Source organism: Eschrichtius robustus, chromosome 11 (genome assembly GCF_028021215.1).
Source record: "Eschrichtius robustus isolate mEscRob2 chromosome 11, mEscRob2.pri, whole genome shotgun sequence".
NCBI classification, from domain to species: domain Eukaryota; kingdom Metazoa; phylum Chordata; class Mammalia; order Artiodactyla; family Eschrichtiidae; genus Eschrichtius; species Eschrichtius robustus.
This window is the reverse complement of record NC_090834.1, coordinates 74,548,310-74,666,266: the sequence shown is the minus strand read 5'-3', so window position 1 is coordinate 74,666,266 and position 117,957 is coordinate 74,548,310. Positions and strand designations below refer to the sequence as shown.

General features: G+C 37.4%; 1 protein-coding gene, 1 non-coding gene and 1 pseudogene across 2 annotated transcripts; 2 read left to right on the top strand and 1 right to left on the bottom strand.

Moving 5' to 3' along the window:
- Nucleotides 1–375: 375 nt before the first annotated feature.
- Nucleotides 376–482, top strand: LOC137772754 (U6 spliceosomal RNA). The gene has a single exon (XR_011075557.1). It is a non-coding gene; the product is annotated as a U6 spliceosomal RNA (small nuclear RNA).
- An 11,027-nt stretch (nt 483–11,509) lies between these two features.
- Nucleotides 11,510–114,222, top strand: PIK3C2A (phosphatidylinositol-4-phosphate 3-kinase catalytic subunit type 2 alpha). The gene is made up of 33 exons (XM_068554606.1): nt 11,510–11,615; nt 40,970–42,109; nt 58,503–58,606; nt 63,892–64,049; nt 65,539–65,659; nt 66,313–66,424; nt 67,600–67,679; nt 67,812–67,875; nt 74,816–74,959; nt 76,566–76,614; nt 76,695–76,905; nt 78,931–79,053; nt 80,146–80,313; nt 86,134–86,245; nt 86,624–86,769; nt 88,367–88,555; nt 89,019–89,112; nt 89,608–89,702; nt 90,061–90,241; nt 93,606–93,710; nt 97,214–97,306; nt 98,576–98,705; nt 101,094–101,230; nt 102,696–102,865; nt 103,633–103,789; nt 104,545–104,654; nt 106,096–106,303; nt 107,510–107,634; nt 108,553–108,670; nt 108,763–108,835; nt 109,170–109,279; nt 109,367–109,492; nt 111,147–114,222. The coding sequence occupies exons 2-33, from the start codon at nt 41,036–41,038 to the stop codon at nt 111,327–111,329; spliced, it is 5,070 nt and encodes a 1,689-aa protein (XP_068410707.1). The 5' UTR covers nt 11,510–11,615; nt 40,970–41,035; the 3' UTR covers nt 111,330–114,222.
- On the bottom strand, nt 57,506–58,066 carry LOC137771933 (phosphatidylethanolamine-binding protein 1 pseudogene; annotated as a pseudogene).
- Nucleotides 114,223–117,957: the final 3,735 nt, after the last annotated feature.

Sequence of the window (117,957 nt, the reverse complement as noted above, 5' to 3'; positions counted from 1 at the left end):
GACAAACATCAGCTTTAGAGAGAACGGGGGTCAGAAAGCCTCTCTGAGGAGCCATCAAGAAGGAGCTTGAGAAAAAGTAAAGGTGGGAGGGGTTTAAAGCATGAATTGAAGGACAGATGTTAGAATCAGTGAAGTACAAGGAAAGAAACAAACATGAACTCCAAGGTAAAACTTGTGTTAAAGCAAATATCTAGCTCAAAATCTTTTGTTTGTTATTCCAAATATTTGAGCATTACTTCATATAAAAACATACACACGCAAATACGTTCTGAAACATGTAAATAGTTTATATGTTCCCAAAAGGTTTCGAAGCAACTTATAGAAATATAACAGGAAATAATTCAGAAATTGGGATGAAGGTGAAAAGTAAAGACAGTGCTCCCTTCGACAGCACATATACTAAAATTGGAACGATACAGAGAAGATTAGCATGGCCCCTGCGCAAGGATGACACGCAAATTCATGAAGCGTTCCATATTTTTAAGCAGCCGCATAGCACAGAGAGATCAGCTCGGTGCTTTGTGTCCACCTAGAGGGGTGGGATAGGGAGGGTGGGAGGGAGACGCAAGAGGGAGGGGATATGGAGATATATGTATGCGTATAGCTTATTCACTTTGTTATACAGCAGCAACTAACACAACAATGTAAAGCAATTATACTCCAATAAAGATGTTAAAAAAAAAAAAGTAAAGACTAACAGGAGAAGGAAAATGAAGTCAATTGTTAGGACTGACATACAAAAGTGCATATTATACAGTTCTACACAGTAACTAGATCTGGGCTGTATATTTGATTCTGAGCTTCCAGGAACAGAGCAATAGGGAAATATGAACAATTATGAAATTCAATGTGCCCATAATTAAAAAAAAACGAAGTAGTTCTTAAGAGAAATATAGCTTCCTGGTATTAGGATCTGAGAGAAATATTCCTTCATCATGAGTCACTCTGTGACATAATGGTCAAAGTCCTCAACAATATCCCTGCAGTAAACACAACAGCAAGATTCCCAGGGCCATCTCTCAGAACTAGCTTCAATGCATAAAACCAAAGTGCGGCTCAGTAAAAGAAGTTCTATAAGGGACCAGAGGCAATCCAGCTACACAGCTTATACTGGCAGCTGTGAATCAGGGATAACATTTAGAATGTCTAGAGAAATGGGTGGATTACTTATCCTTCAGGTAATCCTCAATGAATATTACTTCTTTCACCTGAGCTTTTGATGAATAATTTGTAGTAGAGAATTGAAGTCATTTCTCTGGCAAGAAACTAGAGTGGAAATGATCTTGCTGCTAATTAGTAATTGTTTTGAAAATCAATGGCACTGAAGATAGGACTAACAATCTTTTAGAGAAGTAAGGGGTCTAACAGTGTGATAGCTTGAAAAAGGCTATCCTATTGCCATTTGGAAGTGGACTTAAAACTTTCCTCAAAAAATAGATCTTAACCCACATAATCACATGGACAGATAATGCCTCAGGCCCCAAAGTTCTTCCACACACATGTGGTCAAGATCATTCTAGCCTCTATTAGTCAAGAGAACTCAGTAAATTAGTTAAAAATTTTTACTTTCCAGGTAACTGCATAGTGCATGTGCTGTATAAATTTTTTGTCAATAAATTAATTAAATGTTGGAGGACAGCGACCTAAAACAATATTTGAATATAAAAAGAGTTGATCTCAAGCCATGCTTTCTGACAATAATTATGTAGAAAGATTCAGAGCCTGCTTAGTGGTAATATCCTCAGCATAGAGGCAAATAATTATCTTTCCCTTCTTTAAAAAAAAAAAAAAAGCCATGCACTATGCTCATCTAAAAGTGCCTTTAGGGGGCTTCTCTGGTGGTCCAGTGGTTAAGACCTCGTGCTTCCACTGCATGGGGCACGGGCTCCATCCCTGGTCGGGGAACTAAGATCCCACATGCCCTGCAACACGGCCGGAAAAAAAAAAAAATGGTTTTAGTTCTTTAAGGAGCACATTTTGAAAGAAAAAGGGGAAGCTTTCTGCTTGAACCAGTAGAGTTATCTGATCTGTTAGTTTGACCGAGACTGGCTAGCTGGTTGCCAAACTGGTTTTGTTTCCCTCTGGGCCCACAGTTCAACTAAATTTCCCAGCCTCCCTTGCAGTTAGGTGTAGGCAAGAGAATTCTGGCCAGTTGAATTGGGTGCATTTCACCTTCAGGATGGTGCAAGAAACCTCAGAGTGACTTTGGGTGTAGTGTACCGAAGATGATAGACCTTTCCATCAGTCTGGGTCACTCAATACCCAAGCTCTTATTGGGCATATGTGTGAGAGAAATAACTTTATATTGCATTAAGCCACTGAGATATCAAAGTTTGTTGTTACAGCAGCTAGTGTACAGTCAATACAACATTTAAATCAAGTCAAGAATATGCTTCTACCTCTCTGTACCTCAGTTTCCTTAACCATAAAATGTAGATTTTAATAGCACTTACCTCATAAATTTGCTCTAAGAATTAAATTTGTTAATGCATGTTAATGCTTCCAACAGTGCCTAGCACATAGTAAACATTCAATTCATGTTAACTATTATAGTTATTACAATAGTACAAATCTTCCTAGTAGAATTAAGTTCCCTATAACTCAAATTTCCTCTGACTATTCAGATTGTAGTAACAAGTGATGTCACATTCATGTTACTATCTGCATTGTACTGATCTGTGCCCCAATCACTGCAGGATTTCAGTACATTTCTTGGTCACCTTGGGTTGTCCCATACATGCTCTGAAATTATTCTCTGATCTCCATTTTGTTGTCTGCTAACCCCTTCTGAAGTTACTGGGAAGTAGGGGGTGGCAGAATGAGGAAGGCTTGCCGTCACGGTGTACTGCCTCTCATTTGTCCCAAAGCTATAAACCCTCAAAGTGCCAAAATAGACTCCCATCCATTTGTATCTGTTTTTTCTCAAATTTGCTTTAATTTTTAAACTTTGTGTAATAATATACTGCGTTTCAGGAAATGTTAGAAACACATTTAAGGAATTATTCTCAGATATCACAGAACAAGTTTTAATTCATTTAATTTTCCATTGTCAATCAACAGGCTTATGGGAAGGGGCGAACAGTCCACACCACTGAATCCAGGAATTCTCAGTCAGGTGCCTGGGCCTCTTCTTAACCCACTTCTTGTCCATACGGTGGGTCACCACAGTTTACCCAGTTTACCTTGGCTCATAGGGATTTTTAACCTGAGGCCCACAGACCTCCCTACCCAGCTGAAATAATCCCCAGGATATCCATGGACAGAACTCAGGAGGCCTGTGATCTTGGATGGGGAAAAAAAATTACGTGTTTTTTTTTTTTTTTTTTTTTTTTTTTTACTAATCTCTAATAGAAATTTAGCAATTCCTTCATTACTAATGTAGGCAACAAGTTATAGTAGTATTAGCTGTACCTGTGACTGTCACCAACAGATATACCAATAGATATTTCTATGTCACATTATAGCAGTTAAAAATATTTTGAAATAGCATTTATGCTCACACTACTATGAAATTACAGTAGTCACTAGATCTGCCATTGTCCTCCCATTTGTCTTATTTTTTACATTAATAAGGATGTATATTACTATAGCAAATGCTGATTTAATATTCTGAGAACTATAGTTTAATAGAATTGGCTTCCAAATGTTTGTATGTAGAAACATTGTTCTGAGAAAGGAATCTATAGACTTTACCTGACTGCCAAAAGGGTCCATGGTACAAAAAAGAAAAACCTTTGGGTTATTGGGTTTGACATTAACTACACACCCCAATGTATTTTTCCTTACTCACCCTCCTCTGTAGTCTTGAAGAGGACTATAGTGGTGACAAACACTCAGACACATTGAAATGCCATCCCCTAGGACAGCATGGTAGGTGATTAAGAGCTTGGGCACTGGAGTCAACTTGTCCTGCTCCACCACTTATTAACTGTGTGACCCAGGGCAAGTTACTTAACCTCTCTGTGCTTCATGTCTGTAAAATGGGAATTATAATTTTTCCTTCCTCATAGGGTTATTGTGAAGAATAAATAAGTTAATCCATTAAGTCTCTTAGAGTCTAGCACATAGTAAGCTCTCAGAAAATGTTAGCTGCTCTTTCAAGTGCCTGTCACAGCTGTTTCTTTATGATATTTATAGGGAAGGGAGAGGAAGAGAGAAAAGAGTAGGCTAGACATTCCTCTTGTGAGTCATAGCCTACACATATTACTTTTATGATGCACAAAATTGATATCCTTTTTTAAAGCACACATAGTTCTTCCTTGAAAAGTTTCCAATTTAATTTTGTATTTTATATAATAACTCCCAACTGAATCTTTTTTAATGCTTCCGTGGCAGTACAAATGCTCCCTGCCCTTGGTTTACAAAGCAGGGCTTACATTTAAATAATATTAGTCTTTCATAATTCATGCTCCTTTCTAAGCCCTTTAAGAGGTAAATCTTGGCTATGTCATTTTAACTGAAGGGGAGAAAATATTAAAAATAAATGAAAGTAGATTCATTCATTCATTCATTTAACAATTCTTACGCTCCTGCTCTGTGCCAGGCACTGCTCTAAATGCTGAGGACTTAGTGATGAACAACACAAAGTCCACGCTGTCACTGAGCTTACTTTCTAGTGTGGACAATGAACTAAAAGTATCAGGAGGTGATCAATGCTTCACAGAGCATTAAAATAAAGTGATGTTATATACATAAGGACCAGGTAGTTATTTTATATTGGGTAGTCAGGGAAGTTCTCCCCAAAGAGGTGACATTTAAGCAGAGATCTGAATAACAAAACAGAGCTAGCCAATAAGGAGACAACATTCCACGCAAAGGGGAGAGCTAGTGCAAATTCATTAGAGCGGGACTGAGCTTACCTGTTCTTATCTCTTTAAGAATGAAAAGAAGGCTGCTGTTGCTGGAACATAGTGTGCAAAGGGTGGAGCCATTCAGGAGAGGTAAACAGGGATGAGATATTGTGAGGTTTTGCAAGTAAAGGCAAGGTTCATTTTCAGTGCAATGGGAAGCTACTACAGAGTTTTAGTCAGAGGCGAGGTGATCTGATATACCATTTAAAAGCACTCCGAGATAGGGAAGGAGAGTTGAAAATAAATAAAATAAAGTCCACTTACTCATGGGTAATGAATTTAGTGGGGCAAGACTAGATATGGGAAGACTGGTTGGATGGTGGCTTAGACCAGGATTACAGCAGAGAGATGGCAAAGATGGTCAGTTTATGTGTTAGAGTATATTTTGGAGGTAAAGCCAGTAATACTTACTGATTGGGATATGAAGAAATGAGAGGAATCAAGGATAACTCCTGACCTTTTGGCCTATGTAACTGGGCTGATGGTGCCAATTATAGAGATGGATAAATCCTGGGGGAATGAGGGGATGAGGAAGTGGGAACAGATGTGAGATAATGAGTTGCAATTTCTCATTTAGTGCTCATCTTAATTTTGAGTTGCCTATCAAACATCCAAATGGAGATATCAAATATACAGTTACACAAGTTTTAAGTTCAGGGGAGAAGGCAGGGGCTGGAAATATAAGTTTAAGAATCATTGGCTTAGGAATGGTATTTAAAACCACGGGACTTGATGAGCTCACCTAGTTAGACAGTATAAACAAAGAAAAAAGAGTTGAAGACTAGGTCTTGGGGGCACTCCTAACTTTGGAGGTCTGATAAAGGGGAAGGAGCTGATAAGAAACTAAGAAGTAAGCAGGAAGATAGAAGGAAAACAAGATGAACCTGGCATCATGGAAGCTTTGAGAACAAAGTGCTTCCAGGAGGGAGTGATAACTAATGTCAGAAAATGCTGAGTGGTCCAGAAGGATGAGGACAGAGAATTGACCTGTCTTTGGCAAGATGTGGGTCAATAGTGACTTGCTAGGAGATGTTTCAGTATGTGGAGGGGGATGAAAGTCCAGGGGGATGAGAAAGTAGAGTTGGCAAATATGAGACAGTTCTTTTGAGGCACCAACATCAGGCAGAAGCTGGAGGCGGTGTAAGATCAAGGGAGAGAGGGAAGTTATGTGTGTAAGGGGGTTAAATGAGGAGGGCTGGGTAGGGAAGTTGTGAGAAAGGAAAACCTAGATCTAAACTTTGGTTTCTGCCCTCAGGGAGTTTACGATCTTATCTGGGAGAAGTTGAGGATAGCAAAAAATTTAGGCTTTGGATTAAATAAAACAGTATCTGTAATGCTGAGCATGATGCCTAACAGTAAGAACTCAATAGATGGAAGTTATAATTACAAAACAATTTGAAAGCACTCTAAGATAGGCAGTAATTAAGGACTAAACTGAGTAAGTAATTAAATATTAGGATTTTAGAAAATGGAGAGATTACTGTCAGCCACAGCAACCATACTTCCCAGTTAAAACTCAGGACCCATCATATGACAGTGGGTTAAAAAAAATCTGTTAATATATTTATGTGAACAAATTTGCAAAGGTCTAAGATTTAAAAAAACTTTCAGCCACCTACTTAAATAATTGCCTATATTGGAGATATTTAAGTTCCATGTATCCCCAAATACCCTGAGCCATTTTGAGGCCTCTGTACCTGTGCTCTTGCTTTTCCCTCTGCCTGAAACACCATTCCCCACCTTTACATGACTAACTCCTACTCATTCTTCAGGGCTACTTCCTCTGGGAAGCCTCCCTTGCCCTGCCCTCCCCTCCAGCGGGGCTGGGAGCTCCTGTGTTGGGACCTTGTGCACAATTTTACCATAGCTTTTACTACACTGTATTGACATTTTGTATTTGTGTACCTTTTGTGGTTTTTTCTGTTGTTTTGGGGTTTACTAGACTGCAGGCTTTCCAAGGGCAGTGTCAAGACTGTATTCACCGTTTTTTCCCTTGCACTCAGCCCAGCTTCTGGCCGATCTCAATCAATGTCTATTGAACCCAGCTGAATCTAATACTAGGACTATGCTGGAATATCCTGGACACAAGTCCTTGAATGACTGATAACTAGCTTAAACACCCCACCGTAATCTTATAACAGGTTTATAACATGAGAACTACTCAGGACCCCATCCTTCCTCACTCCCTCTGAGTCTGCACAATTCCACATACTTCCTGAGCTGTTTTACAACACTTCCCAATAAACTTTTTAAAAAATCTTTTTTTTGATCATTCAGTTTCTAATCAAAATGTATTAGCATCCAGTGCAGTCTAACTATACTTCATGCCAAAATTATTAAGCTCTCATATTTTTCTCTTCTAAGTTGAAAGGAATACACACTCATGGTAACAAAGCCAATCTGTATAAAAGGAATATATAGTTAAAAGGAAGGCTCCATTCTGTTGCTGACTCCCAGCCTCCCGGGTCCTCTTTGTAGACACAGTCACTACTACCAACTTCTTTTGTATCCTTCCAGAGGTATCCTATGCTATTACAACACACTCCGTTGTTTTTCATTTTAATAAATTTATTTTACTTATTTTTATTTTTGGCTGCATTTGGTCTTTGTTGCTGTGTGAGGCAAGTTGCGGCAAGTAGCGGCTACTCTTCGATGTGGTGCGCAGGCTTCTCATTGCGGTGGCTTCTCGTGTTGCCGTGCATGGGCTCTAGGCGCGTGGGCTTCAGTAGTTATGGCTCGCGGTCTCTAGAGCACAGGCTCAGTAGTTGTGGTGCATGGGCTTAGTTGTTCTGCGGCATGTGGGAATCTTCCCAGACCAGGGCTCGAACCTGTGTCCCCTGCACTGGCAGGCGGATTCTTAACCACTGTGCCACCAGGGAAGCCCTCATACACTCTGTTTTTTAAAACATAAATACTAGCATTCCACAGATTATTTGCAACCTGGCTTTTTCCTTTAACAGATAGCTTGACTGTAACCTCATGAGAAAAGCCTTGAGGCGAAAGTACCCACCTAAGCCATGCCTGGATTCCTGACCAAAGAAACTGTGAGATAGCAAATTTTTGTTGCTGTAAACCGTTAAGCTTTGGGATAATTTGATATGCACCAATAGATAACTAATATACCTTCATCCTCTCCTCCTCTTTGTCCTGAGCTTCCCAAGTTACTTAGAGATATCTCTAGTAATGCTTTTAGAACACTACATCATACCTGTTTCTAAGTCTCTTTCCCCTACTTGACTATCTCCAAGGACAGGAATCCTGGCCCAGTTCGCTTTATATTTACTGTGTCTTACACAACGTTCAAGCTAGAACGTCATCACTTCCCTAGATTTTTGCAATAACCTCCAAACTGGGCTGCCCAAAACCCCTCTAGCCTCTCTCTGATCCATTCTCTACCCAGCTCTAAGAAATCTTTTTAAAATGCAACTTGGGTTATTTGAGAGCTTAAAATCCTTCTCCTCATTCTTAGGATAAAGACCTAAATTTTTAATACAGCCTCCCAGGCCTGGCATGGTCTGCCTGCCCCATCACCACATATAAAGCCACTTCCGCTTTGTTCCCAGCACAACAGCAACACTGGTTTTTCATTTCCTCAGCTGAACCATGCCCCTTCCTCCCTCACTGTCTTTGCTCACACTGTTCCCTCTGCCTGGGATGTTTTTCCCCTCCTCCTCACTCAATTTCTACTCATCCTTTAGATCTCAGCTCAATGTCATTTCCTCAGGGAATGCCTTTCTGCTTTCCATTCTAAATCAAAGAACCCTATAGTTTTCTTTCATACCACTTATCACAATTGAGATTAAGTGATTGTTTAATTAGGTTTTAATATTTGTCTCCCCTGGTGGACTTTAAGCTCTGTTAGGGAGGGGACACCTTGTCTTGTTCACTACTGTATCCCCAGCACAGACCATAATGCCTGACATATTGAAAATAAGGGCTCAATACTTTTTTTTTCCTTTTATTTTTTGCTAAATGAAACACAGGACAAACATTTCCTATTCCTTCTTCAAATCTTTTCATCATCTACACATTTAACCTTCTGAGTGTCATTCCTCTATGACAGTGTTATCTACCTTAGGTAATGACTTCTGAGAGGTAGAGATCACAGCTTTTAAGTTGTATCATATAGGACCCAGCAGAGTTCTCCTACTGAGGTGGGGATACAGCTTTGGGAAAGGAAAGACAATAGGTTTACTTATTAACGGCCTTTTGTAGCTACTTTATTGCTCTTAATATCTCTTTGGCCTGTTGGGGGCAGTGTGAAGTTAAAAGAGCATGAGGCATGCAGTCCCACCCAGCTTTGGATCCCAGCTACAGTACTTAGTAGCTGTGTGACTCTGGGCAAATTACTAATGTTCTCTGTTCCTCAAATTCCTCAGCTATAAAATGAGGATATCATAATGGTACCGTTTTATGAGGTTGTTGGAGGGATTCTTGTAAATTCCTCTCCATGACTTGTAAAGCACTAAGAACAAGGACTGGCCTTAGCAAATGCTCAATAAATGTCAGCTACTATTTTTACCTGTGGTAAAACAAGGTTGCCCATTTCTCATTTGGTACTGGAAGAAGTTTGGGAATATTTGCGGTGCTGTGAAGTTCCCTGTGGGAGGTTAGGATTGGAACACTTAAAAGTATAATGCCTCCTCCTCAATTCTTTTCTCTACCTTTAAATCTTAATATTGAAGCCAGTGGGAGAAGGGAAAGAGGAGAAACAGCTGCCAGCTATGTTCTATTTGGTTCCAAATGACAGCAGCACCAGTTTGCACTTTCTCCTAGAAGTTTGTGTTTCTATTGTTCACACGTGCATCTTCATATGCCTATTGCCAGAGAGATAAGATAAGCTAAGCAAGAGCTACCATTTCAGATTCTTGACACCTGGTAGTTTGTGAATGCTGCTTTTTTGGAATCCAGAGAACCGTCAAGCTCCCTTTCTTCCTCTTATTGGGACCCTTCCGATTGATCAGAGCCTATGAAGTATTGGCCATTCAAGTATTGGCCATTCAAGAGCCATAATAAAACAGTAATAAAATAATGAAGTCTGAACTGCAACAAGGAACTCACTCAAGCAAGGGCCCTCTGCTGCTGGGACCCAGAGAAAATATTTCTTCTAAGAAAAATGTAAGAAGGATACAAAAAAGTCAAACAGATAATCTTCCCTCAAGACACAGTGTTCTCTCAAGTCCCCGTCCTTCTTTTCTGAAGGAAGGCACACTCAATTCTGGGGCAGAAGCTAGGAAACCAGCCCGAGACAATTGGTTTTCCCCTCCCCTTTTAATCTCCTGAAAGAGCTGCCAATTCTAGAAATTCCTCCTTTGATCAGAAGATAAAGCAGAACAATGCTGTAGCACTAAGCGGATTCCTAAGGGACATTCTTCGAGGGTGTGTAAAGCCTGCCTGGAAGTGTGTGTACATGGGGGGAGGAGGGGAGTTGGTGGAAAACTAGGAGTAGGAAGGGTGGGTGGAACAAGAGTTGGTAGCCACAGCCACAAGGAATAATCATATAGTTGCTTCTAGACTTCATAGAGTAGCAACTCCAGCCAGTCTCATTTCCTGGGAGGCATAGGCATGTTTATTACAGTGATTAGAGGGCTTCATCCACTTCACATCCTCCCTCCAAAAAAAAAAAAAAAAAAAAAGAAGAAAGAAAAATCGGATTTATATTCCACTATTTGTTGGAGGTGAGTGTTTACTTCTCTTACAGCTTTCTCACAATTTTTTTTTTTTGTCGGAGAATTGCAGCCCATACTAGTCTATCACATTAGACTGGGAACCTCTGGAAGGAGCTGTTCTCTTACTGCTTAAGGGACAAAAATACTATGGATTAGAGTTAGAACTGAGTTTGAATCATGCCTCCAGCTTCACCATCTGTAAATGGGTTTAATTTTCCTATCTGCTTAACATGGTCATGTAATTTTTTTAATCTAACATTTGAGGGCTAAATACTCTACAAGCATAATCTCATTCAATTCTCATGCGGAAGGTATTATTATGGAGATTGTATGTGAAGATATTTTGTAATGCAGAAAAGAGCCGTCTGGCTGTGTTATTATTGGGCCATCTTCCTCACCTGGCTGTTGTGAGGATTAGATGAGACACTGATGTGAAAGCACTTTAAACGATCCACGTGATGGGCGGACTACTAATTACACACCCCGCAGCACCTGATGCACTGTGAGGACTCGGTAAACGCTGGTTGGAGTGAACGATTTTATATCTTCCCTGTTCCTTTCAGTCCTCCAATCACAAACTAATCTCCTCGGGCCTGGGGCCAAAACCACGAATCTGGGAGCTGCAGCCCGGATGCAGGCGAGTGCAGAGTCCCAGGAGAGGGCACGGGAACAATAGAATAGTTCGGAGGTTGGGGGCGGGGGTGGGGAATTCGGACGCCGGGCCTGAAAGGTGGCCGACTGGGGTCCCCGGAGACCCCCTCCCCTGGTCTGGGGCTGCACAGAGAGACGTCCTAAACCCGCATGGCACTCCTCCCGGGGAGCCGGAGTCACCCCCTACTCCCCCAGCTAGAGCCTCACGCGACGCGCCCAAGCCCCGCCCACTCCTCAGGTAGGCCGTCCACACCAGCCAATCCGCAAGAAGTCTGGGCACGGAAGGCGGTGCTTAACCGGCCGGAAGTGACGTCTCTGCTTGGCTGGCCGCAGAGTCCGCCGATGCTTTCGGCAGCGGCTGAGGCGGCTGAGTGGAAAATGGCTCGGACCGTGGCGGCTGTGGAGGCTTGGGTTGCGGTGGAGGCAGAGGCTCAGGCAGCGTGAGGTGAGGAGCGGTAGGTGCGGCGGGGGCCGGAACCTGGGACCCTGCTCTGCAAAGGCGGCGAAGGGCCCCGGAGGTCTTGGGAGGGTCTCTTGCCGCGGCCCCCAGTCCCCCGGGTGCCCGCTTCTGACCCTCCATCCCGTACTCTCGGCGCTGACCTAATCGACTCACCTCCCTCCGGGCCTTGCTTCCATCCAGGCCGTTGCCAGCTGCCCCTCCGAAGGTGCCTGCGTCCCACCAGGACCCTCTCGTCGGGGGCGGAGGTGGGGGGGCGCCTGGGAGTTAGTTTTGTCCCAAGAGGGGAGGAGAAGCCACCCCCTGGTTCTCGGGACCTGGCCGGAGCCGCGATGGCCGGTCCTACCCTCTGGTCGAATTGTTGGATTCTGGCGACTGTGTGTGCTGCACTTCTCAGCTGTGACCCGCATCCCCCCACCCCCGCTGCTTTTCGCCTCCTTGTCCCATCTCCGGCTTTGGGGGCGAAAGATCCTTTTTCTCCAACCCCACCCCCACCCCGGTTGCTTTTTTTTTTTTTTTTTTTTGCCGCGAATCCACTTGCTTCGGGGAAGACAGTATTATTTCAGTGTGTATTTAGCGCATCATCTTTCTGGGAGGGCGGTCAGATTAAAAATATTTGCTTAACTCTTCCTGAATGACGGAGGAACAATAAATAATTGAAGGGAAAAAAGCGCATGCTTATTTATCCTCACTAAATGGTTTGGCTTTAAGAACGAGATTCTCCAGCTGTGGAATTTTTTCTGGGGGAGCAGGGATTGAGGAGGGAAATGAGGAAGGAGAAAAGTAAGTGAGGAATAAAGTCTGGAGATAAAGAACGTGGAAGAGAGAACCTGTGGTAGTTCTTTCCCTGTATTAGCCTGATGGAAGTTCAGGTTGTAGTTATATTTTTATTTTGAACAGTGGGTGTTGAATTGGGTGTAAGGAAGGAGGCCTTTCTCTGTGAACAAGATTACTTGTTAAAGAGGTACCCTAAAATCTTTCCAGGTGGGTATCAGGCAGAAAAGTTCTGTTGGGAAAATTGTGTTACATACTGGAGCAGCAAAACTACAGATTAGAAGAGATGCAGAAAAAAGAAAGCTATTCTTAGAAGAGTGGTGAAGACGTAGTATAAAAAGAGGGACGGCTGTAGGGGGCTCCAGGAACACTGATTCCAGGAGAGACTTTGTACCTTTGCCTCCTTGGCTTGTGGTTAGGTTTCCACATAAGACACCTCTCAGCAACTCTGCCAGGGCTGGGGCTGATGCTCTTATTCATAGTAGCAAATTAGACCGAAGTGCCTTGGTTGAGGTCTGTACCGTCGAAGATAACTGCTTGTTGAATATTACCGCAGTCTTTGAGTACTGAAAAGCATTTTGACTGAATTACTTAACTCAAACCTAATTCAAGAGTGATTTTACATAGGTACAAAGCACATATAGAACTGCTTCAAGTAATTTTGCCTAAATTAATAGATTCTAAAACAATTTTTTCTTATGAAAATCTCTGTTGTGATTTGTGTTTTGTATGCAATGTTGCTTGCAGTTTTTCTTGGCAAGCACTGTTGTGTTTACGTCCATAGGTTTCACGACTTTTTCTGTTTCATGGAATATAAAAGTTGGCATGCTTGCATTTAGGAATTCTAGAAACTATAACTTTATATGATTAGTTGTATGTTAAGCATATGATTCTTTGTTTTTCTCTTCTGCTGTAAATGGTTCTAAAATTTTCAATTAATTGGAGATTGCTGCATCAGTTTCCATGTCCAGGAATCCTTCTTTAATCTAGCCCAATGTTTTTGCACTTAGTAAGCACATTCAATAAATGAACTTATACCTAACCAAGAGTACTGAATTTCCCAAGAGTTCAGAGTTCTTATCAGAGCCTCAGACCAAACTTTTCAGAGCAGCAGGGTGAAGCTCTTTTTTTTTTTAATGCTTTGTAACTTGTGTTTCTTTGATAATATAAATTATCCATTTTTATTGTATTTGCCATATTCCAAAAATAATTTAAGACAGGTAAATGATAAAGGTGAATGTTTTAGTGCAGTTCATTCACACAGTACATGATGTAATTTGTTAGTTGTACCTGAGTAAGGCTAAGAATTGACCGTATGGAAGATATTGTTTTCAGAGGGCCTATAGGGGTGTCTGGGACAGCAGTGGTTCTAGTAATAGAAAAATGAATGAGAAAAAAAAAATGAATGAATGCTTGTCCCCAGTAAGTTCTCTAGTCCATCTGGGGGAGACAAACACAAATTATAACAGTATGGTTATAAGGGCATGTAAGGGTTGTGGATCCAAAACACTAAAAAGGATGTGATCACCTGGGCTGAGAGATGGAGAGGGAATGAGTGCATCTCATGAGGACAGAGATGCTCAAATTGAGTCTCAAAGGGTGAATTCCTTTTATTAATGAGGGCAGGATAGAGGTTATCAGCTTCCAGACCCTGCTGTGATACTACCAAGCTGTTTAATACCTCTGGTATCTTGTTTTTTTCATTTGAGAGTTGGACTACATCTAAATCAATGATGTCCAGTAGAAATATTAAATGAGAGCCACGTATGTAAGATATTGTACATTTTCTTGGTAAATCTTGAAATCTGGTGAACATTTTACACTTACAACATATCTTACTTTGGACTAGCTACTTGTCAAGCACTCAATAGGTGTTTGTGGTTAGTACATACCATATTGGACAATGCAGATCTAGCATATGAAAATTCTGCTTTTCTGTCTTGGATTCCTGGTTGAAAAGGAAAAGCAACTCCTATGAGAAATGTATAAATGTAGTAATTTATAATTTCTAGTCATTTTGATAGTAGTCATACATGATGTTCTTTTGATTGGAATTATAGTCATACTTGAAAATGATGTTGCTGTAGGAGATCTTTCAGGTTGTTCATAGGGTTTTGGTTGGGACTAGAAGAAACTTTGTTTTCCCTGTGTCTGGTGCAGTCACATTTTGAAATATCTTTATTTTGTGTTTTTATATATACTTTGTATCTCTCCTTGTCTCTGCAGTCTGTTATTTATAACATGTGATGGATTCAAAATACAGTGAGATAGTGCACATGGACATTTTAAGCAGTTAAAAATGGAGATTTGTATAATTTTAAACTACATTTTGGATCTCTTAAAATTTTTAATTCAGCTATTTGGGTACAAAAGTGAATGGGGTTTTTAAACACTCTTGATTTTAGTAGATTAGAAGGCAGTTATTATTGGTTTAGCAGCATATTTATCTTTTAGCCTTGAGAATGAATTAAGATACTATAAAATGAACATCCCTACTGTTACACATATGGCTTTCTGTTAGTCTTATAGTACAAAAGTTACATTATTGATAAATAAATGATGTACAGTGCTGATTCACTTAATTTGTTGCGCATTGAGTTTGGTTTTAAAAAAAAAAAACAGAGGCTTATTTAGTCATGATAACTATGACTAACAATGATAAAGTGGGCTTCCCTGGTCACAGTGGTTAAGAATCCACCTGGCAATGCAGGGGACACGGGTTCAAGCCCTGGTCCAGGAAGATCCCACATGCTGTGGAGCAGCTAAGCCCATAAACCACAACTACTGAGCCTGTGCTCTAGAGCCCGTGAGCCACAACTACTGAAGCCCACATACCTAGAGCCTGTGCTCTGCAACAAGAGAAGCCACCGCAATGAGAAGCCCGCGCACCACAACCAAGAGTAGCCCCCGCTCGCCGCAACTAGAGAAAGCCTGCGCACAGCAACAAAGACCCGATGCAGCCAAAAATAAATAAATAAAATAAAATTAAAAAATTTTAAAAAATGATAAATTATATCCTTACATTTGTATTGATTGATGATTATAGAGTAAGTAATGCTCCCCTCACCCCCAAACCTTATTCTCTGAAATAAATGGGGCAGGTATTTTTCTCATTTTCTTGAAGAGGAAAATGAGACCCAGTGAGGTTGTGACTTGTTTAGGATAATACATTAGAGGTATTGCTTGAATTTACAGTGTCTTACAATGCTAAGCCTAGAGTTCTTTTCATTGCATCTCTTCTATGGTACTTCAGTGTTTAGATACATAGCACTTAACAGATTTTGGAGTGTGTATTAGTGGGTACTTCCTGCCTTTAAGGAATTTATATTCCAACTTGGAGAGACCAACTGCAATACATATAGCAGAAAGTAGTTTAGTTATTAAAAAATTATTAATGGGAAAGAAAAAATGTAAGGGATAGTATAGTTACATTTAAAATAGATGAGCGTTAACTAGGCAAGATATTTGGTTTTTTGAGTAGAGGGTTTAGATCTTAAACTGTTACTGTAGGAAGAAGGTGATGAAGTGTCAAGGAGAGAATTATTTCAGTGTACAGGGAACAACTTGGGGAAAAACTTAGATAAGAGAAAAAGTATAGCTTTAAGGAAGGATTTGCAAAGCTTATTTAAAAAGATAAAGGCAAGACAGAGGTGAAGTAGGAAATGAGAATAAATAGACATCTGCAATATAAATTTAGAGGCCAGTGGTCAGAACTTTTATATTATTTGGATGATTCAGGAACTCTTAGCATGTGCTGTGAACTTGTTGTGGCTTGAGTAGTGTGGAAGACGTGGCTAAGAGTATGGAAAGAGAGGTTGTTGACTATAATAAGCAGTAGAGTAATGTGAGTTCCTGCTGTGAAATGAGTAGGGATTTGATAAGAATTTTACTATGAGAAAAGAATAGGCAGTGTTCATAAAGGAAAATTGGTTAAAAAATTTGCAATATGGGTAATTCTAATTGAAACAGGTCATTTTTTAAAAGAGTATTTTCCTATAAAAACTGAAATTGGCAGTTTACTTTCAGAAAGTACTAGTAGAAGCAGGAAGACGTTAAGTATTGTTAAAGTTCTACTGTGGAATGAGAGGAAAAAGCAAAGGCAGTCCTTCTAGATAAAGGGGTGGGGAATATGAGAGGAGACAATAGAAGGAAATCAAAGGTAAGAGGTACTTACCTTCTGGTGAGGTGGGAAAAGAACATGGATGTTGATGGGAGAGATACGTGCACTTAAATACCTGCCTAATTAGGGAACAGGAAAACACTTTTTCAAATGTGTTATTTGCAGTTTTGGAAATTATGCAAAGCAGGTATCCCCCACCCCCCATAAACTCTGAAGGAGACCTAATTACCTGTAAACAAAACCATACTGCTATGAGTAGCCATAACCAGATTGATTTATTAAGTCACTTTATATGTGTTCATAATGTAATTTATAACTGTTCTGACTCTTCTTTTTAGTTTTGTTTTTTTTTTTAATTTATTTTTGGCTGCGTTGGGTCTTCGTTGTTGAGCGTGGGCTTTCTCTAGTTGCGGCAAGCAGGGGCTACTCTTGGTTGCGGTGCTCCGGCTTCTCATTGCGGTGGCTTCTGTTTGTTGCGGAGCTCGGGCTCTAGGCATGCGGGCTTCAGGAGTTGTGGCAAGTTGTGGCACGCGGGCTCAGTAGTTGTGGTGCACGAGCTTTGTTTCTCCGTGGCATGTGGGATCTTCCCAGACCAGGGCTCGAACCTGTGTCCCCTGCATTGGCAGGAGGATTCTTAACCACTGCACCACCAGGGAAGTCCCTTCTTTTTAGTTTAGTGTGTAAGTGTTTTTTAGACTATAGCGCTGAGTTGGGAAATGTGCTCTTTGTTTCGAGACTATAGCCTGGTTTCATCTGACTGGATCTCATGATGACGTTTAGCAGACTGGAATTCTGCCTGTATTAAAATACATGACATTGGGGCTTCCCTGGTGGCGCAGTGGTTGAGAATCCGCCTGCCAGTGCAGGGGACACGGGTTCGAGCCCTGGTCTGGGAAGATTCCACATGCCGCAGAGCAGCTAAGCCCGTGCACCACAACTACTGAGCCCGTGTGCTGCAACTACTGAAGCCTGCGCGCCTAGAGCCTGTGCTGCACAACAAGAGAAGCCACGGCAGTGAGAAGCCCGCGCACCGCAACGAAGAGTAGCCCCTGCTCGCTGCAACTACAGAAAGCCCGCGCGCAGCAACGAAGACCCAATGCAGCCAAAAAAAAAAAAAAAACCTGAACAGTTACAGCATCATGTCATGTTTTTGTTTGTTTTGCTTGTTTGTTTTGTTTAAGTCAGATTTATTGATATATAATTTACTTATAGTAAAATGTATCTGTTTTAGGTGTACAGCTCTATAAATTTTGAGAAATAGTGACAGTGTGTAACTGCCACCACCACAATTAAGATATGGAGTAATTCAGTCGCTTTAGAAAGTGCCCTTTTGCCCCTTGTAATTGTTCCCTCCCACTCACCCTCCACTCTCTGGCAACAACTGATTTTTCTTTTTCATTTCTATAGTTTTGCCTTCCAAGAATGTCATATAAATTGGCATCGTACGGTACCTATAGCCTTCTAAGTCTGGCTTCTTTCACTTAGCATAATGTTTTGAGATTCAATAAACCCTTTAAAAGAAAGAAACCAAACTAATTTTTAGAACAGTTTTAGACTACGGAAAAATTGTTAAGGTAGTACAGAGAATTCCCATAAACTCTGGACCTGGCTTCCCTTATTATTTTTTTTATGTGTGTAAACTATATTTGCTAATTGTCAAAAACACAAGATTCTAGAATGAAGTTTTTTGTTTGGAAATTGTGTGAAGATTTCTGTCATGATGACTTTCTAATGACTTTTATTATAAATTATATATAACGAAATTTGTCATTTAACCAATTTTAAGCATACAATTCAGTGACTTTATATGTACAATGTTATGCAACCATCACCACTATTTCCAAAATTTTTCATCACTCCAAACAGAAACTCTGTACCCATTAAGCAGTAACTACCCTTTCCCCTTCGTCCTAGCTCCTGGTAATTGCTCATCTGCTTTCTGTCTCTATAACTCTACATAATTGCCAAGATATGGAAGCAAGCTAAGTGTCCATCAACAGATGAATTGGTAGAGATATAGTATATATATATATATATGTATGTATATATGTGTGTGTGTGTATATATATATATACATATATACACACACACACGCACACACACAGTGGAATACTACTCAGCCATAAAAAAGAAGGAAATTTTGCCATTTGCAACAGTATGGGTGGACTTGGAGGATATTATGCTAAGTGAAATAAGTCAGACAGAGAAAGACAAATATTATATGATATCACTTAAATGTGGAATCTAAAAATGCAATAAACTAATGAATATAACAAAAAAAGAAACAGACTCACAGATATAGAGAATAAATTAGTGGTTACCAGTGGGGAGAGGGAAGGGGAGAGGGGCAATATAGTGGTAGGGGATTAAGAGGTACAAACTATTAGGTATAAAATAAGCTATAAGGATATATTGCACAATACAGGGAATATAGTCAACAGTCTATAATAACTATAAATGGAATGTAGCCTTTAAAAATTGTGGGGAATTCCCTGGTGGTCCAGTGGTTGGGACTCCACGTTCTCACTGCTGAGGCCCGGGTTCAATCCCTGGTTGGGGAACTAAGATCCAACAAGCTGTGTGGCGTGGCCAAAAATTATTTAATTAATTAATTAATATAAAATTAAACTAATATATTTATTTATTTTTGCCTGCGTTGGGTCTTCATTGCTGCGCGCAGGGTTTCTCTAGTTGTGGTGAGTGGGGGCTACTCTTCGTTGTGGTGTGCAGGCTTCTCACTGCGGTGGCTTCTCTTGTTGCAGAGCACTGGCTCTAGGCACACAGGCTTCAGTAGTTGTGGCATGCAGGCTGTAGAGCGCAGGCTCAGTAGTTGTGGTGCATGGGCTTAGTCACTCCGTGGCATGTGGGATCTTCCCAGACCAGGGCTCGAACCTGTGTCCACTGCATTGGCAGGCGGATTCTTAACCACTGCGCCACCAGGAAAGTCCCTATCCTTTTTTAAAATTATAGTCCATTCTAGTAGGTGTGAAGTGGTCTCTCATTGTGGTTTTGATTTGTGTTTCCCTAATGAATAATAATGTTGAGCATCTTTTCATGTGCTTATTGGCAGTAAGCTGCCTGGTTTTTTTTTGGCCATGCCACGCGGCTTGTGGGATCTTAGTTCCCCAACCAGGGATCAAACTTGCGCCCCCTGCAGTGGAAGCGCAGAGTCTTAACCACTGGACCGCCAGGGGAGTCCCTAAGCTGCCTTTTTAAATGGTAGGAACAGGGACTTCCCTGGTGGTCCAGTGGTTAAGAATCCGCCTTCCAATGCAGGGGACGCGGGTTCGATCCCTGGTTGGGGAACTAAGATCCCACATGCCACAGGGCAACTAAGCCCACGCGCCGCAACTACTGAGCCCACGCACTCTGGAACCTGCACACTGCACTGAAAGATCCCGCATGCTGAAACTAAGATCCCACACAGCCAAAAATAAATAAATAAATATTTTTTAAAAAATGGGACTTCCCTGGTGGCACAGTGGTTAAGAATCTGCCTGCCAATGCAGGGGACACAGGTTTGAGCCCTGGTCTGGGAAGATCCCACATGCTGCAGGGCAGCTAAGCCCATGCCCCACAACTACTGAGCCTGTGCTCTAGAGCCTGTGAGCCACAACTACTGAGGCCTGCGCGCCTAGAGCCTGTGCTCCGCAACAAGAGAAGCCACCACAATGAGAAGCCTGTGCACTGCAGGAAGAGTAGCCCCCACTCGCTGCAACTAGAGAAAGCCCACGCACAGCAGTGAAGACCAAATGCAGCCCCCAAAAAAAAAAAAAAAAAAGGTAGGAACATACTGATGGTTGTTCCAATAGTTGAACAGGTGTAATGCATGTCTTTTTTTTAATGTTTATTTTTTTGGTTGCATGGGGTCTTAGTTGCAGCAGGCGGGCTCCTTAGTTGCAACACATGGGCTCCTTAGTTGTGTCAAGTGAGCTCCTTAGTTGCGACACCAGGGTTCCTTAGTGCGGTTTGCCAGCTCCTTAGTTGCGGCATGTGGGCTCCTTAGTTTTGGCATGCAAACTCTTAGTTGCGGCATGCATGTGGGGTCTAGTTACCTTACCAGGGATCGAACCCGGGCCCTCTGCATTGGGAGCGCAGCGTCTTATCCACTGCACCACCAGGGAAGTCCCGTAATACATGTATTTTTTTATGCCTGTTATATACTAAGAATATATGTATATTATTTTATTTAACCCTGACTACACTGTAAGATATCTGTGTTTTACAGATGAGAAAACTAAGACAAAGGCAGATTAAGTAAATTGTTTAGGAATACACAGTTAATAAGAGGGAGGTCTGATATTTGAGCTTGGGTCCTGCTGCTACTTCATTTTCTTCTCTTTGTTATCACTGTTGTTCTATAAAACTAGTAATTTCATGTATTTGATGTCAAGTGAAAATAGAATTTTGTTAGCCATAGAAATTGATGGAGTTTAGGAGAAAAATTCCAGCAGTATTCATGTCAGTTTTTCATTATTATTCCCTCTTTGGTGATTCTCAGTTGCAATCCAGTTTTATTTTTTCCTACCTTAAGCCATGTTGGAAATGGAGGCATATACCATAACAGCGCAGAAGCTTACTGTTATTTGCCATGTTGGAATTGGGGTAATGTCAGAGTATATTTAATGATTCATGTTAAATGAATGGACAATAAAGTAGTCCAAAGTTCAGTAATTATCTTCACAAAGCAGTACTACTGTTGGGATTCTGGGTTAGATTGAAAACTGCTTTGTCAGTAAAATGTCTTTGAACAGGAACCTCTTGCTGTGACAGTATCCCCCCCTTTGTCCCCTTCCCAGACACATACAGTGATACGCATAAGCAGATATAGAAAGTTGTTCTGGATGAATGCTCTGGTTGTGAACCCCTTATGTGTAGAATGCTGCTCGTAAGAGCTGAAGGTGGTATAATGACTGCTCGTGCTTGTTAGACTACAGTGTAGCTGTTGATTTTTGTCAAAATGGGAGAATTAAGCCCTTTATTAATTGCTTATAGTATTGGGCAAAGCATAATTATAAGTGTGGTATAGAGGTTAAAGAATGCGAGAGCCAGGCTCGGCCCATACATCTTTAAACTTGTGAAGAACCTTGGGAAGGCTCTTTTCTTAGCTTTTCCCATGACTTCACTCTTTTCTTATGTCCAGGTTATGGTTCCAATTTCATCTTTTCCCTCATTCTACTATTAAAAATATTATCCCCCATCTAAGTCATTCTCTATTACATTACTTTTTTCCCCATATTTTATTTACTGTCTAAACTTATCTTTTTTGTTTGCTTGTTTAAATCAAGCCACTTAACATTTCCATTGCTGTCATCCTAATTCAAGTTATTACTGGTTCTTTCCTGTACCATTTCAGTTATTTGTTAATTGGCCTCCTGGTTTCCATTTTTGTTTTTATTACATCTGTTTTCCATAGAGCAAATAGAGATCTTTGAACAACGCAAATCACGTAAATGTCTTTGCATAAAACACACCTTTGGCTTCCTATTACGCCTAATAATTGAATATACTAGTTTTCCCCTCCTTGGCGGTATATTAAGTTTAATTATAAAAGTTCATATTGATAGATGGAGGTTTTAGGATTATTATTTTTTTGAGAGAAGATTTTTGATTTTGGATAATTGAGCTTGGTGGTTTAACTTATTCTTAATTCTTGTCAAAAACCATTTCACTAAAAATCCACACAGAAAAATTACGTTAGGTTGAAATAAGGAAGTTTTATTGTGGCATAACCCTAAACCTAGAAATATAACTGCACTTTTAACGTATCTAAATTTGGAGAAAAATGATTAAATTGTACAAGTGAAATTATTATAGAAACCTCCGTGGTTCTTTAGGAACAGACTCTCTAGATATTATATGTATATTTTAAAAAATTTTATTTATTTATTTATTTTGGCTGTGTTGGGTCTTAATTGCTGCGCGCAGGCTTTCTCTAGTTGTGGCGAGTGGGGGCTACTCTTCGTTGCGGTGTGTGGGCTTCTCACTGCCGTGGCTTCTCTTGTTGTGGAGCAGGGACTCTAGGCACACGGGCTTCAGTAGTTGTGGCTTGTGGGCTCTATAGCGCAGGCTCAGTAGTTGTGGCGCATGGGCTTAGTTGCTCCGCGGCATGTGGGATCTTCCCGGACCAGGGCTCCAACCCATGTCCTCCACATTGGCAGGTGGATTCTTAACCAGTGTGCCACCAGGGAAGTCCCTAGATATTATATTGATTTGACCTTAACTCCACCAATGTTAGTAAAACCTGAAGCTGTTTCTTTCAGGTAGTTGTTTAATCTGTATTACTCTGCAACCCCACTAGGTTAATTCTCTGGTATATTTTTCTTATTTTGTCTTCATGCAACTTAAGATTTGTTTGGTGATGTCTTTCTTCACTTATAGAAAGTTTGTGGCCATTTTCTCTTCAAATATTTCTTCTGTTCAGTCTCTCTATCCTCTCCTGGGACTCCAAATACATGTATGTTACACCATTTGAAATTGTCCCATAGAACTCAGGCATGCTATTTTACCTCTCCCCCTCTTTTTTTCTCTTTTAGTTTGAATATTTTCTTTTGATTTGTTTCTGAGTTTACCAGTCTTTTCTTTGTTGTTAAGTCCATCTAATTAATTCTTCATTTCTGATATATTTTTCCTTTCTAACATTTCTTTTTGGTTCTTTTTTTTAATAATTTGTACTACTGTGCTGTAATCCTCCTCTGCTTCATGTATATCATCTACCTTTTGTGCTAAATTTAGCATTTTCATGCTAATTACTTTAAAATTCCTATTTGACAATTTCAACATTTGGGCCATCTCTGTGTCTGCTTATTTTGACTGTTTCTTCTACCATGGGCCACATTTTCTTGTTTGTCTTATAATCTTTGATTATATGCCAGACAACTTACATAAAACAAGAGTAGATACTGAAGTTTACTTATTATTTACTTAATATTTGCCTCCAAAATGCCCTTTATTCTGTCAGGCCGTTAAATTGAGAAAGTTTGATTTATAAGTAAAATGGGTCTGTGCTTTGTTGCAGCTTTAATTTGATTCGATTCAACACTACATTGAATTACTTTGGGGCAGAATTATAACTTTCTCTTTAGCAGGATTTGGGATCTGAGCATTGACTTGATTCCAGAGAGTTGTTTTGCAGCCTAGCTGCCAGCTTTTTAGGTTGCTGGGAAGTTTCTTTGTTCTCTAGTCCTGCTTTCTGTGTCTCATGAGATCTCTGTCTTGCTTCCATTACCCCAGCCTCTGGAGGGCAGCTCTCTTACAGTCGGTAAAGGCCTGGAATGCCTTGGGGGGCTTTTTCTCATCTCTCCTGCTATGTCCTGAGCCATTGGTAGCTGAAAGCTTGGAGTGCTATGATGGATTTCTCCCTGCTCACCTCCCCGGTCTTTTTTAGGGGCGGTGGCTGCCTTGTACTTCAGGGAGGCCCATGAACCTCACAGGGGATCTCTTTCAGCTCTTCTGCCATGTCCCCAGCTTTCACTGTGCTAGCTGTGCCTTTAGTGAAGACCCATGGAAAAGATTTGGTGGGTGGGTACAGACTTGTTCTGTGTCTGGGGTTCCTTGTAATTCTTAATCTAGTGTTTTAGACCACTCAGACTTGCTTCTATCACTTCTTAGAATTGTAATCTGTCATGCTAGCCTGCATGTGACTGTTAAAAGTCTGGCTTATTTCTCCTTATTCCTGTGTACAGTGCATTCCTCCTCCTCCTGCTGTATCAGGGTTGAGAGTAGTGATGGGACTGCTTCTCCTGTGAAGGGTTTATCACTTTCTGGAATTTAATTTATTTGGTTTTTTATGTCCTCTACTCTCTGATGTCTTAAAACTATTTTTTTTTTTTTTTTAGCTTATTTACCTTGTTTTTCATTGTTGGCATGAGAGTGACAGTCTCTTGCCACTTTGTATATCCTCGTAAGAGAAAATCCCTCTATTACGTATTTATCACCTTTGTTTTAAAATAGCCTGCAAATGATGAAATATTTAAAACTCCACCAAAGTTTAGATAGTGAAGAGTAAATCTGGGCTTCCCTGGTGGTGCTGTGGTAAAGAATCTGCCTGCCAATGCAGGGGACATGGGTTCGAGCCCTGGTCCGGCAAGATCCCACATGTCGCGGAGCAACTAAGCCCGTGCGCCACAACTACTGAGCCTGCTCTCTAGAGCCCACAGGCCACAACAGCTGAGCCCACGTGCCGCAACTACTGAAGGCTGCACGCCTAGAGCCCACGCACCCCAATGAAGAGTAGCCCCCACTCGCTGCAACTAGAGAAAGCCCGCGCACAACAACAAAGACCCAACGCAGCCAAAAATAAATAGATAAATAAATAAATTTATATTAAAAAAAAGGTAAATCTGCTTTCCATCATTGGCTCTTCCCAGTCCTCCATTTTTAGTTATTGACTTAGTAGTTTCTTACCTCTATCACCTCAGTCTCCTAAGGTTTCTCTTCCTTTCCAAGTCAGACCCTTCCAACTATGCTTCTGATTCTCTTTTTCAACTCTACCCAGTATCTGAGCTAGTATTTATCTCCTGTCTCTTGTGCCTTTCAGTCTTTGTGCCCTGAATCCTTCTCTTCAACCTACCACATGTTGAAATCCTTTCCCATTTTAAACAGCCATTCCTGACACCTCCTCCTGTCTACCTAGTTCCTTTTACTGTCAAAGAATATGCCCTTTTTACTTCTAATTCCTTACTTTTTCAGTTTTCCATACTTATCTAAATCACTAATGAGGGTCTGGGGGTGGGGAATGAGGAGTGACTGCTAATGGGTAGAGTTACTTTGGGGGGTGATGAGAATGTTCTGAAATCTGGTAGTGGTGATGGTCACACAATTCTGAATATACCAAAAACAGCTAAATTGTATGCTTTAAGTGGATGAATTTATAATAAGTTAATTAGATCTCAGTAAAGTTATTAAAATAATCACAAATGAGGTCTTAAATCTAGAGTTTTTTCAGTCCTCATCCTGTGTAATCTCTGCAGTTTCTGACAATAGTGACATCTCCATTTTAGGATATCCTATTTCCTTATTTCTGTTACCAGTCTTTATACTTATCTGTTGTTTTCCTTTGACCTTTTGTTTCCTGTTTAAGTATTTGTGGCCCTCATGATTTCTCTTTTTCTCTCTTTGCTCTATGCATTATCCCAGTTCAGTCTCTACTTTTATGACTTCATTCAGTTCTTCAGTTTTGCATAGATAAGAAGGTTCATCTCTAGCCAAATCGCTCTGCTGAGCCCAAGGCCAGTATTTTAAATTAGCAAGTAGAGATGAACTGTATTTCCCAAAAGTACTTAAAATAATAATGTGTTTCAGTCTGTCTAAAAAACATGTTGCTCTGAAGAACCGTTCTGAAAATATGTACACGTGATTTTCTTCCCTCAGAGAAAGAAATTAATGGTTTATTATTTGGCACATTTAAGATGATTTCTAAGTACTTTAAATGAAAATGAATGCAACAAGAGTGGATTAAAAATCTGTTGTACCTCTTAGGTTAAAATATTAATTTTGAGTCTATTTTTGTGTACTCTTGAGTATATTACAGAATACCGAAGACACTCCACAGTGAAGAACTGCTTCCTCCTTGTTCCAGGACTGTTCTAGGTGCTTGGGGATGCAAGGATGAACCCAACAGATAAATCCCAGCTTCATGAATTTTATAGTCTAGTGGGGAAACATAGACAATAAAATAAATAAGTAAAATATACAGTATTTTGGATGGTACTGCATGCTAAGAAGAAAATAAGTAAAGTGCATAGGCAATTGAGTTAGAGAAAGTTGTGGTTATAACTAGGTTATCAGGGAGGACTTTACTCATATGTTACCTTCTCAATGAAGACTTGAAGGAGGCGAGAAAGCAAGTCATTCAGCTATCCAGGGGAAGAACAGTCCAGTCAGAGAAAACAGAAGAGCAAAACCTCTGAGTGAGAAACATGATGTATTTGAGGAACAAGGAGGCTCGTGTGACAGTAGCAGAGAGGAGAGTTGTAGGAGAGAAGAAATAGGGGACCAGATATTAGAGTGCCTCGTGGACTATTGTAAAGATTTTATCTTTTCTCTGAGATAGGAGCTGTTGCAAGTTCTGAGCATAGGGGTAAGATGATCTTTTTCAATATCACTCTGGCTGCTGTGTTGAGAATAGTGTGAAGGGGCAGGATGGAGGGGTGCTGGAGACAGTTTGGGAGGCTATTTCACTAATCCAGGCAAGAGATGATGGTTGGTCTAGGATGGTAGCAGGAATACAATGAAGAAATGCTCAAATTCAGAAATATTTGAAGGTAACGCCTCTAAGATTTTATGTACATATCCATAACTATCTCATAGAGCAGGGGTCCCCAACCCCCAGGCCGTGGACTGGTACCGGTCCGTGGCCTGTTAAGAACCGGGCTGCACAGCAGGAGGTGAGCGGTGGGCGAGGGAGCGAAGCTTCTTCATCTGCCGCTCCGCATTGCTCCCCATCACTCCCCATCACTCGCATTACCGCCTGAACCATTCCCCCCATCGCTCGCATTCCCGCCTGAACCATTCCCTACCCTCCCATCCCCCCACCGCCGTCCGTGGAAAAATTGTCTTCCAGGAAAGTGGTCCCTGGTGCCAAAAAGGTTGGGGACCGCTGTCATAGAGCCACTACCAAACATTGCTGCCTTCCTGATAAGCTATAATTGAATTAAGATTTTCTAATTTAATTCAAATAAGAAGCAAAATAAATAAACTGGGTATACATACAATGGTGAGAGTGTGCAGTCATCTATCTCAGTGATAGGAATATCTTACTATTCATTTTTAAATGTTTTACTTGTGTTTTTAAATGCAATGTATATTTTTTTACATAAATTGATCATGTTATGTGCAATGCCCATTAAGTGATTCACAGATGGTGGAAATTTGAAAAACCATATTTTATAGTTTGTTGTTTTCTTTTACAGTCTTAACGCTTTCCCCATATCCCTTAATGAGTTAGGGCAGTGTCCTTAATTTAGCCTATACATTGGCAAATGCAAAAGGACAGTATAGCTCTTGTATTTTTTTATGGCATCACTAAAAAGTTGAACTTCTTGTGTTCACATAATTTGCCACGTGTGGGTAAGAAAAAACCCCACATACTATTCATAATGCAGGTGTTCTTTATTTTTCACATACCATGTATAATACAGATATGAAAATGTATTTAAAATATGTGGGGAGTGGATTCTTTTTTATTGTGAAATAACACAGAAAAAAGTGCATAAATCGTATATGATTGTTTAACAAATAATTGTAAAACCAACACTTGTGTAACCAGTCACAACGTTAGAAACTAGAATGTTGCTGGTATTCCAGAAGTCCCCAGTGTACTTCTCCCTTATCATAAATCTCTTCCTCCCTCCATGAGTAACCACTATCCTAACTTTTGATAATCCTTTCCTTTTCTTTGAAGTTATACCCGTTATGTAAGCATTCTTAAACAATGTAGTTTAGTTTTTCATGTTTTTGAACTTTATGTGAATGGAATCGTTGTATGTATTTTTGTCTCTCCATTTGCTTAACATTATGTTTCTAAGCTTTATCCATTTTTTATGGTTCTAATTCGTTCATTGGCATTGATGTACAGAATTCCATTGAATGAACTACAGTATAATAAATAAACATTTGGTCTTTGTCCCTGGTTCCTGTCATGCAACTCCTAAAACTCTTGGAATCTCCAGACCATTGTCTTTTTGTATGCTAATAAGATGACTGTTGTCTGGGATCCCTAGATAGTTTCTGGATGAGGGCTGGTTGCCAGAAAGATCAAGGTGTGACTGCAGGTTTGAAACTTTCAACCCTACCCCCTGACCTCTGGGGAAGGGAGAGGAGCTAGAGATTGAGCTAATCAATGACCAGTGATTTAATCAGCCATGCCTATGTAATAAAATCTCCGTAAAAACTCTTTTTAAAAAAAACTTGTTATTTTATATTTGAATATAGCTGATTTTTAAAAAATATTCATTTATTTATTTGGCTGAGCCCTGTCTTAGTTGTGGCATGCAGGATCTTTAGTTGCGGTATGTGAACTCTTAGTTGCCTCATGTGGGATCCTAGTTCCCTGACCAGGGATTGAACCCGGGCTCCCTGCATTGGGAGCGTGGAGTCTTAACCACTGGACCACCAGGGAAGTCCCTGGAATATAGCCGATTAACAATGTTATGATAGTTTCAGTGCACAGCAAAGTGACTCAGCCATACGTATACATGTATCCATTCTCTCCCAAACTGCTCTCCCATCCAGGCTGCCACATGACATTGAGCAGAGTTCCCTGTGCTATACAGTAGGTCCTTGTTGGTTATCCATTTTAAATACAGGAGAGTGTACATGTTGATCCCAAACTCCCTAACTTTCCCTCCACCCTTCCCCCCGGTAACCATAAGTTTGTTCTCTAGGTCAGTGAGTCTGTTTCTGTTTTGTAAATAAGTTCATTTGTATCATTTCTTTTTAGATTCCACATATAAGGATATCATGTGCTATTTCTCTTTCTCTTCTCTGACTGACTTCACTCAGTATGACAATTTCTAGGTCCATCCATGTTACTGCAAATGGCATTATTTCATACTTTTTAATCAATGACTAGTGTTTTAATCAACCATGCCTATATAATAAAATCTCTGTAAAAACTCTTAAATGATGGGGTTCAGGGAGCTTCCAGGTTAGTGAACACACTGTGGTGCTGGGAGGGTGGTACTTCAGAGAAGCCATGGAACCTCCGAGCATTTTCCCACCCCCAACTTTGCCCTACACATTTCTTCCTTTGGTTGTTCCTGACTTGTTTACTCTATAATAAACTGGTAATGGTAAGTAAGCTGTTTTCATGTGTTCTGTGAACCTTACTAGCAAATAATCAAACCTGAGGTGGGATCCTGGGAGCCCCTGATTTGAACCCAAGTTGGACAGAAGTGTGGGTAACCTGGGTATCCAGTACTTGAGACTGGCATCTGCAGTGAGAGCACTCTTGCGGGACTGCGCCTGTAAACCTGTGGAGTCTGACATTAACTCTGGGTAGTGTCTGAATTGAATCGAATTGTGAACACCCATTTGGTGTCTGGGAGAGTTGGAGAACTGGTTGTTGGTGTGGAAAATCCTGTACATTTGGTGTCAGAAGTGATGTGAGTAGAAACAGACCATGAACGTATTCTCCTTCATCCGTGTTTGGACAGGTGAAGATTAGGGTTATTTCCTATTTGGGGTAATATGTGCAGTGTTATTTGAAGGTTCTTATGTACATAGTTTGTGCACATATACATGAATTTCTCTAGGGTATATACAGTGGAATGTAATTGCTGGGCCATAAAGTAAGGGTATCTTCAGTTTTTCTATATATGACCCGTGTTTTCTTTCTTTTTTTTTAAAATATTTATTTATTTATTATTTTTGGCTGTGTCAAGTCTTAATTGTGGTATGTGGGATTCTTCGTTGTGGCACGTGGGCTCTTCGTCGCGGCATGCAGGATTCTCTCTAGTTGTGGTAAGCTGGCTCCAGAACACACGGGTTCAGTAGTTGCAACAAGCATGCTTAATTGCCCTGTGGCACGTGGGAATCTTAGTTCCCAGACCAGGGATCGAACCTGCGTCCCCTGAATTGGAAGGCGGATTCTTAATCACTGGACGACCAGGGAAGTCCCTGATCTGTGTTTTCTGAAACAGTTGTACCAACTTAAATTTTCCCATTGTTTCATATTTTTATCACTTAGTATTATAAGATTTAATTTTTTTCCCCAGGGTTGTATGTGTGTTGTGGTATCTTACTGTGGTTTTTTTAAAAAATTTATTTTGTTTATTTTTATTTTTGGCTGTGTTGGGTCTTCGTTGCTGCACGTGGGCTTTCTCTAGTTGCGGCGAGCAGGGGCCGCTGTTCATTGAGGTGCACGGGCTTCTCATTGCGGTGACTTCTCTCGTTGCCAAGCACGGGCTCTAGGTGCGTGGGCTTCAGTAGTTGCGGCACACTGGCTCAGTAGTTGTGGCTCGTGGGCTCTAGAGCGCAGGCTCAGTAGTTGTGGCGCATGGGCTTAGTTGCTCCGTGACATGTGGGATCTTGCCGGACCAGGGCTCGAACCCGTGTCCCCTGCATTGGCAGGTGGATTCCTAACCACTGTCCCACCAGGGAAGCCCCTCTTACTGTGGTTTTAATATGCATTTCCCTGATTACTTATAAGATCGAACCTTTTTTCAGATATTTATTGGTCATTGGATTTCTTTTTCGTGAAGTTCTTGTCTTTGCCCATTTTTCTTTTAGATTGGTTTTTTTGTTTTTTAATTTGTAGCAGTTATATAATCCAGGATTTGGGTCCTTTTTACATGTTAAAAATATCTTCCTTTCTGTGGCTTGTTTTTATCATTCTCTTTGGTGTCTTTTTTTCCTTTTTTCTTTTTCTTTTTTTAAAATGTGTAGTTGATTTACAGTATTGTGTTAATTTCAGGTGTACAGCACTCTTTGGTGTCTTGATGTACAGAAGTTCTGGATTTTACTGTAGTCAAATTTATTACTTTTTTCCTTATGGTTAGTGCTTTATATATCTTACTTAAGAAATTTTTCCTTTCTCTGATTCTAAAAACTATAGTTTTTCCTTTCAAAGTTAGGTGTTTGGCTTGCCTTGAGTTGATTTTTGCCTAAGGAGTGAAGCAGGAGTCCATTTCATTTCCCTCTATTTGTTCTAGTACCATTTATTGAAAAGACAGTTTTCCCTGTGCTCTGAAATGCCACTTTTGTCTTAAATCAGGTGTCTATGTAGGTGTGTGTCTGTTTCTGGGCTCTTACTTAACATGTTCTTTAGATTTGTCTCTTCCTGCATAAATACCATACTATCCTAAGTAAAATTAGCTTTATAATGAGTCTTTATTGGGTAGAGCAAGGCCTCCCACCTTGTTCTTTTTCAAGAGGGTCTTGGCTATTTTGGCCCTTTTGGCTACTGTATAAAATTTGGAATCACCTTGTCAAATTTTATCTTAAAAGTCTGTTTGAATTTTGATTGGGATTGCATTGAACTTGTAGATCTGTTTCAGGAGTGGTGGCATCTTTATAAAATTGTCTTCAAATCTGTAAACATGGAAAAATATCCATTACATTCAAATAGTCAATATTTGTCAGTAAACTTTAAAATTTTCCCTACAGATTTTTTTTTTTTTAATAAATTTACTTATCTATTTATTTTTGGCTGCGTTGGGTCTTCATTGCTGCCCGTGGGCTTTCTCTAGTTGCGGCGAGCGGGGGCCACTCTTTGTTGCAGTGTGTGGGCTTTTCATTGCGGTGGCTTCTCTTGCTGTGGAGCACGGGCTATAGGCATGCGGGCTCAGTAGTTGTGGCACGTGGGCTCAGTAGTTGTGGCACGTGGGCTCAGTAGTTGTGGCTCGTGGGCTCTAGAGCACAGGCTCAGTAGTTGTGGCACGCAGGCTTAGTTGCTCTGCGGCATGTGGGATCTTCCTGGACCAGGGCTCGAACCTGTGTCCCCTGCATTGGCAGGTGGACTCCTAACCACTGCACCACCAGGGAAGCCCCAGAAATTTTTATTACATGTATTATTAGTTGGTGGATTTCATGTGTTTGAATGTGTTAGTGTAAATATTGCTTTTTTGAAGACTGCTTTTTCTAACCATTCCTTGCTGGGTATATGGAAATACAATTGATTTCTGTATCATATCCAGTAATCTTGCTAAACTCTGGCATGTAATTCTGTTAATTATCTGCATATTCTTTGGAGTTTTTACTTTATCTGTATGTAATGTTGTTTCTTCCTACGTGATCCTAGCTCTTATTTCTTTCTCTTGCATTTCTGTGCTGTCTAGGAGTCTATAAAATGTTGAATAAAAGTGGTGGTGGGCATCCTGGTTTTTGTTCATAGACAGAGGGAAAGCTTTAAAGGTTTTACAATTAACTGTGATTTTTGTTGATACTTCTTATCAAGTAAGGAACTTCCCTTCTGTTCATAGTTGGCTAAGAATATCTGTTGAGGCGAATATATGCTTTTCCTAATTTAATTCTTTAATTATTGATGTGGTAAATTGCATTTTGTATTTACTACTAAGTTTGGTTTGCTGTTATTTTGTTTAGAACTTTTTGTGTTTATGTTCATGAGTAAGACTGGTTTATAATTTTCTTGTCTCATCCTTGCCTGGTTTTGTTATCAAAGTTAGAGTAATTTTATAAAATGTTTGGGGAACGTACCTTCTTGTCTGTTCTCTGGAAGGGTTTGTGAAAGGTTGTTATTGTTTATTATATGAAGCCAGTGAAGACATCTGACCTTGCAGTTTTCTTTGATGAAAAATTTTTTGGCAACTAACTCAATTTCTTTAATGGTTATAAGATTATTGAACTTTCTATTTTCTATTTGAGTCAGTTTCAGTAAGTTACTATCCTCTAGGAATTTGTCTACATTTTAAAATTTATTTGCTTAAACTTAATAATATCCTCGTTATCTTTCTAATGTCTGCTGCATGTGTTGGATGTCCCTTTTTTATTCTTGATATTGTTTTTTAAAAAAATTTATTTATTTATTTATTTTTGGTTGCATTGGGTCTTTGCTGCGCTGTGGGCTTTCTCTAGTTGCAGCGAGTACTTTTCCTTGCGGTGTGCAGGCTCCTCATTGCAGTGGCTTCTCTTGTTGCAGAGCACTGGCTCTAGGTGCACGAGCTTCAGTAGTTATGGCACATGGGCTCAGTAGTTGTGGCACAGGGGCTTAGTTGCTCTGTGGCATGTGGGATCTTCCTGGACCAGGGCTCGAACCTGTGTCCCCTGCATTGGCAGGCGGATTCTTAACCACTGTGCCACCAGGGAAGTCCCTTGATATTGTTTATTCCTGTCTTATTTTCTTCTTGATCGGCATCACAAGATATCTTATTAGTGTTTTCAAAAGAACCAACTTGCAGTTTTGTTGGTCTTCTCTGTTGTATACTTTTGGTGTTTTGGTTTGGTTTGGTTTGTTTTGCTTTGCTTTGGGGTTGTTGTTTGGTTTTTTTTTTTTTTTTTTGCTGCACCACGTGGCTTACAGAATCTTAGTTCCCCGAACTCGGGGCCTCCTGCAGTGGAAGCTTGGAGTCCTAACCACTGGACTGCCAGGGAATCCCTCTGTTGTATATTTTTTATGCCACTTAATTTCTTCTGTGGTCTTTATTCCCTTTCTTCTACTTTTTTTTTTTTTTTAACTACTTTTATTTTGCTGTTACTTTTCTACTTTCATGAGATGGATGCTTAGTTCATTAAGTTTTCAACCTTTCCAGGTTTCTAGCACCATTTAAAACTCTAAATTTTCCTTTATCTACTGTTGCATGTATCCAGCAAATTTTGGTATGATGAATATTTTTTTTCCTTTATCTGTGTGTTTATTATCAGTTTAGTATAAAATTAGGTTTAGTATAACTTTTAAATTGCTATTGCCTCAACATGAGTAAGGGTAAGTGTCTTTACTTTTTTGTGAACTGCTCATTCAAACTCTTTGTCCATCTTTCCATAGGGTTGTTTTTCTTTATGGGCTTTATGTTATATATTACTAAAATTAGTTCTTTCTCTGTGATATGAGTAGCAAATATTTTTTCCCAGTTTGTTTTTTCATTGACATTTTTAATGGTCAAGTTATTTTTATTTTACTTTTCAGCACCTAGAACAGTGCCTGATTCATAAATATACACCCAATGAATATTTACTGAGGAAATGAATAAATTCATTGGTGCTTGTTTGCCAAACAAAAGTTATTTTTTTAAATGTTTATGTACTTGAATTCTCTTATGGCTTCTAGGTTTTTGAATCACATTACAGCAGCCTTTTTTATGCTGGTGTTATGTAGGAATTCTCTGTTTCTTTGGTTTTATGATTCTTTTTTTAACAGTTAAATATTTAATCTCTTTGTAATTTATCCTGTGTGGTCGATTGTGAACACATTTCTCTATGAAATGTTAACAATTTTCTAATTGTAAAAAGATTAATTGGAGGGACTTCCCTGGTGGTCCATTGGCTAAGACTCTGCACTCCCAATGCAAGGGGCCCCAGGTTCAATCCCTGGTCAGGGAACTAGATCCCGCATGCCACAACTAAGAGTTTGCATGCCGCAACTAAAGATCCCGTGTGCAACAACTAAAAGATCCCGCATGCCACCACTGAAGATCCCGCCTGCTGCAACGAAGATCCTGCATGGTGCAGCTAAGACCTGATGCAGCTAAGACCTGGCACAGCCAAATAAATAAATAAATAAATATTTTTAAAAAGATTAATTGGAAATTATGTACTTTAAAAATACAGAAGTTACAAGGGATGATAAGGCCTTAGTTAAAAAGTTGTATGTTATCTATGGGGCATAAAAAAATAAAAATTTTCTTCTCCTGAGAGATAACTAATGGGCAATTGAGATATGTTATTGACTTGAGGGCAGGGGTAACTTTTGGTAAAATAAAGTTTTCCTTACCATCCAGAAAGTAATGATGCTTGTTCACCGTGCTTTTTGTTTCTTTCCTCATAAAGTCTAACCTTGTGTTGTCCACTAGCCACCTTTGTGTTGAGCACTTGGTGTGTGGCTAGTCTAAGTTGAAATGTGGTTAGTGTAAAATATATACCAGATTTTGAAGACTTAGTATAAAAAAATGAAAGTACAGTATCCCATTCATTTTTTTATATTGATTACCTCTTTATAATATTTTGGATATATTGGATTAAACAAAGTTTATTATTAAAATTAATTTCATCTGTTTCTATTAATGTAGCTATAAAAAAATTTAAATTTCATATGTGACTTGCATTCTATTTCTGTTGAACAATGCTACTCTAACCTAATCTCATCGAAAACTGGACATTCTTCTTTTTTGTCTTTTTGACAGATTTGTACAGTGCCTAATAACAAAGTACTTGATTATTATTATTTTTTTGGTCATATGAGTTCTTTTCCCCCTCCATGAATCAATTAGAGATAGAATATGCTTTTCTAACGCAGTTTGTCTGTCTGTTTGTTTTAAAGCACAAATGGAGCCCCTCTCTCCTATTTTTACTTTTCTGTTGCCACCTCTCTCCCTCCTAGTTTTCAAGATAATTTTCTCCCACTACTTGTTTTTTTTTTTTGATATTTATTTATTTATTTGGCTGAGCCGGGTCTTAATTGCAGCACATGGGATCTTCATCGCGGCATGCAGGATCTTTCATTGTGGCATGTGGGCTCAGTAGTTGCAGCGCACGGGCTCTCTAGTTGTGGTGCATGGGCTCAGTAGTTGCAGCATGCGGGCTCTCTAGCTGTGGCGAGCGGGCTTTAGAGCATGCAGGCTTAGTTGCTCCGCAGCATGTGGGATCTTAGTTCCCCGACCAGGTATCGAACCCTCGTCCCTTGCACTGAAAGGTGGATTCTTAACCACTGGACCACCAGGGAAGTCCCACCACTCGTTTATTCTAAACTCAACCACGTGATTTTTCAGTTTTAGTTGAATTATTAATAAATGAGTTCTTTCAGTCTGTTTTGTTTGTTTCAGAGTTTAGTTTCTCTGACAAAAGAAATGGTGTCTTAAGTTCTCTAGTCACTGATGCATTATGCATTCATTCAACAACTGTAGTATAAGTTTGAGAGTAGAGGGTAAATAAAATAAGAATTCATGCCTGCAGTGAAATTATAAATTTGCTAGTCATCTGGTGATAATTAACTGATAAATTGATATATATTATAGCTAAATAGCAGTATTAACTACTTCATGGTAGAATTAAAAGAAAATTTATTAATGCAGACAGAAATAACCCTAGGATTGAGGAAGAAAGTTGGTATTTATAAAGGATAAGATATGTCTAGACACTTATTGATTCCACATAACTGTTAACATGAAAATACATTGTAGTGAATTAGCACTGCCTGGATTTGAGTTCTAATTTCGCCACTTGCTAGCTGCTATGAGCTTGGGCAGATTATATGTTTGTATACTAGGGATAATAATAGTAGCTACTTAATAGAATTTGTGAGGATTAAATTAGTTAAAATATTGCTTAAAGCAATTTTTGGCATATAGTATCTATATATCTTCAAACACAGGTCTATGTATAGATAGAGATATGTAGATATTTTCTAGAGTTTTAACAAACATTTAACTGCAGTCTTCATAATTTTATTTTTAGTAGTGGCATAATATTCAATCCATGGAGGTACCATAATTTATTTTTCTTTGAGATTCATTTTCATTTTAAAGGAGAATATTTATATTGTTGAACTCAAATAATTGTTTTTCCATTTTCTTAGGTATCTTGAATTTTAAGATTAGAAAGCATTTAGATGGGTAGCAGGACTGACTTGTTTTATTTTTGTCTGAGATTTAAATTTAAATTGTAAATGAATGTTAGAAGAAGCCAAGAGCTTTTAAATTAATTCACTTGGGTCTGCAAATAGTATCCAAAAGTTTAACTGAATAGTTTAATTGACCTCTTTTGAAGAATTTTAAAGCAGCTACAGCCTTGTGATCTGCACTGAGTTCCTTTATGTTGGGAAATTTTTGGCAGATGGTATACAATCATCATTCAAAAACAAGTTATATTGTCTTTCCCTGCTTGAATTGGGGGAACATTAGCATGGAACATTTCATTTTGAATGAGCATGTTGGAAGTTATTTCCTGCTAAATGTTTGTCATCAAGTGAAGTTTTATTTTCAAAAATTAATGGAGCATGTCAGTGCAACAGCCTTAGAAAAATAGCTGAGGCACAGGGTTACTTTTGGACAGCCGTTTAAGTCCTTTATTATTATCTGAGTATACATGCATAATAATCTTTTGGGAAACTAAAATACAGTATTTTTTTAAGGCCCCAAACTTTAAAATATGGTATTTAGCTGCTAACAGACAGCTGTTACCGGCTACTTAGAGTTGTATTTACTTTAGCATATACTACTTTGAGTTGGAACTAGGGATAGAGCAAGCAAATGTATTGGTGATGTATAAAAACATCACCAATATGTATAAAAACACCACAAATGAAACGACTCATTTCTCTCATCATATATCCATACTCTTGTGCCATCTGAAATCCCTTCTCCAAGACTCCAATAGCCTTCATTCCCTCCTGTTAAAACACATGTTAATTAAATTAAGTTCCATATTTATTACGCAAGGTGCTTTTAAATGTAGTGGGGAAGAAAAAAATGAACAAACTAGGCTTCCCTGCTTAAGAAGCTTATTCTAGTCTGTTTCGGTAGACATACAGGTTACAGATTCTGTGTTAATCAAAATACTTTTGGTTATCATGGAAAAAAGTAATTTTAAACTGGCTTACGCAAGGAGAGGGATTTATTGGCTTACATAAATGAAAAGACTGGCCTTGGACATGGGTTGGATCCAGATGTTTAATGTAATATCTAGAATTTATCTAATTTATCTTAGCTCTGCTTTCTTCTGGCTTGGGTTCATTCTCAGGTAATATCTCCTCAAGCGGTGGCAAAGATGGCCAGAACAGCTCCAGGCTTACATCCTACCAGCTTAGCAACCTCAATGATAAGCTTCTTTTCCAAATAGTTCCAGAAATTCTGTAGTTAACTCTGGCCAGACTTGGATCTTCTGGAGTTGGGGTAGGGTCGAGGGGGAGTAAGGATGGTCCAGCTCAATTCAAAGTAGATGAAACAAAAGAAAGACAAGTGGTGTCCAAAAGTTATAGATTCTACTACCAGAAGAAAGGATGCTGAGCATGCAAAAACAGCATACAAAAGTTAAGATAAAAATTTTTAGTTGAGCTAAAAAGATAAATTCTGGTAGGAGCTGCTTAAGTAAAGCCTCAGACAGGAGACTGTATTTTGAATTGGGCCCTGAAGGACAAGTAGAATTTTTCTAAGGCAGAGTAAGTAAAGAAAGGACTTTCTAGGTCACTCATTTGAGAAGTTTGGCAGTGAAAGGAGAAAATTAAAATGAAAGCTCCTGGAGTCTAAAGGGGAATGTTCAAATTTTTTCCCCTCAGTATGGAGAAAACTTGAGCATTTTTATGGTAGAGGAGCAGAAGCAAGTAAAGGAGAAATTGATAATACAAAGGAGGCAGTCATTCATAAAGAAGGGGAATTCAATAGGATTAAGGATATAAGTGGAGGGGGCATCCTTAGAAAGGAAAAGGGGCTGTTCATTCTCTGAGGATGTGTGAAGGAAGGTAGTAGTGGTAACTGTGGAGGTTAAAACAGAAATTTTCTATTAAATATGTAAGTGGCTTCAGTTTTGTTTTCTAAAAGTAAGAAGAAAAGGTTTATCAGTTATCTATTCCTATGTAACAGACCATTCCAAAATGATTTTGTGGGTTAGCAGTTTGACTTGAACTCAAGCTGGGTGGTTTCTTCTGCTGGTCTTGCCTTGGGTCACTCATGTGGCTGTGGTCATCTCAACTGTGGACAGATGGTCTAAGATGGTGTCTGCACTCACATGTTTGGTGGTTGATGCTGGCTGTTGGCTGGATCTCTTTCTCTTTGTGCTCTCTCATCCTATGTGAGCATTTACATGGCAGTGGCTGCACTCAGGGAAGGAAGAGCTGAAGCAGTTGGGCCTCTTATGATAGGCTTAGAACTCTCACAGTGTCAACTCTTCCACATTTTGTTGGTCAAAGCAAGTCACAAGGCCAGCTGAGATCAAGTAGAGAAATAGACCCCACCTCTTTATGGGAGGAACAACAAAGTCGCATTGCAGAGTGGGTGTATATACGGGAATGGGAAGAATTTGTACCCATTCCCCCCCACCCAACATTTTATTGTGAAAACTTTCAGTCACGAGGCCAAGCTGAAAGAATTTCAAAGTGAATACCCGCATATCTACCACCTAGATTCTACTATTAACATTTTCCTATACTTGCTTTATCATTATTTATCCATGTATCATCCCTCTATCAATTTATCTTATTTTTGATGCATTTCAAAATAAATTGTAGATGTTAGTACTTTTCTCTAAGTACTTCATGCATATTTAGCAAGTCAGTGTTCAGTTTTTTCTTTCCATAAAACATTTACGTACAGTGACGTGTACAAACTTTAAGTGCACATCATGCCTAGTTTTGCAGCCTGCCAGGGAAGGGAAAAATTTGGAATAGCTTTTCAGTGAAATGCCTCAGAAACTCAACTGTAGTTGTATAAAAGAATTGCAGATGATGTCTTTCTTGACTACCTTTCTTCATGTCCTCATCACTAATAATTTTTTCATTTAGTATACCTCAACACTTAGGATTTTCATTTGTGTTACATTAATTTGAATTCACTTTGGACATTTCCCTACATACTTTCATTAAGCATTTATTGAGCACATATTGTAAATAAGCACTGTACTAGAAAAAGGATGTAAACAGGCGCTCTCTTGCTTTATAGGTATTCAAACTAGGTGTATCTCAAATCAGATCAGATTAATAGTAGATGCCATTTATTTAATGCTTATGCTTAAGGCCAATGATAGACACTTTTAGTTGCATTGTTTCATTTAATCCTTTGTAATTTAGGAAATAGATACTTTTTCATATTTTAAAAGTTAGGAAACTAGGCATGTGGAAAAGTTATCACTTGCCCAAGGTCTTACAGCATCATAAATAAAGGTGATGTGACTCCAGAACCCACATTTAATCCCTGTATCGTATTGATTAGAAGCAGGAAATGTGCCCTCTGTTGCACAGTAGATAACTAACCCTTTAATTGGTCATTTTGCTTCATAGGGTAATCTTGATCTGAATTAAGTGTTTATTTTAAATAGAGGAGTATAAATGTTTATTAACTGATCATGAGAAAGTTTAATAAACTATCTTCTAGTTTATGAATAGATACTTTAGCAATTGGAAAAGGAGAAATTTTAGTATCATAACTATTGATTTAACTGCAGATAATCAGAATAGAAGTGTGATCAGAACTATGTGACAAATTCAGCCATAATTTAACCTTTGAGTGGAGTATTACAGTTTCTTATAGCCTTAACACTTATCATATTATTCTAATCTATGTTACAGTATACATTTTTAAAATTTCTAGAATATTATAAGCCCTTAATTTTTCATATGATGATTTGATAAAATAATAGTTACTTGATTTTATTTACTAGGTGTTGAATACTTTTATTGCTAATTGGCTTTTGAGCAATTTTACAAATAGTAAAAGATTGAAACCATTTTGACTTGCTATTTGCATAACAGTAAACCGTGTCTGAACTCTTGAAAATTTGTGACTAGCACTTAAGCCATTTTATGCCAAGAATTCTGCCAGAAGTGCAACTGGTTAATGGCAGCCAGTGTGACAACTGAAGTGACAGCTTCTTGAGTTCATTTACTGTGTTAGCTTTCCTGTTAGGTCAGGGAATGGGATAAAGTCATGTATGTTTAAACATTTCTCTTAACCCAACAGTGTATAAGGTGTTTTAAAAGTGTTCCTTCACCAAGATTTTCCCTATTTCATTTCATTTCGTGGTCTGTTTGTGACATTAAATCCTAAATCATATGTGGTAGGTTACAAACAAAACAAATTCATGTTTTAAAAATCTAATCGAGTGTTATATTTATTTTTACGTGCAGGTCTTGCTATTTTGGAAGCTACAAGAAAAAAAATAGATTGGAGAAGGTTTGGTCTTTTAAGTGGACATGGCTCAGATATCCAACAACAATGGGTTTAAGCAATGTTCATCTTCACATCTGGAACCAACAAGAACAAAAGATGTGGACAAAGAAGAAGCATTACAGATGGAAGCAGAGGCTTTAGCAAAACTGCAAAAGGATAGACGGGTGACCGATAACCAGAGAGGCTATGAGTGGTCAAGCAGCACCAGACAAAAAGCACAAGTTTATAGCAAACAGGATTATGATCTCATGGTGTTTCCTGAATCAGATACCCAAAAAAGAGCAGTAGATATTGATGTAGAAAAGCTTACCCAAGCTGAACTTGAGAAACTATTGCTGGATGACAGTTTCGAGACTAGAAAAACACCTGTATTGCCAGTTACTCCTGTTCTGAGCCCTTCGTTTTCAGCACAGCTCTATCTTAGACCTGCTATTCAGAGAGGACAGTGGCCACCTGGATTATCTGGGCCTTCCAGTTACTCTTTACCTTCTGTTTACCAGTCAACTTACAGTAGTAAACAGACTGTATTCCAAAATGGCTTCAATCCAAGAATGCCTACTTTTCCATCCACAGAACCTATATATTTAAGACTTCCAGGACAGTCTCCATATTTTTCATATCCTTTGACACCCACCACACCCTTTCATCCACAAGGAAGCTTACCTATCTATCGTCCAGTAGTCAGTCCTGACATGGCAAAGCTGTTTGACAAAATAGCTAGTACATCAGAATTTTTAAAAAATGGAAAAGCAAGGACTGATTTGGAGATAACAAATTCAAAAGCTACTATCAGCAATCTACAGGTATCTCCAAAGTCTGAAGATATCAGTAAGTTTGACTGGTTAGACTTGGATCCTCTAAGTAAGCCTAAGGTGGACAATGTAGAGGTATTGGACCATGAAGAAGAGAAAAATATACCAGGTTTGCTAGCAGACGATCCTTGGGATGCTGTTCTTCTTGAAGAGAGATCACCAGCAAGTTGTCACCTTGAAAGAAAGGTGAATGGAAAATCTCTTTCTGGGGCAACAGTAACAAGAAGCCAGTCTTTAAATATTCGAACAACTCAGCCTACAAAAGTCCAGGGCCAAATATCTCAGGTATAGTCTTTTCTTCTTAACTTCTCAAACTTAGTGTAACAGAGAATTCATATTTGTGTACATAATTTATTTGGTAAAAGAAATATTTTTTATGTTGAATCTTGTTTTCTTTATTCTTAAGTATACTGTGAATGTTAGATTGTGTGGTAAAGGATTAAATGTGTTTAGGCAAATTGAAAAAAAAAATTTTAATTAAAAATTTTTTAATTAAAAATTAAAAAAAAAATTTTTGGCTGTGGTGGGTCTTTGTTGCTGCACGTGGGCTTTCTCTAGTTGCGGTGAGCAGGGACTGCTCTGTCGCAGTGCACAGGCTTCTCATTGCAGTGGCTTCTCTTGTTGTGGAGCATGGGCTCTAGGCACACGGGCTTCAATAGTTGCAACGTGTGGGCTCAGTAGTTGTGGCATGTGGGCCCTAGAGTGCCCGGGCTTCAGTAGTTGCGGCGCGTGGGCTCAGTAGTTGTAGCGCGCAGGTTCTAGGGCGTGCGGGCTTCAGTAGTTGCGGCGCGAGGGTTCAGTAGTTGTGGCTTGTGGGCGTAGTTGCTCTGCGGCATGTGGGATCGTCCCAGACCTGGGATCGAACCCGTGTCCCCTGCATTGGTAGGCAGATTCTTAACCGCTGCACCACCAGGGAAGTCCCAGGCAGATTGAAAAATTGCTTACTATTAATATTATCTTTTCTAGGATTGTGAATTTTGAAAACCTATAATCAAGGATCTGGCTTTCACTGATAGGCATTAAAAATAATTTTTATCTGTCTCTCCTTGTCCATTTATTATATGTGGTCCTACTTTCTTTTCCTTATTGCCTTTATTTTTCAGGGTAAATAAGTAATTTTGGTTTTTAACCCCATTATAGAAATTCTCATGTATATTGTTTTGTTGTTTTTAACCATGAATGAATGAATGAGTAGAAGAAAGGGAGGGAGGGAGGAGGGGAGAGAGGAAGGAAGGAAGGAAGGCCCCAGAGAGATGGGAGAAAAGCCATTTAAAGGACTCTCTTTAAACACCTGTATTGATACAAGTGAAGAAAAGAACTGTAGTCTATATAGCATAGTTGCTGAGTCCGTATAGTCTTACTGTCTGGAAAAATTAGTTAAGGGTGCCTGAGACAGGATGTCTTCTCTTAGAAGAGAAGCAGCAGGGTTTAGACTTTTCCTTTCCATATATAGTATACCACTGAAGATTTGTATTTTGCTCTTATGGTATCTGTGGATTCTAGGAATGTTTAAGCCTCATTCTTACCTTAATGTGAATCATATCATTCAGCTAATTAGATCAGCATTTGGCTACTCTTTAGGCACTGAGATTCAACTAGCATTTAGGGGAAGAGAAGCAAATTTTGCATGATTTGGATGGGTTTATGTTGAATTGTTGATTTTTAAAAGCCATTTTAGATGTCTTGGGAGAAAAAAGCAGATATTAAGAAGGTTAAGAAAAAAGGATGAGGATTTCTTTGGATAACACGATCAGAACCCAGAAAAATCTTAACCAGTGCAGTGTTTTCCAAATGTATTTTGACTACAGCTCTCCACTAAGAAATACCTGTTATTAAGGTCTCTTAAGCTTTTCAGTACTGTTTACAAATTTAGTAACAGAACTTCTTAACACCTTTCAATTTAAAAGTCACAGGTTAATTTCACAGTTTAAATTGGAATCATAAATATTTATTCTAATGTCAGATTATTTTCTCTTAATATTCTATGTCACCTTGTCATGGTTTTTGTCTTTGTATTTACAAATAACAGTCATTTCCTAAAGTATTTGAAAGGAGAAGGGAAAACTTTAAGCCAAATCAGGAAGTGTGGGCGGGGGGCTTATACCTAGTAGTGGAGCTGCTGGTTATTCTATGCTTAGCTTTTTGAGGAACCAGCAAACTCTTTTCCATAGTGGCTGCATCACTTTACATTCCCCCCAGCAATGTATGAGAGAGTTCCAGTTTCTTCACATGCTTGCCAACACTTGTTATTTGACATTTTTTTGCATTATAGCCATCCTGATGGATGTGAAGTGATAGCTCATTGTGATTTTGATTTGGGTTTCCCCGTTGACTAGTGGTGTTGAGTATCTTTGCATATGATTATTGGCCACTTCTATATCTTTTTGGAAGAAATGTCTATTTGTCATTTGCCCATTTTAAAAATTGGGTTGTTCATAGCAGCTTTATTGATAATAGCCAAAAAGTGAAACAACCCAAATGTCCATCAGCTGATGAATGGGTATAAGCAAAAGCGGTATGTCTGTACAATGGAATATTATTCACCCATACAAAGGAATGAAGCCCTGATATATGCTACAACATGGATGAACCTTGAAAACATTGTAAGTGAAAGAAGTCAGACACAAAAAAACATGTATGATTCAATTTATATGATATGTCCAGAGAAGGCAAATCCATAGAGAAAGAAAGCAGATTAGTGTTTGCTGGGGGGTTGGAGGAAAGAGGGAATGGAGAATGATTGCTTAATGGGTACAGGGATTTTTTTTGGGGGGGGTGATGAAAGTGTTCTGGAATTAGAACATTTCAGTGTTCTTACCATAGTGGTGATGGTCACATACCATTATGAATGTACTGTGAGCCAACAAATTGTACATTTTTAAATGGTTAATATGGCAGTTTTTATGTTCTATGAACTTTACCTCATTTTTTTTTTTAAAAAAAGGAAGACACTGGTCCCCCTGATCCTCCCATCCTGCTCAGGCCAGGTTACTGCTGGATTCACATTTGGGTCAGTGTTCCAATAGAGAGATCCCTCTCTAACTGTGGATCTCCTTTTTATGGATTTAGCATGAGGGCATGGTGTTTGACACCATGTAGTCTGGATTAGGGGTATCAGAAGTAGTTTGGGAAGGGCAGCTGCCAGTAACTGGAGATCTCAGGAGCTAGGGAAAGTTGCGGTCTCTGCTATCAGGGAAAAAGAAGCCCCTGGTCCTAAAGGTAGCTGAGTTTAGGCTCAGCCTTCCCATTGGTAGAAGGCTGAGCCCCTGATTGTCCAGGCAACCCAGAGTGAGCGTCCAGGTCACTTTCAAATAATCCTCCTGCTCCTTGCATCACACCTTCATGTGTATGCATTTGCACCTCTACAATATATGCATTGTAGCCACAATACATAGATTATCTTGAATTTAATAAAATATTTATAAATGACTTTGGTTTATTTCATTATCTCTGTATCTCTAATTCTAACTTTCCCAGCAGTGGAAATTCATTTATTCACTAAGGGAAATAGATTATTCCAGATGAGCTGAAATTACCATTCCAGGTGAACTCTGGTTATCATCTTAAACAAGTTGAGGTTTCTGGGTCGACCAGAATTACTTGCTATCAGTGATCCAAGACTGGACTCAGAACCTAAGAGCTACATGCTTTTTATCTGTGCTGTAAATGTTCAAACTGAACTCTTCTTTTTTTTTTATAATCACTGAGACAGTAGAGAGTTCCTAAGAATCCTATGAGATCAGAGCGACCCATACCTATTTCACAGTTGAAGAAACTGAAATGTGAAGAAGTTAAGGAATTATTAATTTTTTCATGTAATAATGGTATTGTAATTAGTTAAATGAACTCATATTTTAGAGATATTTAAGATGATAACCACAGTTATCTAGTTTAACCAACTTTATTTCATGGATGAAGAAACTTAGATCCAGAGGGTGACTTATCTCCAACTAATATTTTCTTCTTCAGTTTCTTTGTAACTTAAAACCTGTAGCATAGATTGCCAGTGCTTTTGCTGCAAAACACTTGCTTCCTTTCCCTGTTGCCCTCTATAGTTTAGACTGGTGTTTTCTCCACCCCTTTCCTTTGATGGGGGCAGGGCTGTGATACTCATTTATATCCCTTTCATTGTCTCTCTGCATACATCTTTTCCTACTCATTTTTAATATTTGTCACAGTATCATCTTGATATTTTCCCTATTTGGGGTGCTTTCAGAAATCATCTTGCAGGGCTGATGAGGATAGGTAGTTTCCTAAATATAGAAAAAAATTCCCCTAACAAGATCTGGGAAATCAGATCACATGGGAGTTGCAGAGAATTACTGCTTGCTCAGACTCTAGGAATTAGGCTTCTAGGCAAGTTTTAGCAGAAACATGTTTTTAGATTTTGTTTAAAGTACAGGGGGAAGGATCAAGGAGTAATCAAATTGGTTGCGAGAGACATGAGTCAAAGCCAGGTAAGCAAAAATAACATGACTTGATCCGCTGATCAATCAGAGATGGGAGCTAGATTACTACAGTGTACATCAGTAGCTTTACTAAATGGCACAGTATCTGAATTGAGGTGGCTCAGGCTCCTTAAAGGAGTCTAACTGTGGCATGGCTGAGGAGGTATGTAGTTGTTGATCATTCTGTTATACTCTGCTCTTTTATTTTTTTTTATTTTTTAATAAATTTATTTATTTTTGGCTGCCTTGGGTCTTCGTTGCTGTGCGTGGGCTTTCTCTAGTTGCGGCGGGCGGGGGCTACTCTTCGTTGTGGTGCGCGGGCTTCTCATTGTGGTGGCTTCTTTTGTTGCAGAGCACGGGCTCTAGGCACGCAGGCTCAGTAGTTGTGGCATGCGGGCTTCAGTAGTTGTGGCGCATGGGCTCGAGAGCGCAGGCTCAGTAGTTGTGGCACATGGGCTTAGTTGCTCCACGGCATGTGGGATCTTCCCGGACCAGGGCTCGAACCCATGTCCCCTGCATTGGCAGTCGGATTCTTAACCACTGCGCCACCAGGGAAGTGCCCTCTGCTCTTTTAAAACCCTATGTAATAATTATGTTTGAGCACCACATTCTAAAAGGGACCAGTGGTAGACTAGAGTGTGTCTTGAGAAGAGAAGACTGCAGTGTTCAGGATCTAGAAGCTGTGCTATTTAAGGAACTGTTGAAAAGATTGGAGATATTTTGCCTGAAGAAGAGAATATTAATTGGAGCTAATTCACACGTTGAATCTGAGTTTCTTCATCTGTGATATAAAGTTAGTTGGACTAGATAATTTCTGAGATCCTTTCAGTAATAATATTTAAAGTTTGGAAAGTTGCCCTGTAAAAGAGGAAGTTGACTTTTTTTCTTTTAAAGTTTTATGTTTGGGACATAGGTTCTCAAAGCAGTTCAGGAAGTAGAATACCTGAAAATCATGGTATTCTTGTAAAAAAAAGGTGAAATAGTTATGTTCTAAGTTTTCCAATACATTAAGTGCGTTGCTTTGTGCAAATTAAGTAGTACTTTGTGCTAGATTTTAATAGACAAGTGGTAACAGGTGTAAAAGTTAAAATAACCTTTCATAGAAAGCTTAAAATTACTCAAATCCTATTTGTTTATATTTTTCTCTATGAATTGAGAAATTCAGTTTAGTAACTTAGTTTTAAAATTCATTGTCCCAAAAAGTAGAACAAAGACCAATGGGGACTAAAATTCAAAGAGGCAGGTATACAGTTAAATATCAATAAAGGAACTTATAAATAGCCATTTGGTAATGGTTCCTCTCAGGTGGTCAATGCATAGTTATTGGAGGTCTTTAACCAGAGGTTTAGTGTGCACTTGTTACAAATGCTATAAAAAGATTTTTATTTTCAAAGAAAAGTTCTAAGCCCTTTTATTAACACTAAAATTTCATCATTTTGTTTGTGTACAAGAAGATAAAGTTTGACTTGGTTTAGCCCCAAAGGGGGAGGTAAACAGAACACTAATAATAGGCTGATTTAAGAAGTCTGTGGCACAAACATTGGCATGGAACTTCTAATTTTTCACACACCATTCATCTCTATTTAAAAACTTTTCCCTGAGGTTCAGATTTTTTGTTGGGAAATAAGATTGCAGTGCTATTCTTTATAATTACTTTACATACTTAAGTATTCATTTCCTGTAAGAATTTTATGCTTTGTGGTAAAAACTCTGAAGGGTGTTTTTCTTCTCACTCAGCAGTCTTACTTCCTATTTCCTTCTAGTGTCTTTTGTTCATAATAATCTAAATACTTTAGTTCAAATTTTTGTTTCCAAAACCAGGAAAAGGCATAGTACTTAAAACTGTCTTCTGGCAATTTAAGTTTAAATCACACTTTTAGTTAATAGCTATAATTTAGCTACTTTGAATAGATCCCAAAGATTTTAGTAATGAAGCAAATTATTTTCATAGAATTGGTTTTACAAAGTTCTGTGGCTATTGACTCTTTCTAAAAGTTGATTAACCCTATAAACATGTATATCCCCATTAGCACAATGTCTAATGTTAATTTTAAAGGAGAGGTAAAGTTGAATAAAATGTGGTTTTTTATTGTCTAGCTGAATATAGTATATTAGTTGAGTAGATTACTGAAGTCTCTATAAAATTTTGGTAACGAAGTAACCAACTTTGTTCTGAAAAGCAACTGATATGTTTATATTTAATGCTTAAAATACATTTATTGAAAACTTGGTGTTCCATCTAATTTCTGGGGTAAGATGGCATGAACCTGGGACTTGTTTAGGTGTAAAGCTTTCCCATGTTCTTATAAATGCTTCGTAGAGTATGCACTGATAAGTTTTTGTGAATTATTGCAAACCTGCATCAATTTCCTTAAACCCTTAATTTACCCTTTCCACCTCTCCTTGGCCTCACTACCTTTTTTAAAAATTGAATTATAATTGACCTACAACACTGTTAGTTCCAGGTGCACAACATAATTTAGTGATTTGGCATTTCTGTACATTACAAAATGATTACCATGATAAGTCTAGTTACCATTTGTCACTATGCAAAGTTATTACAATATTATTGACAGTATTCCTCATGCTTTACATTTATCCCCATGACTCATTTATTTAGTAACTGGAAGTTTGTACCACTTAATTTCCTTCACCTATTTCATTCCCCCACTCCCAACCCCCGCCCCCGACCTCCCCTCTGTTCTTTTTCTCTTCTTTTTTTAAAAAAAATATTTACTTATTTAGGCTGTGCTGGGACTTAGTTGTGGCATGTGGACTTCTTAGTTGTGGCATATGAACTGTTAGTTGCAGCATGCATGCAGGATCTAGTTCCCCCACCAGGGATCGAACCTGGGCCCCCTGCACTGGGAGCACGGAGTCTTACACACTGGACCACCAGGGAAGTCCCTCCCCTCTGTTCTTTATATCTATGAACCTGTCTCTGTTTTGTTATATTCATTCATTTGTATTGCTTCTTAGGTTTCACATATAAGTGAAATCATATGGTATTTCTCTGTCTGACTTATTTCACTTAGTATAATAACCTCTAGGTCCATCCATGTTGTCCCAAATGGTGAGATTTCTTTTCTTTTTTTAATGATTGAGTAATATTCCATTGTATATATATACCATGTCTTCTTTATCCATTCATCTGTCAGTAGACACTTAGGTTGCTTCCATATCTTGGCTATTGTAAATAATGCTGCAGTGAATATAGGGGTGCATGTATCTTGTCAAATTACTGTTTCTGTTTTCTTCAGAAAAATACCCAAAAGTGGAATTGCTGGATCATATGGTAGTTCTATTTTTAATTTTTTGAGGAACCTCCATACTGTTTTCCATAGTGGCTGTATCAATTTACATCCTGCCAGCAAGTGCACTAGGGTACCCTTTTCTCCACATCCTCACCAGCACTTGTTATTTGTTGTCTCTTTGACAATAGCCATTCTGACAGGCGTGAGGTGATAACTTCATTGTGGTTTTGATTTGCATTTCCCTGATGATTAGTGATGTTGAGCATCTTTTCATGTGTCTGTTGGCCATATACCTTCTTTTGAAAAATGCCATTTTTAAAATCAAATTGTTTGTTTTTTTGATATTGAGTTGTATGAGTTCTTTGTATATTTTGAATATTAACTCCTTATCAGCTATATCCTTTACAAATATCTTCTCCCGTTCAGTAGACCACCTGTTCATTTTGTTGATGTTTCCTTTGCTGTACAAAAGCTTTTTAGTTTGGTGTAGTACCATTCATTTCTTTCTACTTTTGTTTCCCTTGCCTAAGGAGACATATTCAAAAAAATATTGCTAAGATTGATGTCAAAGAGCATACTGCCTGATTTCTTCCAGAAGTTTTATGGTTTCAGGTCTTACATTTAAGTCTTTAATTCATTTTTTAAAATTAATTAATTAATTAATTTAGTTTTGGCTGTGTTGGGTCTTTGTTTCTGTGCGAGGGCTTTCTCTAGTTGCAGCAAGCAGGGGCCACTCTTCATCACGGTGCGCAGGCCTCTCACTATCGCGGCCTCTCTTGTTGCGGAGCATAGGCTTCAGATGCGCAGGCTCAGTAGTTGTGGCTCACGGGCCTAGTTGCTCTGCGGCATGTGGGATCTTCCCAGACCAGGGCCCGAAACCGTGTCCCCTGCATTGGCAGGCGGATTCTCAACCACTGCACCACCAGGGAAGCCCTTTAATTCATTTTGAATTTAATTGTGTATATGGTGAGAGAAAGTCCAGTTTGATCCTTTTTCATGTAGCTGTCCAGTTTTCCCAGCACCATTTATTGAAGAGGCTATCCTTTTCCCCATTATATATTCTTGCCTCCTTTGTCATAGATTAATTCACCATGTAAGTGTGGGTTTATTTCTGGGCTCTCTGTTCTGGTCCATTAATTGATGTTTCTGTTTTTGTGCTGGTACCATACTGTCTTGATTACTGTAGCTTTGTAGGGTAGTTTGAAATCAGGGAGCATGATACCTCCAGTTTTGTTCTTCTTACTCAGGATTGTTTTGACTATTGGGGGGGGTCTTTTGTGTTTCCATACACATTTTAGAATTGTTTGTTCTAGTTCTGTGAAGAATGCCATTGGTTTTTTTTTTTTTGGCTGCGCTGCACAGCATGTGGGATCTTAGTTCCCTAAGCAGGGATCAAACCTGTGCCACCTGCAGTGGAAGCTCAGAGTCTTAACCACTGGACTGCCAGGGAAGTCCCGCCATTGGTATTTTGTTAAGGATTGTATTGAATCTGTAGATTGCTTTGGGTATTATGGCCATTTTAACAATATTAATTCTTCCAATCCATGAATACAGTATATATTTCCACTTGTGTCATCTTCACTTTCTTTCATCGGTATCTTATAGTTTCCCGAGTACAGGTCTTTTACCTGTATTGGTTAGATTTATTCCTAGGTATTTTATTATAATATTTTTGACACAACTGTAAATAGGATTGTTTTCTTAATTTCTCCTTCTGCCAGTTCTTGTTAGTGTATAGAAATACAACAGATTTGTATATATTAATTTTGTATCCTACTGAATTCATTTATTAGGTCTAACAGTTTTTTGGTGGCATCTTTAGGTTCTCTGTATCATATGTCATATGCAAACAGTGACAATTTACTTCTTCCTTTCCAATTTGGATTCCTTTTCTTTTTCTCGTCTGATTGCTCTGGCTAGGACTTCCAATTACCTTTTTTTTTTTTTTTTAAATAGTGAGGTCAAGGTTATTCTTTGTATGCACTTGCCCACCTCAGATTTATTTGCCTCTTCTTTCTGGTTTGGAGGGAAGAGATATTCCTTCTCTTTTCCCAGACTTAACTCTTTCACCTCTTTTCTTGTTCCTGTCTCCCCAAAGTATTTTTTACAATTATTCTTCAAAGTGGAATTTGTACTTATTGCTTTTCCAGTTCCTCAACATCCTCTCTTGTTCCTATCGTATTGCAGAAACTTGTTTCTGGTAGTATGAATACTAATTGCCAATCTAGTGACCATACTCACTGTCCATCCTTATTGCTTCATTTGCAACAATTGACCACGTTCCTTTCTTGAAACTTCTCTTCTGTTGCCCTGGTTAAGTCTACTTCCTAGTTTTCCTCCTGTAATCTTTGAATCGTTTTCCTTGTCTAGTTTCTAAACATAGGCATTCCCCCAAGGTTTTGTTTTTGGTTGTTTTTTAATATATCTTATCTGTTCTCTCTTGGTCATTGCTTTATTCTTGAGGCTCTGAGATAGAGTTTGAAAGCTCCTGATCTAGACTCCTTGGCTGTCTGTGGTTGAGATGCAGTGATGATTAATTTTATGTGTCAGTTTGACTGGGCTATGGGGTCCTCAGACATTCGGTCAAACATTATTCTGGGTATGTCTGTAACGATGCTTCTGGATGAGATTAATATTTGAATTTGTAGACCGAGTAAAGGCAGATTGCTCTCCCTAAAGTGGTGGGCCTCACCCTAACAGTTGAAGGCTTGAATAGAACAAAAGGGCTGACCCTACCACCAAAAAAGGGGAATTCCTTCAACTTGACTGCCTTTGAGTTGGAACATTGGGGTTTTTTCCCTGACTTTGGACTCAAACTGAAACATCGGCTTTTCCTGGGTCTTGAGCCTGCCATACTCAGACTTAGAACTATACTGTCAGCTCTCTTGGGTCTCCAGTTTGCTGACTGCAGGTCTTGAGACTTGGCATCCTTTATAATCAATCACATGAGCCAATTTCTTATAATAAATCTCTCTCTCTCCATTCATATGTGTATAAAGAGATGTCCCAGCTTGATGTCCAGTGGGTGCAGTCCCTTATGTATCCCTCAGCCTCCTGAAGAGACTGTCTCCTGTTGATGGAACTTGGACCCAAAGTCCATTTGGCTGGGATATTGCTCTGTCAGTGATCCTGATGGATGCTGACAACAATTAGCAGAGAGAAATTTCCCTGTAGAAAAGTGCAGAAATTGGATGATTCCCAGTTCTTTGTCTTTAGCTCTGGAATAGAATTTTGTAATAGAGTATTTCTAGATGATGACCAAACATCTACATGGATTTCCAAACCCAAAATATTTACTAGAGAGCTCAGTGTCTTCCCCCACAAACCTCTTTGTTTCATATATTGGATAATGACATTAGTGATTTTTTCTTATTATCATTTGCCTCTTTCATTCATTGAAAAATATTTGAGGGGACTTCCCTGGTGGTCCAGTGGGTAAGACTCTGCACTTTCAATGCAGGGGGCCCTGGTTGGGGAACTAGATCCTGAATACGTGCCGCAACTAAGAGTTTGTATGCCGCAACTAAGAAGCCCACACGCTGCAACTAAAACATCCCACGTGCTATAATGAAGATCCTGCATGCCACAACTAAGACCCGGCAAAGCCAGGTCTTAAATAAATATTAAATAAATAAATAAATATTTTTTTAAAAAAAAGAAAGGCTCTTGTTAAAAAAAATAAAGAAAAAAAAAGAAAAATATTTGAGGACAAAATGTGTGGGGTACAAATATTAACCATTCACAGACCTCATCCTTAAAGAACTTGGGTTAGAAGGGGGAGACAAGATGTATGTGCATATAACTGCAGTATGTAATAGAAAGTCGTGAGTGCTGCATAAAAGTTTGTGCAAGATCAGTGGAGGAAAGAGATGATTTGATGCTTAAGTTGTTTTGGAGTTTGAGGAAGGGATCAGGAGCAAGAGTTGAGGGAGTTGGTGTGAAATTAAAAAAAAATTTTTTTTTGGTTCCAGAAAGAGTGGAGAAAAACAAAAAAATGCTAATGTTAATGTAAAGATGAAATCATTGGCAGCCCAGCTGTTTTTTACTTTGTGAGCAGAACATTTGTGTTAATTTTCCAGATTCTATTATTAACTTGATGTATGACTAGATAATTGGTTATTATAATCTATTTCTGTCACCATCAGTTGAAACTTATAACTTGCTTGAAAGGAAGTACCTAATACATGAGAGGCACTGTAAAAAATACTTTTTTGATTAAAAAAAAAAAAAGCATCTAGAAATGCCACTAAGGAGATTCAGAATCTATTAATCAGTGGAACATGAAAAACAAACAGAGTTAAAGAAGGAAAGATGGTTACTAGGTCAACAAAAATACAGATTTTTTATAGCATTGCTCCTGCAAAGGTCACAATGCTGTTTTTCTCTCATTGTGTTTTAAAGGTTTTTTTTTTCAGGAGACTTTGTTGTGAGGTACTAGAATGGCATAGTGAGTAAGCTAGGTTGCCTGGGTTGAAATCCTAACTCTGATTATATTAGTCATGTGACCTCATGTGCCTCATTAACTTCTCTGTGCCTCATTTTTTAATCTGTAAAATGGGGATAATAGTAATGTTACCCACCTACTAGAGCTTTGTGAGAAATAAACAATATATACATACATATATATATATACACACACACACACACACACACACACACATACATGACTGTAAATTTCTTACAACAGAACCTGACATGTAAGAAGTGCTCAGTATTTGCTAGATATTTTTTTCTGCGGTAAAATACATATAACAAAATTACCAGATTAACCATTTTAAGGTGTTCACTTCAGTGGTATTAAATATATTCACATTGTTGTGCAACCATCACCACCAATCATCCCCATAACTCTTTTCATCTTGTAAAACTGAAACTATACCCATTAAATAGTAACTCTCCATTCTCCCCTCCCCCTGGCCCCTGGCAACCACCATTCTACTTTCTGTCTTAATGATTTTGAATACTCTAAGTACCTCATATAAGTGGAATCATATAATATTTGTCATTTTGTGACAGTCTTATTTCACTTATCATAATGTCCTCAAGGTTCATCCATATTGTACCATATTGCAAAATTTTCTTTCTTTTTAAGGCTGAATAATATTCCACTGTATTCCTCATTTTGCTTGCTTTTCCATTCATCTGTTGGTTTATACTTGGATTGCTTCCATGTTTTAGCTATTGTGAATAATGCTGCTATGAGCATGGGTGTACAAATATCTCTTTGATACCTGCTTTCAATTCTTTTGGGTATAGACCCAGAAGTAGAATTGCTGGATCATATGGTAATTCTATTTTTAATTGTTTGAGAAACTTACCACATCGTTTTACACAGTGGCTGCACCATTTTACATTACTACCAACGGTGCCCAAGGGTTCCAGTGTCTCCACATTGTTGCTAACATTTGTTGTTTTCTGTTTTTTGTTTTTAATAGTAGCCATCCTAGTGAGTGTGAGGTGGTATCTCACTGTAATTTAGATATTATTTTTAATAATAATAATAATTAGAAAAAGTACTTAGAAATGCTAGGAGGGAAGAAATGCTTCATACTGAATACTCATAAAAGACATTGTAGATGAAGTGGCATTCCATTGGGCCTTAAACAATTAATAGATCTTTGACTTGTGTTGTGAGGGAAGGTTAGGAGTAAAGCATTGAAGACAAAGATTCAGAGGCAAGATAGTTTAGTTTGTGTTTCATAGGAACAGGATATGATTCAAGCTAACTTGGACATAATATTCACTTGAAGTTCTGGGAAATACTATTGGATTAGATTGTGGCAAACTTGGGGTGGCAAACCAGAGGGTTTCTTTAGAAATATAAAATATAAAAATCCATTTTTCAGGTAGTATGGTCTATTTGCTACAATACTTGTTTCTGTAACACAGATTAACTTCTGTAATTGGTAAATATGGGATTGATGTCAGTATAATGGGGAGGTAGCATTCGTTCAAAAATAATCTTTCCCAGCATATTAACATTTCAAAGCAATCTAGAACAAACTCTCTCATAATTAAAGGGAATGCCTTAGTAATACAAGAAAATATTAGGAAAACACTGAAAGTCCTGCAGAAGTGAAAATGGTGGCTACAAGAACAGTTCCACATTCCACAGGGTTAAGCATTCTGGTGAAGCAGTGAGTGCAGACAGAGAAGCTGTGAAGACATTTCTGTTTGCATTAAGAACTTTGGTGAAGAAGTCTACACCCTGGGGTATATTTTTAACTTCATTGAAATTGGTCTTTGCTAGAAGCAAATGCCCTTCAGAATCCATATAACAAATTAGGAAGCAGGAGCTCCAGGGTTTAAGGAGGCTTCAGAGGATCAAAGACCATAATTCAAGGTGCAAATTCAAGTGGAGATTTAACTGCGCTAGTGTTTCTGTAAAGACTTCTTATTGTTTTAGTTAGGGCTTTGATTACACTGATTTTTGAGTAGTCTGCCTTAACTCTGTTTTTCCTATGAGCTCTGTTATTTGTAGTAGCAATTTTTCTAGAACTCAGGGCTGGTCACTTCCCCATCTACATATCACATTCTAGCAGAAAGGGCTCTGCCACATTATAAAAGCAGTAAATTAATAAAGGAATTGTTGTCCTGAATTTTCAGTTTAATTTTCTGACAAAATCTTCTTGTTTGCTATGGTTATGGAAATCCATTACAACTCTTGAAATTTATACACTGTGTTCTCATTCACTCAAGTTTTAATTGAGAATGTTCCCATTTTAATTTTAAAGGAAATTTACATTTGAAATTTGTGCTAAATCAAGTATTTTTACGTAGTAAGTCAAAACACCTCTAAATGGACTCTGCTGCTTGGCTGTGCTTGGGTAGTGAATTTATCTTCCTAAATGTGGCACACAAATTTTGATCAGACATAAACTTAACTTTTGAAGGACTGTCAGGGTGTTTGTACAAGTTTATTAACATAGAAAATGCCCACTAACTCCTAAAACTCATTCTCTTACATAAAGAACCAGATGCTTTCTTGGAATTTGAGACCTAAGTTGAATATATAGAATTCCTGGTTTATTAGAGGAGTCCCAAATGGGCTTGCCATCTTCATTTTCTTAAAACAGAGCCTAGTCCTTTAATTTCATTCAGCTGTTAACTTTCTGAAGTGTTCATTTCTGGAAGATTTTGAATGGAAATGTCTTTAGCGTTCCATTCTTATTGACTGATACAAAGTACAGCCTATTTCTACTTTTTTTTTTTTTTCCATCTACACGTTTTTATTTTTATTCACCTATAAGCAAATAGCAGAATTAACACAACATTCAGCAACTCCAGACCGGCTTTTCTTACACCGAGGAGAGATCAATGTAACACGCACAGACTTTCGGATTTCTGATGACCTCTCACTCAGCCCTGCAGCTCATCTAGATGGCCAAGCTTTAACAGCAAAGTGACTCTCTCCCTATTGCTTTTTCCAGTATTGCTCTTTAAAAGAGCCAGAGCGGGACACTGACAGCCAATAACCAGCCTGAGATGTATCACGTTGGGGGCTAGTGGACGTGCCGGCCCCTGGTTGTCTTAGTGAGAGACAGGGCCCTGAAAACAAATGCCAGAAGATGCCGTCACACACAGTCCTGGGCTCGGGCTCACAAAGGCAGAGGCAATCAATCTTTTCTTTTTTTCAACCTCCCTTAAAGATTCTTTGATGCTCTGTTCTAATACTGCAGACCTGGTCTTTTTACCAGAATTTTTTTCCTCTTTAACGTCTGGGTTGTTATTCTTATATTAACATTTTGATGACTCCATCCTAGTACCAAAGTATCCCCCACCAAAACGGAGTTCAGATTTGATCAAAACATAAACCCCCTAGAATTATAAAGGACAGGCAGAAGGAAAAGACACCCTAAACCTAAATCTGACTGCTCAGGCCTCGGGGCAGGGGGAAGGGAAGAAATCTACATGCATCACTAAACTGAAACACTGCTTGGGAACTCTGGGACGATGTCCATCTCCTGGCTTTCCTCTACTTCCCAGACAGCTGCTCGTAGAGTTTGGACACATAGTCATCCCATTCGGCCTGGTAACACGTGCCGGCCCCCGGAGCCCCCGAGCTCGTACTTTTTGCGGAAATTCACCACCTTGAATCTGCCACTGTGGTCTCCAGATCGGTTGCTGAGAATGGGCTCATCACACTTCAGTGGCCTGTCCTGCTCATAAACCAGCCAGACGCAGTGGTGAAGGCCTGTGCCCTTGGGAGGCCCAGAGCCCACATAATCGGAGAGGACCGTGCCACTGCTGATGTCGTTGCCCTTCATGTTGACCACTAGGAAATGGTGCCATTCCCTGTATTTGGGGTCCTTCCTGCTGGGAGCATCCGGGTCTGTCAAGACCAAGGTATACAATTTACCTGGATGAAGGCCGTCCCATGCAATGCTGGTGGGCCGGTTCTTAACCTGGGTGGGTGTCAGCACTTTGCCCAGCTCGTCAACCTCCGCCCCGCCATATTTGACCTGCAGTGGGTGCTGCGGCCTCTCGTCCACTTCCTGCAGGCTCAAAGGCCCGGACCGCTTGCTGAGGTCCACGGGCATCACGGAGCCAAGAGGGGCGGACAGCAGGGAAAGCAGCGGGAGGACTCGCGCAGGGTAGTAGTCCAGACTCCCAGCCCTATTTCTACTTCTGAGCAAGTAAAACCAATGAACTTTAAAATAAGGCTTGGGACTTCCCTGGCGGTCCAGTGGTTAAAGACTGCGCTTCCAATGCAGGGGGCGCGGGGTAATGCCTGGTCAGGGAACTAAGATCCCACATGACACGCGGCCTGGCCAAAATTTTTTTTAAAAAAAAGGCTTAGTTGGCATTACTTTTACAAAGATAGAAATCCATACTTTAAAACTTTGTTACTGATATGATTTATTTTACCTCCATATTTTTGTACATATTTTCATAAAAATGTGTTTGTGCTATGTTGCTATTTAGCGTTTTGGGGATCTTTTACTTTTAAAATAAAAACACTTTTTTTCATTACAGAAGGGCCCAAATGGGACCAGTACTTTGCCAACTGAAAGTTCTCTTCTACAAGAAATTGAAGTACAGAATGAGGAAGTGGCAGCTTTTTGTCAATCCATTACAAAGTAAGAAATTTTTCTTTATAAAGATTATTTTTTATTAAGTAATTTAAAAAAATTTATCTTAACCAGCTTAGTGCTACTAATTCTAAAATTTTTTAAGTTTTAACTATTTTCTCCCTGTGGCTAAAATGTCAAAACAATCAGTTAATTGGTACATTAACACAAACTACAGTTGAACCTGTTAGGGGTCTGAGTATTTAGAAGAAAAAATTGAGGTCAGACAGTAGATTTCTGATACTCTTATTACCGAGGGAGAACATGGCTTAAACATAGAAGTTTCATTAGAATTAGAAAATGCCTTTTTTTTTTTTTTTGGCTGTGCTGGGTCTTCATTGCTGCGCACATTGAGGTGCGTGGGCTTCTCACTGCAGTGGCTTCTCTTATTGCGGAGCACAGGTTCTAGGCGCACAGGCTCAGCAGTTGTGGCGCGCGGGCTTAGTTGCTCCATGGCATGTGAGATCTTCCCGGACCAGGGATCAAACCCGTATCCCCTGCGTTGGCAGGCAGATTCTTAACCACTGGACCACCAGGGAAGTCCCTGCCTTTTTTTCCTTTATAGGGAGACCTAGTTTTGCCATAAACTTTCTAGCATTCAAAATATTGTCCTACTTAGAATTAAGAGATGATATAACAAGCAAGATTAGAGGAGCAAATATATTTTCTGAAGGTTAGAAAAATGCATTTCTAAAACGTTCTTTTAATCCTAAATGTGTCCAGTGTTCTTAATACACGAAGAAACTGAGACTCGAGAAGTTACCTACCAAAGTTTACTCAGCTAGTCTGTAACAGAGCCAGGTCTCCATTACCTCTGGTTCGGTGTGTTTTCTTTCCATCATATCACTGTATTAGTGAGGACTTCTGTTATGAGTGCAAGAAACCCATCTTAAACTAGCATAAATCAAGGAAGTTTATGTATTGGTTCACAAACCCGTATAGCAGAAAGAGGGAGGATGGGGCAGAGCTCAGTGACAGCAAGATCCAGGAATTCACACACTGTAATTGATCCCTCCTCCCTTTGGACTCTTCTTCTTCCTCCCTTTTCTCCCTGGGCCCTTTCACCATGCATGTTGGCTTCTACTACAGATGGAGTTTTGAAGGCAGGGAATATAGCCACTGATAGCTTAGACTTTGATATTCTAATGGTCTTGTTAGCAGAAAGGAAAGAGTCCTTTCAGTCAGCACCAGATAGAAAAATCCCTCGGAAGGAAGGAGTGGAACAACAAACATTGTGGCCAACTGGATGAGATCTGTTATCAAAAGAAGGAAAAGTAGGGATTTCCTTGGTGGCACAGTGGTTAAGAATCCACCTGCCAATGCAGGGGACACAGGTTCGATCCCTAGTCCAGGAAGATCCCACATGCCACGGAGCAACTAAGCCGTGAGCCACAGCTACTGAGCCTGCATGCCACAACTACTGAAGCCCACGCACCTAGAGCCCGTGCTCCGCAACAAGAGAAGCCACCGCAATGAGAAGCCTACCCACCGCAACGAAGAGTAGCCCCCGCTCACGGCAACTAGAGAGAGCCCGTGCACAGCAACAAAGACCCAACGCAGCCAAAAACAAACAAACAAATAAATAAACAAATAAATAAATTTATTTTTTTAAAAAAAAGAAGGAAAAGTAGATCACTACTGGGAGATTTATTCTGAATCCAGTATTTTCCCCAGTGTGGTTTAAGCAAAGCAGAGTTTGGGGTTCCCAGATCATTTTTGAGTATATTCATCGTTTTTATGATATGGGACTTATTAATATCTAACTAGACTTTCTAGACTATTGGTAACATTTCATTAAAATTCTGTCTTCCTGTGTGTCACCTTTTAACCAGCATTCCTTTTCTTCAGGATGCCTTAGGGGAAAAAAAAGAAGAAAAATATCAGTAGAGTCACTTTTTCTTTCCTGAAAAGGTTACTCTTAACTGTATTTTTAAAACTCATATTTTTCAGTAGACGTTTAAAATAGAAGACACATTTAGGTGACTGAGAATGCAAATTGCATGTATTAGAAATTACCTGTGCCTTTATTCCATTATACCATTATGTATGTGTGGTTAACAGTTTGGAAATAATCTTTTATCTTAATGGTTTGGTATTAATCTGATATGTGTTTTATCTTAATGGTTTGGTATTAATCTGATATGTGTTTTATCTTAATGGTTTGGTATTAATCTGATATGTGTTCATCGAGTTTTTAAAATTTTCTTTCCAAACAAGCCCTGTCTATTAGACTGTGTTGAGTGACTATTGCATTTAAGCTTTGCATGTTGAGAAATTAGGCTCTCCGTGATCTGCCTTTTTTTCTGCATTTGAATCTTAGTGTTATTTACACAAACTCTGCCACTAAGCTAAAATGATCATTTTTATTTATGTGTGCACGTGCGCGTGCGCACACACACACACAAATGGCTTATGTAATATTAAAACCTCAGATGAACTAGAGAGAATGAATTCTTTTTGTAATTTATTTCTGTTAGAGTGGGATTGCAACAAATGTTTCAGAGAAGTAAGAGGCAGAGGTGTTGTTGAAGCCATGTTCTAGAAAATTCTTTCATTCCCCTCTGACCTTGGAGATTGGAGTCAGGAGAAGTCTTGATGTCTTGAAGAAATTAATGTCACTTTCTATTCTTTCCAGTATGCAGATTTTAAAAACAAGTATTTATACTCTTAGTCAATGCCTCATTTTTTGAAATCTCCTAAAATGATTAATTTAATTATTTTAATTCAGCTATGACATTAGTGTAAGATTGTCAGGATGATATTCGTTTACAGTTAAGCCTACTTCTAGGCCTTGTTATTTTTGCTTCTGTGAAATCAGGGAGTTGGACTAGTGATCTCAAGGGTCACTTTCAGTTTAAAGTTCTGTAAAATACTTTGAATCAGGGCATTTAATTATTACTGCATTTTTCTTGCTTTTATTTCTTTTTTTTCTTTCCTTTCACACTCATCAAAATTGACAAAACTTGCTGTTATCTACTAGTTACATAGGTCCAGGGAAAGTTCTCAGAGGGATGTTAGATACCAGTGGAAATTTTTGCTGCTTCATTTGTGGTCTCCTAGGGTAACATGAAAAACTACACTTTACACTTGTCATTCTGAATAGCCTTTAATTTCCTTTCCTCATATATGGTTCCAATCCAATATTTATATTCTACAAAAGTGTCTTGATCCCAAGGATTCCCTATAGGTTTTCACCTCTGCATTTAGTTAATTTTATTCTAAACGACGCTGACTCAAGTTTCTTATAAAGTAGTGTCAATTCAATTAAAAACCCTCATTTTTTAAAATAAATTTATTTATTTTTATTTTTTATTTATTTTTGGCTGCGTTGGGTCTTTGTTGATGTGTGCAGGCTTTCTCTAATTGTGGTGAGCAGGGGCTACTCTTTGTTGCCGTGCGCAGTCTTCCCATTGCGGTGGCTTCTCTTGTTGCGGAGCATGGGCTCTAGGTGCACAGGCTTCAGTAGTTGTGGCACGCGGGCTCAGTAGTTGTGGCTTGCGGGCTCTAGAGCACAGTCTCAGTTGTGGCGCACGGCCTTAGTTGCTCTGAAGCATGTGGGATCTTCCTGGGCCAGGGCTCGAACCCACGTCCCCCTGCATTGGCAGGTGGATTCTTAACCACTGTGCCACCAGGGAAGCCCCAAACCCTCATTTTTATATGTAACTTTTTAATCACTAGAATTTTTGTCCAGTAAATTCTTGTTTTCTGAACTGTCGTCAGGAATTTCTGATTTTCCTTTTATCATCCTTACGGATTTCTGAAAATTGAAGGCTTCCTTGGATATAAAGTTCTTTACTATTTTATATATTAGTTAGCTACGTGATTTGCTGTGAGTATCTTATTTCATATGGTATTTCTTGTTTCATAGGAAACAAGAATACCAAGTATGTGAGAAACAATACAAATCTTAGGCTGGGTCCTATGAAGGTCTTGTCGTTGTGTTACTGAGCGGTAAGCTTGGCAACAATCAGATATTTGAAGATAATGTGTCCATATCTAAAGGTGCATTTCCAACATCAATTTAAGTTTATTACTTTATGTTACCTTTTTTTTTCAATTACATTTCTTTTTAATATTAGATCCTTTGTGGCACTTAAGATCACAGTGCAGAAACCAGATTTATTCATTTATTCATTTATTTGACGAGATGCTTATAACGCTTACCATGTACTAGACACTGTTTTGAGTGTCCTTATAAACTTAATTCACATAATTCTCACAACAACCCCATGAAGTTAGTAGTAGTATTATCCCCAGTTTATAGAAGAGGAAACTGAAGCAGCAAGGAGATTCAATAACTTGCCTAAGATTACACAGCTAGTAAGTAGTACAGTCAGGATTTAAATGTGGGAAGTCTGACTCTAGTGGTAGTGCACAAATAGTTATTTACACTTGCTGCCTGCCTCTCCAGAACCTTTCTTATTGTCAACTCAAACTATTTTATTCTGTTCCTATAACTTGATTATTTTAATCTCTACAGAAGGGAATAGATAAAACTTCCAGCATTCATTCCCTTTATAGCCCTGTGAAAAGCAGATGGGAGAAGTGGAATTTGTCTTCTAACTTCCAGAAGCAAGTCAGTTAAAGGAAGCCCACAGGTTTAAAGAAGGCATCAAATCCTCCTTTGTCTTCAGCTAATAGAAGTGCTGTCTGGAGATGAGCCATACACCTGGCTTATATATTTAAATTTAAACTATTTTGCTACTATGAATACCAAGAATACTTCACAGGCAATTTTTTTGCCATTCCCTAAGTCTTAGAAATCACTTTGAGGGAATAAAGGCCTCATAGCACTGTAAAAACCCATTGTCTATGTTTTTCTATCATGCTAACAACCAAAAACAGTGTGTAGGAAAAAGGATGTCAGAAAAAAAGATTTTAAAAAGACAACAAACTTTTCATCCCTCTGGCAATTACAATTTAGGGCTATCACCTGTATTGTCAATGGTTCATTAAAAATGTACATTTTGTGAAATTATACTGTTTAGCCAAAAATCTGAAGCAGAGAACCTCATTTAATGCTGTGTATCCAGTGTGTGTTTTGTTGATGTTGTTAGTGTTACCAAAGCTGTCCTGGCAGTACTTAATCTCTTTCCTTGGATTCTGTTTATTTAAAAGGCAAATGCTGGTGTTTTGGAGTTTTGACAGGGGTCCATTCATTGCATTTCTCCTGAGCTGCTCTAGAATTGGACAATAACACAGAATTAAATGGCCAAAAGCATGCAAAGCCTTGTTCAGGGCTCTCAAATGCAGCTTTCAAAAAAAGAATTTAATTTCTTGTTTTTTGTGAATAGATTGAAGACCAGCTTTCCATATACCAATCACTGCACAAATCCAGGCTATTTGTTAAGTCCAGTCACAGTGCAAAGAAACATATGTGGAGAAAATGCTAGCGTGAAGGTCTCCATTGAAATTGAAGGATTTCAGCTACCAGTTACCTTTACATGCGATGGTAGGTTCATAGTTCCCCAACGATCTTGTTTTGCTCTGATTAGGGAGAAAATGTTTAAAATGTTAATGTTATCATTCTTTTAATAAACTGACTTTGTTATCATTAGGTATCCTTTAAAAATCTGTGTGTGTGTGTGTGTGTGTGTGTGTGTGTGTGGTAAAATACTTAGCATGCATTAGTTATCCTTTTCCAGAAATTGGCGTTCATATGGATAGTTTTCTGGTTTGGATTAATGAAAAACCAGTTTACCTTTATAACTACATATTTCTCTGAAAGATGCTGAGTAATTTGATTAATCAGTGGCTCTTGGCCAAAACCCAAAAGCATTAGCTAGCAAGGCTAATTATAGTCCTATTCTTTTATATTCTAAAGGAAGACTTATTCTTTTTAAACATACCTTAAATTTTGGTTTGGGGAATCGTATGCAGTAAGAATTAATACTAAAATTGAAGGAAAGTAAGGTCAATAAGCTTCTTGATTGAAGTAAGCATGGATAAGCATTGATAGCAAATGTTTTGATTTGTATCAAATTTTGACTTGATATATCAAGATCTGATTCATTTAAAAATATATCAAATGCCTATTGTTTGGTGCTTCATAAATGTGCACATTTATAGTGTACATCTCTTTTGAGAAATATAACCATATTATAGTAGAAGTGCTTTGTGTGTTTAAATAATAACTGTTACAATGCATATAAATGTGTTCAGAAATGTAGCTGTTGTATTAGATAAAGGTTTTATGGCCTTTTCTGCCAAGCTGTTAATTTTCATGAATTCTGAATGTAGTCACTGTCTTCTAAGTTGAACATAAAAGCTCTAAGTATAGAAATAGGTTACTTTAGTTTTTAATGGTTTGTAATCTTAGTATCCAGCTATTGCGAAGAATGATAATTGAATAATACTTCCTACTTTCTATATTTTTATTCTTCATTGGATAATTTACCAGGCAAATGTCAAATGTTTAAAATGGTGATTCTTTTTCCTTATGATTTGGTTTAAATAATTGTCTGCTAGACACTGCTAAATGTCATCCTTTTTGGAGGAGTCTGTAAAACAGAGGTGGCTATCTTAGTGTAGATCTGCCCTGTCTAATACGATAACCACTAGCTACATGTGGCTATTGATTACTTGAAATATGGCTAATATAGATTGAGATGTGCTATAAGTGTAAAATACACACTGAATTTCAAAGACTTACTTTGAAAAGAGAAAGTAAGATATCCCGTTAGTAATTTTGAAATACCAATTATATATTGAAATGATATTTTGGATATATTAGGTTAAATACAATATATTATTGAAATTAGATTCATCTGTTTCTTTTTACTTTCTTCAACATGGCTACTAGAAAATTTTAAATTGTATATGTGACCTGCATTATAGTTCTCTTATATAGTGCTGTTTTAGATTATAAGAAATACAGTCTGAATAGGTATATACTTAGAGTTGAATGTGTAAAATGAAAATGATGACTAACTCTTTTACAGTGAGTTCTACTGTAGAAATCATAATAATGCAAGCCCTTTGCTGGGTACATGATGACTTGAATCAAGTAGATGTTGGCAGCTATGTTCTTAAAGTTTGTGGTCAAGAGGAAGTGCTACAGAAGTAAGTATTCATTTAATTATTGAGCAACATTTTTGGAAATTTCATTTTAATGGATTAAATTAGAAAAATTTCAAGTTAAATTTATAATCTAAAACCACTTTGGGTCCTAGTGAATTGGTTTATTGGATCAGTTAACTTATATTAAGATATACGTTGTCTAAGACATCATGTCTAAGACAGTAGAGGATCTTGCCCTTAAGAAGCTGATAGTCTTAGATGGGAAGAATGGTGGGCAATTGGTTGACAAGTGAATTTAAAATTGTTTTTCTTTCTGCAGAGAGGCAATAGTTACATCATTATGGACTCCCATTTTCCTTTTGTAGCATGCAGTATTACTTTATACATAGTGTTTAGCTGTGATTTCCTTTTAGTTGCCTGAAATAATCATTATATGAATCTTTTTCTGAACCTACTAGAAATTCTCTGTCCCTGTTTTTTTTCCTTGTTTGTCTTCATCTTCTTTCTTCTTTGCTTTAACTCTTCTCATGTAGAATTATTTCTCTATTTAAATGCTCACACTTGGTTAAAAAAATCTCTGTATTTTACCATTCTCTTCAATTCCTGATGCAGATACAATTTACATTTTACTCTCACCTGTATAATTTCTAGTTTGAGGAGAATAACATTGATGAATAATTGATATATTTTAACAGTAATCATTGTCTTGGAAGTCATGAACATATTCAAAACTGTCGAAAATGGGACACAGAGATTAAACTACAACTTTTGACCTTCAGCGCAATGTGCCAAAATCTGGCCCGAACAGTAAGTGTGTACCCTATAACTGAATTGCATTTGGTTGAATCTAAATAATTTTAGATTAATTTAGATATTAATTATTAAATATTAATTTAATATTAATTTTAGATTAATATTAATTTAGATTAGTATATAATTCTAAATAATTGCTAATCAGCCAATTTGCAATTTGTACATGCTCTGAGAGTTTTGGGTTTGACTGGGAGTGAGGCACTCTTTATCCCCTACAGGATAAAGCAGATGTGGGGAGAGTTTTAGCAGACGGGGGCGGGGGGGAGACTTTCAATCATGGAGGTTTAGGTAGCATACTACTCAGAGTTGGAGGCATGTTTGAAAATCAAAGTGGAGGAATTATAAAAGTTTGGCTTGTAATAGTTTTACACAAGTTACACAATGAAAACATCAGGGTCAGTCAAGGAAAAATGAGGAAGAAGAAAGATTTTGAATGCTAAATATGGTTTTGGGGAGAAAAAGATCCACATTGACCTTTGCACTAAACTGAGAAAAATATATTATTTTTCATGAAATGAAAACTAATTCTCTGTTTTAAAACTATAGTACTTTCTTTTGAGGTTAAAGCAAAATAGAATGCAAGAAATTAGGCCATTTTATTACTGTATAAACACTTGATGACTTTTAACCTCTAAAGAGAATCATTCTTCATTTGGTAGAATTTTAGGAGGAAAAATATCAATCATTTCTACTTTCTCTTTTCTTTATTTTCCTAGGTTTTGCTCCTATGTTAGGTAGAATTTATTACACTTGGGTGGAAACTATTTCACAAAACTCAGTACATTTTAGCAATCATTAGTAACTTCTCTTTTCAGTTTCTTAAGGCATGATGTTTTTGAGTATTTTGAATAGTAAGGGTTATGGTTAAAGAGACCAGTGCCTTATTTATTGCAGGTAAGGTAGAAGGAAATTTGATTATCATTATAAAAAATGCAGAAATTCAGATGATCTCTTCTCATCTGGTTCCCACCCCACCTTCATTTGTCTGTCAGCCATCTTTAAAAGTGCTTTTAGCTCTCCTTTCTCTCTCTATAGCACAGGCCTCGGTTTTCAAAAGTCACTTTCATTTCAAGAATTTATCATACGCTTAACCTTATTTAATTTGGCAATAGAAAGACCAAAGAATGGATTTCATTATTTGGTAAACATTTGTCTGTATGTTTTTTTAGGCAGAAGATGATGAAACACCTGTGGATTTAAACAAACACCTGCATCAAATAGAAAAACCTTATAAAGAAGTCATGACAAGGTGTGGCATCTAAAACATTAATTTCAGGTTTTCAAACGTTACTTTTGGATGTGAATGCGCTTATTTTGGTGAATAAAACGATCATTTTTGCATATGGTATCTTTCAGCCACAATAACTGTTCTTTATTTCAGACATCCTGTTGAAGAACTTTTAGATTCTTATCACAACCAAGTGGAACTGGCTCTTCAAATTGAAGTAAGTCTTAATTCACATTTTGGCTTGATGATTTAAAGATTCTTTTCTCTGTACACTCTTAAATACTAATGTTGGAATTGGATTAAATATTTTAGAAGGACTATTTAAACTATATTCTTGAAGTTGATATTTGATAACTTGTTTTCTGACCCAACATATTAACAAAAATTCTCAGTAGTGCTTGAGTTACCTGAGCTTTATTACTAAGAGGAACCTTCACTTCAATTCAAAAAGCATTTATTGAATGCTTGCTATATGCTAGATGCTGGAGTTATGAAAATGAATGACCTAATCCCCACCTACCAGGAACTTAAAACTAGCGATGAAAGATTTAAACAGAATTTCAATATAGTAAATGTAGAATAGAGGTGTGTGTTGGCGTTCTTTGAGAGATTGATGAGGGGCACTTCTCCCAACTTGAAGGTTCAAGGAAGGCCTCTAAGAAGGGATGCTGCCGGAGCCAAGTCTTAAACAGTATGAGTTAGCTAGAAGATAGTTGGGAAGGGCATGTGAACAAAAGTACATAGGTGTGATACATATGTGGAAGTGTAAGCACTTCTCTAATACAAAGTGTGAAGTGAAGGTTGAAAGATGAAAATGGAGATAGCCAGATATAAATTACCACCATATAATTCATGTGAAGGAGTTTTACTTTATTCTCCAGATCGGGGGCCATATCCAGTCCACTTCCCATTCTTGTAAAGAAAAATTTGGGGGACACAGCCACATCCATTTGTTTACATATTTTCTATGACTGCATTTGTGCTCTAAAACTAAAGTTGAGTATTTGGGACAGAGACCATATGTCCTGCAAAGCCTGAACTATTTACTATTTTCATTTTACAGGAAAAGTTTGTTGACCCCTCCTATAGCCATTCAAGGTGTTTTAAGCAGAGGGTAGGAAGTGGAGTTGGGTGGGGTGGGTGACTTGTTTAGTCTTGAGCTCTGAAGTCACTCTGGCCAAACTGTAGAAGTTAAATTTAGGCTTGGCAGGATTGGTTTCAGGGAGACTACTTAGGAAAGTTTTTGATAGTAGTCCAGGTAAAAGACAGTGAGTGTGTTACCGGTAAAGAGGAGGGACTGATTAACAATATTTAGTAGATAAAATTGGTTAGATTTTGATAGGTAATGAGATGTAAGAGAAGAAGAAATAGTGTAGGATGACTTCCAGATTTCTAGCTACTGTTATACTTTTTATCAATATATAATTATGTTGATTTATCCAATGAATATTACTGAGTATCTCCTCTCTCAAGGCACTGCTGTAGGTGCTGAGGATGTGGCAGGGGACAAAAGAAACTGTAATCCTTGCCCTTTAGAGAATTTACATTCTAGTTAGAGGAAACAGACAATAAAATAAACTAACAAGGTATATGTTATATCAGGTGGTAAGTGCTATTAGAGAAACATAGAGGAGGGTAATGTTGCAATTTCAAATAAGGTAATCAGAGAAGGCCTCATTGAGAAAATGAACTTGAGTAAAGAACTGGAGAAGGAGAGGAAGAAGCTACCTGGTTATCTGGGGGAGAGGTGTGCCTGGTATATATAAGGTCTGCTAGGCTAGGATAGAGTGAGGAAGGGGGCAAGAGTGGAAACAAATCAATGAGGAAGATGTTTTTGCTAGTCACAGGGGAGAGAATGATGGCTTGGACCAGAATTGATGAGACGGGGTTGAATTCTGTGATAATTTTGAAGTTAATGCTAGGAGGATTTACCAATAGATTGGATGTGGAGCATGAGAGAGAGAGAGAAGCATAATTCCAAGGTTTTCTACCTGAGCATTTGGAAATTTGGAGTTGCTTTTAGTGAGGTGTAGAAAACTGAGAGAAGAGCAGGTTTGTGGGGAAGATCTGAACTCAGTTTTGGACATTATGTTTGAGATGACTGTTATTCATCCAAGTAGTGATATTGAGTAGGCAGTTGGATATGAGTCTGAAATTTAATGGAGGAGATCCAAGCTGGAGATAATAAACTGGGGAATCATCAGAATATAAATATTTTGCAGCCATAAAACTGGATGAGATCACCAAGAAAACCACTGCAGGTAGAGAAAAAAAAAAGTTCAAGGATGGAGCCATGGGTATACTCCCATCTTATAATAAAACAAAAAATCCACATCCCCCTGCAGCAATCACTCCACTTCTCTATTCTCCTTATAGCAAAACTTGAAAGTTAATCTTTTTTCTGCTTACACTTCCTCTCTTCTCATTCTCTTATGAACCCACTCCAACCAGGCTTTCATTCTCAGCGGTTCTCTGAAACTGCACTTAAGATCATCAAGGACTTCAATGATCATGATTCCAGTAATAAGTTCTTAGTCTTTCTTTTTCCTAACTTTTCTATCGTGTTTGATAGAGTTGATCGTTTCTTCCTTCTTGAAACACTCACATGGCTTCTGGGATACCACATTCTTGGTTCTCCTACTTCCAATGTCTGCTCTATTTTCACTCTTATTTGTGGCTTCGGAGCTCCTTATGATCTCCTTATCTTCCTGACCTCTATAACATTAGAATGCCCAGGGTGCTCAGTTCTAGGACCTCTTTTCTTCTCTCTGTATTCACATCGTAGGTGATCTCGTTTAATCTCATGTCCTTAAATACCCTACATATGTTGATCATCACTTCAGATTCAAATGTCTATTACTTGACATTTTTATATGAATGTCTGACATCTCAAATTTAAGATATATGAAACTGAATTTTTATGCTACCCTTCATATCTATTCATCAGTCTTCCCCTTCTTAATAAATGGCAACTCTGTCCTTCCATTTGCTCAGGCTAAAACCTTGTAGTCATATTTTATTTCTCAAGAAAAAGATATTTCACATCCCATATGCAGTCTCATTCCTGTCAGCTCTGCCTCGAAAATACATTCAGAATGTGACCACCCTTCATCACTACCAAAACTATACTCCTAGTCAGCTATAGAGTTAACAGCAGTTCCTTACTGGTCTTCCAGCTTCAACCTGTCCTTCTATAGCCTGTCTTCAATAGGCAACCAAAATTATCTTTTAAAAATAAATCACTAAATGCAATGTGGTATCCTGGATTGTATCTTAGAAGAGGAAAAATACATTAGTGGAAAAACTGGTGAAATCTGAAGAAAGCCTGCAGTTTAGGTAATAGTAATTTAATGAGTGTTAATGTCTTAGTTTTGACAAATTTAACATGGTTAGGTAAGAAGTTACTTAACCCGGTTTCCTTTAATGTTGAATGAGAACTCTCTTTACTACTCTTGCAACTTTTCTGTAAATCTAAAATTGTTCCAAAATAAAAAAATTATTTAAAAAAATGAATATAATCACAGAAAGCAAATGTAAAATAAGAGAAAATCAAAGCCAAAAGATGGTTCTTTGAAAAGATTAATAAAATTTATAAACCCTTAAAAATATTAAATCATGCCACTCTTTTGTTCAAAATCCTGTTTACCATCTCAGTCAGTAAAATTCAAATCCCTAATTGTTGCTTCAAGGCCCTACACATTCTGACCCACTACCTCTCTGATCTGGCTTCCTACCCCTTTCTTCCTTTGTTCTAGCTGATCTGCAGGTATGCTCCCCAGCTGGAACCCTTGTGCTTATCCCTTCTTTAAATGCTCTTTCCCCAGATACTTGCATGACTTACCCTTTCAGTTTATTAACGTCTGTGCTCAAATGTTGTCTAATCAGAGAGCTCTTCACTGACCATCTTATCAGAAATAGTAGTGACTCTCTATCATATTTATTCCCCATATTTTGCATAGCTTCATTGAGGTATAATTTATATACTATAAAATTTACCCATTGGATGTGTACAATTCAATGGTTCTTTTAGCAAATGCATAGAGTTGTATAATTGTCACTACAGTCCACTTTTAGGATATTTTCATCACACCCAAAAGTTTCCGTGTACTACTTTTCAGTCATTCCGCATTCCCATCCTCAGCCCCAAACCACTACTGATCTGGTTCCTGTCTCAGTAGATTTGCCTTTAATGGAGATTTCCTGTAAATGGAATCATACCTTATGTAATCTTTTACATGTGATTTCTTTTACATACCACACTGTTCTTAAGCTCTGTCCATGTACTATGTATCCACAATTTTTTTTTTTTATTGCTGAATACTTCCATTGTATGGATATACCACATTTTATTTATCCAGTTACCCAATAACTGACATTTTGAATGTTTGTAGTTTTTGATTATTATGAATAATGCTGCTATAAACATTCATGTATAAGTCTTTGTGTGGATGTAGGTCTTGATTTCTCTTACGTAGGTTTATGGGAGAGGTCAGGAAGTTGCAAAGTTTTGATTCCTCCTGGTCTTAGTTTTCTAGGGATAAGATGTTAATTTATTTCACTAAAATGAAGTTAGGGTGGCAGTAGGGGTTTTGAGGCAAGGAATAATGGTTGGCTTCATCTTCTAAGGGGAATGGGAAAGAGCTGACCAAGGGCTTGTAAAAGGAATGTTAAATGGCACGCAGATGCCTGCTGAAATTGGAGACTGTTGGATCTTTATGGTTGTGAGATTTTCTTTAGAAGAACTAGCTGCCTGGTAGAAGAAGCAGAGAAGTCTCTGAGCTCAGAGAACAGGTTTGGTCAGAATGAGGGTGTGAGGGCTGGAAGCAAAGGAGATTGTGATCAGAATATGATATTGTGGTTAAGATTCTGATAGGGTACAATTATGGGGTTGAAGATGCTGTGAATTTTCCACATGGACATTTTTTTTTGGCTGTGTTGGGTCTTCATTGCTGCGCATGGGCCCTCTCTAGTTGTGGCGAGTGGGGGGCCACTCTTCGTTGCCGTGCACAGGCCTCTCACGGCGGTGGCCTCTCCTGTTGCAGAGCACGGGCTTCAGTAGTTGTGGCACGAGGGCTCAGTAGTTGTGGCTCACGGCTTAGTTGCTCCATGGCATGTGGGATCTTCCCAGACCAGGGCCCGAACCCGTGTCCCCTGCATTGGCAGGCGGACTCCCAACCACTGCACCACCAGGGAAGCCCCACATGGACATTTATGTAACTGAGGCTTCTTATAGAATATAGAGATAAACGTCCAGAGCAAAACTAAGGCATGTAGTAGGGGAAGTGACCACATGTCAGTGGCAAGGCAGATCAGTCAGTCAGGGGCCAAGTCAGGCAACAGAAACTATAGTAGTTTTTTGAACAGGGAAATTTAAAGAATTGTTAATTAGTAAAAGGTAATTAATTACTATAAGGGGTAAAATAGGACTAAAGCAGGAGTTGGCACATTATGGCTCACATGACAAATCTGGCCCGTTTTTGTAAATAAAGTCTTATTGGAACACAGCCTTACTCATTCATTTATGTTATCTGTGTCTGTTTTCATGCAGAGTTGAATTGTGACACACTGTTTGACCCACAAAGCCTAAAACATTTGCTGTCAGGCCTTAAAAAAGTGCCAGCCTTGCTCTAAGGGGTCCAGAAGTAACAGGTGCAAAGAAGCGCAATTATCAATTCTATGTTGAGGAGCAGTGTGGATAGTGAAGGAACTTTGAGGACTTACGATAGAGCCTCTCCCTCAGCCCCAGGCTGATATTTGGCCTCTTTGAAGAGGGTATGGCTATCACAGGAGCACACAGGTTGCCTATGGCAAAGAAATTTGGTAGAGCTGTGAGATTGGAGTAGCATGGCTTGAGGGTACAGCTGGAGCGGGTTGTTGAGGACCACTGGGCTTCCATACTGAATTTAAAAATAGAGGACTGGAACCCTGATGAGAAGTACCTTCCTGCTGTTATTGCCTTTGAGTGTCCTTTCAGTGCCCTCTATTGACAAAACCTAACATTGTGCTAGCTGGCAAAGGAGAAATGTTTGTAAGGTCAAGTTCTAGTATCACAAAGTAGAGCAAAGAAGGGTGGATTAGGAACTGATAGACAATAAATTGATAACTGGCACATAAAAAATGATGGAGAATAGTATAGGAGAATGGCATGAGCCTCTAAACTAGAAAGGTTTTTGCATGAAGGTGGAAGAGCAAAAATAAGAAATACAAGTCAAGTAAGCAAAAATTGGGACCTTCGGGATCTGAGGACTGCGAGGTAATTGGGTATTTGAGAAAATGAGGTGGTTTCATTTACGCGTGAAGATGAAGAGAACATTTGGTTTATGGTAGCCAAGCCTCACAGGTGGAAAATTTTAAATGTTTAAGGGATGGTACAGTACTGAGTTTCAGCCCATTCTAACAGTACTTGGCATTTAAGTTTGGTGTAAATATTTGATGAATTAATTCATTATATAAGAATGTTTTTGTTTCTTAATGAGATATGTACTTTAAAATGATGACGGGGGAGTGGAGAAGGATTTTTGAATCATCCTCATCAGGTAAATTATTTTATAATATATTTGTACATGTATACTTATGAATCATGGTGAAATGAGCTGTGGTTGAATAGTAAGGAGGGATTGTCCTCAAGGAAGTTTTTCATCAGACAAGACTTAGAAAGTGATGGTTGTATAGATGCAAATGATGCTGAAAAGTTGACTCACTTTTAGTAACTGTTGCCCAGTGTTATTAATTTGTGACCAGCATCTGAACAACCTGGTTTTTGATACCAAATTTTTGCAGGAGAGCGAGAAGTGTTGATGTTTTTAATGTGGAAATTGTTCCCAAATGAAAATTTAAAAGAACTCTAGCTTTTTTAAGTGATTTCATAATTTGTTAGTGATTTATTGCTTTTGCTTCTGATTCTAATAAGAAATTAAAGGCATTTGCGTATGAATAATTGTACAGGCAAAGTGAAAATTAACCAGGCCTGCTTTTTTCCTATTTCAAAGTAAATTATGTAATTGAAAAGCTATCTAGTTTCTTTTCTTTTTCATCACAAAAGAGTAAAGGATATCTGTTCTTAGGCACATCTAAAATGTCTGGTTTTTTACTTCATCTCTGAAATAGATCCTTTAAATTTCACATGCTTATGTTTATTTTACTTTTTATTTTTAAAGAACCAGCATAGAGTGGTAGATCAAGTAATTAAAGCTGTAAGAAAAATCTGCAGTGCTTTAGATGGTGTGGAGACTCTTGCCATTACAGAATCGGTAAAGAAGCTGAAGAGAGCAGTTAATCTTCCAAGGAGTAAAAGTGCTGAAGTGAGTATTTTTTAGTAATTAGCATTTTATCACGCACAAATATGTACTTAAGTGAGCATCTGTCACTTAAACTGGGAGATTTTTGCTACTGCTAGACAAAGTGTTACCGTTTTTTTTTTTGTTTTGTTTTGTTTTAAAATAAATTTTATTTATTTATGTATATATGTATGTATGTATGTATTGGCTGCGTTGGGTCTTCCTTGCTGTGCGTGGGCTTTCTCTAGTTGTGGCGAGCGGGGGCTACTCTTCGTTGTGGTGCACAGGCTTCCCATTGTGGTGGCTTCTTTTGTTGCGGAGCACGTGCTCTAGGCGCGCAGGCTTCAGTAGTTGTGGCTCGTGGGCTCTAGAGGGCAGGCTCAGTAGTTGCTCCGCAGCATGTGGGATCTTCCCAGACCAGGGCTCGAACCCGTGTCTCCTGCATTGGCAGGCGGATTCTTAACCACTGCGCCATCAGGGAAGCCCAAGTGTTACCGTTTTAACTTTGGCTTTTACTTTTGAGCTGATTTGGTCACTTACTTGGGAAGGTGGGGAATTCCTAAGAGGAGATGGACTGCCTTGAAGAACTTTGTGAGAGCTGACACTGAATAGGTGGATGCCCAACTTAACTTTTTGTGTGTAGAGGAGGAACTCTGGCAAAAATGAGTTGGTTTGGGGTTTTAAGGTAATACTACGCTTGAAGGACCTGGATAGTAATAGCTAACATTTCCCTCCCTCTGGGTGGAAGTGTTCATGATTGTCAACGGGGAAGTTCTACTTTGGACTATACCTGCTTCCTATTGGAAAGACCCAGGAGCCTCAGTAATAGTGACTTAAATTGCCTCAGAGACAACCAGGTTAGGAGCCCTCACTTGACATCATACTGTTGCATTTAGTAAAAGTTCTCCCCATGATGTTTCCACGGGGATTTAATTAACTATTTTCAGAGGGATGTTCCTAGCTTTGATTGGAAGGATGAGAGAAGGATCACAAGACATGATAAATTTAAAGAAAGGAAAAGTTATATTGATGGCATGTTCCTCAACAAATGTTTAGGAGCTAGCTTAATCCATTCATTCTCACAGAGAGCCTATTCTTATGGTATATAGAAATTTGGGTCTCTCGTGTTTTGTTTGTTTGTTTGTTTTTTCCTTTCTTATTATGTGCTTGTTTTTATAAATTAAAAAATATGTCTGAAATCACTTGGAGGTGATAAACTGCCATGGTCCTAATGTTGTCTGAGGCCTCTATTCATTATATTCATTTGCTGGATAAAGGAGCAGAGAGTAGAAGGAGAGCTCAATTCAAATAATTATAGGAGCTTTTTTTGAGACACTAAATGGTAATAAGTAGAGTTTAGTTTCTTTAAGGATATGCTTATCATGCTAATAGTAGAGCAAGTAATGGAAATGCATTTTCTTCATATTAAAAATCATCTCTTTATTTGGTTTGGGATATTCATTTTCTTTTTGCAGTCTTTTTCTATTGTGTTATTCTGCAGATACTTGGGAAGTTTCTCCTATGAAGGATTTCTTTGATATAGAATTTAATAAATGTCTTGAAATAAAAGGTAAACATTTTATATTACATCATGCGCGATTTTCTCACTGATTTGTATGTATGTAAGCAGGTGACTTCACTGTCTGGAGGAGGAGACACTAGCAAGAGTTCAACTAGAGGTATGTATTGAAGTTCCTTAAATTTTAGGAGTAATTGTTGCTTTTTCAGAGAATTATATTAACAATTTCTTTAAACCTAGGTTCACTGAATCCTGAAAATGCTGTTCAAGTAAGCGTGGACCAGTTAACTGCAGCAATTTATGATCTTCTCAGACTCCATGCAAATTCTGGTAGGGGTTCTGTAGACTGTGCCCACAGTAACAAGAACATCAAGGAAGCATGGACCACAACGGAACAGCTCCAGTTTACAATTTTTGCTGCACATGGAATTTCGAGTAACTGGGTATCAAAGTAAGTAACTATTTAAAAGAAGATATGTATAGCTTTACCTAGAAGCTAATCTAATCTTGAAAAATGTCAGCATCCACTGTTACCTTGGCATTTAAATGGATGATACGTGATCCACCAGATACCTTTGTGGTTTTCCTAAAAATTACAGAGATGTTTGATGCTATTCCAATAAAAAATATCACCCCCACTACATACAGAAAAGGCAGGAAAATATGTTTAAACTTACAAGGGCAAATGCTAGTTAATAAATTAGTCAATTTATGACTGCTATTTCTGCCTTTCCTTTAGAACCAGGGTAATGGGACTATAGCACATTTTTGTCCCCTCTTTAGTAGTTTACAATTTACTCTCTGCTAGACTTTGAAGTATGCAAGAGCATATTTCTTCTATTGAATTTTTAATATGGGTTTTTCCTTTTTGATTTTTTTGTCAGTGCCAAAAAGTTTGCCACCTTCAACTTATTTGGAAAAGACTAGTATAAACTGAAAAGCCCAAATTGAATATTTTTAATGAAATTGTTTTATAATAGCTATATATATATATATATATATATATATAATAGCTATAAAATAAAGCCTAGTTATAGATACCAAACATAAATTCTGCTTTAAAACATAAACTGAGCATTAGATAATATATAATATAATGACTTGAAAGTGGTATATTAATTCATTCAGTAAATATTTACTGAGCACCATCTGTGGGCAGTGTTCTTAGTACTAGGGATTCAGCAGTAAACAAGGCAGCAAAAAATCTTTGCCCTCTTGGAACTTGCATTTAAATGGGTACTATTGGTATCTAAAGGTATTTCATTCTTTTAAATAGTTACAGGGATAATACCCTCCACATCCTCCATACAAAAACATGTATACACACAAATAAATTTAGGGACACTAATGAGGAGAACAAATACTCAGTAGAAAACAATGCAGTGATAATTAAGATGGAAAGAAAGTTAATACAATGCTGATTTTTATTTTTTTAAATTTTTTTGGCCACGCCGCACAGCTTGCGAGATCTCAGTTCCCTCACCAGGGATTGAACCTGGGCCACAGCAATGAAAGCTTGGAATCCTAACCACTAGCCCACCAGGGAACTCCCAATACAACGCTGATTTAAAAAGAGGTTGAGGGAATTCCCTGGTGGTTCCAGTGGTTAGGATTCCCTGCTTGCACTGCCCACGGCATGGGTTCAGTTCCTATGTTGTTGGGGAACTAAGATCATGCAAGCTGAGCTGCGTGGCCAAAAAAAAAAGAAGGTTGAGAAAAGCAATTTAGTAGTTAGCTATGTGAACCAGTGAGATTAGATTTGAAATATATTTAGAATGATTAACAGATTGTATGAACAAAATGGTTAATGGGTAAGCCTAGCAGTAAGTTAGAGTACTAGTAGAATACAGTTTTATTGAACCTGAAACTCCTGCCCTACAAGATTGCCTGACTGTATTACCCCGCTCTGTACTTGTAGCAGTTAGGGGCTAAATCATTGCTGTCTAGTGAAAGAATACAATTGCATCTGTCCCCATGGATGGAAGCCTCCTAATAGATTAGGAAGACTGGCTCAGTGCAAGTCAGGCCCATGCACCATTAATATGCTAAACTGACTCTATTTCAGTGGCTTAGCAAAGGAAAATAGCACCTAGGGGAGATAAATGTTTGTACTATTACTTCCTAGAATTTACCTAGAAATGAAGAATTATTCAGTGTCATTTAACTAAAATCTAAAGCTAGTAACTAACTGAGCACAAAATTGAGATAAATTCTCCAGCTGGTATCAATATGGCTCCTTTAGACTGGCACCTAGCGATGTATGTTCCCTTCGGTATTCCCTTTGCTATGCCTCTATTTTTGTAGGATTTGCAATAGTTAAATTTTAGATGTTTTTCCATAAATTCAAGTGAATGGTAACCAAATTATTTCAGATAATAGTCACTTTTAGGTAAGAATGGCTAATGATACATATTTGATTAGTTAACTAATTTGTATTATCAAATAAAAATTAAATTAATCTCTTTTCTTTTCTCAGTTATGAAAAATACTTCTTGATATGTTCCCTGACTTACAATGGAAAGGATCTTTTTAAACCTATTCAATCAAAGAAGGTTGGCACTTATAAGAATTTCTTCTATCTTATTAAATGGGATGAACTGTAAGTGAAATTTCTGGCTTTTTATTCTTTCAGTATGCCCTGTTCTTTACTTTTTTCCATTTATGCATACAGCTTTCATTTTTAATTATAAGTTCCATTAAAATTCATTAAATTCTTACTGATATCTTAAAGTCTCTTCTAGATACAATTCTATAGAATGGACTGAAATTCTCATTTAAAAATCTGAAATATTCTTTTAAATCTTCATATTGTTAAATTGCAGAACGTGCCATCAATTCTTCCTAGCCTTTGTCAAGTTAAAGTTACGTATAATTCTACAAAGATGTTTTTTTATAATATTGCTTTAGTTCAGTATTTATTCTGTAACACTGTATATAGGAAGCCTAGTTCTTGGTTAACAGATTTTAAAAATTATCTTAAATCCATGTACAAGATGATATTTTACACTGTTAATATTTTTTAAATATTGTCTTCAAACTAAGGGAATGCTTTCATTATTTAGACAAGTAGGCAATTGCAGAACTTTTTACTTTTTATTCTGCATTTATTTTAATGGTTTCCTATTTTTCTTATATTTTTTTAATTATAAAAATAGCACATGTCTGTCAAAGCAATCAAATAATACAAAAATGCATGTGGGGTGAAAAGTGTCACTTTATTTTTAACACTTAACCATCTCATCGCTCCTCAGAGTGACCACTGTTGGACTTATGTGTCCTTTCAGATTTTTAAAAAAACAAAAACAAAACACTGGTAAACATATATGTCTGTCTGTGTATGTATGTGCACACATAAATCTCGAATCAGAAATACTCAAACATTCATCTAGCTTTTCCTAAAGGAAATAAAAATGATTATTATTTTGCCTAGAAATTGACATTGCCAGTCTTAAGTAAAAGCATTAACAAATTTTTGAAGAGAGGAATGTTATGTGTTGGAAATTTTAATGAAATTTATTTAAGATTTTTATAGTATTTGTTAACGAAGCTTACTGCTTAAGTAAAGGTTACTCAGGATTAAAGATTATTTGATGAGTCAAATAAAATACCTAAGATTGTCAGTTTTGTTAAAGGGTTAAACTTCATATTCAATCTAATTTGTTTTTTCTATTAATACATTTTCCCCCCATAGAATCATTTTTCCCATCCAGATATCACAATTGCCATTAGAATCACTTCTTCACCTTACTCTTTTTGGAATTTTAAATCAGAGCAGTGGAAGTTCCCCTGATTCTAATAAGCAGAGAAAGGGGCCAGAAGCTTTGGGCAAAGTTTCTTTACCTCTTTTTGACTTTAAACGGTAAGTGTTACTGAGTTGTAATGGTGAGTTACTGTGGACACACCTGGAGCATCAGAATTGGCTAGAGAGTGGAGTGGGGAACAGTGACGTACGTGATGAGGTAATGAGTTGCCTCATTTTTTCCGATGTGATTAAAGGAGGTCATTTCAGATACACAGAGGAAACCAAAGTTGTACTGCTATAGTTTGAACATATCTATATGGGTATTCAAAGGATTGTTTGCCACTCACTATTCCAGAAGAAAAGCAGCAGCCTATTCATTCTTTAATTGTAATTTATGGAAAGCATTATGTTATGACATAATACTCGTGGTCTTACAAGTTCCTTTGATATATTTAAAAAAACCCAAAAACTCCACTTTCCCTCTTCACATCTCTTCCCCATCCTTCTCCAGTTTAAGAGAGTCTACAACTGCATATTATTCCCTTTACCTGACTGATCTACCCTTACTGCTATGGACTCCTGGCCTTTAATCTTCAGAAGTCCCACATGTATGCAAAATTTATTGATCCTTAGGGTTAAAGGAATTCCTTTTGAGCTTTGTGTCTACTAATAGCCATTGCGATAATGTAGCTGGCCTTTCAGCTGACTATTTTGATTATGTTTTAAGTAATAATATGTTCCATGAGACCATCAAGCATTTTCCTAAATGAAAAAAAAATTTAATTGAATAAGTTTGGAATGTTTGATATAGCATGTGATAACATTTTGGAGCGTGATAATGGACATTAGCATATTAAAGTGTCTCTAAAGTTCTGCAGTCAAGAAGCCTACTGTGTTTAATAATAATATTACTGTAATTACAAATACATAGCATTTACTGTATGCTGGGTATTAGTCTGAGTGCTGTATACATAGCATTATATACCTCACAACAACCCTATGAAGGGAAGTATTATTATTATCCCTTTTTACAGAGGGGAGAATCAAAGTGCCTTGCCCTTGGGCACTTAGCTAGTAAGTGGCAGAAGTGGGATTTGAATATAGGCAGTTTGGCCCCAGGGTCGTGTTCTTAACATTATCCTATACTACCATTCTCAGACATATTTGATACCATGGTACTTTTTTTGTTCTAGAATACATCTTTTAAAATATTGTGTCCCATGGGACAGTTTTGGGGAAATGACGTAATAACTGATCTATTTAACCTACAATAAAACAATTAAAAAATAAGAGTTAAAAAATTCTGCTAATCTAGTTCTACTTCCTTTTTCCTCTTAAATGACAAACACAGTTTGAATTTCCAGTAATCATTTTAAAAATCATGTGGTGTTTGAAACACTGACTTCATAAGTTTTGTTTTTGAAATATTCTTTTCTCGTGTACTTAAATATAGCATTTATTCACGCATTTTTCTTTTCTTATAGTCACTCCCCCTATATGTGAGGAGGCAGTTTAAGATTTTTTTATTCTATAACTTTTGTTGGGCTCAAATTTTATTTGACACCTGACAATTCTGAACTGCCAAAGGCTAGATAAAAGCAGTTGAAGAAATTGCTATTAGGACTTCCCTGGTGGTGCAGTGGTTAAGAATCCACCTGCCAATGCAGGGGACCTGGGTTCGAGCCCTGGTCCGGGAAGATCCCACATGCCACGGAGCAGCTAAGCCCATGCGCCACAACTACTGAGCCTGCACTCTAGAGCCCGTGAGCCACAACTACTGAGCCCACATGCCACAACTACTGAAGCCCGTGCACCTAGAGCCCGTGTTTCACAACAAGAGAAGCCACTGCAATGAGAAGTCCACGCACCGCAATGAAGAGTAGCCCCTGCTCCCCTCAACTAGAGGAAGCCCGCACACTGCAACCAAGACCCAACACAGCCAAAAAATAAAAAAATTAAAAAAAAAGAAATTGCTATTAATGATGTATATTTAGAACCCTTTGCTAAATATAATCCATGACTACTCTAAAACAGAATATTGGCCACATAAAGGAGGAGAATTGTGTTCTCAATTGTCTTTTTTTTTCCCCCTATAAATTTATTTATTTATTTATGGCTGCATTGGGTCTTCGTTGCTGCGCATGGGCCTTCTCTAGTTGCGATGAGCGGGAGCTGCTCTTCGTTACGGTGCACGGGCTTCTCATTGCAGTGGCTTCTCTTGTTGCGGAGCACGGGCTCTAGGAGCGCGGGTTTCAGTAGTTGTGGCACGAGGGCTCAGTAGTTGTGGCTTGCGGGCTCTAGAGCGCAGGCTCAGTAGTTGTGGCACACGGCCTTAGTTGCTCTGTGGCATGTGGGATCTTCCCAGACCAGGGGTCGAACCTGTGTCCCCTGCGTTGACAGGCGGATTCTTAACCACTGCTCCACCAGGGAAGTCCTCAATTGTCTTTGATAAATTAGTGTCAGGGAATAGTTATGTGAGAAAATTAAATGTAATTACATCATTATCATTAATTTTTATAAATGAGTCAGTTTTGAAAACCTTCGTGCTCTTGAAAGCACCAGGAGTCTTTACTTCATTTGAGAAGTACTATCATTTTTTGCCACTTGTTTTTGACTATTAATAAATGTTTTTTATTGGGTGAATGACATTCTTTCAAAATTCAAAAGAGTAAGGGGAAGGGCAGTTGACTTTTGTTAGACAATTAAATAGTTGCATCCAGCACTCTACTGTTTAAAACAGTGAGCTGATGCCGTTAATCTTGAGACTTTGCCAAGTAGTGTAGTCAGTCTAGGTAATGTTAGGATTTAACATTCAAAAAATGCTCAGAAATTAAGAGGAAAGATGATTTTATGTTAATACATATAGAGAAAGTGTTAATGATTTAGTCTGTTAACGTACTGTAGTATAGTGATCAGAAATCCTGGTCTTGAAATTCTTTTAAAATTAATTTATGTTTAAGGTATAACCTGCATACAGCCTGATGAAGTTACTATCATGAAAGCCAAATAATTTACAGGCATTTCAGTCAACCTCAATGATAAATGAGTTCTTAACTCTTTTTTTTTTAAAAATAAATTTATTTATTTATTTATTTATTTTTGGCTGTGTTGGATCTTAGTTTCTGTGCAAGGGCTTTCTCCAGTTGCGGCGAGTGGGGGCCACTCTTCATTGCGGTGCGCGGGCCTCTCACTGTCGTGTCCTCTCTTGTTGCGGAGCATAGGCCCCAGACGCGCAGGCTCAGTAGTTGTGGCTCACGGGCCTAGCCGCTCCGCGGCATGTGGGATCTTCCCGGACCGGGGCACGAACCCGTGTCCCCTGCATTGGCAGGCGGATTCCCAACCACTGTGCCACCAGGGAAGCCCCCTTAACTCATTTTTAAATAAACTGAATCAAGCATTTAAGCTGCTGTTCCTTTATAGTTGTGTCTCAGGATTACCAAATAATTGATGTGAGAAAGTTTTTTACAGAAAAATTCCAGCTAATAGATGCAGAAGGAATGACAGAATATCACAGTTTTGCAGCCCCTACTGAAATAGTAGATTTAGGCCAGGAAATCTCAGTCTTGGCACTGTTGACATTTTGGGCCAGGTAATTCTTTGCTGTGGGAGACTGTCCTGTACACTGTGGGATGTTTGGCAGCATCCTTGGCTGCTGCCCACTAAATGCCAGTAGTACCCCCTAGTTGCCAACAAAAAAGTCTCCAGACATTGCCAAATATCCACTGGGGTCAGAAGCATTCTTGGTTGACATTGATTTAAGCAGTAATTTATTAATGCTTTGTTTAAAACCATTGTGATTAAGTTTTCTGGAACTTTATAATGGATGATTTAGACTGATAGCCCTTGAACAAACCGATTTTCTTCACATCACAGAAGGAGAGATATACCAATGTGTGCTTCTTTATTTGATGCATCAGGAACTAGTGGTATACAATACCATCTACAAAGTATTAAGTATTCTTGCCACATAACTAACCCTGAATCAGATCAAACCTTTAGATCTAACTATTACAGAAAATATAGGAGATAAAGGGACATGCTAAATGACACCAGAGGAATGCACTCAGTAAAATCCAGGATATAGAAAATTCTCAGAACAGAAGACCTGGATTCTTCAACAGATAACAGGGGATAAAAAAGAAGAATGTATGGATTAAAACAAGAGTTGGCAAACTTTCTGTTAAGAGGACCAGATAGAAGTAGTTGAGGCTTTGTAGGTCATGTAGTCTCTGTCACAAATGTAAAAGCAAAGGCAAAAGCAGTGATAGATAGGCAATATGTAAATGAATGAGTGTGACTTTATTTTAATAAAAGTTTATTTACAAAACAAGGTGACAGTCTGGAGTTTGTTGACCCTTGATTTAAAAGATACTTTAAAAGACATATCAACCAATGCACATGTTGGATCTTGCTTGTATCCTTATTCAAACAAACCAACTGTTAAAAAAATTTTTTTTAGAGACAATCGGAGAAATTTGAGTGCTGACTAGATAGCTAATAACTTTGAGTAATTATTTTTAATTATTTTGTTGTAATTATGTTTAAATATTTATTTGGCTGCGCTGGGTCTTAGTTGCGGCACGCAGTATCTTTTAGTTGAGGCATGCAGGATCTTTAGTTGCAGCATGCGAACTCTTAGTTGCGGCATGTGGGATCTAGTTCACTGACCAGGGATTGAACCCGGGCCCCCTGCATTGGGAGTGTGGAGTCTTAGCCACTGGGCCGCCAGGGAAGTTCCTGTTGCAATTATGTTTAAAGTGTTTATCATTTAGAGATACATAAAAGTATCTGCAGATAAAATAATATCAGAATTTGCCTTCAAATAATCTAGTTGAGGGTGAGGGTGGTTCTAAAATAGACAGAATATATGTGTCAAAGATTGTTTTTTTTTTTTTTTTGGCCGCCTCGTGCAGCTTTCCAGGATCTCAGTTCCCCGAGATTGAACCCAGGCCCCCTGCAGTGGAAGCGCGGAGTCCTAACCACTGGACTGCCAGGGAATTCCTATGCCAAAGATTCAAAGGCTGTTAACCTGCTAGAGAAAACATTAAGACTGGAGTCTAGTTTTGGAAAGGATATTTGCTGTTTGAATAAAATGAGCGAAGTTTGATGAAGTTTATAGTTTCCTGCTTTTATGTCTCATGTTATTTTTCAGAAATTTCTTCTGTGTAAAGATATATCAATATCTTTATTGGTAAATGTTTTTAATTTCAGTAGACAATAAATTGGTAGTCTAGGGCAAGGGTCAGCATACTCCGGACCACTGCCTGTTTTTTGTAAGTACAGTTTTGTTACAACACAGCACACATTTTTTGAAATGTATTGTTCATGGCTGCTTTGGCACTATACTAGCAGAGTTGAGTCTCTGACAGAGATTGTATAGCCCAGAAAGCCCCAAATATTTGCTCTCTGGCCCTTTACAGAAAAATTTGCTGACCCCTGGTCACAAACAGATAAAACTTCTCATCTCAAATGATTAGTGCTTTGGCACAAAGTAGATACTGGTTTTCTTGGCATGTGTTTTTGTTCTTATGGTAAAAGTCAAGGAGCAGTTATGAAATCCAAACCACCATCTTGAGATGTGTTCCTCTGTAGATGATCTTCAAAGACTATCCTTCACCTTCCTATTTATAGAAGTTGTTTTGGGGACAGGTGACTCTGAGACTTCACCCATCTTGTCTTCTATCCTGAGCCCCGATTCTCCCAAGATAATGTTGCTTCATCTTCCCTCCTTTTGTTCTAACTCCCATACTTCAGTACCTAAATACTGAAGTGAAAGTACACTATGGAGAGTGACTCCTTCTCATATGTTCTTTTTATATAGAGGATGCTTAATAAATATTTGATTATTAACATTTCAAATTCATTAACATGTGTTGTGAGTTTTGAAGTAATTTTTAAAATGAAATCCACAGTATTCTTCTGTTTACATTCATGAAGGTTTTTAACATGTGGAACTAAACTTCTCTATCTTTGGACTTCATCACATACAAATCCTGTTCCTGGAACAGTCCCCAAAAAAGGATATGTGATGGAAAGAATAGTGTTACAGGTAATGATACTTCCTGACACGTGGAAAGGTTCAAATTTGAATTCTTTATGAAAAGTATATGTGTACCATGATCTGGGTTGTTACTAAAGAAGCCTAATTGATCTTGTTTCGATCTTAGGGTCTATATTTAATTTAAATGTCAATAAACCATTTCCTATTTCTGAGAAACAGTAAAAGATGCACTTATACCAATCCCAAGTAGTACATGTGCTATTGAGAATTACCAGTAATGGTAATCACTTTTAATAAAAGTACAGAAGCATTAATTTAATATTTGGTGTTATCACCCTGATGGCTAAGAAAAATCAAAAACAAGTTAATGTAGCAAATATGTGGACTTTTCAGCTGTAATTTAATCAACTTCTGTTAATTTTTAAGGTTGATTTTCCTTCTCCTACATTTGATATCATTTATACCACTCCTCAAGTTGACAGAAGCATTATACAACAACACAACTTAGAAACATTGGAGAATGATATAAAAGGGAAACTTCTTGATATTCTTCACAGAGACTCATCACTTGGGTACACTCCTTTGATTCTGTTTTGCCTGGGTATCTCTTACAATGTAAAGTTCAAGTTAATGGTTTATTAAATGCCTTGAATTAGTTCATGATTTAGCAATGTTCCTGATATGGAAAGGTTTTTTTTTTTCTGTTTTTAATTGTATAAAAAGACTATATGACTACATAAAATTTAGAAATTTGTACAGGTCAATTTTTTTGCATAATCAAAAGGCAAATAATAGATTGGGAACTATAATCTATATCCTTAATATATGAAGGACCTTTTCATATAAGTAGAAAAACAGACAACACAGTGGTAGACAAGAATATGAATAGGTAATTCTTTGGAAAAGAAAAACAGTACCTTTTAAACATCTGAAAAAAGATGTTCAACCTCTCAGTAATCAAGGAATTGTAAATGAATACAAGATACCATTTCACACATCAGATTGTTGAAAATTAAAATGTCTCATTATATAAGGTATTGATGGGATACAGAAAATGGGAATTATACTGTTGGCAGAACTCAAAGCTTTTGGAGAGCAATTTGGCAAAATCTATAAAGGTCGCAGTGTCCATAGACTGTGACCTAACAATTCCACTTCCAGTTAGTTATAGTGTATTTTAGAGAAAACCCTTTTATATTTGCTTGTGGAGACAAGAATATTCATTGCAATGTTTATTTGGGTTATTGTAAAACTGATAGGGAATGTTCATTAACGGGTTAAATTACGGTACGTTTATCCAACAGTACTATGTAACTATTAAGAATGAAGTTATAGCTATATGTACTAATATGTAAGATATTAAATAAAGAAAATAAGTGGCAGGATAGTGTGTATAGTGTGTTACCATTAACATATAGGAAAAAAAGAGAATCTACATACACCTTTGTGTATGCTTCTATATGAATAGACTACCTCTGGAAGAATATACGAGGTTAGGCAGTTGCCACTGGGAGGGGAACTGGAAGGAGAAACTTAATTGTGTACCTTTTTGCAATACTTGATTTTTTTTTTAGTATTCCATGTGAGATAAATACATTTCAATTCAATGCATGGATTATATACACAAGGGTAGATAGATGAGTAGTGAAATAGTGAAATATTTCATTCACATAAACATCTGTCATTAACAGTAAATTAGAATTTCCAAGACAAGTTCTTTTTATTTTGAATATTCCTCAAATGAGCTGTATATTCACATCTTCTAAAATTTTGTAATAGCATTTGTTTTTGGCATGACATTTGATTTTACTTTTATAAAGTGATGAAATCCTTGCTGTCTCTTAGGGTAGGTTCTGCGTATCCAACTCTGATTTCTAGTGCCTGGCATCTGGTTAGAGCTCAATAAATTTTATTGTGCTGAATTATCCTTCTTTTTCTTAACTAAGACTCTTATCAAGGCAGAATGATTTCTTTTCATCCCCCAAATTAGGGTAAATTAGCGGTGTTTGCTGTACATTGCGTTTTTCTATTCCAAATTAGTATTAATGATTCTACCAAGAAGTGGCTGTCCTAAAAGGAATAAATTTCTTCTTTGTATTTTTAATCATTGAGATTATAACTGTCGTTATGATATCACTGAGAAGTGATTTAATTCTGTTACATATTCAGACTTTCTAAAGAAGATAAAGCCTTTCTGTGGGAGAAACGTTATTATTGCCTCAAACACCCAAATTGTCTTCCTAAAGTGCTAGCGAGTGCCCCAAACTGGAAATGGGTTAATCTTGCCAAAACTTACTCATTGCTTCGGCAGTGGCCTCCATTGCACCCACTGACTGCGTTGGAGCTTCTTGATTCAAAGTAAGTTAACTGTGGCTGAATTTATTTGCTCTGTTTTATTGTTTTTCCAGTAAGATATTATGTTGCAGGATTAGTTCCCTTTGTTTTAACATGAAAGCAATTCGATTCAGTATAAATGTGTAAACGCATATTTCTATAAACACATCTTTTGTGTTGAGATTATTAAAAAGGGATATCATATCATTTAAAACTAATCTAGAGAGGTTGTAAATTTTGAATACTTCGTTATATTTTTATGATGTAGGCCAGAATTAATTTTCATAAGGTTTCTAAACGGTCACGAAATTGGATTTGTGTATAGGACAATAAGATTTTCTTCCTAGAAAAAAAGAAAAAACACATTGCTTTTGAATAGCTATTTGAGTATTCTTTGTCAGGAATAGATTGAGATTGTGTTTTCAGGAAAAACAGCTTCATTAGAAAGAAATCGCTGTCAAATCTTGATTTTGTGGTATGCTTCTAGATCTGCTGATCAGGAGGTGAGGTCCCTAGCTGTGACCTGGATTGAGGCTATTAGTGATGATGAGCTAACAGATCTTCTTCCACAGTTTGTGCAGGTGAGTTTTTTACGAGGTAACCTACCCTCCTTACCCTCTCCCCAGCTTGTATGAGTAGGGACCTTGCTAAGGGATCCCCTTTCTGTTTTGATTAAAAGTACTTTTGTTGTGTGGGAATGTTGAGGTGTATTGCATTTGGATTTAGTGTGAATTTTTTTCTACTATTATCAGCTGCCCTGCTTGAGTACTAACTATATATATGTATCTGGATTTTTAATTCTCAGGTTTTAATTCTCAGAACAAACCAGACTTGAACTTTTCTTTGATTTTTTTTTTAATTGGCCTTTTAAACATAGCTAATGAATGTTATTCCCAGGTCTGTACTTTTCTGCTTGATTTCATTAATTTCACCTAAGTTAATTCATCTGTTTCATTTTTATCAGTATCATCTTTCATCCTTGATTTATATAGTTTATCTTTTGATAATTTTATCCTAACAACATAGTATGGGTTTGACCACTAGTGATAGTGATTCTTATTTTTCTTTGCATGTAGGCTTTGAAATATGAAATTTACTTGAACAGTTCATTAGTGCGCTTCCTTCTGTCCAGGGCATTGGGAAATATACAGATAGCACACAATTTATATTGGTAAGATTTAAATTTTCTTAAGTACTTTATTTCTGTCTCTCTTATTTACAGAGATGACACTCAAAGTCTAAACTGTATGCTCAGACTATTTGCTGTTGATACCAGCTGTTTCATTGAAGTCATTATTATAAAGAAGCTAAATTTTTATGTCTTTAGAAATAAAACCAGAAAATAACAAAACCCTCTATTGCAAAATTATTTGGCATGTTAGAGCTCTATAATAATGACTGAGTTTTTACTTGCTTATATAGCTTAAAATTAATTCCTGGATACCAAAAATTAAACTTGTTAAATTGATTTTTGAGAGACATTAATCTATTTCGCAGAAGTGGCTGACATAAATATTTTGCTGTATTAGGCTCCTCAAGGATGCCCTGCATGATGCACAGTTTGGTGCCCGATATGAACATGTTTTGGGTGCTCTCCTCTCAGTAGGAGGAAAAGGACTCAGAGAAGAACTTCTGAAGCAGGCAAAACTTGTACAACTTTTAGGAGGAGTAGCAGAAAAAGTAAGGCAGGCTAGTGGATCAGCCAGACAGGTATGTACCCATAGAGGGAACATAAATATTTTGATGTTAAAGGATCTTTACAGTGCTGACAAGTTGTTATTCTTTTTTTTTTAAAAAAAAATATTTATTTATTTATTTATTTGGTTGGTTGGTTGGTTGGTTGGTTGTGCCGGGTCTTAGTTGCGGCTCGTGGGCTCCTTACTTGCGGCATGTGGGCTCCTTAGTTATGGCCAGCTGGCTTCTTAGTTGCAGCTCACCAGCTCCTTAGTTGCGGCGCACGGGCTCCTTAGTTGCGGTATGCGAACTCTTAGTTGCGGCTTGGGTGTGGGATCTAGTTCCCTGAGCAGGGATCGAACCCAGGCCCCCTGCATTGGGAGCCTGGAGTCTTAACCACTGTGCGCCACCAGGGTAGTCCCGGTTGTTATTCTTTTTCAATAGACATCCAATAGAACTCTAACACACCTATGCTGTTTTGGGCAGATTGAATTCAAAAGTTGCTTAAAACCTGTCGGAAAAGATTTTATATCCTAACTCAGTTCCCTTTCATTTCCATGCTTATTAATTCCTGTCTGATCAAAATTGTTCTCTTGAGTTTCTTTTTCATTATTTTGCTTTTTAACATTTTTGTAATTGTAAAGGTAGTAGAAGTATGAATTGATGCTAATGTTTAAAAAGTCCAAATGAATAAGTTTATGGATTAAAAAATTAGGACATTTCCAGTTTCATTTTCTCCCTGTAGATATCTTGTTCACAGTTTGTTTTATGTCCTGCTTGGTCATTTTATATGACTTTACACGTATATATACAAATGTTTAGAGTTAAAAATTTTTTATAGAAACGTATGTTATTTTTTAACTAGACTTCATTATTTTAACCACTTTAAGATGTACAGTCCATTGGCTGTTATTGATAGTACATTCACAGTGTTGTGCAACCACCACCACTGTCTAATTCCAGAACATTTTCATCACAAAGCAAGCCTGCACCCACTAACCCTTTAGTTCTTATTCCCCTCTCCTCCCAGGTCCTGTTGAGAACTAATCTGCTTTCTATCTCTATGGACTTACCTATTCTGGACATTTCATATAAATGGAATCATGCAACATGTGGCCTTTTGTGTCTGATTTCTTTCACTTAACCTAATGTTTTCAAGGTACTTCCATATTCTAGCATGTGTATTTATGGCTGAACAATGTCCCATTGTATAGATAATACCACATTTTGTTTATCCATTCATCAGTTGATGGACATTGGGCTTGTTTCTATTATTTGACCATTATGAATAGTGCTGCTATAAATATTTGTGTATAAGTTTTTGTTTGAACATCTGTTTTCACTTCACCTAGGAGTAGAATTAGTGTATCATATAGTAATTCTATGATTTTTGAAACTGTTACCCAAAGTAGCTGCACCATTTTATAATTCCAGTATAATACTAGTAATGTATGAGGAGTCCAGTTTCTCCATATCCCCACCAAAATTTGTTATTTTCCATTTTTTTAAACTATGGTCATCCTAGTGGATGTGAAGTGGTATCTCATGGTGGTTTTGATTTGCATTTCCCTAATGACTAATGATTTGGGGCACATTTTCATGTGTTTGTTGGTCATTTGTATATCTTCTTTGGAGAAATTTCTTTTCTAAGTCCTTTTTAATTGGTTTGTCTTTTTGTTGTTGAATTGTTAGAGTTCTTTATGTATTCTAGATACTAGACCCCTATCAGATGTACTGTTTGCAAATATTTTCTCCCATTCTGTGTATCATCTTTCTATTTCTTTCATAATGTCCTTTGATGCACAAAAATTTTACACTTTATGGTCTAACTTATTTTTTTGTTGTTGTTGCTTGTGTTTTTACTAGTGTGTCCAAGAATTTGTTGTCAAATTGAAGGTCACAATGAGGTACACCTATGTTTTCTTCTCGGAGTTTTATAGGTTCACTCTTAAAAAGTCTTTGATCCATTTTGAGTTTTTTTTTTTTTTTTTTTAATATTCTATGAGCAAAGGGTCCAACTTCATTCTTTTACATGTGGTTATCCAGTTGTTGCTGCACCATTTGCTGAAGAGACTCTTCTTTCCTATTGAATGATCTTGGCACCCTAGTTGAAAATCAGTTCACCATAGTTATATGGGTTTATTTCTGGACTCTGAATTCTATTCCATTGATCTATATGTCCCTCCTTATGCTATACTGTTTTCATTACTATAGCTTTGTAGTAGGTTTTGAAATCAGGAATTTGAGTCCTCCAACTTTTACTTTTTCAAGATTGTTTTGGCTGTTTGGAAGTCCCTTACAATTCTATGTGAATTTTAGTATCAGCCTGCCCATTTCTGCAATAAAGGCAGTTGGAGTTTTGATAAAGATTGTGTTGAATCTGTAAATCGATTTGGGAAATGTTGTAGTCTTAATAATATTAAGTCTTACAGTTCATGAACATGGGATATCTTTCCATTTATTTAGATCTTTAATTTCTTTCAGCAATGATTTTTTTTTTTTACTTTATGTTGGAGAATTCATGTAAGTACATATAGTTACACTTCATGTTTCTTAATGAATACATGGTATTACAAGGTATCTTAGCATAAATTATGAACTATTACCTCTATGTAGGTTGTTTATACATTTTTCTTTTCCCAAACAGTTCTGTGATGAATTTTAATATATAAGTGTTTGCCCCTTTGCTAGTATTTCTTTTTTTTTTCCTTTTTTTTTAAACATCTTTATTGGAGTATAATTGCTTAACAATGGTGTGTTAGTTTCTGCTGTTTAACAAAGTGAGTCAGCTATACATATATCCCCATATCCCCTCCCTCTTGCGCCTCCCTCCCACCCTCCCTATCCCACCCCTCTAGGTGGTCACCAAGCACTGTGCTGATCTCCCTGTGCTATGCAGCTGCTTCCCACTAGTGCTAGTATTTCTTCATAGGATATTCCTGCAGATGAAATAATTGAATCAAGAGCTATGTATATTTTTAGTTATAATAGTTTATATTAGATTGCAATAACAAAACAAAACAAAACTTACCAGTATACATCTCCCTCCCCACCAGTAGATTATGAAAGTATCTGTTTCCCACCTTGTTGCCAGCACTGGATGTTATCTTAAATTTTTTGTCTGTTAGATAAAAATTGGCGTCTCGTTATTGCTTAATTTCTGTTTGTTAGTGAGTATTAACTAATATGTTAAATATGACCATATGTAATTCCCCCCTATGTTTATAGCCTTTGCTATAATTTTTATTTTTATAGTAAAAATTAACTCTCTTTAGCAACAGCTTTTTTGACCATTTGACAATTGGGCATTTAAAAAATTGGGTCCATATCATATTTTTGTTGTCTTATAAATAGGTCTTCATTTTCATTATGTACTTACAGTATTGGTTTCTTTTCATAGGTTGTCCTCCAAAGGAGTATGGAACGAGTGCAGTCCTTTTTTCTAAGAAATAAATGCCGTCTCCCTCTCAATCCAAGTCTTGTGGCAAAAGAATTAAATATTAAGGTGACATACAATGCTTATAAGTTCATATTACATTTTCAAATAATGTGTAGGAAGAAGGCAAATGGGCAGGTATGCTTAAGGCAAATGCAGATAAAAATCTGCATAGGTTGGTTATAAGTACTTATGGATGTATGTTTGTGTAAGATCCATATTTATCTCAGTATATTCTTATCTAATCACCATTCCTGAAAGAAAAAACAGTGTAAAATTATTTACTGCCTTGAAATAAATTATTTTTTGCTATGGTGTAATAGCTGCATATGTTGTAATTGTAGTGGTAAAAGTACCCAGTCACAGGTAGGCAGTTTTTTTCCTCTCTTGTGAATGGCCAGGTGGAGTCTTCCAAGGTTTATAACACTTCTTAGAGTCATCAAAAAGTAGTTGTAATCATCCAAATTGAGTAACTATATTTTTAATTGGGCTAATAGTAATACAAATAGTGGATTTTTCTCTAACATGAGCTCAGCAAAAGCAGCCAATTAATTCATCCATTAGTGTCTGTGATTTTGAAAGTCTAGGGTACAACTATCCGTAAAGGAGTCTCAGATTTAATTTTTTTAAGTCGACGTATGGCTACTCTTCATTGAAATGCTGGATTGGCCAAAAAGTTCATTTGGTTTTTTTCCGTACAATGGCTCTAGTAGCGCTTAGTTGTCTTTAACTTCATGTGAAACAATTTTGTTAGATTGTATTGTGACAGCTGTCATATCAGCGAGCATTTAAAAAAAAACTTATCGAAATTGGTGAATTTTTGTGTAGCCATTTTAATATTGAAGATGGAAGAAAAAAAGCAACATTTTCAGCATATTATGCTCTATTATCTCAAGAAAGGTAAAAACGCAACTGAAATGCAAAAAGAGATTTATGTGGTGTATGGAGAAGGTGCTGTGACCGATAGAACGTGTCAAAAGTGGTTTGCAAAGTTTTGTGCTAGAGATTCTCGCTGGATGATGCTCCACGGTCGGGTAGATCAGTTGCAGTCGATAGCGATCAAATCAAGACATTAATTGAGAACAATCAACATTATACCACGTGGGAGATAGCCGACATAGTCAAAGTATCCAAATCAAGCGTTGAAAATCATTTGCACCAGCCTGGTTTTGTTCATCGCTGTGATGTTTGGGTTCCACCTAAGTTAAGCAAAAAAAATCTTCTTTTTTTAATAGATGCATTTATTTATTTACTTATTTTTGGCTGCATTGGGTCTTCGTTGCCGCACGTGGGCTTTCTCTAGTTGCGGTGAGCAGGGGCTGCTCTTCGTTGCGGTGCGCCGGCTTCTCGTTGCAGTGGCTTCTCTTGTTGCGGAGCACGGGCTCTAGGCACGCGGGCTTCAGTAGTTGCGGCGCACGGGCTCAGTAGTTGTGGCTTGTGGGCTCTAGAGCACAGGCTCAGTAGTTGTGGCGCACGGGCTTAGTTGCTCCGCAGCATGTGGGATCTTCCTGGACCAGGGTTCAAACCCGTGTTCCCTGCATTGGCAGGCAGATTCTTAACCACTGTGCCACCAGAGAAGTCCGAAGAAAATCCCTGACTGTATTTCCGCGTGCAATTCTCTGCTTAAATGTAATGAAAATGTTCCATTTTTTTTTTCTGACAAAAAAATCATTTATAACCTCACCATGCACATAAAATGACTGGATACACTTTGGTTTATACGCTTTCAGGCTTTTTCTAGTTACATGAACTATGTATAAAAATAAGCCCTTACTATATGAACTATTTTGTAACTTACTTTTTTTAAAATTTAATTAAATTAATTAATTTACTTTTATACAGTAGGTTCTTATTAGTTATCTGTTTTATACATATTAGTGTATACATGTCGATCCCAATTTCCCAATTTGTTTTTTTAAAACAAATTGTGACAGGAGATGAAAAGTGGATACTGTACAATAATGTGGAATGGAAGAGATTGTGGGGCAAGCAAAATGAACCACCACAAACCACACCAAAGGCCAGTCTTCATCCAGAGAAGGTGATGTTGTATATATGGTGGAATTGGAAGGGAGTCCTTTATTATGAGCTCCTTCTGGAAAACCAAACCATTAATTCCAACAAGTACTACTCCCAGTTAGACCAACTGAAAGTGGTACTTGATGAAAAGCATCCGGAATTAGTCAACAGAAAATGCATAATCTTCCATCAGGATAATGCAACACCGCATGTTTCTTTGATGACCAGGCAAAAACTGCTACAGCTTGGCTGGGAAGTTCTGATTCATCCACCATATTCACCAGACATTGCACCTTCGGATTTCCATTTATTTCAGTCTTTACAAAATTCTCTGAGTGGAAAAAATTTCAATTCCCTGGAAGACTGTAAAAGGCACCTGGGGGCTTCCCTGGTGGCACAGTGGTTTAGAATCCACCTGCCAATACAGGGGACACGGGTTCGAGCCCTGGTCTGGGAAGATCCCACATGCCACGGAGCAACTGAGCCCGTGTGCTACAACTACCGAGCCTGTGCTCTAGAGCTCGCAATCCACAACTACTGAGCCCGAGTGCCACAACTACTGAAGCCGGTGCCTAGAGCCTGTGCTCCGCAACAAGAGAAGCCACCGCAATGAGAAGCCTGTGCACCGCAACGAAGAGTAGCCCCCACTCACTGCAAGTAGAGAAAGCCTGCGCACAGCAACGAAGACCCAACGCAGCCAAAAATAAAATAAATAAAATAAATAAATTTATGTTAAAAAAATATTGTATAAAAAAAAAGGCACCTGGAACAGTTCTTTGCTCAAGAAGATAAAAAGTTTTGGGAAGATGGAATTATATAGTTGCCTGAAAAATGGCAGAAGGTAGTGGAACAAAATGGTGAATGTGTTGTTCAAAAAGTTCTTGGTGAAAATGAAAAATGTGTCTTTTATCTTTACTTAAAAACCGAAGGAACTTTTGGCCAACTCAATATAAGAGTGGGTGCTTGAGCTGTATAATTATGTCACTGGAGGTGGGGTGGGGGGGGGTTACATTTACCCCTTGGATTTTGTTTGTTGTTTCCTTTAAATTGCTCTCGCTCTCTTAATTAGTTTTTTAGCCAGTTTAATTTTAATATTAGACTTGATCTTTGCTAATGAAATTGTTCAATTTAGTGTCACTATTTGATCCCATGGCTAATTATTAATTTTACTAGTACCATGAATAGAAGTAGAGATCTCATTCCAGATCATACTGATTTAGAGGAAAGATAAGCATATACAAAATTTTGTGCTTTGTTGAAGGATTATAACACTTTTAAAGTGTCATAATATTTCAAACTTTTAATGGTTTTTGTCTCAAGTTTTTAAGGTATTGCTTCTCTGCTTAGACAATGTGTTATGTTTAAGTTTCAAAAAGTATCTTTATATACCTCTTATCTGCCGGATAATCTAAGAAGCGGTTCACCTGCGTTATTTCATTTGCCCTAATTCAAAGGAAAAAGTGAAAGGAGAAATGCCTTGGACCAAAAAAAAATTTTTTTTAAGTTTTTATTTCTGTGTTATCATTCTAATGCTTAACCTATTGTATTTGTAGTCATGTTCCTTCTTCAGTTCTAATGCTGTGCCCCTGAAAGTCACAATGGTGAATGCTGATCCAATGGGGGAAGAAATTAACGTCATGTTTAAGGTAAGCAGAGTAAGGTAGTTTGTTTTTTGGTAATTAAAAAATTCTTTTCTCAAATTCCTTTTTCAAAATTGCAACAGTAATTTTGTTTATTTAGAATTTAATTAAATTGAATAACTATGTGAAAAATTATTACTGAGATAAACTGTTCCCAAATGGATTTGGTAATAAATGCAACTCTGGGCTAGAGCTGCTGTATATGGCCATGCTAGTTAAGTGTTAGTACATCATAGCTCTAGGTAATGCCTTTCACCTGGAGGTGAAATGGTATGCCCTGGAGAAGTGCAGGGCAATATTGCAAAACTATGAGAGGGGCACTCTTTTTGGAAACGTATAACTTACCTGTGGGAAGCAGCAGGAGTAGAGTACTTTAGAGTAATCTATTACCAAAGTTTTGTGTGTTGTGATCACAATTAGTATTATTTTTAAGAAAGAATGGAGAGTTTTAGTTAATTCAGTGAGTTCGTTTAGTGGAGGTTCATCAAGATAGCTTCTCTTGAACCACCTTTGATATGTATATAGCAAGTTCCCATATACTCAGATCTGGTTTTAGATTCCATTTTATTGTGTTGATGTATTTGCCTTTTCCTAAAACAGTATCATCTGTTTGAATACAGTAATTTTATATGTTGTAATATTTGTTAAGGCAAATCACCTCTTTTTTTCCATAATTTTCTTGGCCAGGCTCAAAAATGTGTTCATCATTATGTTTTAAACTTATTTTAACCAATTTAAAAAGAAAATGAAAACTTGATGTGATCCAGTTAGAATTCATTTGGGGAGAGCTAACTTTTTTTTAAGTAAACTTTTAATTTGAAATCATTGTAGATTGAAGTTTGCAGTTCACTGTAGTTCATTTTAAGAAATTACACAGAAATCCTGTATACCCTTTACTCAGTTTCCCCCAATGGTAACATCTTGCAAAACTGTTCTACAATATTGCAGTTAGGATGTTGACATTGATACAGTCAAGATATGAAATATTTCGATCAACACAAAGATCTTCCATATTGCCGTTTTAAAAAATTGAACATAATTCACATACCATAAAACCTAACCTTTTAAAGTGTACAAATCAGGAAACTGAGACATGAAGAGGTTAAGTAACTTTCTCTAGAATGCTGAAGAAGAATAAAAATGTGGTTCTGTTCATCTTATTCTTTACACTTTTCACTATTCCCTCCTCCCCACACGCCCCCCCCCTTTTATTATATGTAATCTATTAAGTCTTTTGGAAATGTACAAGTTTCATTTTGTTTCCCTGATTTCAAGGTTGGTGAAGATCTTCGGCAAGATATGTTAGCTTTACAAATGATAAAGATTATGGACAAGATCTGGCTTAAAGAAGGACTAGATCTGAGGATGGTAATTTTCAAATGTCTCTCAACTGGCAGAGATCGAGGTAAATATGTTAGCTATGTCTTATTTTTTTTCCTTGAATTTAGCTCAGTGTGTACCTGCTCTAAGGGTCCTGGTGCTGGTACACTGTGATCTCAGCCTTATCACTTTCCTTTTGTAGGTAAGGATGTGCAGACTTTATCTTGTCAAAATGAAATCAGGTCAGGGACTTCCCTGGTGGTGCAGTGGTTAAGATTCCAGGCTTCCACTGCAGGGGGCATAGGATACATCCCTCGTCGGGGAAGTTCCACGTGCCGCGCGGTATGTCCAAAAAAAGGGAAATCAAGTCAGTTTAAGAATTCTTGCTGGTTTTATATAGTAACTCAATGAGTAGCCCTAATAAATGCTTGCATGACAATAAGTTTTATAAGATGGAAGTCACTTTATCAAGCAAGATTCCTCATTCGTCAACAAGAGCCTACCATTTCACTGGATTAGTTTTCTGTCACTATACTTATTTCATATAGTTGAACTCTTCTTTCTTCTTATGGAATTCTATGTAACTTTGTAGGCAGTCAACTCCCTCTTTTTTTTATGTTGTTTCTAATGGTTGAGTGCTTATTTTGTGATTTGCCCTGTGCTAAAGCTTTTCACTCGTGTTATCTCCCTGTGTCCTTATTTTTCAAATGAAAAATCACATTCACATCCTCTGTGAAGTTTTTAACAAGCACCTTAGTCTATAGTAATCCTCCCTTCTCCAGACTCAGCAGTTGTCTTTAATACTTACCAGACATTGCGTCTTCTCTGCTGGATTGATTTTAAGTTCCCTCAGGGGATAGTAGTACTTTGTATATTTATGAACGTTTATCCACTGTTTTGTACACAGTAATTTCTACATGTGTATGTTTGATAATGAAATTAGAAATTTGTATGTATATTAAAAATTTGATTAAACATACTCATAGAATCAAGATGCAGGTATTCATTGAAAAAGGATGTCACTGTGAACTATAAACCAGATAATGTAACCAAAACAACATAAAGGATCCAAATGAGTTCACTCTGCCATGTGTGACCAGTCTACTAGGATTACAGCCTGACCGTGCATGCTTTCTTTTGGGATGGCCTGGAGGACTTGGCCTTCTTGGTTATTTCCAGTCCTTTCTTCAAAGCAGGCCTCTGTGTCTGTATCTCTTATTTTGATAACAGTGCATCTCCTTGATTTGTTAAAATATATAAAACTAATTTTTAAAATATATAAAAAATATATGCACATAGTAAAATATCCATATAGCATGTAATAGAATAAATTGGAATGTAAAACTTAGTTTTCTCCCACACGTCCTAGGCAGCCTGCTCCCAAAATATAACTGCTTACATAGCTTTCTGAGACTATTTTTTTATTCTTGTTTAAAAAATTTTTGGCCACACCACACGGCACACGGGATCTTAGTTCCCCAACCAGCGATTGAACCCGTGCCCCCTGCAATGGAAATGCAGAGTCCTAACCACTGGACCGCCAAGGAATTCCCTTTCTGAGACTATTTTGTATATATTTCCACGTGCATAATACTTTCTTTTAAACAAAAGGTACAGTTCTCTATGTGGATTTTGTCTTTAAAAACATATTTTTGAGATTTTTCTACATAAGCACAGCATTTACATTTCAGTAAGGAAGACAACCATGAGACTCAAACATATCACAAAGACAATCTTCATCTGTTCTTCCCTTTGAAAGGGCTTAATGTACTCTGAAACACTCTTATATTGCCCAAGTACGTGACTAGAGAAAGTTTTTTGTGCAAAATGGGACAGCATATATCTTGTAAGTAACTTAATTGGTGAGGTCAGTATTATCTAGTTTGCAATTAAAATTGTTACTTGTGTGGGTAGCACATGGATGTACAGACATAAAGTCTGAAATAGTCAAATTCAGTTTTATATCTTGGGTACTTCTGAAAATAAAAAATCATTTTGATTTTTCACATTTTCTAGCATGGGCTGCCAGAGTTGATTTTTTTTTTTTTTTTTTTTTAAGAAATTCACGTTCTTTTATTTATTTATTTATTCATTCATGACTGTGTTGAGTCTTCGTTTCCGTGCGAGGGCTTTCTCTAGTTGCGGCAAGTGGGGACCACTCTTCACCGCGGTGCGTGGGCCTCTCACCATCGCGGCCTCTCCCGCTGCGGAGCACAGGCTCCAGACGCGCAGGCTCAGCAATTGTGGCCCACGGGCCCAGTTGCTCCGTGGCACGTGGGATCTTCCCAGACCAGGGCTCGAACCCGTGTCCCCTGCATTGGCAGGCAGACTCTCAACCACTGCACCACCAGGGAAGCCCAGAGTTGATTTTTTTAAAAATGATGATTGTTAGCTGGTATCTTATGTCAAACATCAAAAGCTATAAATTTGGGGGGGAGACATTTTCACATATCTTAATGTTTTGTTGTTAAAGGCATGGTGGAGCTAGTTCCTGCTTCAGATACCCTCAGGAAAATCCAGGTGGAATATGGTGTGACTGGGTCCTTTAAAGATAAACCACTTGCAGAGTGGCTGAGGAAATACAATCCCTCTGAAGAGGAATATGAAAAGGTGATTAGCTAGTCTCTGTATTCTAAATTACTGTCAAAAATGTGTTACATAGGTCTTAGGTGCTTTCATTTCCCAGCTCTGGTGTGACTAGTCATTTAGTTTAAGTTGTGAAAACAGTATTTTTCTAAGTTTTAATGAGATCCTAGTTTATGTCAAATCATTAATATATCGTATTTACAGATAGATACGTACAAATGCTACCTGTTGACCTATGAAAGTAAAGTGGAGGAATTTTGTTCTTTGTTGGTCTTTTACACTATTTAAGAGCTGTCCCTTTTCTTAATTCTTTGTGGTTTGGGGAAAGAAGCTAATATTTGTTTACAGTAATATTGGCTCTGTGATTCTGAATAAGTTATTTGACCCAAAATAATTGTCAAGTAACATACTTTGAATGGCTTTCATGCACTTGGCTCTTCTGTGTGCTCTGCTAAGTAAGAGGGAGTATAACATAGTGGAATCTCATTGCCTGGGTTTGAATCTTGGCTCTGCCACTTAACAATGATGTGATCTTGGGCAAATAATCTCTGTTTTTGTTTCTCTCATACGTAAAATAGCAGTAATAATAGTATTTACATCATTGTTTTGTTGTGGCATTTTAAATGAGTTTAATATGTACATACCCACAGACATATACTCTGGTGTGTGTGTAGAGAGAGACTAGTGCAATGCCTGGTTTTGTGATAAGTGCTGTGTAAACATATGCTGTTATCGTCATCATCATCATCACCACTAAAGATTTCTAGGGGCTTATGGAATAAAATTAATCACATGGACCTGTAGAGCCATATGACTGTTCCGTTCAGAAATGTAGTATCTTGAGAATAAACTAAATGCATGTGCTTTAGTATTTGCTTTACAAAGACTCATTGTATGCAACTTGTATCCTTCTGTGTGATATTATATTATTAATTTAATCCCCAGGACAGGCAGGACTAAAGTGAAAGAAGGTCTTCCAGCTTTGAGAAACTTGCAGATGACACATAAGGAGTCACTAAATGGACAACAAGACACATTCATTATATTATTGGATGTTTAAAGATACAAGCTTTCTTGCTTTACACATGCCATTCCTACAAGCCAAAAAAGGGGGAAAAAATATTCCTTTATTTAGATTAATCTTTGTCCCAATGTTACCACTTGTGGTAAGCAGCAGAGCCTGTGAAGAGCAGGGTTCCACAAACATGATGCTTAAAAGACGTTCAAAGGCAGAGTGTACCCTAAGTAGGGACTGACAGGATCTCTACCTGTTGAAAGACAAAAGCTAGAGAGAAGGGGCAATGACCACCTTTAGAAGGGTGTTTGCTTTTGAAAAACTGGCTTCTGCTACCATAACCCAGTTTACAAGCTATTGAGAAAGTGGTTTATAATAGTGTTTTCAACGAGTGATAAATTACTTTAATCTTTGTTACCCTGCCTCCTTTAAAAATAATCTTTTTCCTAAGATAATTTTGTATCTTTATTATAGGCTTCTGAGAATTTTATCTATTCTTGTGCTGGATGCTGTGTAGCCACCTATGTTTTAGGTATCTGTGATCGACACAATGACAATATAATGCTTCGAAGCACAGGACACATGTTTCACATTGACTTTGGAAAGTTTTTGGGCCACGCACAGATGTTTGGTAGCTTCAAAAGGTACTAATATTGTTATTATTGCTAAAGAAAATAGAGGCACTTCCTATTTCACAAGTTAATGTCCCCAAGTATTACATATAAAATAAGCTACAAGGATATACGACACAGGGAATATAGCCAGTTTTATAACTATAAATGGAGTATAATCTTTAAAAATTGTGAATCACTATATTATACATGAAACATATAATATTGTATATCAACTACAATTTTAAAAAATCAACTTCAAAAAAAACCAAGTTAATGCCCCAAACTTTGCTTTTTTTCTTGCTGTTCTTTGCCTTGTAGCTTCCTTTGAGTGTAACTAGGGTTGAAAAAGCCTCTAAAAGATGACTTTACCATGTAGCAGAAAGAATGAGTGTGTGTGTGTAACCTTTGAAATGAGTTAAGGTGTATTTTATTTTATCTAGTTAGTGGTACCTATTAGACATGTTCCCATTTATATAATGGCAACGAGTACAAATTTTTTCTCTACATTTGTTTGTAACTAATATTTGATCTCTTTTTGGCTGTGGGTGGATTGATAAATATCACCTTGGAAATATCATATATAAATTCTACCTAAATAATGAGATTATATGATGGCTTTCCTGGGGAAATGTGAATTTTTAAGAATTATGCAAATTCAGAACTGCCTGATACTAAGTTACCCACTTAGAGACTGCTATGGCTCAGATAGCTTTAGTTCAATAGCCATGTAATAGCAATAGCACTTATTTGAATATCTTCTGTAAATAATATTTTGTATGTACTTTCTTTTTAAATAGGGATCGGGCTCCTTTTGTGCTGACCTCTGATATGGCGTATGTCATTAATGGGGGTGAAAAACCCACCATTCGTTTCCAGTTGTTTGTGGACCTCTGCTGTCAAGCCTACAACTTGATAAGAAAGCAAACAAACCTCTTTCTTAACCTTCTTTCACTGGTAACTCTGTTCTTCACAAGCATTTAATTTTATATTAATGCTTCTGTGTTTCAGTATCTAAAAATAGATATTTTGTGATTTTTTGGACTATATATATAATTTATTGTAGTTTCAAGTGTCATATTATTACCGAAATATTGTAGTTTCAAGTGTCATATTATTACCGAAATATTGTAGTTTCAAGTGTCATATTATTACCGAAATATTTTAAAATTGCTGCCATGTGAAATATGCCAGGCACCATTTATATAAAATTTTAAAAAAAGTCACTAGAGTGGGTACCCTGGGGATGAGCAGTAATAGTAACTGGAAGGGACCCTGAGAGTATCATCTGGGATGCTGGTAAATGCTTTATGTCTTAATCTGGATGTGTTCAAATTTTGGACGTTCATTAAGCTGTGCTTTTTAGATTTCGGTGCTTTTCTGGTTGTATATTAAGTAAAAACAAACCAAAAAAAACCCCTATGATTATTGTGACTGAAATTGATGTAGAAACAGAGGACTACACAAAAGACCTGGATTTCACAGCGTTTATTCCATAAACTGGCTATGACTTGCAACAATTGATCTCCTTGGCCAAGATTTTTCTTATTTATGAGAGAATCACTTAGTCCCTGAAACACTAACAAACTCTTCAAAACTGTGATTGTTTTGGTTTGTTTGCTTTATTTCTGATTACTTGGCCAGCTTTTAGGGAGGGGTGAGGAACAGACTTTTAAAAAATTTAACTCACAAACCTTTTATCCTTTCTAAAGATGATTCCTTCAGGGTTACCAGAACTTACAAGTATTCAAGATTTGAAATATGTTAGAGATGCACTTCAACCCCAAACTACAGATGCAGAAGCTACAATTTTCTTTACTAGGTAAGGTATATTTAAGTATATTAGAGAAGGCACACACTGTTTAACCTTGATTTGTTTTCCTTAGTTTAAACAAATGCTATATATCAAAATTCTGATTTATAGGAAAAAACTGTGATTCACAGTACTAGCAAATAGGTTTATCAAAAGTTTATTTACTGAATAAATGTGAAGCATCGGCAACAGCACTTTAAAAAATACATTTATTTCAGGAATTCCCTGGAAGTCCAGTGGTTAGGACTCGGCGCTTTCACCACAGTGGCCTGGGTTCAATCCCTGGTTGGGGAACTAAAATTCAGCAAGCCGTGTGGCGTGGCCAAAAAAAAAAAAATTTACTTCTCTCAAAATATGATCTCAAGTTTTATTTAGTATATGATTTCAATTCTAAACATCCCATTTATGAATCATTTCTGCAATACATATTTTCTACAGTATCACATACAAGGTTTTTTTCTAAAATGATCTCTCTACTAATGTATTTTTCAGGATTCTGCCATAACAATTTTCATGGATACCATAAGTGCTTAAAACAGTGAACTCTGGGACACTGCTGTAGTAAATTGTTGTTATATGATGTAGTACTTGAAACACATGTACCAATGAGTGGCATTTGAACTTGTGATTATTACTTTAGAAGCAGATCTTCCTGGCAAATATGTTCTAAAGGTCTGGTGACCAGGTTGGTCACAGACTAGTGGTACCACCTCATTAAATGCCACAGCAGGGAGGAGCACATGAGCTCATATTCTTTTCTTTCCTTTTTCTCTTGCCTTCTTCCTCTCAGTGGAGAAGAGGTAGAAAACACTGGACTGGACTTCCCTAGTCTCAAGAGTCTGGGCTGAATTGAATTGAAGGAAGCTGACTTTTATATAGCCTTCCAAACTAATCCTGGTAATTTAGGTATTGATGGGTTTTGTTTTGTTTTTCGAGATTTGTTGGCTCCCCTGGGCAAAACTATAAAGCAGGCATGTAAGTATTAGTCGGCTTGACCTGCCATAACAATACACCATAAACAAGGTGGCTTAAACAAAGGAAATTAGTCTTCTCATTGCTCTGGAGGCTGGGAAGTCCAAGATCAAGGTGCCAGCCTATTTGCTTCCTGGTGAGGGCTCAAGCTTGAAGATGAAGGAGGGAGAAGAAAAAGGAGGAAGAAAGTCATTCTTATAAGGACACTAACTCCATAAAGGCCCTGTGGGGTTGGGGCTTTAACATTTGAATTTTGGGGGACACAAACATTCAGTCCCATAGCAAGGCAAAAACCTTTGTGTGAGGTTCCCTGACCTTTACTTTTTGACTCTCTTTTTGATTCTCACTCCTTGACAAAGTGAGAATCTACTCAATATTTTTAAATGAATAAAAGTGTTTTTCATCTTTTATTGTTAAAATAATTGAGAATGTTTTCTTATGAACTTTAATGTTAACACATTGTCTGATTATCTCGTAGGCTGATTGAATCAAGTTTGGGAAGCATTGCCACAAAGTTTAACTTCTTCATTCACAACCTTGCTCAGTTGCGTTTTTCTGGTCTTCCTTCCAATGATGAGCCCATCCTTTCATTTTCACCCAAAACATACTCCTTTAGACAAGATGGTCGAATCAAAGAAGTCTCTGTTTTCACTTACCATAAGAAGTACAACCCAGATAAACATTATGTAAGTTTGGTTCTGTATCTGTAGAGACTCATGCGTGCATTATTTTTGTCCTTTCCTACTTCCTTCACTGACTCTGCTAAAGTTCAAGCATTTGTTCTTTTCATACTTCTTTCTTCCATGGATGGTCCAAAAATTAGTAAGTATACTTGGAGCATCCCTAATTGTTTTTTGGTGTTTATTTCTTGGTAAATTTGCTCCAGAATCATGAAGGACAAATGATACTCTTCTTTTCAGAGACAAGACTGAAAGGGTGGTGCTATTTTGCTTTTCTCCTTCCTTATCTTCAATTTGTTTTTAATTTCAAAGGTAAACTAAACCTTGCTCAGTGTAACAAACTCAACCAATATAGAAGCATGTAAAGTAAAAATCTAAGTTCTCATTCCACTCTCCAGGGATGATTATAAAACATGCACATAAAGTTGGGTTTTTTGAACAAAAACAGGATCTTTAGTGTGCTTCCCCCCCCCCCCAATAGTATAGCATTATCATCTTTTTTGCTGTTATTTTTGTGCTAATATTTTTGTTGGATAACTTTATAGCACCGTCAGCCTTTAAATTTTTGACAAATTGATAGATTTTAAAAGTGACTTCACTATTTTGATTTTTACCTATTCTTAGTAAATTTTTATATGTTTACTGGGTATTTTAGGATACGATTTAACTGAATAGTCCATTCTTTCCCCCCAATGATTTATAATGCCACCTTTAAATATAGTAAGTTTCTATCCCTGAATTTATTTCTGGTCTTCTGTAGATATATCTGACTCTCTGTGCACCAGCATTTTACTCTTTAAAGTACTTTATATTGATAGTTTAAATATATCCAGTAAGACAGGTTTTCCCCCATCTCCCAGTCACCCTAAGTTTTGCCTTCTCATTTGCTCTCCTAAATGAATTAACTTGCTAATATTTTCACTGAAAATGCACTACACTTATAAATTTGGAAGGACATTTATATTTAACCCTAGAAATAGAATGACTTTCACATTCCAGTTCTTATTTATTTAGACAATAGTTAAGGTTACTCTTAGAATGTAGTTAGGTATGCTATAAATACCTTGACTTTTATATTTGCTGTTTCCTATTGGTGACATATATATTGCAAAGTGAAAAGCACTTGGTACATATAATGGTCAAGCTGAAAATTTTCTATCAAGAAAGGTTATATTATAAATCTAATGTGTTAGGGGTGTGATTTCTTTTCAGATTTACGTAGTCCGAATTTTGAGGGAAGGACAGCTTGAGCCATCATTTGTGTTCCGGACATTTGACGAGTTTCAGGAACTTCACAATAAGCTCAGTATTATTTTTCCACTTTGGAAGTTACCAGGGTATGTTCTCATCCTTGTACATTAATCTTGTTTTATAGGAAACAATTTCTTTATTACCAAGTATAGGTCAAAAGCTTTGTGTTAAGTTAGTGTAAGATACTGTACTATGGACCATGTGCAGCTAATTTTCCTTTGTATCACAAGAGCCTGACACAGTACTAGACATAAACAAGGAACTAAGTTTTTCTTGAATGAATGATTAAGATCTTAAAATATGGGATTTTCTAGCTTTCTAAATCACTGCAGGAATAATCTATTACGGCCATATTGAGCTCCTCTGAAAAACAATAAACTGAGGCACTGATCACTCATCAAAATGTTAGTGTTTAGTTTTGTATTTGATACCCTTTGGAAACCTTCAATTTTTAAGGTAGCTAATGACCAGTAGATGTCCTGTGTTGAATTGCTCCCATTCTTCTCAAGATTAGATTTCGAAAATAAGGAGGCAGCAAAGTGGGTATCAGAGTTTATTTCCATGTGCAGTCTCATTTTTTCACTGCCACCAAAATAAGCAGAGTTATAAGCAAGATGAACTTGATTTGAGCCCTATGGCATTTGTGGATTTTACTGGTATCAATAATAGCTATGGCTGATTGAATAATGATTATTTTGGAGGATAAGATCTGCAAATTTGTGAATGATTAATCTTGAGTAGAAATAAGTAGGAAATAAGTAATAAATATGCATATTAGCAAAGCAATGTACGTTTTGTACCAAGGTCATAAAAGGATAATATATACTTGGACTGTTTCATCTCTAGTACTTGGAAAAGAAATCCAAAAATTACTTTATAGTGAATTAAGACTCCACTTTGTATTTAAGTGTATAAAAGAATATTTCTAAATATTATACTTGATTCTATAAATACTCCCAGATGAAATAATTTAAATTCCACTCCTTTTTGTTTTTCTTTTGTAGCTTTCCTAATAGGATGGTTCTAGGGAGAACACACATAAAAGATGTAGCAGCCAAAAGAAAAATTGAGTTAAACAGTTATTTACAGAGTTTGATGAGTGCTTCAACAGATGTAGCAGAGGTGACTATCCTAACTGAAAAATAATAACATACTTTTTTCTGTGCTGCATAATATTTAAATTAATGAGTCTTTTTTTTCCTCTTCCACCTTAGTGTGATCTTGTTTGTACCTTTTTCCACCCTTTACTTCGTGATGAGAAAGCTGAAGGAGTAGCTAGGTCTGCTGGTGAGAATATTTTTCTCTTTATTGATAATTCATGACTTCCCATGACCTGCAAGTCTGTAACTTCTCGATGGATGTGGTAGAGTGACAGTGGGGTTACTATCTGTAAACAGTGAGAATGAGAGGAGGTTATTCTTTCTAAGCCAGTCGATTTCTGGATAAACGTAATTTTCCTAATGGTGTGTGATTACTAAAGAAGTGTGTATCAATGGCCTACCAGGTTCTTACCTTTATTTCTCCAACATGTGATGGTCCTGGAATTAGAGCAAAAACTTTTGTTGCAGCTTGAACCACTGCAAGCAACATAAAATAAAGATGAACATATTTATATTTTCAGATGCAGGTTCCTTCAGTCCTACTCCAGGCCAAATAGGAGGAGCAGTGAAATTATCTGTCTCTTACCGAAATGGCACTCTTTTCATCATGGTGATGCACATCAAAGATCTTGTGAGTGATTACAAATAATGATGATTGTAGAGGAAACCTATACCTTGGTAGGAAACATTACTGTTAAGGGAATGCTTTTCTTTATAGGTTACTGAAGATGGGGCTGACCCAAATCCATATGTCAAGACTTACCTACTTCCAGATACCCACAAAACATCCAAACGTAAAACCAAAATTTCACGAAAAACTAGGAATCCGACATTCAATGAAATGGTAAGTTAAAATCATTTCTAAAAATTTCCTGGATTTGTTGTTTTGAGATTTTTAATTTTAAACACTTAAAATTTTTTAGCTGTCAGTAGCTGAACTATTTATTGTACTAGTAAGGCAAACCACTAGCAGTCCAATGGTATTTAACAAAATGATGCAGAATTGAACCTTTGATCACAGATCCTTAGGCTTTAAAAAGATCTTAGGGGCCATTATTCAACTACCCTTCTAGTGCTTAAACCCTTTCAAAAAGTGGATGTCTAATCTGTGCTGAATACTTCCAGGCCATCCAGTTTGCTTTGGCATCTCCAACTCTTAGATCATTTTCTTTACTGAGCTGAAATCTTCACTCCCTCTAGTTTGCACCTGTATGTCTCAGTTGTACCTCTTGGAACCACACAGAAATGCTCTGTTCTTCCTTCTACATGGCAGCCCTTGAGATAACTGAAGTTCAAATGCCCTTCCTCTTTATTCTGTTGAAACATCTTCAGGACCTTCACCTTGGTTTGATAGGAGGTAGTTTCAAAATCATCCTCCTTCTAATTTGTCTTAGTCTGTCAACAGCCCTCGTAAAATAGAGTGACCTGAACTGAAAGCAGTAAGCGAAACATCAGCTGGACAGTGGGGAGCAGAACTGTGACTTTGCTGAGCCCCTCATGGTCAGCTTATGAATTTACTAATCTATTAAAATGCGCTAACCCTTAGTCAACTACTGGTTTGGGATAATAACCACATTATTTGTGTACATTAACATTATATCCACACAAAAATGTCTGGATAGAGATTTGGAAGCAAATAATTCTGAAGTTTCATCAAGGTTATAAATTTATTAAAACCACAGAATACCCTTTCAGCCCTTTTTAAAAGCATATAAAATGTTTGGAGATGACCAATTGGTATTATTCTCAAAAAGTAGTATTGGCTTTTCTTCTAGTGTTATACTTTCAAGAAACTGAAATGTGGTCATTTTTTTAGTTCTTTTAGTCAAACAGTGAGAACTAGATTAAGGAGATGTTGCTCAGAAGTTATGGTGAGGCTTTCTTGAAAAGAAAAAAAATGTGTTGCATGCGGTGTTTGAAAGAGAATAACCTTACAACACTCCAGATTTGCTATAAACTACATTTGTAGTTGGTGATTTTGCACTGAATTATGGATAATCAGAAATTATCACTTCATGGTATATAAAATCCAACAGAATAAAGACAACAAAAGGAAATTTTAATCCCTCACTTTTTGTAAAATAGTTACACTATCCCAACTTGCTTCCTTCTACTCTCTTTTTCTTCCATTCTCTTTCTTCCATTTCTCTTTTAAAGGTGATCTATTAATTATCTTAAGGCAGGCTGCCATGTAATTTCCCTTCCCCATACCTCCATTTCAGAAAAACCATGTTTTTAGTTTTTAGCTAATAATAATTTTCTGCTTTGTGCATTCCTGTCAGACACTCAGAGGAATGATAATACAATCCAAGACTCCTGAAATACAAAATGTGCATCTAAAGTATGAGACATATTCTACCAGATATGTCATAATCAATGTCATTAGTTGTAGTCACTCTTTGACTAATAATCTCACTTATGTTTTTACGTAAAATAATCCTAGAAACCAGACAAATAAATAATTTGTAATCTGCTGTTTCTTTTTGCCTTTGCTATAGCTTGTGTACAGTGGATATAGCAAAGAAACCCTAAGACAGAGAGAACTTCAGCTAAGTGTACTCAGTGCAGAATCTCTGCGGGAGAATTTTTTCTTGGGTGGAATAACCCTGCCTTTGAAAGATTTCAACTTGAGCAAAGAGACAGTTAAGTGGTATCAGCTGACTGCAGCAACCTATTTGTAAGCTAGTGAATTTCTGAGCTTTGGAAGCAAGAATAGTTATAAACCTGTGCAGACACACGTGAACTTTGTATAATATTTTTATACTGGACAGAAATTATAAAGTAAATGTACTTGCTGCATTTCAACACATCTGTTGGACCAACAGTTACTTAACTTTTATGAATTTGTTGACTCCATTGCTGTTTTAAAGTCATTGTATAGAATGCTGTAAATCCTAAACTTAATATATAATAAGTCCTGAAAAAGACTTTGAGTTGGTGAAGGAGTTAATCCTTTCTTGAGTAATTCAGAGTAATATGTGGTCTGATAGTATTGTCAGTTCAACCATCTATTTTGCATTGTTTCTTACACAGACATAGCATGTTTGTTTTCCTGTTTTGCACCTTTTACAGCCTTTACCACTGTGTATGTTCACAAACACCAAAGGAGAGGAAAGGTGCAGGATGTTACCATAAAATGCAGCTGCTATTCACAGGGCTGAAAAGCAAAGCACAAATAATAAATAGTTATGTTAAGAACTACTACGTAGTTTATAGAAGTAGGGGAAAATAACATTGCTTTTTATTATTCATGTCTTTAAAACCTTTTTCAGAATAAGTGCCAATCACTGAAGTTGTAAATAATGGTGCCTTAACTTCATATGCTTCTCTGGCACTTCATTCTGAGTTTTTTCCTGACTTAATAGTAAGTAGTTTTCACTCCCTTTTTACTAAAGACAAGAAATTATGTAAATTTACTAATGCTTTTCCCACAGATAGATCATTTTCTGTACTTCAGATGTGTGACTTATTAGTTATTTAAACATCAGCCATTTGTTTTATGTTTTTGTTGCCCACTAACTGAATGAGATTCATCAACGTAGATGTACACTATATTCCATCATTCCATTATAATCCTACATTTATTCCCAGGAGGGTGAACTGAAGTTTGGTAATTTTACCTCCATATATCTATACTCCACTCCCTCATTAAACGAGAGAAAATATTCCCTCAAGTGTCCATTCCTGTTCGGTAGAAGAACTCCACGAGTAGGGCAGACTCTTCACAAGAGGCCCAGGACAAGAACTCTAGGGTACAGAGTAAATTTTAATGTAGACCTTTATGGCACAGTTTGTCTCGTACACTGTCTTACTTACCTTTGTAAACATTTTACATTCGCATGAATTACTTTCCTTAATATAATGAGATTTAGAATCATAAGGGACACGACTGAAATCATTCTATAGTAACCATTAAGAACAGGGTTCACTTTTATTAGTTATTCAACTTCACACATAATTTTGTGTTTAGTTTGGATAAATAGGTATATATAATATTAATTCTCATGGCTAGAATAGGAATTCACTTTTAAGTGGTAAGAGACTGTAGCAATCTAGTTGCTGTGAGAAAACTCACAAAACATTGAATGAAAAATACCAAGAAAGGAAGGACAATCTCCGATTCAGTTGCCCAGAACAGAATTTTTATAAACTGTGCAAATGTTTAATGTAAATGGTGATACGTGCAGAGCAGACAAAGAAGAGTTGAGAATGTATCAGTGGGACAGGTTAAAAAAAAAACTTGAAATTTTTGGTGCCTAACACTAATGGTCCACTTGTAGGAAACCCCGTATGATATATGAATGTCTTTTTTTTATATTAAAATGTGTTGTCTATTTAATAAGTTAATTAAAAGGCAGATCAAAACACCGCTGTTTATTTGCTTTTTCCACATACAGTTAACATTTCCTTAAAGTGTGTAAGTAGCTTTGCAAATGTGAAGAAGTACTAGATATTTTCACTTGTTTTTAAGACCTAATTCCATTCCATGAATTGTCACTTAGCCACTGTAAAAAAAAAAAAGAAAGAAAAAAAAGTACTGTCTTGGTAAAAGGTCACTGTTACTTGGACTCAGTGTATACTGCCTGTTTGCAATCTGTTATAGCAGTGTCTTTTATACAAATAGTAGAGCTAGAAAATGTGATGTCACTTTTCAATTACAAGAAATATGGATTTTTTATCCAAAAATGTATATTACACACTCCGTATAGTTAACCAGAGTTCAAAACAAGTGGTAATCTTTCTCTTAATTTAACTCATTATGTGCCTTCTTTGGTCATTAAAAAAACACACATACGTTAAATATATTTTAAATATAAGTTATTTCTTTGTGAACGCTAATCATCAGCCCTTACCAAAAACAAACAAACAAAAAATGACAGAGGCGCCTCTTTGCACTACTTACTATCAATAAATTTTTAAATGTTTTTTTAAACATTTTTTTAAAGCTTGCATTAAAGTAAATCTGAAACAAAAGTTTAAACAAACTAGCCAAGACACTAATTTTTATGTATAATCACAGTGTTTTATACCTATCTTTACTGAATAAAAATAGTTATGCTTAAGTCGTACACCAAAAGAATTTTTTCCCCTTGCAGTGTTTTGCGATTTGAAAATAATGGTTTACTCAAAGAACCTTTTATTTTCTCTACTGAGGAACCCAATGTAGAACTTGCACTGATGTTTTTATTACTGCCTTTATAAGAATCTGTAGGTATCTAAATGTTAAGGCATGTATGATCTTTGATAAAGTATTCTTTTATCTTTTCAAATTAATGTTGTGTAAAAGTTTCAATATCTTGCCTTAAATTGGTTGACTGTTCTTTCTAGGATTCATGTGGCATTTAGAAAAGAAAACATTAAATTTGATACTTAGACTTCAGATCAAAAAGGAATCAAGCCCTACTACCATAATCCATGGATTTACTTATATGCTGTTTGACTAGCAATGCAAATATGAATAAATATGGCAGTTAGTCTCATCTATAAGAACCAAATACTTTAATTATGTTAAGGTAGTTAATAAAGATGTATAATATTTTTATTAATACCTTGAATATATTCAGTGGATTGAATGTGACTTCATAACTATACTACAATTGTATTAAAATATTTCTGGAACAAAGGAACTCTGCTATCATTTCTTTTTTTTTTTTTAAGATTTTTTTTGATGTGGACCATTTTTAAAGTCTTTATGGAATTTGCTACATTATTGCTTCTGTTTTATGTTTTGGTTTTTTGGCCACGAGGCATGTGGGATCTTGGCTCCCTGACCAGGGATCAAACCCGCACCCCCTGCATTGGAAGGCAAAGTCTTAACCACTGGACCACCAGGGAAGTCCCCATGCTATGATTTCTTTCCTCATCCACATATTAACATTTTTGGTTCCAAACTTTGATATGAGCTCACTGTTGCTGTTCTTTGCATCCAACCCAGGAGTTTATTAGATTCAGATAATCCTGAATTTCAGAACTGGCCTGTGATCTGCCCCTAAAAATGTCCAAATAGAGTGTCTGACTTCTAAGTGGGGTTCTTGGAAGGTCTGGATTGCCACTTTGTTAGAGCCCCATCACCATTTCATAGAAGTGAAACGCTTCTGTGAGTATGGTCCCTGGCCTTTGGTAATTTACTTAAATATTAAGTATGTCTATAACATGGCTATTACTATACTATCTTCAGAACAGAGAATGTAGATTCTTAATACCATACCTCCATCCTGGAATGATACCAGTGAGGTTGTGGTTCTCTGATCCTAGAGATAACATGTAAAAGGGCCAGAGACCATGAAAGAGCAATAACTTAATTAGAGCCAGTTTCTTTGGTTGATAAACTCAGTTTGTGTCAGAAACAAAACAACTTTATTTTACCCTTACTGTTTTGAAACACTTTATCACGCAAATTTTAGACAAAGTTAGACAACAGTATAATGAACTCCATGAATGAATCCTGTCATACACCTTCAACAATTATTACCTTAGGGCTAATCTTGTCTGATCTATATTAATGAGGATGTGCCTAGGTGTAGATATCTTTATTTTTTTCTATTTAGGATTCTTAAATCTATGGATCAGTAACTAACTTTCTTCAGTTCTGAATAATTTATTATGACTTCTTTTCCAATTCACTACTTCTCTCTTCAACTGTTGAACCCATTCATTGAGTTTTTAATTTGGGTTATTGTATTTTCCACTTCTGTTTGGGGTTTTTTTTGTTTATTTGAATCATGATCCAGAAAAGACACAAGACTGCCAGGATCAATGTGGAAAGAATAGTTCTTTTTCAACAAATGGGGCTGAGACAATTAGATAACCACATGCAAAAAAGTGAAGTAGGACTCTTACAACATATACAAAAATTAATTCAATATGGATCAAAGACCTAAACAAATTATAAAACTCTTAGAAGAAAACATAGGTGTACATCTTTGTAACCTAGAATTAGACAGGGTTTCTTAAGTATGTCACAAAAAGCACAAGCAACAAAAGAAAAATAGATTGGTTTTCATCAAAATTAAAAACTGTTCATCAAGGACACTATTAATAAAGTAAAAAGACAACTCACAGAATGGGAGAGAATATTCACATATACCTGATAAGGACCTGGTATCTGGAATACATAAAGCACTCTTAAATTTCAAGAGAAAGCAAACTCAATTTTTAAATGAGCAAAGGACTTTTGAACAGACGTTCCTCCAGAATGGCCGACAATCACATGAAAAGATGCTCAATATCTCAGTCATTAGGGAAATACAAAACTACATTGAGATACCAATTCACACCCACTAGGATGGCTAGAATTTTAAAAAGTGTTTGTGAGGATGTGGAGAAATTGGTGCCCTCATACACTGCTGGTAGGAATGTAAAATGGTGCCAGCTGCTGTGGAAAACACTGGCAGTTCTCAAAAAGTTAAACAGAGAGAGCTTCCCTGGTGGTGCAGTGGTTAAGAATCTGCCTGCCAATGCAGGGGACATGGGTTCGAGCCCTGGTCCGGGAAGATCCCACATGCCGCGGAGCAACTAAGCCCATGCCCACAACTACTGAGCCTGTGCTCTAGAGCCTGTGAGCCACAACTACTGGAGCCCACGTGCCACAATTACTGAAGCCCGCGTGCCTAGAGCCCATGCTCTGCAACAAGAGAAGCCACCGCAATGAGAAGCCTACGCACCGCAAGGAACAGTAGCCCCCACTCGCTGCAACTAGAGAAAGCCCGCGTGCAGCAATGAAGACCCAACGCAGCCAAAAATAAATACATACATACATACAAACAAACATAGTTACCCCTATGACCCAGCAATTCATATGGTATGTAATCTCCAAGAGACCTGAAAACACGTACTCAAATACTTGTGCACAAATGTTCATAGCAGCATTATTCATAATGGTCAAAAAGTAGAAACAAGCCAAATGTCCATCAACTGATGAATGGATAAAACAAAATGTGGTATATCCCTACAATGAAATATTATTCAGCCATTAAAAGATATGGAGCATTGATACATACTACAACATGGATGAACCTTGAAAACATGCTAATGGAAGAAACCACATAAGAAAGGCCACATATTGTATGATTTAATTTATATGAAAAGTCCAGAATAGGCAAATCCAAGGAGACAGAAAGCAGATTAGTGGTTGCCAGGGACTGTGGGGGATGGGATACTGAAGAGTGATTGCTTAAAGAACAGAAAGCTTTTTTTTAGATTTATTTTTTATTGAAGTATAGTTGAATTACAATGTTCTGTTAATTATTGCTGTACAGCAAAGTGACTCAGTTATACATATACATAAATATATATTCTTTTTCATATTCTTTTCCATTATAGTTTATCACAGGATATTGACTATAGTTCCCTGTGCTGTACAGTAGGGCCTTGTTGTTTATCCATTCTATATATACCAGTTTGCATCTGTTAATCCCAAACTCCCACTCCTATCCTACCCCTTGGCAACCACCAGTCTATTCTCTGTGTCCCTGATTCTGTTTCATAGATAGGTTAATTTGTGTCATATTTTAGATTCCACATATAAGTGATATCATATGGTATTTGTCTAGAATAGAAAGCTTTTTTAAAAAAATTTATTTATTTATTTTTTTGGCTGTGTTGGGTCTTCGTTGCTGTGCGTGGGCTCTTCTCTGGTTGCAGCGAGCGGGGGGCTACTCTTCGTTGCGGTGCATGGGCTTCTCATTGCGGTGGCTTCTCTTGTTGCAGAGCACAGGCTCTAGGTGCGCGGGCTTCAGTAGTTGTAGCACGTGGGCTCTAGAGCGCAGGCTCAGTAGTTGTGGCGCGCAGGCTTAGTTGCTCTGCGGCATGTGGGATCTTTCTGGACCAGGGCTCGAACTCGCGTCCCCTGCATTGGCAGGCAGATTCTTAACCACTGTGCCACCAGGGAAGCCCAGAAAGCTATTTAATGAAAATTCCTGGAATTAGTGGTGATGGTTGCACAACACTGTAAATGTGCTAAAAGGCACTGGATTATACACTTTAAAATGGTTACTATAGTGGATTTTATGGTATGTGAATTTTACCTCAATAAAATGTTTAGAAGCTCATACAATTTTTAGAAACCATTTGATCATGGAACCTCTGCCTTAATAAATGTGTTAACACTGACTATTTTTTTAGATAGTGAAATTATAATTTCCGCTTTTTTGTCTTTAAAAAATCAGAAGGTTTTTTTTAATCTTTTTAAATTATTTATGTATGTATGTATGTATGTATGTATGTATGTATTTATTTATTTATTTATTTGGCTGTGTTGGGTCTTCGTTTCTGTGCAAGGGCTTTCTCTAGTTGCAGCAAGCGGGGGCC

Coding starts and splice junctions, on each gene's coding strand:
- PIK3C2A (XM_068554606.1), top strand. CDS start 41,036: ATGGCTCAGATATCCAACAACAATGGGTTTAAGCAATGTTCATCTTCA. Junction 42,110..58,502: donor TCCAGGGCCAAATATCTCAG/GTATAGTCTTTT, acceptor TTTTCATTACAG/AAGGGCCCAAATGGGACCAG. Junction 67,680..67,811: donor TATAAAGAAGTCATGACAAG/GTGTGGCATCTA, acceptor TCTTTATTTCAG/ACATCCTGTTGAAGAACTTT.